The sequence below is a fragment of the Emys orbicularis genome, chromosome 14, assembly GCF_028017835.1.
Source record: "Emys orbicularis isolate rEmyOrb1 chromosome 14, rEmyOrb1.hap1, whole genome shotgun sequence".
Classification (NCBI taxonomy): domain Eukaryota; kingdom Metazoa; phylum Chordata; order Testudines; family Emydidae; genus Emys; species Emys orbicularis.
The window spans coordinates 44,100,860-44,237,201 of NC_088696.1; the positions used below are offsets into that span (position 1 = coordinate 44,100,860).

Sequence of the window (136,342 nt, forward strand, 5' to 3'; positions counted from 1 at the left end):
CTCTTTACAAACTCAAGGTAAAACTTAGTTAGAACAATAGTGGATTGGATCTGCTCTTGCAGCATGGTTCCTGAATGTCTTATGTGATTTTGCCACGAGCTAAAGAAAACAGCTACTTTACTCATACAAGCTTTGGCAAATATTTGGAACCCAATTAACATCAAGTCAATGTAGATATTAAGGTTGTTTACAGTACAGGAATTTTGGCCTTTAGCCATGAAAGCAATATGGCAGTGCGCCTCGGTTTCCCTTTTTATACAGCACATTAGGTCTGGAATGTCTTTTCCCCTGTATAAAGTTCCAATACTGTTTACAGGCATTAACTGTGAAACACCATTATAACAAGGCCTTTTAACATAAAGTGTATTCTCATGTATTCCTTTTAACCTGTTCAATGGATTTTCCAAAAGATTAGGCACATTGTACATTTTTACAGTTTGTGGTAATAGCAACACATTTGTTACAAAAATTACCATTAGCAATAATAACAAATTCATTGCAAGTGTCCATTTACAATCATGTTTGTCATGGCACACCTTTGGCTTAATACCATTGAAGTTTGGGCAATTTAGGGTTAACCTGTGGCTTCCCTTTGCAAAATTTAGTTTTCTCTTTCCTCCTTGTCCTGCAGGATCAAACCCTGATTTCTTTTGCTTAACAGAATTCACTGGCTGATGGGGTGGGCTCTTTGTGCTAACAGCTATTAGCAAGTCCTTCCTCTCCCAGCCAGGCAAGTAATTTGCATTACCACAGACAGGAGCCAGTCCACCAGTTTTCATATTCTTAACTGCTATCATTTCCAAGGCTGGACTCTGTCTTAAAGAGATACCACACAAATCCAAAGAGTCTGAGGGTGAGAGTTTGCTTGATCTCCCCTGCATCCTCAAGCATTTGGCCATAAAACTGTTCTGCTCTGAAACACCAGTAACCAAATCTGTCCTCAGACCCTGAAGCACCAACTGCTTACTTAACGAATTAGCATGGAGACAGTCCTGTCCCAACCCCATTGTCTTCCCAACAAGATGGCCACACACAGCCACTTGGTTATAGGGCTGCTTAACTTTCTTAACAGCTCTTACTTCATCTGAGACCTTCTCAAAGCTACCCACACTGGATCTTTCAAAAGGAAAGTCAGTGGATCCATTCACAACAGAAAATTTCTGGCTGTTAGGAACTGAAACTTCCTTGATTAAATCACTCTCACACCCTTCAGTTGCAGTGAACTGCTTGCACAGATTACCATGAGGATTCCTTTCCCCAGGAGCTTTTCTAAGCAGCAAATTACCCCTCACAGAAATTTTGCCCTTACCCTCTTCACCTAGGGCTTGCTCTAAAGGAACACTTTCCTGAGCAACAACAGACTCTGTCTGGGTCTTACTTACATTTAGGATCACCTTTGGCCCATCCGGCAGATTTCTACACAATCCCCTTTCAGGCAAACCCATAGACTCATTAGATGAAAGGTCAGAAGCATTCTCCTTTCCTTTGCCACACACAAGCTTAGGCATTTTGTCCTTTTTGCTACAAGTTGTTAAACTGTCCGTAGGTACCACAACCAAATTACCTTTCTGCTCTCCTTGTGCCCTGGCTAGGGTATCACTCTGATTAGACAGAGTTGTTACCCCCTTCTCCAACCACACATTAGCAACAGGCAAGATACAAGCACCAGAATTGTCTGGTCTCTGGGATTTTGCTAAGACACTAACTGGATGCAACCTAGTTACAGTGCCATTCTCCCCAGCAGACACAAACTTAGGACCATTCCCTTCCTGGGCTTTAGTTGAATCCAGAACCAAATCTGAGACAACTGAATTACTCTCAACCATCACAGGCTGAAAGGCACTTTCTGTCTGCTCCACAGACAAAAAAGAGTTGGAGACACATTTTCCTTTACTAGACACACAGTTTGGGATTTCATTTCCCTTGTCCCAGCACACCGGGCTGTTCACAGACAACTGCTTGGAGACTGGGGTAGCTTCCTCCATAGGCAAGTCAATACCCCTGACAGACACAGGCACATTTCCTTCACTGTCACTATTCTTCACACAGGAAACAGGTAAGGTATAGGGACATTCATCTTCCACTCTCCTTGCCTTCCCAAACTGCTGACTAGATAAAGCCACCAGCTCACAAGACTGCCTAGGCTCATCCAAAATCTCCTCTCCCTTCACTTGATCTAATTCCAGATTTACTTTTGAGACATTAGATAGACATTCAGAAACTTCATTCCCAGCCAAACAGCTACTTTCCAAAGACAAACTTTTGGAGAAACCCTCCATAGGCACAACCTTAGGATCAATCCTCTCCTGTGCCTGGTTTGTGTTAACTTGACTGACCATAGCTTTAATATCATTTCCAATCATAATATCCTTAGGGAGTGTGTCTTTTACTCCCACAACCATGGTGCCCTCAAATCCCTTCCATTTCAGGTGGATTTTAGCCAAAGGCACCCTGACAAAATACTCAGAAAAGGCTACAACAGTCACATCTTCACCTGGCAAATAATCTTTCTTCCTGACAAGACTTGCTTTAACCAAAGTGATATCTGCTGCGGTGTCCCTCCATGCCATACACCTTACTCCATTCACTTCTGCACTGCTAATAAACTCTGCATTATTTCCCCCATATTTAGCTTTAATGTGAGTTTTAAGGTCAAATTCTTCAGAGACCACAGAAACAGCATTTGCACACAGGGCACCAATGCTGGGCTCTGTGTAGCTTGCCTGTGAGTTTATAACAACAGGGTTAGCATTTGCCGTGGCATTTGGGGTTGCTGGTTTTGGGCTGCCCTTCAGTGTTGGGCAGTCTGGTCTCACGTGGCCCAGCATACCACAGTGATACCATGTAACCTGTTCCGTCCTGGGATGTGAGTTCCTACCCTCCGGGCCCCCTTGAACTCCTTTAGAAGAGTCAGGTTTACTTTTAAATTCTTCCCTCCTCTTGAACTGGGGAGAATGATGATTAGTTTTCCCCGGGGTTTTACACCCTTCTCGAGCCCTGTTTTGGGTATGGGCATCCGCAATCTCTGCTGCCCGTAGGACTGACTCAGGGTCCCTATCACACACAGCTGCTCTCACATTGTCAGGCACAATGTCTAAGAACTGTTCCAAAGTTATTAAATCCAGCAGTTTTTCAAAACTCCCATGCGCCTTGGCTCCCACAACCCACTTTTTAACAAAACCCATCAGCTTATGAGCACATTCTACAAAAGTACAATCCTTAGACATTTTAAACTCTCTAAACTTAACTCTGTAAGATTCAGGAGTAACCTTGAACCGCCTTAACACAGAATCCTTAAACCGCTCATAATCCAAGGCTTCTTGTTCCCCCAAGTCATTAAATACCTCCCTGGCTTTTCCAGTCAGTCTGGTCAGCAGGACAGGCATTCGCTGACCCTCGGGGATCTGGTACAGATTGCAGAGGCGTTCAAAGGTAGATAAAAACTCCTCTATATCCTCAGTATCGTTGTAAATGGGACACATCCTTTCCCAGTTTTTCTCATGGCGGGGGGGAAGTGGAGTACCAGGTGGGGATGACTTTCTCCGCTCTTCCATTACTTGGAGCTGAAGTCTGGCCGTCTCCTGTTCCATCTTGTGAGTCTCCTGTTCAGCAGCGAGCAGCTCTAGACGCCCCTTACGAGCTCTCTCTTCTCTCTCATCTGCCTCCTTCTCTAATTGTGCTATTTTTTGCTTCTCCAGCAATCGAAGATCTGCTAGCTTCTGTTCATGCTCAAATTGCAGTTTACTTGTCGCCTTTTGCATCCTAATTTTTTCTGCATCTTCTGTAGCCTCAGGTAAGGGCTGTGCTCTTGCCCCCTGATCACTGGCTATTAACAGATTTCTCAGTTCTTGGTTTGTAGCTTTCTTTCTAAAGCTTATCCTCTTTTCTGAACACAAATTTTCCAGGGCTTTTTTGCCAAGTCCCTCATATGCTCTTTGCTCAGCCATTGCAGCAGCTCTTTAACCAACAAAACTCTCAATCCCAAAATTCAAATTTGGATAGCGTGGGGTTCTGACCCAAAGCTTAAGTGACCTGGTTCTGTGGATCCTGCCGACTACGCCACTGTGACGATGCGGTTCTGGCGGGACCCAACTGAGAGTGCCAACTCAGGACAAATTGCTAAAACAGGGCAGTTACAGCCCAAGGCTGGGGTTTCTCTACCTCTAAGGCAACCAAACCAGCCAGACTAAGAGGACTTCGGTCTCACCCCACTGGCTAACCGCAACCTGACAAGCAATTTCCTTAGACACTCCAGTTTCCCAGTATCACCACCAGTGCCGCTCGTTATGGGGACAAATGGTTATGAAAACCAAGACCCCAGTAAAAGAAAAAGGTTCTCCTGATCCCAAAGGACCAAGCCCCAGACCCAGGTCAATATACAAATCAGATCTTACCCACAAATCACGCTGTTGCCAATCCTTTAGAATCTAAAATCTAAAGGTTTAATCATAAAAGGAAAAAGATAGGGATGGGAGTTAGAATTGGTTAAATGGAATCAATTACATACAGTAATGGCAAAGTTCTTGGTTCAGGCTTGCAGCAGCGATAGAATAAACTGCAGGTTCCAATCAAGTCTCTGGAGTACATCCCCCGCTGGGATGGGTCCTCAGTCCTTTGTTCAAAGCTTCAGCTTGTAGCAAAGTTCCTCCAGAGGTATGAAGCAGGATTGAAGACCAAATGGAGACGAGGCATTAGCCTTATATAGTCTTTTCCAGGTGTAAGAACACCCCTTTGTTCTTACTGTGGAAATTTACAGCAAAATGGAGTCTGGAGTCACATGGGCCAGTCCCTGCATACTTTGCTGAGTCTCAAGGCATATTTGCCTTTTCTCAATGAGTCCATTGTATAGCTGATGGTTCTTAATGGGCCATCAAGCAGGCTAGGCAGAGCTAACACCAGCTTGTCTGGGATGTCACCCAGAAGCATAGCATAAGTTTGCAACACAGACAGTATAGAGCCAATATTCATAACTTCAACTATAACACTGATACACACATATAGACAGCATAATTATAACCAGTAATCCATAACCTTGTCTTAGACACCCCATTTGACCCCCTTTATACAAGATTTGGGTGCCACTACAGGACCTTGGTTGCAACAATGATCTATATGGTCCCAGATTATATCAATAACGTCACACGGGCCTTGGGCTAGAACCCCTGATACAGGGCTGCCTGGGTGTCCTGTCCAGGGAAGTTAAGTCAGGGGCCTGACACAGGGAGCCATTCATAGAGGGTGTGGCTTCCACTGGAAGGGGCGTGGGAGCACTGATTTCAATGCACTCTGAATCATTTCTCTCTCCGGTGTGCCCAGCTGCTTCGTAAGGTCTCATCCCTGGCCCTGCCCACCTCTTCTGTCTGGGCTGCGTTAGCTCTGCCATGCAACCAGCCTTCCTGGCAAGGCAGGGGCATCTTCTCTTGCCTGCGATGCCCACTGCGTGCGGGTACTTGGCCCGGAGAGCAGAGCCCTGAGTCGATGGGTCGGACCTGTAGAGCTGCACACACACGGGTCTCTCCGTCCTCGTGATAGTTTGACATCTCCTGTCAATCAAAATGAAATATACACACAATTCCTCCTGCCGATAGGCACTGGCCTTTCAGGCTGCTTGGGGCGGGGAGCCGGCAGGGCTGATGGAACATGGAAATCAGACAGCAGTAGATGTAATAACAACAAAGCGAACCCTTTGAGGCCGGTTCTATAAATAGCGGCTGGAGCAGAGAGGAGGTATATTTATCCCCCATAACTCACTCTTGGCTCTGGCCCTTGCGAGTCACAGGTTTGCAGGCCTGGCTGGGGTGGGAGTGGGGTTGGACTGGCTGCACTGTGGTAGTTTGGGTCTCATTAGATCCACCAGCTATATTCAGATCAGATCCCAGATCCCACTTAGACCCCAGGTCTAGGGTGTCCGCCTCACTCCGTTACCCACCCCCCACTCCAGGCCCATGTTGGGGGTCGGGGGGTGTTAGCACTGGTGCGCCTGCCCCCAGGCTCTGCACGCTTAGGGTGACCAGACAGCTAGTGTGAAAAACTGGGAGGTGGGTGTGTGTGTGTAATAGAAGCCCATAGAGGAAAAAGACCCAAAATTCGGGACTGTCCCTATAAAATCGGGACATCTGGTCACCCTATGCGTTATGCAGTGATAAGGGAGGGCAAGTCAACCCACTGGGCCCTGGGCCCAGGCCAGTTTAACCACAGTAATGGGGCAGATGGGTTTGATACAGTGGTAACTCGAACCCCGTGGGCGCCGTGTCCCCAAGGGTCTTGTGCAGGCACGGGGAGCTGAGCCCTGCCCGCCGGACACACCATGTCCCTGAGGAGCCTGTACAGACATCAGGGTCTGAGTGACCCCTGTCCCACGGATGCGCCACAGCCCCACGGATCCTGTGCAGGCGTCGGGGGCTGACCCCTGCCCCAGGGCATGCCACGTCCCAGCCCCCCACGGGGCCTGGGCTGGGCTCGCTGCGCCCGTTTCGCCCAGGGGATGGGAAGGGAGATCAGAGCCCCCGGGCAGGGTGAGGGGCTGCGTGTGGGGCCGAGCTCGGGCGGGGCCCCGCGTGGGCCAGGCCGGGCCGGGGGAGGGACTCGCAGCCGCGGGCCCCGCCCAGGGGCTGGAGGAGGCGGTGGCTGCGGGCCGCGCTGCTGGGTCCTGGCCGCCGCTGCGCTGGGTGGGGGGCAGGCGGCGCGGAGCGAGTGGCTGCTGCAGCCATGTAAGTGCCGGGCCGGGCGGGGGATCCGGGCCGTGCTGGGGAGGGGGCAGCCCCGCTGCCGGGCCGGGCCGGGCCGGGCGGGGGATCCGGGCTGTGCTGGGGAGGGGGCAGCCCCGCGGCCGGGCCGGGCCGGGCCGGGCGGGGGATCCGGGCTGTGCTGGGGAGAGGACAGCCCCGCTGCCGGGCCGGGCTGGCTGGCTGGGGGGCGCCCGGCCGGGCTCGCTGGCGGCGCTGGGCACTGCTCCCCCGGCCGCTGCGCAGCCCCCTCTCCACCCTCCCCCGCACCCCTCTATGGAGCGGGGCGCATGGGCCCGGGGGACACTGAGCAATCGTCATTTTCCATGTCATTGCCGAGTAATTGTAACCTCCTTTGGAAAGGAGTCACCAGGTGGCAGCTGGCTTCGATTTCCTCGCTGCTGCCGGACTCTGTGTCCAGCTCGCTGCATTATTTGGGTAATAACCAGTGTGGGTTTCAGGGGCTGGTGCTGGACGAGTTTCCTCGGCTTGGTAGGGTGTAATTTACAGATGAAACGTTTCGGCTCCTTGTCGCGGCCCCCCTTTCCCCCCCACCACCCCGTGGCTTGTTTTTGATCCTGGGCCTGTTTAGTTGTTTGCTGGTAGCTAAGGCATGGCACAGAAGAGTCCAGCCAGGGAGGAAAGTATGCAGAGGATAGGTTTGGTTTGACGGTAAAAGTATTGCAGTGATGGGGTGTTTTTGAAAAAGCAGGGCTGTGCCCCCGAGTTCTCTGAGCCTGTGTGTGCCAGCAAGATCAGCGGAGGGGAGCCTCATTTTTAAATTACCAAGAAGCATTTTCATGGCCCCTGAGAGCCGAAAGCAGCTACTGTGAGAACCCTCTTGAAAGGTGACCTGCACAGAGCAAGCAATTGGGCCTGTGCTGCTTTCCCCCATTTTATGATGACTACAGAGAGCTCCAAAGGGGCTTTTGGTGTTTTCCAAATGAAAGGTGTGTGTGTGATCTCTCTGTCTCTGTCTCTATCTCTATCTCTGTCTCTATCTATCTATCATGGAAGACGCTGTGGCTGACTGGAGAGCTGGGAGGTTTGGGACATCAGGGTTTCTGTGGAAGCAGAACCCAATTAAGTGCAATGGAAAGTGATATTTATTCCGACTCCTTGAAAACCTGTGACCCAAGCTCTCCTTGCTAAGGAGGCAGTGTCTCAGCCCCTTTGTTAAAGGGCTACGTGAATTCCCAGGCCGCATTTGAGTTTTCCAGTGAAAAAGGAAAGACCAGCCTTGACACTCTGATATTTATAAGGACAAAAATCAAGACGCGAGAAGCTGCCAGACAAAAATCAAAGTGTGTGGGTGGGGGGAATGTATGGGGCTTTTCCTTTGCAGCTCACTTTTAAGTGTCAAGTATCAGGGGGTAGCCGTGTTAGTCTGTATCTACAAAAACAACAAGGAGTCTGGTGGCACCTTAAAGACTAACAGATTTATTTGGGCATAAGCTTTCGGGGGTAAAAACCTCACTGAAGAAGTGCACTTTTGCATCTGAAGAAGTGAGTTTTTTACCCACGAAAGCTTATGCCCAAATAAATCTGTTAGTCCTTAAGGCAGACTCCTTGTTACTTTTAAGTGTATTCCTCAGTTAAGGGCTCCAGTGTACCGTGGTGCAGGTGGGCACAGGATCTGGGCCCTCGCCTCCCGTTCGGGGCTAAGTTTGGAGACCAATGGGTGACTCTTCCTTAAACTAGATGGCACTTGTCCAGGCCAGACAAGATAACGCATTGGGTTCTCTTTTCCTTCCTTCCTCTTGGTTGTATAAATAGAAGCTTTGTAAGTTATGAGGGGAATTTGGTGCTGCAGGCTGCGTGTTTCTGGGCAGCCTCTGAACCGATTAGTGATCGCTTTGAAGGCCTTTTGCTTTTGTGTCCTCTGGCAACTAGGTCTTGGCAGGCATTACTTCTCATTGACCCGCAGGAGGGCACTTGCAGAGGGCATCCAACGTAGGGGCTCTGGCTATTAAAGCTCGAAAGCCCGAAGAGTTTTCACCCATTTGCCATTTAGGGCCTGCCTCATCTGCTCTCCCCCTCAGCCTGTGTTGGAAGCGGCTGTGTGCTCGGGGTGGAAGGCCGGGCAGCCACCCCCAGGCTGCAGTGCTGTAACCAGTCACCGAATCGCAGCAGTCAGAGAAAGGTCAGGCTGGAAGGAACCTCAAGAGCTCGTCTCGCCCCATGCCGAGGCAGGCCCAGGTGTGGGGAGCCTTTGAGTGCTACCTGTCTCCTCCCTGGGGGCTGGGGGGCTGGGCGCCAGGCTGCTGGGGCTGGTTCGCTTTGAAGCGTCACAGGTGACAGCTTTGTCAGCTGGCCTTGTCCAAGCCCTCCTGGAGACAGCCAGTGCCGCCTCCGACGCCATGTCCTCAGAGGACAGGGACGGGAAAGGCCCGTTGAGCGCGGCTGGCTGTTCCCTGGGAGGCAGGGCAAGAACAGTCCCTGCAGGGTATTGTCTCAGGCCAATGCAGGGTGTGTGTCTCCCTTCCTAACCCTTCCCCTCTCCCCCTGGCTGGGAGGCTGGAAGGCCATTGTCAGACCTTGGCTCAGCCTGATCCATGTTTCCTCAGCCACGCAGAGGAGCCCAGCCCTGAGAAGAGAGGAGAGTGCGGGACACAGTGTAACCTAACCCATCCAGGCAACTGCAGCATGCCAGAGCCGGGGGGGGGAGGGGAGGGGCCCGAATTCTCCTTGGCCCATGGAATACTCAGCTTCTGGTGGAGCAGCTGGCGCGCCTGTCTCCCTGGATCGGGCGCCTGTCTCCCTGGATCGGGCGCCTGTCTCCCTGGATCGGGCGCCTGTCTCCCTGGATCGGGCGCCTGTCTCCCTGGATCGGGCGCCTGTCTCCCTGGATCGGGCGCCTGTTGCTGCTGGTCCTGGAGTGGGGCCTTCCCGAGGGGCTTTTGAGGACTGAGCCCTGGGCTTCAGCATGCTCTGGGGTAGCTGGGTTCACCCTCTGCCCAGCCTCGTTGGGAGCTTTCACAAACTGTCATTCCATGACATGTCCCCAGGCACGTGACTTCCTTCTGGGGTCTCTGTGGCTGCTGGGTGATCCCGCTTTGGGCCCCTGCCATCCAGAAGGGACAGGAGGTGATTAGAGCTGCTTCCTGTCGCTCTGCAGCTTGCTTGCATGTTTGTCCTTTTGCATTTTCCTAATCCACTTAAGAGCATTTTTCCTGCTTGAATTCTAAATACTGCTGCAAAGAGCACTTTCACACACGCTCCTGGGCTTGGGGAAAACAGGCTCAGGTGCCCAGCAAGCTGAGCAGTGCTTACTCCATGGCACAGTAGTATGGGTCACGTGGGGTAGAAACGGATCTGCTTGCCAGTGGGGTGGGGTGCACGCCCCCAAGGTGAGAGAGAGGCACGCAGCTCAGCTCCCCAGGGGATCCCTGCATGGCAGCACTTGCAGGACGTGGAGTGGAGGGTTTGTGGCTATTCGGATCATCCTGTGCTTGCCCTCCTCTCGTAAAGGGGTCACGGGACTCCGCTGCCTTGCGTCTGCTCCGGGGCCGGTCAGGTGCTGGGATAAGGATTTAGCCCACAAAGGATGGTACGGCCTACTGAACTGCCGCGCTGCTCAGGTTCGGTGTGGTTAGCCCTGTCTTGTCAATGGTCCCCAGGAGCCATTGTGGGCTGAGCTGTCTGAATGTAGCCAGCGTCTGGGAGCAGTGAGGACAAGGCCAGGGGATTCTCGCAGCGTTAAGCATGGATGCTTTCAGTCCACCCAGTGCAGCAGCCTAATGCCAGCTGCCCGGCTCCACGTACCTGTCTTGTGGGGCGAGCATAGGCATGGGCCCGCAAGCTGCGCATGCGGCGGCACCCCCAGAGCTGCAGCGTTAAATAGATTTGGGGGTGGGGGAGCGAGAGGCAGCCGAAGACGGCCTTGCCTTCAAAGGCTTTGACTCCCCCTGGGCCACGCAGTGCACTGGTCATCCTCTCACTGATGAACTCTGCTCCCCAGCTCGGTGTCTGACAGCGCCTTCGGGCTGCAGGAATCTCGTTAGTCATGAATACTTTTGGAGTGATTGCTCCGGGTTGCACGTGAGACATTTCCTACTGTGCTGGGAGGGGAGCGGGTCTGATACGGAGAGCTTGCGCTGCCCTGGGGGACTTGCATGCGGACAGCTGCAGCGCTGGCTGGAAAATGCCCCGAATTCCTGGCCCTCCCGGCCTGAGACGTGCTTTCTGTGATGGGAGAGGAGGAGGATGGCTGGAGGAAGGGCAGAGTATGGGGTTCATAGAATAACCTGCAGGGTACTACTGCACTCCTTCTGCCCCCCAAATGGCCCATCTCTCACGTTGGGGGCAGGGACAGCTTTGTTCTAGGTCGATACAGCGCCTAGCACGGGTGGGCAAACATTCTGGCCCAAGGGCGACATCTGGGTATGGAAATCGTATGGTGGGCCATCAATGCTCACGGAATTGGGGACAGGGGTGAGGGCTCTGGGGTCAGAAATGAGGAGTTATGGGTGCGGGAGGGGGCTCTGGGCTGGGGGCTGGAGCAGAGGAGTTCAGAGTTTGGGAGGGTGCTCCAGGCTGAGACAGAGGGTTGGGGTGTGGGAAGGGATTCAGGCTCTGGGCTGGGGCTGTGGGTTCCAGGGTGGGGCCGGAAATGAGGGTTTCAGGGTGTGGGAGAGGAATCCAGGCTGGCATTGGGGTGCGGGGGGTGGTGGTGAGGGCTCTGGCTGGGGGTGCGGGCTCTAGGCCGAGAATGAAGGGTTTGGGGTGCAGGAGGGTGCTCCGGGCTGGGACTGAGAGGTTCGGAGAGTGGGAGGGGGATCAGAGCTGGGGCGGGGGTTTGGGGCGCAGAAGGTGGTGAGGGGTGAAGGCTCCGGGTGGCGCTTACCTCAAGCAGCTCCTGGAAGCAGTGCTTGTCCCCCCTCCGGCTCCTACGTGGAGGTGCGGCGCTGGCCAGGCGGCTCTGCGCACTGCCCTGTCTGCAGGTGCCGCCCCTGCAGCTCCCGTTGGCTTCGGTTCCTGGACAAATGGGAGCTGCGGAGCCAGTGCTTGGGGCAGGGGCAGCGTGAGGAGCACCCTGGCTGCCCCTACATGTAGGAGCCAGAGGGGGGACATGCCTCTGCTTCCAGGAGCCGCACGGAGCCACGGCACACATGGAGCGGGGCAAGCCCCCGACCCCATTCCCCGGCTGGAGCACCGGAGCGGGGCAAGCCCCCGACCCCACTCCCCGGCTGGAGCAAGCCCCCGACCCCGCTCCCCGGCTGGAGCACCGGAGCGGGGCAAGCCCCCGACCCCGTTCCCCGGCAGGAGCTCGAGGGCCGGATTAAAAGGTCTGACGGGCTGGACACGGCCCGTGGGCTGTAGTTTGCCCACCCCTGGCCTACCACAACGGACTGGGCTCCTTGGCACTACCGCAGTACACAGCCCGCTCTGTAGCCTGAATCCAATCTTCCTATGTTTTCAGTCTTCCGGCTCCGTCCAGTTCAGCCCCTGCCTGCCCCGGATTCCTGTTGCAGAGCAGTCGCCTGGACACGTTCTGTCCGTTGGGGGGTTAGTGCCCAGCGCCTGTGGCAGCTGTAAAAGTCTGGGGCTGCCTTGGGTGCTGACAGGCCCTTTCCCTGTTGGATTGTAAACACAGAAAGGAGAAGTGGGAGTGGAGGGCGGGCCAGGCCTGGCCTAGAAGCATGGCTCTGTCTGACTGTGCAGCCCTGGGGCTCGTCCCTGCCAGGCGAGGGTGGAAGTCCAGTGTCTGACTGACTCGCAGTGTTTCTGCCCCCTTTGGTGCAAGCTTGGAAGCTGCTGCACGTGGATTTGCCCCAGGGCCTGGAGGCCCAGAGGAGCAGAGCTCAGCCTGGGAGTTGTTTCTCGGCTTATGAAGTGAGGTGGCTGGTGTGACGAAGTGGGGGGTTTTCACGATCTGTGAGTCCGTGACAGCTGGGAACCTGGGTCTGCTGGGCTTGTCTCACCCTCTCTCCTAGGCCCTGCCTACGCTAGAACCTGGCACGTTGCTGTCGGTGATTGTTGGCAGCAGCCCCCTGAAGTGGTGTTGCAAAGGGCTGGGGTGGGGCAGAATGTGGGCTGGGGACTTGCCGAGACGGGCCCGGCTCTGGGACCAGTGCCAAGCATGGGTTTGTCCTGCCCACGCCAAGTGGTTGAATGGTTTTCAACAGCATCTCGGAAGGGCCTGTCGGCAACCATCCTTATCAGCCCCAGGCCCGTTTCCTAGTGTGGCTGGACCTAGGTGTGGCTGGACCTAGGTGTGTCTGCACTGAAGGGTAAGGCCAGGTTTGAACTCCAGCTCTGTCTACACACGTGTTGTCGTGCTGACCCAGGGCCCTAGCGCCCCACGGGGTGCAGGGTCTGAGCCTCTGGCAAGCTGGGACCCAGGGTTCAAGCCCTGTTGCTTTGCAGCGTGGACGCAGCCCCGCTGGACTCGTGTGCTGGGAATCTGCCAATAGTATCCCAAAATCCCATGGGCCAACTCTCTGTGACCTCTGGACAGTTGAGTTTCCCCACACTGCACCATGAGCAGAGGACCCGAGCGGCGCTAGGAAGTCTGGGAGATGGGGGCTGGACTCGGACGCACAATGCAGTGTGGATGCTGGAGCCCTAGGTTAGCAAACCTAGGGTCTGCTGACTCGAGTTCTGCTAGCCCAGCCCTTGCACCATCACTCACACTGATGGTTGGGTTTAGCTCCACCTCCATCCTCTGCTCTCCTCTAGGTGTCGCAGCCCGAGTGATGCATACAACTCCCTGGCACACCTGGGGCCCAGTGGACAAGGCTGGGTTTACATTGCTTTGGGTTGGTTTCTGGCCAGTAATGTGAATTGAGTAGTGCGTGGGCGTTGTCTGTCTTACAAGTGTGCGGGGCAGCGTCTGAGTCTCTCCTTGGGACTGTCAGGAAGCACCGGCAAGTGGAGGCGACTGGCATGGGTTAGAAACCTCTGCCAGGGACGCACTGTCTGCAGTTAGCCCTGACTCACGGGGCAGCCTGCCCCGGTCCCTGATGGACCTGCAGAGCATGGAGCAGGGCTGGCTCGTCACACTGAATGGCTGGGGACAGCTCAGCTGCCCATGGCCCCAGGCTGAGGGTGCGGCGGTGACAGCTGGTGGTGCTGGGGCTCTCCTGGGAACGTGCCTGGGCTTTGCTGAGATCGGAGTCGTTCTGGAGGTGGGGACTGGACGTCTGAGGGTTGTAGCCTGGAATCTCACCCCCTTGGATAGTGACCAGGGCCAGGCCCCCCGGGGGCTGTTGGGCCATGTGGAATGAACTGGCACTTGCTGACTGTCCTGCCCTCCAGCTCCTTTTCCTTCCCAGGTGTCCATTTGTTTGCACTGTTGTCTGTCCAGGTTCAGCTCCGTAGGGCGGGGTCCTGCCTGTTGCTTTGTCCGCACGGCCCTGTGCGTGCTGGCGGCCCTGCGTGCCCGTTGCAGGTGTTGAGCACAGGGCCCATCCGTGCACTTTGCCCCTTGTGATGGGCTCAGCAGAGGCCCCAGCTGCAGAGCTGGGGGTGGGGTCCCTCCGGCGCAGGGCTGTACCTCGGGCCCCTCCGCACTGAGTTCCCGGGCAGGGGAAGCTGTTCTGTGGCAGCAAAACACTCTCCCTTCCCTTTTCTGTGCTCCTGCTGCAGGCGCGAGCTGCCAACCCGCATTGAAACCGCACCAGAGGGTTTGAACCAGGCGCGATAGCAGTGCCAGGCTGAGCGCGGCCCTGCCGAGCTGGATTCGCTCTCCTGGCTCTGCACTGGCCCAGGGGAGGGGCTGGCGGACCCTGCAGGCCACGTGAGGACAGCGGTGCCTTTGGCAGGCTGACCAGGGATGAGTCTTAGCCCTGCTGAGTCGCCCTGTAAATGAAAAGCAGCTGTGAGCAGGGGGAGGGGAGGAGCAGAGCTGGGGGGGGGTGAGGGGGAAGACTCATTCACTACTTGCTCCGGGGGCGGGGGGGCTTAGTGCAGGACTCCCAGGGGCTCTGGGAGCTGGAGGCCTCCCCGCGTGGTCGCTGCCCTCCCAGCTCCGGGCTGGTTGAACTTGCCGGGAGTGTGCCTGGCCCCTCCGCCCCGGGCTGGAGCTCTGCTGGCCGCCTGCACTTGCTGTTCTGCTGTGAGCATGACTCTTCCAAGGGGTGACGTGGAGAGGAAAGGCCCCGAGCCAGGGCCGCGTGCGTCTCTCCAAAGAGAGCGGAAGGAATGAGCAAAATGGTTCTAGCCTCGGGCGCCCGAGAGACAGGCTCGGTGTGGCCACAAGCAGCCATCAGCCGGCTGTCTGAGGGGTGGCCTGGGGGCCACGAGCGGCCTTTGCCTTCGCTCCTGGCAGAGCAGACGCAGCTGATGGCTGGCAGCTTTTGTGTGCTGTGACTGACGGGCAGTTACTGAGCCTCTCCAGGAAGACGCGGGTGGCGCTTGGGGAGAGGGCTCTGCCTCTGCTGCGCTCGCTTCACCCCACGAAGTTGGGCTGCGGGCGGCCCTTGCTCTTCAGTGGCAGCGGAGATCCTGCAGCGCAGCCCCTGGGCTAGGGCCTCATTAGGGGCCGGATTCAGGGCGGTGGAGCAGGCGCACCTCTGCTCACGTCTAGGCACCCTCCTAAAGCCAGACAAAGTCCTGTTATAAAGGTGTGGGCCGTGTGTCTCTGGGGGCTGGTCACTGCACCAGTAGGGGGCACATGGTGCGTCTCTGGGGAAGAGGGGTGCATTGAATTTCATTGTTCGCTTCCTAACAGGGCTCTGTGACTCCCAGACTCCCTGCTCCACAGCAGGGTCTGCTGGGCAGCGCCACTCAGGGCTTAGATCCTGGCATGCACACAGCATGTCGCGTTCTGGCCTGTCAGCGTTAACCCCTTAGTGCCATCGGGTGCCAGCCCTCAAGCTAAATGGGAAAGCAGTGGATGTGTTATTCCTTGACTTTAGCAAAGCTTTTGATACGGTCTCCCACAGTATTCTTGCTGCCAAGTTAAAGAAGTATGGGCTGGATGAATGGACTGTAAGGTGGATAGAAAGCTGGCTAGATCGTCGGGCTCAACGGGTAGTGATCAATGGCTCCATGTCTAGTTGGCAGCCGGTTTCAAGCGGAGTGCCCCAAGGGTCGGTCCTGGGGCCGGTTTTGTTTAATATCTTTATTAATGATCTGGAGGATGGTGTGGACTGCACTCTCAGCAAGTTTGCAGATGACACTAAACTAGGAGGCGTGGTAGATACACTAGAGGGTAGGGATCGGATACAGAGGGACCTAGACAAATTAGAGGATTGGGCCAAAAGAAACCTGATGAGGTTCAACAAGGACAAGTGCAGAGTCCTGCACTTAGGACGGAAGAATCCCATGCACTGCTACAGACTAGGGACCGAATGGCTAGGTAGCAGTTCTGCAGAAAAGGACCTAGGGGTCACAGTGGACGAGAAGCTGGATATGAGTCAACAGTGTGCTCTTGTTGCCAAGAAGGCTAATGGCATTTTGGGCTGTATAAGTAGGGGCATTGTCAGCAGATCGAGGGACGTGATCGTTCCCCTTTATTCAACATTGGTGAGGCCTCATCTGGAGTACTGTGTCCAGTTTTGGGCCCCACACTACAAGAAGGATGTGGAAAAATTGGAAAGAGTCCAGCGGAGGGCAACAAAAATGATTAGGGGTCTGGAGCGCATGACTTATGAGGAGAGGCTGAGGGAACTGGGATTGTTTAGTCTCCAGAAGAGAAGAATGAGGGGGGATTTGATAGCAGCCTTCAACTACCTGAAGGGGGGTTCCAAAGAGGATGGAACTCGGCTGTTCTCAATGGTGGCAGATGACAGAACAAGGAGCAATGGTCTCAAGTTGCAGTGGGGGAGGAGGTCTAGGTTGGATATTAGGAAACACTATTTCACTAGGAGGGTGGTGAAGCACTGGAATGCGTTACCTAGGGAGGTGGTGGAGTCTCCTTCCTTGGAGGTTTTTAAGGCCCGGCTTGACAAAGCCTTGGCTGGGATGATTTAGTTGGGAATTGGTCCTGCTTTAAGCAGGGGGTTGGACTAGATGACCTCCTGAGGTCCCTTCCAACCCTGATATTCTATGATTCTATGCTATTGCATGGAGAATTTATTCCCCCTCCCCTCGAGTGAGCACGCTGAGGATTTGCTGCGGAGATGCTGGCAGGCGAACCAAACCGCCCTTCGTTTGGAAGGGTTTTCCCTATTTGATGTGGGGATCTTGAGTGGAGAGGGCTCCAGGGAGCTTGGAGCCCAGACAGTACTGAGCAGGGGCCTTTGCGGAGTTAATGTTTACCTGGCGAAAGTGCATGCCCCTTCCTGGTGAGGCTCCCTGGGCGCGGAGTCGGAGTGGGGGGTTGCCTCCCCGGGGCAGTGGCGGGCGGGGAACTGCCTCCACACTGTCGATGCTTAGTGCTGGTGGCAGGTGGGCTCCCAGGTCTGCAGAAGATGTTGAAGTTTTTTGGGGAGGATTGTCCCGAATTGGGGTGTGTCACGGAGTGTGCGGGGACACCAGGCCCTGCACCCCCGGCTTCCTGCAATTCACCATGACTCTCAGCCAGCCAGTAAAGCAGAAAGTTTATTTAGACGACAGGAACACAGTCCAAGATAGGTCTTGCAGGCACAGACAACAGGACCCCCCCCCCAATTAGGTACATCTTGGGGTCCCAGGGCACCATAGCCCCCTTGGGAGGTCAGAGCCCCGTCTGCCTCCCAGCCATTCCACCAGCCAGCTCTTTGTTCCGTTTCCCGGGCAAAGGTGTCACCTGGCCTCTAACCCCTTCCTGGGTTCTCGTGTTACATGCTCAGGTATTCTCCCTCGGCCAGTCTCCCATCCCCCAATGCAGACCATCCTAGCCACACTCCCTTCTCAGCATTCACAGACCACATTAAGAACAGTCCCAGTTCGTCACAGGGTGAAAATCACAAACCTCCGAAGTTTCCCAGACCTGGGAGGCCATTTCCAAGGCACCAAAATGTTCCTCCTGGTTGAGCTGTGAGGAGCCGATTTCATCCTGGCTCTACCAGGCCTGCTGGGAGCTTGGGAACCGGGAGATCGGTGAGGAGCCAGCAGGCAGGAGGGAGGACAACCAGGCACCTTTCCACCAGTATGTCGACCCCGGAGACACCTTCCTGTGGAGCAGCTCCGGGCCATCGAAGCAGCACTTTCCGGTGGAGAACTGTTGGCGTTGGAACAGTCCTGGCTGATAGAGCCTGTTTCGGCAGAGCTGGGGGCAAAATGGCCTATAGAGGGAGGAGCTCTGCTCCTGGGAGCCAGAGCCATTTAGTCCCATATGGCTTCTCCTAACGTGCCACCATTGCTAGCTCCAGTGGGCCCCGCTGCTGCGGGGGGAGATGAGGGGTTCTTGTGGATCCACTGTCGGGGGCCATTTCCCCTCCACCCAGCCCCTCGGCCTCAGGGCCTTGTTTCTCACCTGTGGCCCATTCATTGTGAAGTTGCCACCTGGGAGTTCTCCCAAGAGAGCAGCCCATCCCGCTGCAATGGTCAGCACAGGCTCAGCAGCGTGCACCAAGATGCTGTCCTGCGGACTCCCAAAGCTAGACATGGGGAGGCTGCCAAAGACCTTGTCTTCGCTTGCCGTGGTTGTGGGCTGCATGTAGTTGCGGGCCGCAGGCTGTGTCCACGCTCGCTGCAGTTGGTAGCTGCGCGTGGCAGCGGGATGTGATGCTGCTAAGTATAGCAGTGTAGGCGTGGGAGGCGCAGACTGGGCACGTAGCGAGCTGTACAGGGTACGTACTCCCTGAGCTGTGCCTCACTGTTGGCACTGCTCTCTGCGCCTTCGCACGCTGGGTGTGCAGTGTCTGCTGGAAGGGTAGGCATACCAGTCCACTATCTCGGAGTAGGCTGGGTAGAGCTGTGTGCTAGCTGCTTAGCCGGCTACGTGAGTGTTAAATATGGGATCGGAGCATCCAGCGTGCCACAGACTGAATCTGGCATGTCTTCCCTGCCTAACCTTCTTCAGATCGTTCCCCAGTCCAGGAGCAGGACTGAATCCAGGAGTGGTGGGTGGACATGTCCCGAGCTGCCACCATGAGCTCCAGAGCTTCAGCTGTCCTTTGTCTCCTGCAGTTGGGTTTGTGAAGAAAACCTTGCAGATGTGCAGCTAGTGCAGCTGATGGAGTGATGTCTACCTGAGCTTGCAGAGAGCCTGAAACCATAGCTCTGAGATGGGAAGCCATCTCAGTGGGCACTCACTTGGATGCTCAGTGATACTTGCAATGCCACTGTTAAGTGTTCAGTAGACAAGGTGGGTGAGGTAATGACCGACACAGCATGCTGGGTAGTGTTACGTGTGTTGCTTCTCGTCACCGCAGGGAGGAAAGAAAAGATGTGTCGTTACCAAGATCTACAGTCTGAGACACCATTCAGCTTGGTGCCATGACTGGGGTTGCTGGGGGAAGAGACTGCCCCTTATTCCCCTCCCCCCCCCCCAATTGAGGAGGGGAAGCCAGGAGGGTATCTGAGCCGCGCCGAAGGGGGGCCAGGTCCAAGGAGCGCAGCAGAGCCGGAGAGGGCATGTGATTGTGTTGTGAATAGCTGCACCTATTGAGAGCAGTGTCGCTAGTCAGCGGGTTCAGTTTGTGGGCAGAGTGCCACTACACTCCCCCCGGCCTGGGGTACCATCCAGAGAGGACACCTGAAGTCAGTACGTTTAGCTTGGGTCAGACAGAGGGTTGTTCTGCCCTGGAAATCCAAGGTCTGGCCATCTAGCTGATTGCATTCCCGGGGGGCTGCTGACTCGTGAGGGTTTAGTACGGTGCTGAAGGGTGCATGATGCAAGTCCCCGGGTCCAGCAGTAGGTACGGCTGCCACGGGATCCAGCTGCCATCAAACAGAACAAGGTGCATCCACTGGTGCCTACCCCGTCAGTATGTTCAGTGACAGCCCCCAGAGCGTACAGCTGGTGGGAAGAGTGGCATGGTAACTGCTCCAGGTGCTTTGCAGACCTACAGGCGAGGGAAGACCGGATGGCGTAACAGCCTGACTTGCACCCTCACTGTCCTTCCTGCCCTTCTTCTGCCCAGAACCTCCCTGACCAGGGGAGTGAAGAGAGACGTGGGACTGCCAGCTGGAGCCTTGTGCTCAGATGTAACTGGAGGGAGCCGGAAGGAATGCTGCGGAGAACAGTGAGAGGATGGGGGTTTTTTGGGTGTGTTTTGTGGCATCTCTGTGTGCTTGTGCTTTGGTGTGTCTATTTCAGTTTAATTCCCTAGTGATCATGCTAAGGGGGCCTGTTCTCTTCCTTCTCTACGCTGCTGAGGTACTTTGTGATCCAGCTGCATCTTCTAGGCCAGAATGGCTTATTCTGCGTATTCGGGAGGCCGTGATATGCAGTGTGTAGAGGGGCTAGGAGCTGGGACTTGCAGGTTCTCTTCTTGGCTTTGTCACAGACTCCCTGTGTGACCTCGGAGCAGTCCCTTCGCCTGGGTGCGTCAGTGGCTCGTGTTTGGGGATACTGCTCCGGGGAGCAGTGCTTCAGCACACCGCATTGTTTGTTGTTCCGCTTCGTTGCCCTGCTTACTTCATTGCAATTCTGCAAACGCTGAACATAAAGTGTGATTAGTGTTCTTGCATCAGACCTTCGCTGCCTCTCCTCCGAACGATGGGACGGTCCACAGGGGCCTGGGACAGGCTCAGCCCATTTCAAACTAGGGCAATCCTGCAAAATCTAGGCCAGGCGCGAGAGTGGGGGAGCTTTGCAGACCTCTGAGCTGGGAGGGGTCGGTGCAACCATGCCAGTGAGCTCTGCTTCTTCAGTGATGGTTGGAGATGTGCTACCCTCACCCCAGTGCATCCACAGCTCTGCCGGCCTGTGACAGGCATGGAAACTGGGGCCCAAGCCCAGGTCTCCCCAGAGCATGGAGCAGGAGCTTGGGTCAGTACCCAGCATAGCCAGTTCTTGCCTCTTCAAAAGCTGGCCGTGGCAATTCCCTGCTGAACTCTAGAGCGGTTGGGTCCTTGGGGCTGGAGCTGACAGAGCCCTGTTAGATCAGCCAGCCTGTCCCCCAGGGTCACCACAGGATTGTGGGATGGGGCTGTGTCAGGCTGTGAGTGCTGGCTGCTGCCTGGGAGCTGTTGCGTGACTGCCCCAGCCTGGGGCTAGTCTGACAGCACTAGATTCATTTGCTCTTTGAAGCCCGCTGGGCGGTGACCTGTAGCTCATGACGCAAGCGCTGAGCGGAGCTGCGCACAGCACCCCTGGATAAGAAACCTACCTACAGCTGCAAACTGCGAGGGCAACAGCCCAGACTGTGCTCCCGCCATGCTGAGCCTCCTGCCTGACGCTGCCCTGTGACTCCTCTGACTCCAGTTCTCTCCCGGGGGGTGGCTGGCATAATGTGGCTAGTGTGGGGCCACTCTGCAGCCTTGGTACAAGAGGGTTCGTGGGTGGGTGTAAGAATGAGCTAAACTCTTCATTGGTTTCCTTGGTTAGCTGGAGAGGAGCCGCCCGCCTGGTCTGTGCTGGAGAAAGGTGCAACTGCTCTTGCAGCACCTCACACGGAGCCTGTGCACGGCTGGCTGCGTATGCACAGGGATGCAGCTGTATCTCCATCCTCGAGTGCAGGGGGGGGCAGGACGGGCAGGCTCTTGGAGTGTGGGAATTCTCTCCCTCAGACCAGGCCTGGCTGCAGACACCCTCTGTGTGGAGCATTGCACCTGCGCAGGCTGCACGGCATCCTGGAAGTCGGGGAGACCCCGGAACTGTTACACAATTGTAGCTAGTGTGTCTTGACTTGGGTCCAGCCCCTCCTGCACACTGCCCTCGCTGCTTCTGGCCGCATTGCCTGGAGCTGACTCCCCTCTAGGATTCAGAGTAGCAGCCGTGTTAGTCTGTATCCGCAAAAATAACAGGAGTACTTGTGGCACCTTAGAGACTAACAAATTTATTAGAGCATAAGCTTTCGTGGGCTACAACCCGAGGCGCTGTCCTTAGGGGGAGGCAACTTTGAGCTCAAGCTTCCGGCTTCCACCCTCCAGAATGAAGCTCTTCAAATCAGCAGGGGAGGCAGCAAGGTCTAGTGGTTAGAGCACATGACTGGGAGTCATGTGGTTCTATTCCTGCTTCGGCTGCTGGCTCACTGGGTGGCCTTGGGTGTGTCGCTTCCCCTCCCCGGGCCTCAGTTTCCTTATCAGTGAAATGTGGGTAATTTCACTCGCCTGCTGCAGCAAGGTGCTTTGAGACCTTTGGACGAGAACCTGTCTGGACGAGCTGAGTGTTACAGTGTTCAAGGTGTTCTCACTGCTGACTGCGAAGGGGGACGGAGAGGCAACTCAGGCTGGGGTGGGTCGTTTCATGGCCGACATGCCCACGTTCGAGATGAGGATGGCTGCAATCTGCTCCCTCACATGCCAGCTGGGTGCTGCCCTGGGGCACCTGGGGAGCGGCCAGTGCAGCCCCATCTGTGCCCTTGGGCCTGCACCTGATGCTACCCGGGCTCTGATTTCCACACTGGGTTTGTCAGTTTGCGGCGTGCGTGTGAGACACACGTTCCCTCCGAGCTCAGAGTGCAGTGGCATTAGCCTCGGGTGGTATCGGGCCTGGACTCAGCTGTAATCCCTGCTGCTGGGACTCACCTGATCATGGGACCATCTGCCAAGGTGTGAGACGCAACCAAAACGCCGCCAGCTCCGTCCAGAGCAAAGCTGCCCTTTGTCCTGGTACATTCACCCTTCTCCAGTGGTCTTGATGGCATTGCCCCAGTGGGGCGTGACCCGGGAGCGCCAACCCGTGGCTGACATCTCATAGGGTGGATAAGAACAGCCAGACTGGATCAGACCAGTGATCCATCCAGCCCAGTATCCTGTCTGCCGACAGTGGCCAATGCCAGCTGCCCCAGAGGGAATGAACAGAACAGGGAATCATCCAGTGATCCATCCCTGTCGCCCATTCCCAGCTCCTGGCCGTCATAGCCTAGAGACACCAGAACACAGGGTTGCATCCCTGCCTATCCTGGCTAATAGCCATTGATGGACCTAGCCTTCATGAACGTATCTAGTTCTTTTTTGAATGCAGTTATGCTTTTGGCCTTCCCAACATGCCCTGGCAGTGAGTTCCACAGGTTGACTGTGTGAAGAACTTCCATTTGTTGGTTCTAGACCCGCTGCCTCTTAATTACGTTGGGTGACCCCTGGATGGGTGTGTTAGGGGGAGTGGAATAGTCCAGGATAGGGGGCTAGTGTTATCAGCCCTGCTTTACAGATAGGCACAGAGAGGGCAAAGGACCAGCCAGTCAGTCGCCGAGCTGGGAATGGGACCCAGGGGTCCTGTGCACTAGCCCATGCTACTTTCACCTGTCTTGTGTCCTCACTGAAGCCTGAGTTGTATAGAGCGTGGGGGAGTGGGGAATGGCTGGCACCGTTACCCCCCTGTCTGCCATTCCTGTTGGCTACTCATGCCGACTGGCACAAGAGAGGCCATCTCTGCCTCCGCTGGCCACAGGGGCAGAGCTGGGCTCAATGGGGTGGAACTGAGCAAGTGGGAACTTCAGGAAAGCATCCCAGTGGGGCCTGCTCTTCCGGTCCTGGGGGTCCACCCAGGCTGAGTCCTGACTGGCAGCCCCCACCCCTCAGTGTTCCACCACTGGGCCTTGGTCAGTCTTGCCGGCCCCGGACCCCTTTCCCTTGTGACCCAATGTGACTGGAGTCTCTGCTGAGGGCCCCTCTTCTCTATGGGTCCATGGAGGGCTTGTGCAATTGGCCCTTGCCTGTAGTGCCCTCTGTTGGGGGCTCCCCCCAGCTGTGGAGGACACGGGCCTGATCCTGACATGTCTCCCCAGGGCCCAGTCGCCTCGTTACAGCCCCCCACCGAATGTGGGCTCCTCCCCAGCAGCCTCTGAGTGTCACTCCGCTGGGGAGCAGGTGGCTACACCCAGACTCGTCGCCAGGTTCCTGGCTTGCCCCCTTCTCTCAGTGCCAGCCTAGCAGCGCTGGGCTCTCTCCCTGTCGGGCGGGGGGAGGAGTTCCCAGCTCTTTGCAGCTGATATCCCTGTAGTTTCCTGTCTGAATCACATGGCTGGAGCCAGTTTCCATGGAGAAGGCGAAGGGGGTGGGCTCCCGGGTGCCTTTAAGACTTCAGTGTTTTCCTTCTGTCCATGGGAGTGGAACAAAGGGAAGGCGAGTGGCTGGCTGCGCGCTCTGTGCGCGCTCGCTCTGCCTGGGCACCGGACATGTGAGTGCCAGTGTGTGGCGGGGCCGTGCCGGAAGGGGGGCGGGGTGGGGGGCTGCTGGCTAGTTTAGGACTGGGCCCCTCCACCCCCGGTATTTCCTTCCTACTGATCAGCCCTGTGGGGGAGATGTTGTGCCGAGTGCGTTTAGAGAGGGGAACACAGCCCAGAGCTGGGCCAGCAAACCTGGGCTGTCCTCTGCGGGATCTGGGCGGTGCTCATTGGTGGTTGCTGCCTGTGGGGTGATCTCTGGTTAGCGTGGTGACATTGGTCTGAGTGCTGGCTCGAGGCCCTTTAACCGCAGGGCACGCGGAGCCTCAGGGCAGCTCCTTGCAGTTGGGGCTGGCCGCTCTGCGTGCCATGGACCAGCCGTGCTTTGCCAGCGGTTGTACCTGGCAGCGCCTGCTCTCTGGGCCAGGGCTTTGCTCCTGAGCCCTATTGTTCTCAAGTTCAGGCTTGTGCTTGGGTATTTACAATAGTCATAATCCAGGGGTTTGGACTGATGTCCCCGGGGACCGGGATAGGCAGCCCCTGTCCCTGTTGCGAGGCCAATGGGCCCTGTAGGGACCCTCTCCGAGATATTCAGGCCTTGGTCTCTGCAGAGAGGGGTCCATGAGCGTCACTGGGCTGAATGGACAGCTGCTGTGTCCTCTAGGGACTGGGTTTAATCCCCTGGTGCTGCCCACGGCCAGTTTCATGCAGACACCGACCTGTGGGGGGCTCAGTCACGGGGATCTTTGCAAGCCCACGACTGCTGGGGCTGACCATGCGTCCACTGTGTTGGTGGCGAAGTGCCCACTGGCCTCGTGGACGGAGGCTGATAGCAGACAAAACCCTGCTTGTTCCAGGAAGGATATGCCTGGTTTCCTAGGAGGCGCGGGGAGACCTGGAAAGGACTAATTGGAAGCCAAGTCATTCCATAGAGGAATCTCCCCAAGCTACCCCCTGCCTGGGGCTTGGTGGGTTCATGCCTCAGTGTGTGGCTCCCAGAGGTGCTGGGCTGCTGGAGGCTGTTCAGTCCAGGGCCAGCTGCTAGCTCCAGCATTGCTGGAGGGCGATGTCATTCGCAATGCCCCACCCCTGCCGCTGCATCCGGTTCCCTGGGGCTGGAGGCTGGGGCCCCTGCCGTAGGCAGGCTGTGAGGGCACTTGGGGAGGCCACCCACTGCCCGTTGGTCAATGGCTGTTTGTCCTGCTGGCGTCCGCCTCCTCCCTGGGTTAGCGCTTTCTCTTTCTCTGCTATTGTGACGGCTGAGGAATGCTTAAAGGAATTGAAAGGACAAACCTTGCTTTGTTGCTGCCTTGGCTACTCCCATGTATTCCTGCCTGGCCACCGCCTGCCAAGAAAACCGGGGGGGAATTAATGCCTGCTTCCCAGTCAGTACCCCAGAACCTTGCAGTGAGCCGGATGGTGCCTGGAGAATGGGCAGGCGTCTGGGCCAGGCCTGGGAAATGTTACCAGCCACCCGCTAGCCAGAGGCCAGTCGGAAAGGAGTTGGGTGTGGACGGGGGCACTGGGCTCTGCCCCGACCCGGCTTGGAAGCTCAGTCTGTCATGCTGGCCCCTAGCTAGCTGCTGTCTGGCAAAGGCCATGCACGTCCCCCTGCCGGCCCCTCTCTAGTGTTTCTTGGCTTGTGCCCTTGGAGGGGGGGCATTGTGACCACCTAATTAACCGTACCCCCCCACCCCGTGACGGGTGACTGTGGGGTGCTCAGAGCTGTGGCAGATTGAGGTGGCATACGTGCTGGGAGCAAACAGCTATACCAGGCCCCACACGCCTTAGGGGTGTGGGGCAGAGCAAGCCTGGATTAGTGCGTCTACCACAGCCTAGTATTGGCTAGCACCCTCGCAGGGGCAAGCGCTGGGGGGCAGGGAGGTTGGCTACTCTCACTAGGGTGAGCGCGCACAGGGGCAGGGGGGGAATTGACCCAAACCCCATGTGGATGAGCCCGCCTGGGTGACTGCGCTAGCGGTGGGAATCCCCTGGTGCTGCAGAACGTCAGGGCGGGCGGGCGACGTTCTCAGGGGTAGAGGAGCCAGGTTACATGCCCATCGAGTGCTGAGGAAGGGTGAGAAGTGCCGAGGGGGCGCAGGAGTGTCTGAGCTAGCGCCACTCCTCCAGCAGGGCGCTGATTCCTGCCTTAGGGGCCTCTCCCCACTAGCACCCTGGAGAGGGGGCGGCTGGTGCTGGGGGGCAGATCTGCCTGCCCATGAGAGGTCCCAAGATGCAGGGGCTGCATCCCTGGGTCTCCATGGTCCCCTCTTGGCCCGGGAACAGGGAGGAGCTCTTGTGGCGCAGGACCCATAGTGGCGCCCGGCCAGGTCTTCTCACTGTCCCCTTCCTCCTTGGCCTCTCCCTCGGGGCTATTTATAGGGACTCCGCTTACATCCGCTCTATTTCTGTCTTGCTGAGGGAGATGCGAGGGGGGAGGGGGTTGCTAGGGCTGATCCCGTTTGTGCCTCAGAGCCCCTCCTCGCTTGGCCAGCCCCCAAGGGCTCAGCGCTGAGTCTTGCATGCACCCGCCTTCTCCCTGCTCCGCGGGGATCTGACCTTGTAAACCCGGTGGGAGAACCCCTGTGTCCCCACTGACTCCCTGGGGCCTGGCTCTAAGGGCTGCTCCCCACTGCTTCTCTTGGGGGTGATTTTTTTAAATATTGAAATAGCTCCATTGTGCAGCCCCTAGTGTGGGCACAGCGACAGAGGTCTAAAGGCACGCTGTGCCAAGACTGCGTATCCCCCTGCCCTACAGGACTAGTGCACCAGTGTGAGCACCTTTACCCTGGGTTAACTGTCCCCACAACGGGCAGTCAAATCAGCCCTGCCTCCTAGCACCAGGATTGGCAGAGGACAAGTGGTGGCCGAAGCACCTGAGCCAAATGCGACAAAGCAATGCAGCCCCCATGGAATAGTCCTGCCCCGTTGAGTGGGGGTGCATTCCATTTAACGGAGCTTTTAGGGGAATTGTTCTAGAAACGTAGAGAGCCTAACAGAGAAGGGTGTCCTCCTGCTGTGGCTTTTAAACCATCTGATAGGATTTAATAGAGAAATCGGCCAGAATTTGTGTCTCCTGGGTGACTTAAAAATCTGACTCTCAAAGGAAGGGCTCAGGGCTGCCTGGAAAATACTGGTTAGCAGATTCCTGACGCTTTGACCACGAAATCTAACTGCAGGGAGTCCCATGGCTCCTGGAGAGCAGCGGTGAATCTTCGTCCCTGGGGTGAGAGCCGCGTGGAAGCGGGAGGGAACTAGAAATGGAACCTTCCGAAAGAGAACCAGGGACTCAGGTGAGAGGAAAAGCCAGAGTAGAAAGTCCACGGGGCCTGGTGGAGCCCGATCATGAGAGGCCAGAGCTGTGTGGGAGTGACAGGTGGTGAGAGTGGAGATGGGGTGAGAGCTAGCAGTGAGGGGAATTAGACACTGGAACATTAACCAGGGAGCTGGTGGCCTCGCCATAGCTTGGAGATTATGTAGCTTTCTGTCAGACAGGCTGTAATCCAGCTTCTGGGACGGGTTCCGTCATCTAGGTGTGCAGGGGACGGGGCGGCAGGTCGTGGAATCCCCTTCTGTTATGGGTCCTGGGGAGAACAAGGCACCTGCATTGTCCTCAGCATGCTCGTGATGCTTGCAGCTCTGCATTAAGACAATAACTGTCATCAAGTCTCAGGCTTCAGACAAGTGCCTGCAGGGGTCAGGAAGGAATCACAGATGCACAATTGGTCAGATGTTTTGGGGGGATTTTCCGCCTTCCTCTGAAGCATCCGAGATTGGCCACAGCTGGAGACAGGACAGTGTTGTGCATGGTCCAGACTCCTCTGTCTAGATGTCTGGGGCTTGCTCCCATGCTCAGGATCTAACTGATCACCAGGTTTGGGAAGGAATTTTCCCCCAGGTTAGATTGGCTGGGACCCTGGGGGGGTTTCACCTTCCTCTGCAGCGTGGGGCACGGTTTTTCTCCGGGGATCACCTGGCACATCCCACCTCATCAGTCCCTGCCATTCCAGGCCCCTCAGTCCCTGCTGCTCTCTGCCCGTGGCACACAACGCTTTAGTCTCCCAAGGACAGAAACGTTCCGTCAAACGTCACTGAGCTCCATGCGGGGTGTCTGGGTGGGGTTCAGTAGCTGGAGGACACAGGCGCTCAGACTGGCTGAAATCTAGGAAAGGGGCAGGAAGAAGTGCTGGGAGACCCGCCTAGGGGGTTATCTATCAATCTGCCGCTGCCTGGGGTGGGGCAGGACTGCGATATTTAATTCATTTTTGTGGGAGCATTTTGGGGATCGGAAGGGGACATCTCGGGTCTGTGAGCCTGCCAGCAGCCTTCAGAATCCAGCATGAGAGCCCTGTGAAACCAGCTTCGTTCCGGGCGGCTTGGCTGGCGGCCTTTGCTCGTGTGGGGCTCCGGGGAACTGGAGTGAGGGGTGAGAAGTGTGTGGCTTTGAAGACTGTGCCTAGACTTGCTGTGGCCTTGTTGTGGATCTTGCATGACACGTGGTGCATCCTCTGCTGCACTCAGCTCTCTGTCGGTGGGGCGCCCCAGGTCCCAAACCCCACTGTGATCTGATCCTGCTGCCTCAGCAGGAGTCTTGCCATTGATGTCAGTGGAAGCAGGGAGGGAGACCTTGATGTTCATGCTGAATTCCCTTTGCTCTCCCTTCCTTGGCATCGTGCTTGGGATGGATGGGCAGTGCTGAGTAGGGAGGGCCTGGCAGAGAGAGCCCTCTGGGCACAGCTGGTTTCACCTGTCAGAGCAAACCCTTGAAAGTGGTGGCACGGGACTGGCATAAAACCTACACAGCTCAGCACAGGCCAGGGCTGCGTCTCGTCAGAAAGCCTTACATTGCGTTAAGCCTCAGGGCTAGTGTACGCAACACTCTGACCGTTGCTCCAGCCAGCCGCAGAGCCCGCCACGCAAGTCTGTACATACGCACCTTGTCAGCCGTGTCTGGAGTACTTGTGCGTAACTGTGAGACCAAAGTGATTCGATCGGCCAGCCAGGCCACCTGAGCTCCTGCTGCAGACACCACTTTGCTGTTAAGGTGTCACCAGGACCCGTGTGCGTCTGCACTCGTGCACGTGCACAAGCACACGCCTGGCTGATCTTTCAGAGGGATTGCTCTGTGTGCGTGGGGTGGGCACCTGGCTTCAGAGCTTGGGAAGAATGGCAGCAGCCCGAGGTTTTCGGCCTGCTCAGCGAGCGAAAGTGTGGGGCTCCTTCCATCTAGCAGCGTTCCAGTGCTGGGGTTAATGGCTGGCTGTGCTCCTCGGTTCCGGCTCTGGTGCGATCCGGGCTCCAGAGCTCCTAAGTGGCACAGGCAAATAAAGTAGTTATTCCCTGGTTTCTGCAGGGCGCGGGGAGAAGGCTCTACAAACCCCTCCCTCCCTGAGCTCTGATGGTTCAAACCCAGATCTTCTTCCAGGCCTCTCCTTGGACTTGGCAATTCAGTACAGACGGTGACACTCTGAGACCAGGCTCTGGGGGTGCTGGCCACATTTTGGCCCAGTAAAGATGTGGGGGGAGGGCATGGAGACTGCAGATCCCAGCATGCAATGCTTTCTGTTGAGGCTGGTCACATTGAGGTGGAGCAGTGCATGCTGGGATCTGGAGTCTCCATGGGCTATACCCCATATTAACATCGAGGGCTGCCATGGTTACCCTCTAGAACCCCCTGGGCCCAGCTGCCCAGCCCTGCACAGACCCAAATGACTGGGTCTGGGTAGGGCGGCTGTGTGATCGATCCCTTTGAGTGTGGGTGGGTGGGGTCGAGGACGCGGAGGTAAGGGGCCATTGCACAGAGTAGCCCAAGTAGCGTGTGCGGTGAGGTCCTAGGGGCTGGATCTCTGGGGCGAGGACGCAGCTGCCTCGCCGTCTCTGTCCCGCTCAGGCTCTCCTCGTGCCTGTGAGTCTCTCCCCGGGCGGGGGCCGTGTTCGATCTCTCCGGACCCGTGCTGTGTTAGCAATGGCAGGCCGAGGGGCACGGGAGCTGGTGGGTAGGGTTACCATATTTGAACTTTCAAAAAAGAGGACACTCGGGGGGGGGGGGGGAGTAGCCCCGCCCCCTAGCCACTCCCTCCCACTTCCCGCCCCCTGACTGCCCCCCACAGAACCCCCAACCCATCCAACCCCCCCGCTCCTTGCCCCCTGATTGCCCCCTCCCAAGACCCCTGCCCCTAACCACCCCCGGGACCCCACCCCCTATCTAAGCCTCCCTTATCTTTGTCCCCGACTGCCCCCTCCTGAGACCCCCCCACCCTAACTGCCCCCCCCCAAGACTCCACTCCCTACCTGTCCCCTGACTGTTCTGACTCCTATCCACACCCCCACCCCCGCCAGATCCCCGGGACTCCCACGCCTATCCAACTGCTGCCTGTCCCCTGACTGCCCCCCCAAACCCCCAACCCATCTAACCCTCCCTGTCCCCTGACTGCCCCAATCCCTCTCCACACCCCTACCCCCTGACAGCCCCCCCCCCCAGAACCCCTGACCCATCCAACCCTCCCCCTGCTCCCTGTCCCCTGACTGCCCCGATCCCTCTCCACACCCCCACCCCCTGACAGGCCCCCCCCGCACCCCCACCCATCCAACCCTCCCCCTGCTCCCTGTCCCTTGACTGCTCCAACCCCTCTCCACACCCCCACCCCCTGACAGGCCCCCCCAGAATCCCCGCCCCATCCAACCCCCCTGCTCCCTGTCCCTTGACTCGCCGCGCTCCCTGCCCCGCCCCACCCCAGCTCACCTCCGCTCTGGCTCTGCCTGCTCCCCTGAGCGCGCAGCCGCCCCGCTTCTCCGCCCCACCCCAGGCTTGCCTCGAATCAGCTGTTCGCGCGGCAAGCCTGGGAGGGAGGGGGCGAGAAGCGGAGCGGTGCGGCGCGGCTGTGCGCTCAAGGCAGCAGGCAGAGGTGGAGTGGAAGTGAGCTGGGGCGGGGAGCGGTTCCCCTGCGACCCCCCCCCCGGTTACCTGCTGCGGGCAGCCTTCCCCGCGCTCCCCTGCCCCAGCTCACCTCTGCTCTGCCACCTCCCCTGAGCGCTCTGCTTCTCCCCCGTCCGTCCCTCCCAGGCTTGCCACGCAAAAGTCTGGGCGGGAGCGGGGTGGAGGGGAAAAACAGCGTGCCTGGGGGAGGAGGCGGGGCCTGGGATTTGGGGAAGGGGTTGGAATGGGGGCGGGGAAGGGGCGGAGCCGGGAGTGGGGGCGGGGGTGCGAGCACCCACCGGCGCTGGCTAAAGTCGGTGCCTATGCCCCGCGCAGCGCTGCCGGCGTGCTGAAGCTGCAGGGGAGGGGGGGAAGCGGGGGAGGAGCTTTTGCTGCCGGAGAGGCCCCAAGTGAGCGGCTCAATCCGGCGCGGCTGCCCTGTCAGCCGCTTTTGGGTCTTTAAATAGCCGTCCAGGGGGAAATCCTGGACATTTTTAGCATTTTACAAATTCCCCCCGGACCGCTATTTAAAGACCCAAAAGCCGGACATGTCCAGGGAAACCCGGACATATGGTAACCCTACTGGTGGGGGTTGTGCCAGGGCGGCTCTGGGGGGCAGTGCTCACTCGGTAGTGGCAAGGCCTGGAAGGGGCAGCCCGTGGCTGGATGCGGAGGAGAGCTGCCCCCTCGGCAGGACTGTGGCACGCCCAGAGGAGGTGGCCTGGGTAGAGATCATGGCAGGGTGTGCAGTAAGGGATCAGGGATTGTCTGCCTAGCAGCCACTCCTTTCTCGGCACAGCCCCTCCAGCTCTGCACGGTGGCTCTTGGGAAGGCAGTGGCCTTGCTAGGCTGCTCCGGTCCCCTCTGGCTGATGGAGTCTCCTCCTTAGGCCCAGCAGGGGTGGGGGAGGGGGAGGAAGCGCGGGGCGGGGGGGAAGCAGCTGCCACCCCAAGGCCTGCTGGTGGTGGGTGCATCAGCTGGTACCTGCCCATTCAAATTCAGACCTTCCCCTCTGTTCTGGGTTGGTGAGAGCCCCCTCCCCCCCTCCCGGGGAAACCCTGCGGTTGGACTGTCTCATGGTGGCTTTGTGGGACTGCCTGCCTGGGCCCACCCCCACCCTCCCCTGAACTCTGTGCTAGGTCCAGTATTGCGTGCTCCCTGCCTCGGCCCCTTCCGGTGGGTGCACAGTGCCCGCTCTGGCACCCTGGGTTTGGCATCCTGCTTTCCCGTGGGAGGGCACTGACCTCAGAGCGAGGGGTGCAAAGGGGGGCTGGAAATGAAGCCTTCATTGCTCTTGTGGAGCAGGAGGAGAGAGGGAGTGGGGGGCGCAGTGCATGTTAGTAAAACGGAGACTTATAGTCCTGGTAGGCCAGTCCAGGCAGGTGCTAGGCTGGCGCTCCCCCCGACCACACTGCACTCTGCTGGTGCCCCTCAGTCCTGCCCCTCAGCCCCCCTTGTTATCCACGCCTTGCCCCCCCCAGCTTGGCTGCTGCCCCTCGATCCCGACCCACAGCCCCCTCCTCTCCTAGCCCTGGACTCTGCTGGTGCCCCTCAGTCCTGCCCCTCAGCCCCCCTTGTTATCCACGCCTTGCCCCCCCCAGCTTGGCTGCTGCCCCTCGATCCCGACCCACAGCCCCCTCCTCTCCTAGCCCTGGACTCTGCTGGTGCCCCTCAGTCCTGCCCCTCAGCCCCCCTTGTTATCCACGCCTTGCCCCCCCCAGCTTGGCTGCTGCCCCTCGATCCCGACCCACAGCCCCCTCCTCTCCTAGCCCTGGACTCTGCTGGTGCCCCTCAGTCCTGCCTTGTCCCGACTGTGGTGGATTTTGTGGGGCTGCCGCTCTCACGGGAGCTGTTCGTCCTTGAGCCCAGTCTCTGGAGGTGGCTAGTCTCTTGTGTTGATTGTTCCTGAGGCGTCTGGGGTCAGCGTCCTGAGTGGCTGATCTCTGCTCCCTGAGTGACAGGAGGGGCAGCTTCCCCCCTCGCGTTTCTCTGCAGCATCTCTCAGGTGGGGCACAGCCGGCTGGGCTCACTCTGGGGCAAGGTGAGGATGTGGGTGTGACCTCCCTGCCACCACCCCTGATGCCCAGCTGCAGGTCCTGCCCGAAGGGGGTGGGCAGGCCCCAATCTGAGCCCAGGTGCTGTGCCCCTTGCAGCAGGCCAAGGGCCCATGGCAGCGGAGCGTTCCACCTACTGGAGGCCTGATCTCCCTGGCCCTGGGGAGAGCCGGCAGCCGAGGCCCACAGGCTGACAGGGAGCTGGCAGGGCCGTGGAGTGGGTGAGCCTCTGCAGGGCACAAAGGTGGGGCCTTTCGACAGGTGGGAGAGGAGGACGTCCTGGGTGGCTGTGCCGCAGTGAGTGGCAGGCAGGCCTGGGCGTGCAGCCGAAGGCAGGCAGGTGCTGGTGACAGCCTTGGGCTGGCCCCCTTGGTGTGGGGCTCACCAGCATGGCTGCCTGGGCTCCCCTCAGCTGCTGGGATAGTCCCTGTGCCCGGCGAGCGAGGGGGACTCTGGGAACTGTGCCCTGAAAGGCTGGGGCTGAGCTAAGAGGGGAGGGGGCAGAGAGCCTCCCCCCCTCAAGCCCCATTGTGGGGGCTGCACTTAGTTTAACCCCTTGATTGCCGTGGGGTGGCCACTGGCTCCCTGCACCAGCCCCGTTGGAGCCAGCCCATCGGAGCGGCCCGTGGCACCTGCCCTCTGCGTCGGGGCCTTTTCTTGGCGGGTGGCTCCCCATGGGGGGGCACCTGAGCCAGCCTCCTGCTGCTGGCTTTGGGCTCCATCTTGGGGGGCTCAGGCAGCGCTAACTGAGGGAGGGCCAGGCCTGCCAGCCCAAGGCTGGGTAAAGCCTGGATCCCTCTAGCAGGGTCCCGGGAGAGCCCTGTCGGAACCCCAGCTGCTGTTTGCCTTGCACCTGGCTGCCGCCCTGGCCAGCGGCTCCGATCCTTCCCACCGGCCCCACCCGTGTCCCTCCCCTCCCTCCCCCTCCACCAGCCGACCTGTGTCCTCTCCCCCACTGGGCCGCCCTCTTTCTCTCCCTGCCTTCCTCCATCGGGCAGCCCTCCCACTGTCCCCTGCCCCTCTTCCCCACGGGGCTGGGCTCTTACCCTCCCCTGGTGCCCTGCTCTGCACAGGAGGCACCGGGGGCGGATATTCATGTAACTCAGTTACCTGCATGCTCTGTCCTGCCTGGCTGGGTCCTCTGGGTCCTCTTGGAGAGGGAGGCCAGATGTGCCTGGGGGTGCCAGATGTGCACTGGCTGGCCGGGAAGCGAGCTGGCCCAGCAGTTCCAGAGCGCTTGGTGTCTCTGGGGAAAGCATGGGTCCGTGTGCAGCATGTTTACCCCAACCTGAGCGTGGGGCAGGAGCTCCAGCCTGGGGCGTGTCTGGGGCCAGGTGCCATGGGATCAGCAGGCAGCGTGAAGGAAGGCAAGGGCCAGGGAGCTGTCAGGCCGGGGGCTCTGCACTGCCCACGTGCCTGCAGGGTGGATCACGAGCGGTGCACCAAAGAGCCTGGATGAGGTCCCGTCCTCCCCGCCCGGGGGCAAGAGATGGAGCACGCACTCCAGGGAGCGGCACTGCCCTGTGCTGGCCCCAGCTCTGTCCCAGTGCGTTGGGCAGGGTGAGGGGGCTCTGTGGCGCAGGGGTGGGGTGAGGGGGTCTCTGGTGCAGGGAGCTGGGTGGGGCGAGGGGGGCTCTGGCACAGGGGCGGGGCGAGGGGGCTCTGGTGAAGGGGGAGAGAGGGGGGCTCTGGTGTAGGGAGTGGGGTGAGGGGGGGCTCTGGCACAGGGGCGGGGCGAGGGGGGCTCTGGTGCAGGGGGAGAGAGGGGGGCTCTGGTGCAGGGAGCAGGGTGGGGTGAGGGGGCTCTGGTGCAGGGGGAGAGAGGGGGGCTCTGGTGTAGGGAGCAGGGTGGAGTGAGGGGGGGGCTCTGGCACAGGAGGCAGGGTGAGGGGGGTTTCCGGAGTGGGGACGTGTTCTCGAGGGCAGGGATAGGATTCCGCAGGGAGTCCTAGGACCGGTGCTGTCTGATCTGGGTTTGTGGATCCCATCAGAGGAGAACAAGACCTGCTCTTTGGTGATGCCCTTGTCCCGCTAGCCTGCTCCCCCTCCCTTGGGCTGAAGGGAGCAGAGTCAGGAGAGGGGCAGCCCTTGGTGCCCCTTGTCCCTGTCTTGCTGGCCGGCCAGCTTGCTGCCTGCGTCAGGGTCCGCTCAGGCTCTGCGGCGGGCAGCAGGGCTCAGCAGCCCAGGGGCTCAATCCTGGTTTGTCTTACGTTCCACTAGCCCAGGGGTTCTCAGACTGGGGGTTGGGACCCCTCAGGGGGTCGCGAGGTTATTACATGGGGGGTCGCAAGCTGTCAGCCTCCACCCCAAACCCTGCTTTGCATCCAGCACTTATAATGGTGTTAAATATATAACAAGTGCTTTTAATGTATAAGGGGGGTGGCACTCAGAGGCTGCTGTGTGAAGGGGTCACTGGTACGGAAGTTTGAGAACCGCTGCTCTAGCTTCTGCTGCAGGGCTTCAGGTGGCCACCGGCAGGGGTCAGGAAGGGAGTCCCCCTATGTACTCCGGGTTGGATTTTTATTCCTCCCCCCATGTGTTCTGTTTTGTGTTGGCTTATCTCCTTCCGCAGCAACAGGGCAGGGGCTGGGCAGCCCTGGGTCTCTCCTGGTTTGTCTTACGTTCCTATAGCTCATAGAATCATAGAATATCAGGGTTGGAAGGGACCTCAGGAGGTCATCTAGTCCCACCTTTGAAGCAGGACCAATCCCCAGACAGACCAATCCCTCATGCTGCAGGGCTTCAGCGTCCGGAAGGGGTTTCCACCCCTCACCCCCAGTGTCTTCTGGGGGGGTTTCAATCTTCTCCAGAAGCCGCAGGTCTGGCCAGGGCTGGGGCTGGGGTGCTGGGCAGGGGCGGGGCTCTGCGGTGGCACCCGGAGCTCTCTCCCTCGGGGGTTTGGCTGGCTGGTTCCTGCTCACAGGCCGGAATTCCCCCAGGTCAGGTTGGCAGGGACGTGGGGGTTTGTCGCCCGGCTCGGCAGCGGGTGGGGGTCACTTGACAGGATTATCGGGGTGTAGCTCCCTTTGTTGTTTTCCGGGCACTGGTGAGCCTTACTCCCCATTCTCTGCCTGGCACAGGGCCGTCCTCTCCTGAGGGCTGTAACGCGTGGTCTCAGTCCGGTTGTTGGGGTTAGTGTGCGGGTGCTGGGGCCTGTGCTATACAGGGGGTCAGGCAGGATGTCTGGCACTCCCTTCTGGCCTAGAACTCCATGGCCCGGGGCTCGGCCTGTGAAGTGCAGTGGAGCTGCTCAGGCTGGAGCCTGGGCTCTGGGACCCTGCACTTCCCGGGAGACTGCCCTGTGCCCAGATACAACCGAAGGAGACTCCCGCTGGGAACGTGCCAACTAGCCTGGTGCAGAGATCAGAGCCTCCTGCACTGAGTGTGGGCTGCTGGTCACCCAGGGGTTAACAGGAGCCTGTGGAGGGAGGGAGAAGTGAAAGGCAGAGGCCCTGGATGGGGCGGCAAAAATGGTAGAGCTGGCCCTGCGGCGCAGCATGGGGTGCGTGCTCAAAATTTTTTTACTGATGGGGTGCGCGATCAAAAAAGTTTGGAGACCACTGCCCTAGAGCACTCCTTTAGGGCAGGCTTCCCTTTGCACATTGATCCTCAGACTGGTCAGTGTGCAGAGCCGAGTGCTCAGAAGCTAGGAAATGCCAGTGTTAAGGCTGCCTGGGCAACCTTAACTCTGCCCCTTGTGCACGTGCATTGTGATCCAGTCGTGAACTCCATGCTGTAGCACCCCTGCATCGCTCAGTCACCAGATGGACGCTGAGAGGGGCGTGGGGTGGGGAGTTAAGAAGAGCACAGAGTTCTCGCAGGGCTAGGGCACTGGACTGGAACCCAGGAGAACTGGGTTCTGTTCCTGCCTGGCCTGCAGATTTCCCGCTGGGCAGGACTGTTGTATAACAGTGGTGGCTTGGCTGTGTCTGGGTGATGTCATGTCCCCTCTTCTCCAGTCACCCTAGAGTCTTCCAAGGGAGACAACACCTCAATTGCCTCTATATAAATCCATGGTACACCCACATCTTGAATACTGCATGCAGACCAGAGGTCACCCCATCTCAAAAAGATATATTGGAATTGGAAAAGATACAGAGAAAGGCAACAAAAATTATTAGGGGTAGGGAACAGCTTCCATATGAGGAGAGATTAATAAGAGTGGGCTTTTCAGCTTGGAAAAGAAATGACTAAGGGGTGATATGCTAGAGGTCTATAAAATCATGACTGGTGTGGAGAAAGTAAATAAGGAAATGTTATTTACTCCTTCTCATAACTCAAGAAAATGAGGGGGTCACCCCATGAAATTAACAGGCAGCAGATTTAAAACAAACAAAATAAAGTATTTCTTCACAGTCAACCTGTGGAACTTGCCAGAGGATGTTGTGAAGGCCAAAACTATACCAGGGTTCAAAAAAGAACTAGATAAGTTCATGGAGGATACGTCCATCAATGGCTATTAGCCAGGATGGGCAGGGATGGTGTCCCTAGCCTCTGTTTGCCAGAAGCTGGGAATGGGCAACAGGGGATGGATCACTTGATGATTATCTATTCTGTACATGTCCTCTGGGGCACCTGGCATTGGCTACTGTTGGCAGACAGGATACTGGGCTAGATGGACCTTTGGTCTCATCCAGTCTGGCCATTCTTATGTTCTTAATTCTAAAGCAGGAAACGAGCAATAACCCTGTTGTTTTTGCCCCCCAGCCCTTTCCCAGCTATTCTCTGTTGGAAAGAAGTAAACGGGGCCAATGCCCAGTATTTTCCCCCCTCTCAGGTTACCTTTAACTCCCAGCCATGCTGGTCCTCTCATACATGGCCCGAATGACCTAGGTATTTCCAGCCCCATAAATAAACTTGCTACCACAGTCGTGCGCTGGTGGAGGCTCTTGCTATCCAGTGAGAGACCCAGAGGAAACCGAAGGTGCTCTGTGCACCGCTGCTCCCTCTGTGCTAGACGTTAAACTCCCACATGTGCTGTCTCTTGGAGCGCTGCCTGTACATGTGGCATGGCTCTCCTGAGAGGCATTGCTCACCAGCCTGCAGAGGCATGCTCCTGTGAAGGTTCCCTTAGAGAGGAGATGGCCCCTTGGAATGTAGATGCCAAGCAGGGGCCGGTCAGTGACCCTGACAAGCAGCAGCTGTAAAACTGGTGAGAGGAAATGCTGTTTCATGCAATATGCAATTGGCTTGTGGAACTCACTGCCACATGATATTGTGGCCCAGAGCTTAGCAGGAGTCAGGAGGGATTAGACGTTGAGACTGGGAACAAGAGCAGCTCGTTACAGTAAATATTTAGAACCCCCAATAGTTTGTGAAGGGCTCTGCCCTCTCCCACCTCCGGGCCCCCACCTCTAACTGCAGTGGCTGAGCTAGTGGCACGTCCCCGGGACTGTCTGCACCTTCCTTTTGAAGCACCTGGTGCCGACCGTGGTTGGGACAGGCTCCTGGGCTGGCTCGACCTATGGATTGCCAGCCTGGGCCAGAGCCATGGTTAATACAAGCAGGGACTGGCAGAACGGTCCTTTCAAAACACCTCCCTTCCGTCTGCCCTTGGCCTTATGTGGGTGCCTCTGGAAACCTCCTTAGTGATACGCAGCCAGGGCCCGTCTCTGCTGCTATTCGCTCCAGTTCAAAGGGACTGTGAACTTCAGATGCCTCCTCCTCCAATTGCCCCCGCCCCCGCTCCCTGCTGGGTGGGTGGCATCTCTCCACTGGCTCTCCTCAGGCGGGAACAGCTGGATCCTGAATGGCGCTGCTCTGGCACGTCCAGGCTGAGCAGGCCTGGTACCGGGGGTGAGCGTTCGCACTGGGCAGGTAGGCATGAAGAGCGAGAGTGTCAGCTCTGGCAAACCCGGGTCCAGTGGCTGGCTGGGTGACCTTGGGCAAGTCACTTCCCTGCTATGTGCCTCAATTTCCCTCCCTGTGAAATGGTGGAAAGGTCTAGCTCAGCGCTAGGGATTGTTATCGTTGTTTGTTATTAGGCAATCTAAGTGGAGGTGAATCTCGGGGAGTTTTGTCATAGAGCCCCTCCCTCTGCTCCGGCCCATGTTTTGGGAGGCAGGATGAAAACAATGGCCCCCAGGCTGTGGGGGATCCCGCCTGCTCAGTGTTGGCTCAGCCTAGGTGTAGGGAAAGCCATCAGCATTGTGACTAACCCCTGCAGGGGGCGCCGGAGGGGACTGAGCGTTGGCAGGGGGCGTTGGCAGGGGGCGTCGGTGGGGACTGAGCGTTGGCGGGGGGCGCTGGAGAGGACTGGGCATCTGCGGGGGCGACTGAGCCCTGCGGGGGGCGCGGGAGGGGACTGGACGTCGGCGGGGGGTGCCGGAGGGGACTGAGCTTTGGCGGGGGGTGCTGGAGGGGACTGGGCGTCTGCAGGGGCGACTGAGCCCTGCGGGGGGCGCCGGAGGGGACTGGGCGTTGGCGGGGGCAGCGCAGAAGCCCTGGCTGAGAGGCTGCCCATGCCCTAGAGACCTGTGCCATGGCTGAGAACGCTGGTGGAAGTGCCACCGGGACAGCGTGCCCGCGCAGTCCTGCCCCACATCCATACCATCTCTGTGACGTTGTTGCAGACCCATTGCCCTCTGGTACCTATCCCACAGTTCCTGGCACGACTGTATGAAGCAGTGGCTCCAGGGAGTCCTGGGGAATTGGGGGAGAAGGTGAAACTCCCCTCACTCCCTGGGTACCTCCCCTGTTCCTCACGTTTGCAGGGCTCACGGCCGCACTGTGTAGTTTGCTATGTGCCACCCCTGCTGCTTTGCTCCCCGAGAGGCTCTTGCAGGGCTTCCCATCCGCTATCGGGATCCCCCAAAAGGGAGCAGGTCCCTGCCAGGCCCAGAGGAGAGCTGGTATGCGCCACAGCAGGGAGAGTTCTGCCGAGGCCTGTGGTAACTGGTGCCGCACGCTGAAGGGCTGGTACAGGAGCAGCCGCATGCTGCCCGGTGCAGATTCACCCCACGCCAGGGAAGCTCAGCTTGGAATGGGAAGACGTCAGTGATCTGGTGTGGATTCAGAGCCCAGAAACCTGTGCCAGGGAGGGCTGGCGGGAGTGACGGGGCTGGGAAGCAGTGATTAAAAGAGCTAAATGAGCGTGGCTAATTGCATAGTGCAGCAGGCCATGGGAGCAGCCTGCCAAGCATCTGCAGGGTCTGAACAGCCAGCAGGGAGTGGCATAGCCAGAGCAGCGGGGTGGGATCCAGCTGACTCACTGGAAAAGCTCCTGGCAGTGAGATCAGCATGGACCATTCTTCCCAGGCCCAGGGAAATGGGGAAGCCCTGTCACGTGGAGAGAGCCTGGCCGAGGTGCCGGGAGGCCGGAGAGGGCCCGGCTGGAGGGAACAGTTGGCGGGAAGCACTAGGTCAGAGGCTCCTGCTCCCATGGGCTGATGGAACTTTTCCATGGGAGCAGCTGCTGCAGATGCCCCGGAGATGTTGCAGGCGGGGAGTGGGTGTATGGGTCCCTGATGCTGCTGGCCCTGCCCCGGGGAAGTCTGGGAGTTACTAGACCGTTTCCAGGTCTAACTTCCTTGTTCCCTGAAGGTGGCGCCATTGGCCAGCTGTCTCTGGGCTCAGTCTCACTCTGCAAGGAAGCTAATTAGGCTGCTTGGGGTTTTGCTAGGCTGGGCGTCCCCCTGGCTAATTAACTGGGCTGCATCCTGTGCTGCTGGCCCATTTACTCTAATTGCTGACTCCCCAGAGTCAGTGGCTTTGCTGATTGCGGGGCTGCTGCCGGGCGGGGGAGAGGGTGCTGCTGGGCCTGGGCCTGGTCTTGTCAGGTGTCCTGCCGGCTGTGTGCAGAGCTGTAGTGTAGCCGCTCGTCGGTGGTGGGGCCCCTCTCCTGAGCAGAACTAGTGGTGAAGCCTGCCGGGTCGCAGGCGTGACTGTGCCTTGTCTGTGGGATGCCGGGTTTCTGGTTCGGGGAGAGCGCAGGGGTGCAGCCCCAGTCTGGGAAGGGCTGGAAGATCTTGGCTGGCTTGAAAGGCGTTGGTGCGTGCCTGTGCCCAGCAGTGAAATGGGGCGGGGGCTGCCTGGGCAACGGTGCATGTGGTGCTGACAGCCTGATCCTCCCGCGCGGCTCTGCTGCTGGGCTCCTGCCCACAACACTGAGCCTTCGGGCCCCTGCCGAGGAGGGGTGGGGGCCTGCTCTCCCCAGCCTCGCGGGAGAGGTTCCCCTTACGCATTGTGCCTCCTGGACCTTCCCCCCCCCCCCCCCCCCCGCTCTAAAAACAGCAGTAAACAGGAAAGGAGCCGGGAGGGAGGCGGCTTTTCCTTTTCTTCCTGGCTGGGGGCTGGGCTCTTCCTCTTGGGCCCTTCCTCTCTGGAGCTGGGGGAGGCTGAGACATGGGGGATGTGCCCCACCATCATGCTCCCTACATGGGTATGGGAGTGGAGGCAGCTGGCTCAACCGCACCCTTTGTTACAGTGGTGCAGCTGACATGGACTACAAGTCCCATAGTACAGTGCTCCTCCTTGAACTGGCGCCCTTGCTGCAGTGCATGCTGGGACTTGTAGTCCCCATGGGCCGCACCTCCCTGTTAAAGATGGGAGCAGGAGGTTGGCTGTGCCCTGCTGCAGTGATGCAGCTTTCAGGGTCCTAGTAGGCAGCTGATGGGCTCTTGTTGGGGTGCCGCTGTTAGGGACACCTCCCTTCCCTTGGCATTGTTCAAGGAGAAACTCCCCACCGCTTAGACCCCTCCCTGGCCTCAGCCAGAGGCCTCACTGGGGGCACCGTTCGGGGAGTGAAGTAGGGTTGCCAGGTGTCTGGTTTTCTACCAGAACGCCCGGTCGAAAAGGGACCTTGGTGGCTCCGGTCAGCACTGCTGACCGGGCCATTAAAAGTTCAGTTGGCGGCACAGTGGGGCTAAGGCAGGCTCCCTGCCTGCCATGGCTCCATGTGGCTCCCAGAAGCAATGGTATATCCCCCCTCCAGCTCCTATGCGTAGGGGCAGCCAGGGGGCTCCACACGCTGCCCCTGCCCCAAGTGCCAGATCTGCAGCTCCCATTGGTTGGGAACCACAGCCAATGGGAGCTGCAGGGGTGGCGCCTGCGGATAGGGCAGCACGGAGAGCTGCCTGGCCGCACCTCCCCATAGGAGTTGGAGGGGGGGACATGCCGCTGCTTCTGGGAGATGCCTGAGGTAAGTGCTGCCCTGAGCCTGCATCCCTCATCCCCTCCTGTGCTCCAAACCCCTGCCCCAGCCCTGAGCCCCTTCCCACCCTCTGAACCCCTTGATCCCAGCCCAGAGCCCCCTTCTGCATCCCAAACCCCTCATCCCCAGCCCCACCCCGGAGCCCGCACCCCCAGCCAGAGCCCCCACCCCAACCCCCTGCCCCAGCCTGGCAAAAATGAGCAAGTGAGGTAGGGTGAGTGACAGAGGGAGGGAGGATGGTGTGAACGGGGGGTGGAGCCTCTGAGAAGGGGTGGGGCAGAGGTGGGACCTCAGAGGAGGAGTAGGGGGTGCGGCAAAGTTGTTCAGTTTTGTGCAAGTAGAAAGTTGGCAACCCTAGAGTGGGGCTGTTACCGAGGTCCTAGTGGGAGCCAGCTATGATCACTCAATTAGGGTAAACTGCAAAGAATGGGGCAGCAAAACCCCCAAAAGCTGGTGGATATTCCAATACTTAGATTCACCAAGCCAGCATAAAACAGCTTCTTTATTACCTCACTGGTTACTCAGAAATCCAAACAACACAGTTCTCTTAAAGTGATCCAGCCTCAGGCCTCCATCCAGGTACTCACATCAAATATGATGACAATTTCTGTAAATCTTATTTCATCATATAAAAGAAAAGGTTCTACCAATCCCAAACGATCGGACACATTACCTCCCAGGTTAGCGAACGTTTCAGATCTTACCCAAATACACGCTACAGCCAATTCTTATTAACTAATCTAACATTTATTAAAAAACGAGAGAGAGTATGGTTAAAAGATCAATATGCATACAGACTTGAGTTCAATTCATTGAGGTTCAGATTCACAGGAGAGATGGTGAGCTTTGTAGTTGCAAAGAGTTCCTTTATAATTCAGTTCATAGATCGGGGTGAGCATCTGGGTGGGGGAAATTGCATGCAGGGCCATGAATGTAGGGCTGGGGCAGGGGTGTGGGAGGGCGTGCGGTGTGCAGGAAGGGGCTCAGGGCAAGGGGTTGGGGTGCAGGGATGTATGGGGTGTATGAGGGGACTCGGCAGGGGGTTGGGGCGCAGGAGGGGTGCGAGAGGGGGCTCAGGGCAGGGAGTTGGGGTGCAGGAGGGTGCGGGGTATGGGAGGGGGGCTCAGGGCAGTGGGTTGGGGTGCGGGAGAAGGCTCAGGGCAGGGGGTTGGGGTGCAGGCTGTGGCCTGGCACCGCTTACCTGGAGTGGCTCCGAGGTGGCAGCAGGGCTAAGACAGGCTCCCTGCCTGCCCTGGCCCTGCGCCACTCCCGGAAGCGGCCGGCACCACGTCCCTGCAGCCCCTGGGGGAAGGGGGATGGACAGAGGACTCCACGCGCTGCCCTCGCCTGTGGGTACCTCCCCCGAAGCTCCCATTGGCCGCGGTTCCCCGTTCCCGGAGCCCCCTTCCTTGCGGGGCCCCCTCCGGTCGGAGGGTACGGAGGGCGCTCGCTACGCCTCTGCCAGTCGGTCAGGTAATTTGCATCAACATAGACACTAGCCTGTTTACCAGTTTTCAGATCCTCAACTGTTACCAATTCGAAGGCTGGACTCTGTCTTAAAGAGATACCATCCATTTTCACTAGCATGTTAGACTCAAGGTTCTTTTGTCCGTCCATTACCAACCTCTGCTTCCACATGGAATCAGATGTCAAGTCCACTAAGAGACTCCAAGTCGTATCCAAAATATCTATAGATGAGAGTTTGCCTGCTCTCCCCGTTCAGTTATAAGGTTGTTCTGCTCAGAAAAACCAAGTTTCAGAGTAGCAGCCGTGTTAGTCTGTATCCGCAAAAAGCTGAAACTAGATACAATCAATTTAGGATTGAATAAGGACTGGGAATGGCTGAGCCATTACAAACATTGAATCTATCTCCCCTTGTAAGTATTCTCACACTTCTTATCAAACTGTCTGTACTGAGCTATCTTGATTATCACTTCAAAAGTTTTTTTCTCTTACTTAATTGGCCTCTCAGAGTTGGTAAGACAACTCCCACCTGTTCATGCTCTCTGTATGTGTGTATATATATCTCCTCAATATATGTTCCATTCTATATGCATCCGAAGAAGTGGGCTGTAGCCCACGAAAGCTTATGCTCTAATAAATGTTAGTCTCTAAGGTGCCACAAGTACTCCTGTTCTTTTTTCAGAAAAACCAGTAACCCAATCTCTCCTCACTACCTGAGTCGCAGACTGCTTACTTAAAGAATCAACACGGAGACATTCATTGTCTCCCCAACAAGCTGGATAAGTGGGCTCAGTCACTGCCCCTCCCCTCATCTCCCGCCCCTCGGGCATGAGGAGCACCCCGAAAGACCCAGTTCACTTCTGCCCCCCGGTTGGCTCCTCGAGGAAAGGTCCCATTTCAGTTGCACAGAGTCCAGCAGTTGCAGCCCAGGAACGTTCCCTGGAGCTGGAGAGAATGTTCATGAAATGCAGACAAGGAAGCAGCTGCCCCCTAGCCGGCTCCCCTTGCAGACTTGCTGCGGGGGTGGAGATGCGGAGTGCCATCATTTTGTCGCGTGTCCAGCCTGGGGAGAGCTGGACTGTGCCCTTCCCTTGTTTCTACGCAGTCCAGAACCTGATGGCCCGTGTGAGAAGAAAGTGTGTTCTGCGTGCGTTGCCTTAGCGATGTAGGGCAGGTCGCCTCGGAGACTGTCCGTTGACTGGAGAGTTAGTGATCCTGAGAGATCAGATGGGAAGTTGAGTGAGCATTTGGCCGCGTTTGAGTCCGACTGTTGTTAACGCTGTAGTTGTTCTGTTAGCACCTCTCTACCTCTGGGGCCTAAGGAGCAGGTGGGAGAAGGAAGCTGTATAAAGATCCAGTGCCCTGCCCCTTTCAGTCAGCATGTGAGAGCTTCCAGTCCGCACCCCACCAGGCCGCCTCAAGCACACCAGGGAACGCTCGTCACTGATGGGTTAAAGGGGCAGGGGCGCTGGATCTGTAACAAAGACCTCCCCTCTCCCACGTGGTTAGATACCGGGGCACTGCATGGGGGGTCGTGCAGGCTGCTTCGTTAGCGGGTGAGGTGCTCGGTGCCCTTGTGACGAGCCCAGAGAAAGGCAAGAGACAGACTGGAGACGGTGAAAAACTAGCAGGGACAGAGGGAAAACTCTGTCCAGGCCCCTCTCCACTGTAAAGAGCGGGAGCAGGGCAGCAGCCCAGGCCTGGGTGGGGGGCCCATGTTACCATCTCTGGGTGCTGCGGGTACCAACACGGGAGAGGAGACCGTCTCTGACCTGGGTGCCCCCCAGCTAGGGTCGATTATTTCCTGCGCCCGCCTCATCTTCCCTGCACCTGCAAAGGGGGATTCTCCAAGGTAGCCCTGCAATGCTAGGTGCATTAACCCTTTGGGGACTGGTTTACCCATTAACCCCTTCCTGCCCCATCCCTGTAGGCCCCTCTGGCTGCAGAGCAGAGGGAGGCTGTCTCTCATGATTGTGGAAGGCTGGCAAAGAAGCCTTCCCCCCGCCCCCAGTTCTGTGCCGCTCACGTCAAACTCACACAGCGCTTACAGGAGGCTGTCGGAGCCGGGCAGGGAGGTTCTGGCACAGGGGCCCGAAAGCGGGGCTTTCCCAGCTGCCATTGCACACGGCCCCATGGCACGTGCCAGCCCTGCCCACGTAGCGTGTGCCACGGGCAGGGTGTTTGTGTCTGTTGATCATTGCCGGAGCCTGGGAGTCACACGCCTGAGCTCTCTGGCACTGGCTCCCCGTCTGAGCTTGGACAAGTCCCTTGTGCCCGTGCCTTGCTTTCCAGGCCAATATAACCAGGCTAGTGCTCCACTTCCCCCCCCCACCCCCAGCCAGGCTGTGAGGCTCAGCGATGGGGGAAGTGCTTTGAGATCCTTGGAGGGGAGGCATTCACCAGAGATGGGCAGAGCCATGGTAGCTTTCACGGAGACTCCAGCCTGGCTGCCCCGGCAGGAATTCAGGGGCGCTGGGGAATGGGGAAGCGTCCTTCCCCTGAGGCAGTCCTGCACCGGGAGCTCGACTGGTTTCACTCTTGTTTCCCACTCATGCTTGGCGCCAAACGGTGGCGCCGTGCACAAGGGGAAGGGAAACCACACAGCACAGGGATCCCGTGCCCAGGTGTGTGCGCTCTGCCCGGAGCCCCAGCATCCTGCCGGGGAAGTGGGGGGACAGGTTGAAGGGTGCACTCTGGAGGAGGCTGGAGCAAGCAGCGGAGGGCTGGGGGCACCGTCGGTGCCTGTCTCAGCCCCCCGGCCATGGCGGCGGTGTGGTCGGCGCTGGCGGGGCGCTCCCCTCCCTTCGGAGGCGTGGGTTTGACTCACTGCTTTGGGAGCAGCAGGAACCATGCAGTGATGTCAGGCCTTGGGCAGGGGAAGCGTGGGAGGAGACTGGGCCCGGCTCAGCCGGCTGGGGAGTGCGGAGCAGAGCTGGCTGCTGCAGGCAGCCCCAGATGGCTTAACCTCCGGTGAGCGAGGGGACCGGCAGCCGCTGCTCCCTGGCACTGTTGCCCCAGAATGAACGGCAGATACAAAGGTACCATGGCCCACTTAGAGCCCCCTCTGCCCTGCGAACCCGCCGTGCCCGGCTTCCCCGCAGCGGGATGCCCACCCCGGCCCGGGTGGCTTCCTCCTCTCACTCTTTCTAGTGACCCAGTCCGGACACAGGAACGAGCAAGGCAAGGGGGGAGTGTGCCCTGTGCTGCGTGACCTGCCCCCCTGCTCCTGTGCTGTAGGTCTAGAGGGTGTGTGTGGGGCTTGAGGTTTCCCTAGAGATATGGACAAGCCAGAGAAGGACGATGCTCCTGTCTCTAGATTAAGAGAGCTGGGGTCTGCTCCTTCTCTGTGGCCTTGGCGAGTCGCTGCCTGGTCTGTGCCTCAGTTTCCCCTCTGTAACCTAGGCATAATCATACTTCACTTTGTGGGGGCAGGGAGGCCCCGTTCGTTGTTTGTAAGGTGCTTAGAGCCTCACGGGACTGGGGCAGGATGGCTGGGCTGGAGTGCTGAGTGTGTGCTGGACAGCCAGGTGCTGGCCGCAGGAGGGGGCTGTGCGTGACACTGGAGTGATGCTGCATGGTCCCCACTGCGGCCGGGATACTGTGATGTAAGGGTCTGGACCGGCCCCCGGTACTGGGCCTGGGAGATGCACCAGCTCGCTGCCAGTGTGCCGGTCTCCCGCCAGCTGTGGGGCGTGGTGCACGGCGGGCTGGGCTCCCGGCGGCTCTGCGGGGCGTAGCGCCCGGCGGGCTGGGCTCCCGGAGGCTCTGCGGGGCGTAGCGCCCGGCGAGCTGGGCTCCCGGCGGCTCTGCGGGGCGTAGCGCCCGGCGGGCTGGGCTCCCGGCGGCTCTGCGGGGCGTAGCGCCCGGCGGGCTGGGCTCCCGGCGGCTCTGCGGGGCGTAGCGCCCGGCGGGCTGGGCTCCCGGCGGCTCTGCGGGGCGTAGCGCCCGGCGGGCTGGGCTCCCGGCGGCTCTGCGGGGCGTAGCGCCCGGCGGGCTGGGCTCCCGGCGGCTCTGCGGGGCGTAGCGCCCGGCGGGCTGGGCTCCCGGCGGCTCTGCGGGGCGTAGCGCCCGGCGTGCTGGGCTCCCGGCGGCTCTGCGGGGCGTAGCGCCCGGCTGGCTGGGCTCCCGGTGGCTCTGCGGGGCGTAGCGCCCGGCGGGCTGGGCTCCCGGTGGCTCTGTGGCGTAGCGTTGTTTCTGTAACTGCAGTGTTGTGGTCTCTCACCTTGGTGAGTCGATACTGTGGTGGTCGCCCCTCCCCCGCCGTCACTTTGCCAAGTACACCACTAGTTTCGGATAGTGAGAGCCCCGAAATAGACAGTGGGGCACAGGCTGGGAGCTGCAGTGGTGCCACGAGGTTGGCTGGCACTGCTGCTGGCTGGGGTAGGTCTCTCCCCACCGATAGCCCTTTGTACTCTGTCCCTCCGCTGGGCACCTCAGCAAGGAGACCCCCTTGCTCGCTCGGCTGCTAAGCCTAGCCCCGTGGCCAAGGCACCGCACTGGGACCCCTGCACAGCCTGGAGAGGTGCATTGGGGGGCTGGGGGTCAGTGAGCAGGGCTGGCGAGCAGCAGGGGGGTATAGAGAGCAGAAGCAGTGCTGAGTCTCAGCTTCATGGCACAGACAGCAAGTGGCAGCCCTCCGCCAGGTACCGGCCAGGTGGGGTGGGCTGAGACGTGGGACTGGCGAGGGGTGGGGGGGATGCTAAGGGCTCCATCAAGGAGGTGGCAATGCCTCTCCCACCCCACCCTGCCGGGGTAAGCTGTGGGGACAGAGAAGTTCTCTGAGCTCTCTCGGCTCAGGCTCTGGAAGGATGGTCTGGGAGGGGCGGGGCTGGGGCTGGGTTGCCCCCGTGGTGGTGATGGCGCTCGGGGCTGGTGCCCCGGGTGGGGTGGGGGTAGCGTCCCATGGGCCCTGCCCTCGCGCCGAGAGCAGGCTTAGCCGGAGCTTTTCCTATGGCAGGCTCTTCCGGACGGGCAGCAAGGGCTCAGCAATGCTCAGGAGGGGATGAGCCCGGCTGGATTCACGCCAGCTCTCCTGCCTGCGGGGCTCAGACCCAGATCTGCTCAGGGTCCTGGCAGTCCCCTCTTAGAAAACATCTTCTCCCGGCAGCTGCAGGCATGGGGGATGCATGGGAGTGCGTATGTCTGTCTGCACGGGAGTGATGGGCACACGTGTCTGTTTGTCTGTCTCCATCGATGGGGAGGGCCTGGGGTGTCGATCTCCATTGGCGGGGGGGGGGGGGGGAGAGAGGAGCTGCGGGTGTCTTGTCTCCATTGGCGGGGGTGGGGGGCTGCGGGTGTCTGTCTGTTTCCACTGGGCGTGTGGGGGGGTTGCTGTGCATGTCCCGGCAGACGGGAATCCCTGGCTCTTGGCAGTGCCCCACGGGCGAGGGAGGTTGGCTGAGGCAGGCTGGCTGCTGCAGGGCAGGGGTCAGTGGGGTGGGATGGAGGTTAGAGGGCGGCATAGCCAGGGCCTAGAACCACCCCCAAGGGCCGGTGCGCGGTCCCCAGTGTGTGTGTGTGCAGCTGGCGCTGCCGGGGGAAACCCACCCGCTGAGTGGATGCAAACACAGACGGCATCACCATGGCAACTGTGGGCATGGGCCAGTGCTGAGCAACAGAGACCGTTTCCTTGGCAATCTGGAAACCACCCCTCCCCCATGGCTGCCACCTTGTTCTTCCCCCCTGCTCCCCCCATGTGCAGCCGTGTGGGTTCTAGATCCCCTCCCCCACTGCTGCCACCTCGGCCCTCCCGGTGTGCCAGGCTCTGGGCCCTCCTCCCTGGCTGCTGCTCGTGGGGGTCGGGGTCCCAGCACGGGGAGCCAGGCTAGTTTCAGAGCAGGGTGTAGGACAGTCACAGAGATTGGATGTGGGGGACCCAGCTAGCGGGGCCCGGTCTCTCTCGGTTAACTCAAGTGCCGGTGCCCAGCCGCTGCTGGGCTCGGAGAGCAGAGTTCCAGGAGCAGAAGGCTGCTGCCAGCCTGTGCGCACTGCTCTGGGCCTGGTCTCCAAGGCCCCCTTGGCTGTGTGTGGTGCAGTGTGCGGCCCAGCCCTTGGCCTGGCGTGCCCCTTTGCGCAGCTGTTTGGAGGGGTAAACAAGCACTTCCGCCAATTCTTCAGTTTCGGCGCTCCTTCCCCTTCCTGCCACCGCCCCGTCAGTGCCCTGAGTGACCGGCCACAAACCCACGCCGACAGGAGGGCGGGGACCTCCGGTACTGCCTGCTGCGCCCACCCTGCCCGCTCCTGTCAAGCCCCCCTCCGAGCGGGTCGCAGCAGCGGGCGTCTTGCTTGGGTGCAGTCCCTTCCGGGCCCTCATCGCTGCCAGGGCGGTGAACTGTGAGCTCACGAGTGTGGGCCGCTGATGCCATGGCTGTGAGCTTGTGACCTCACTCCCAGAGCCAGCCGGGGTCTCAGGCGCCAGTGGCTGTGAGTGTGTCTTCCCGACGCCTCTCACCCAGTGGGACTTTCAGTGGGGAAGGAGGGCATAGGGTGAAGTTTGGTCGTGGGGGAGGCAGAGGGTTCCTGCCAGACAGTGCTGTGGGGTGCTGCGTCTCAGCCTCCCCCAATGTCTGCACACACCTGAGCCGCTGGCTCTGGGTTCTTCGGGGGCCCTCTCCTTGCGGGAGACACTCCTGAGTGCCCACGGCCCCAGCATCTCCCATCTCTGGGAGCGGGTGTCTGGGGCCTCTGAGATTCTTGATAATGGCCTGGATTTATTAGGCAGTTGTGACTCTTCTTTGACTCAGCAGAACTTTCTCCTCTGCCCCCATCTTGTGCATTGGGGAGGGGAAATGTGGGGGTTGCTCCCCTCGAGGAAGCCAGGGTGGGATCTGTCGCTCCCCTGCCCTCTGTGACCAGGCAGTAGTTCCTGGATCCTGGTTGTCAGGACCGAAGGGGGGGGCAGCTCTGCTTCCTGAGCGATTCCAGCAAACCATGTCATGTGCTCTTGGCAGCTGGCCTCGCTAGAGACTCTGTCCCCAGGGCTGCGTCAGAGGCTGGCGTGGGGGCTTGGGGTGTGTATATTGCTTAGATCCTGGGCTGCGCTGACCTCCGTGAAGCTGCACAAACAAGGATGTGAAGGCTGAGATGGGCAAGAGGCTTAGGGCCCAGATTTAAGGACGCTTCCTCCAGCTCTTTCCCTTGGGAGGAGTGATGCAAGCAAAAGTGTCTCTTTAAACATGCCAAGGGGGGCATGGGGCAGTGAGCTCCCAGCGGGGGCTGCAAGGGCACGGCCCGCAGGACACACATCTGCCCCTGAGGTGCTGTGCCTTGTGCCCCTCTAGAATGGCTGAAACTAGCGAGATCAGAAAGGAGACGCCCCTTCCCCCTGCCAGCTCTGTGTGTTTACTCTGCACAGGGCAGTGCGGAGCCAGGCCAAGTGTGCAGTTGCACTTCCAGCCATGGGAGCATGGTGCCATCTCACTTGTGCGTCACTGTGCAGGGGAGCTCCCGTCACACTCAGCCAGAGGGTGGGCAGCAGCAGCAAAGCAGAAACGGAAGAGTCAGGCGGCATGTGTGCAGAGGGGAAGTTGGGGGGGGACGACTGATCTGAGGCTTCCCCCCCTCCCCCCCGTAACCCGTCAAACATCTTCATGGGAGCAGAAAAATCCTTCATGTCAAGAAGGGATTTCAAACTTCAGGCCCTTTCCCGGCGCTGTTGATAAATCCGACTGCAGCAGCCCTGGGTTAGTGCCTGGGAGTCGGAAACAGAAACCAGCTGAGACTGACCCAGCTGGTTTTGCTACCCGCCCCGAGACCTGGAAAGTACATTGGATTCAGCATTCTTCCCGCCCCAGTCATCTCCGTGATGCACCAGGCAGCAGCACGGTGTCTCCTCTTGACACTGTTGGGGGCTGTTAACCACGCCTCTGTGCTGGGGGAGAGCTCCTGGAGCTCTGGGGGGTTGTGAGCGAGGAGCATTTGCTCCAGGCAGGTCACTGGAAGAAATAATTGGGGAATTGTTCCGCTCCTCCCCTTGGGGCCGTGCAAACAGCTAGTAACATCTGCCACCTCTGCCCTATTGGCTCCCGATCTGGGGAGCGTTGTCTGGCATTGAGGGGGGACTGACGTGGGACTCCTGGGTTCGGTTCCTCACACCCTGCCCTTGGGGGAGTCCCACGCAATTTGTCAGAAGTGGTCACTGATTCTGATGCCCCCATGAGAGCGCCTGGCTCAGTGCAGCTGCTGCTAAGCGGTGCTGAGCTCTCGCAGCTCCCACGATTTAGGCCGAAGACGTCTCGCGGTGGGCTCCCAAATCGGTGGCCTCTTCAGAAAAGCTGTGCCTCGGTTTCCCTATCTAGGCCATGGGCCCACCGCCAGCATGTGCCTGTGAGGTGCGTTGCAGGCTAACCAGGGCTTGGCAGGCGTTCGAGAAAGGGCAAGGGTTTGTTAGCACTGACGATGGTGGGTATGGCTTAGGCTGCAGTTTGATGGGCACACCCCAGCTTATCTGCAGCACCGTAGGGTGTTGGGCAGACCCAGGAGTCCGGCTTGGACACCAGAGGGTCTGATCATTAGAAACCCGAGGCTCAGTAAAAACAGCCCCCACTGGGACACAGCATGTTCCAGCCGCTGATCTCCAGGCACTCAACAATGGAGGGTGGGACCATTATCCCCATTTCACAGATGGGGAAACTGAGGCACTGAGCAGGGAAGTGACTCACCCAGCAGTCCATTGCAGAGCAGGAGCTAGAGCCCAGGTCTCCCGAGTCCAGTTCAGTGCTGTGGCCGCTAGGCAACACTGCCACCCCCGCCTCCCCAGTAACTGACTGCAGCCCCCAGGAGGGACACTTACCCCCGAGTGTGAAGCTTTTTGAAGCACTGGGGCCCCAGGGCGAGGGGCCAGGCCAGCCTGTGCTGTGCGTCCTGGTTACCACCTTCCTGTCGCTGCCCTGCTCTCTGCCCAAGACGGCCCTTATGACAGAGACACGCGTGCCCACCCTGTGCCCCGGGTGCCATATAAGGCTTTAGCTGTCACTGCCACATCTGGGTGTAGAACTGAAGTGCTCCGGAGTGCCGGCACCTCCCTACCCGTGGCCCCCGGGCTTCTCTGCTTCCCTCGGTGCCAGTGGGCTTGGGGAGCAGCGCGAACACGGCTTGCGACTGGGCACCATCACCTCCGCTGCGGCGCCTGGCCACGGCGGCAATGGACGCCCAGAGCAGGGCACGGGGAGGGCAGCCACCGGCGGGAGTGCGATCAGGGCGCTGGGGCTTGGGGAAGGCGGTGTCTGAAAAGTTCTGTGCTGGGCATATGCAGGGCAGAGAGGAGCTCTGGGCTGGTGCCCCCGAGTCACAGGTGCCGGGTCTGTTCTCTGAATGCTAGGGGGAGAGCTGGTGACTGGGTGCCAGTGGTGCCCTCTCTCCTGCGTGTGCATCTGTGCCTGGGGCAGGGCAGGGGTGTCTGACTGCCGGCCCCCTCCTGCCCCTGGGAAGAGCTGAGGGAGGTTGGGGGAGGGGGAGGGAGGGCTGCCAGTCCGCCCCTCCCCCGGCAGTACCAGTCACTGACACTCTCTGCAATGTCAGGAATGTGCGAACACGGGCTGTCCCACCCGCCTGAGGAGACCAGCCCTTGGTGAGCCGAGGGCCAGAGAGATCCCCTGGCTGGGCGCACCTGTCTGTGCCTCTCAGGGCACACGGCCTGCCTCCCCTCTGTATTTTAGCCCCAGCATGGCTTGCTCTGAGGGGCTCCCCACGGGGAATGCCTGACCTCGGGGTGCAGTCCCTGCGGGGGTGCACTGGCTGCGTGACCGGCCTGGGCGCTGCTCTGCATAGAAAGGTAGGAGCATGGGGCTGGGAGACTCTGTGAATGTGCCCCCTCCATGCCCCCATTTCCGGTGATGCCAGGGCCCCTGTCCATGCACTCCCACATCAGCCCTGCATGTGTCCGTGTAACTCCCAGCAACCTCTTGGCCTCCCCGGGAAGTGCGACTACCCACCCCTCGGGGTTCTAAGCCCTTCTCCCCGGTAGGGGAACAGGGTCTGACTTGGAGGCTGAGCCGCCAGGCAGCTGAGGACGCTCTCGGCTCGAAGCGTGGTGGGGCACTCGGTGCCCGGTATTCTTGGGGGCGTGCCAGCCCCAGAGGGTGCGGTGGGAGTGGGCGGCTGAGAGAGGGAGCCGTGTCGGAGCTGGCGGGAGGAGAAGAATCCTGTCTGGGCCGCAGCCCTCCCTGTGAGACCTGGCCCCACGCGTGCACCAAGCGGAGCAGAGTGTGTCTGCCATGGGGAGGAGGTGTGGAAAGCAGGGTCAGAGTTCCAGGTGCTTTGAGCTGTACCCGTTTGTCCCACTGACTGGTGGCAAATGGGGACAGGCTGACACCCATTGGGTCCTGGCGGCCTGCTGGCTTGGCTGGCTGCTGGGTTCTCCCACGCCGTGTGGGCCCTCTCTTGACTCAGGCTTTGGCTGCAGTCTGTACCTGCTCGTGGCTTGGATCGCTGCCTCCTTGGCAGAGCCGGGCAGGAGCCCCGTGCTGGCTGGCTGTGAGCTGTGCCCCGTGGCAAGGGGCAGCCGGGGGAGAGTGGAGCCGACTGGCTCCGCGCTGTCTCAGTGCTGGGTCCCTCCTGCGCTGGCTCAGGGGCGGATGGGAGGGTGAGCAGTGTTGATATTGAGGTGCTTTGAGCTAAGCTTTGGCCTCGATACCGTCCAGAAACATGCCTGGCCCATGCTTCGCTCGGTGCCAAGTGCTCCAGGGGCGGCCCCGGCCCCAGCCCCAGCCAGACCTAGCGCAGCCAGCAATCCGTTCTTGGGCACGTTTACATGGGCCCGGTGCACACGGCACCCTGCTGCAGCCAGGGTGTGCGTACGGCACGTCACTTGGGCTGCCCAGCCTGGAGCCCGGCTTTGGCAAGTCGGGGGCCAGGCCCAGGTCTAGATGGAGGGGTTGGGGGAAGGTGGGAGCAGGTGAGATCGCCCAGCCTGGGGGTTATTCCCAGCCCCACCGAGCTGGCATCAGCTCAGTTGGATAACCGTTGGGTGTGAGAGGTATGTCCGGGGCAGCTGGAGTGAAAGCACCTGGCCCAGCTGGCAGGGCCTAGGCAGGGCCAGGGGATGGAGCAGGGTGGAGGTGCAGTGCGTGTGAGGCAGAGCTGAGAGGAGAGGCTCAGCAGGGGTTACATGATGGGGATTTCCTGGTTTCATTGTGAGCGCCTAGCTGCCCCAGCCCCACTGTGCTCGGCGCTGGACAGACCCGGAGCAGAGGCAGCCACTGCCCCAAAGTCTCAGTGGAGGGGAAGGGGCAGTAAGTGGTACAGCAGGCGGCTGGGGGCAGGGGAGAATGGAGCCCACTGATTGCTGTCCCATCTGGAGTGACTTTTGTGGGCATCCTAGCGACATTGCCCAGGCAGCTGGCAGAGGGGGCCCAAGCTTGGGGTGCCCTGGCTGAGCTGGGGGTGGGCGAGAGAAGGGGAGGGGACCCCCCTCTCCTGGTGCTGGAGGTCCGGGCTGATACGAGAGTGGCAGGATTTGCCATGTGAAGGGGCTGCGCGGGGGCGGCAGCAGTATGGCAGAGCAACCAGAGGGCTCTAGCAGCAGCAGGGCAGAGCCCTGGGCATGTGCCAGCAGCGGGCATCCAGCTGGGGCTCACGCCCCTGTTCACAGCATCCAGTAGCTAGGCTTGGGCCTTGCCTTCCTTCCTGCTCCGGCCCTGGCCTGGGGAAGGAGCGCACGGTGGGAAGGGCTGCTGGCTCCCTGGGCAGCCCAGAGCCCCTTGCTGCAGGGCTGGCCTGTGGCTGCCCCGCTGGGCAGGCAGAACTGAAATGGCTCCATCCACTGGCTCCAGGTGCCAGACGGAGCCACCTGACGTAGAGGAATGGCTGCGGGGGGGCATTGCTCTGGGCACATGGAGAAGGGGTGGGCAGAAGAGAGGGGACTGGCTGTGCCCCCTTGTGCTCTGCAGGAGCGGGTGGCGGATTCATGCCACCCCAGCCCAGAATTGTGCAACTGGCTGTGCTGTGGGCAGGTTCGGGCTGTGGGCGTGATGGGCTGCCAGCAGCCCTGTCGGTGGGAGCCATGCTGCTGTCGTGGCCCCTGGTGGAGGAGGTGGAGCCAGACCCACCCCATGCCCAGACCTGTAAATAACAGCGGGCGGCAGCAGCCCAGAGCCAGCAGCCTGGCTCGCTCTGCCCTGAGCCGATTAAACGGCCCCCAGAGGGTAATCTGGGGCCCTGCAGGTGAGCCGGCCTGCTTGGGATTACAGCTCCTCCTTAATGAGCTTAATTGGGCCAGCGTTGCCCTAGAGACCGGAGGGGGTTGGCGCTGCGCTGGAGAATGGGCCAGGCAGCTCGGCTGTGTTAGCAGCCTGCCCAGGCTGGGCGTCGAGGACCCGTCCTGCCCGGCTCTGCTCACTGGGCCTTGCTCTCGCCGGTGGGAGCACTGGCAGTTAACCCTTCAGCGCTGCGTGGCAATGCTCCCCCGATGGCAGGGCAACCAGGGTCACTAAGGACCGGGCCGGGGCCCGCCAGACTAGCCCAGAGCCAGCAGCTGAACAGGTGTGTGCTGGGGCGGGGCTGGTTCTGTGTGAGCAGCTGGGGGGGGGTACAGGGTGCTGCAGCCAGAGGTCTCTGGATGGCGGGCTGGGGCCCTGCTGGAGTGGGGTGCCCAGCGCAGCACAGTGGTGCTGGCATCCCAGGGCAGGGATGGGGCTGGGGCTGCATCCAGCGTCCTGCGGACGCTCTGAGCTCCCTGTTCAGGCAGCCCCGTTGGGATGTTGCTGTCAGAGAGGGTGAGCCCAGGGAGAGCACCCCACTGGTGGCAGTGTGCCAGGTGTGCTGAGGACCTGCCCCCGTGCCAGGCAGGCCCCAGTGGCTGGCCCCGTCAGTGGCTGGAGGGTTGACACTGCCATATCGCAGTCTGGGTCCCTTCCCCCTGCCTCTGCGCGGGGGACAGTGTCGTGGGTAGCTGACCCCCCCATGCCTTCCTGCCAGTTGGCACTGTGACCACGCACCCAGCTGCTTGGCTGCCCCCTGGGCGAGAGGACTAAAGAAAGAAGGAAATGCTGCATAAGCCAATTAGGGAGCCGAGGAGTCCTGCGCTGGGCCCTGAGCGCCGCCCCCTCAGCGCGTTATCCCTGCCCCATCTGTTCAGCCCCTCTGCTGCTGGAGCCTTGGCCTCCCCTGCATGGCTGTGTGAGCAGGCGGGTGCTCGAGAGAGGGCGCTGCGCCCCCTCCTGGAGGAGATCTGGCAGCCTTCCCCTCCAGGCTGCGGCTGCTTGGGCTCCTCCTCCACCCTGTGCCCCCTCTGGCCCTTTGCATGGCCGTTGGGGATCGGGTCGGACACCCACCTGCATGGAGTCGTTTGGGGGTGAAAGGGGCCGTCGGTGCCAGCAGCTTCTAGAGCAAACAGGAATCTCATGGCAAGACCCAGCTCTGCCAGGCTCTGGCCACAGCCACGCTGCCCTTCGGGACTTGTCTTCTTCCTTGCGGCTCCCTCTGGGGCTCCTTGCTTTGCCATCTGGTGAGGTAAGTGTGAGCTGCCATCCCCTGCGCCTCCACCCACGGCCTTGGGGGAGCTGGGCTGCCCCAGCAGACACTGTGACCTGGGCACTGCCATGCCATGGGGTGAGCGGTCGCCCCGGGGCCTTGTTCTGTAGCAGGAGTGAGTGTCCCCTCTCCTGGGCACTGACACGGCGCCGCCACCAAACCCCAGGGCAGCCCAGGGGCTCCTGCTGGAGGCAGCAGGGCTGCGCGTGGGACCCTGCTGAAGGGTGGCTGGTGAGCCAGCCCCCTGGAACGTGGGCCTGTGAGATGCGAGCTCCTGCTCGGACTCGCTAAGGCGACTCTGAGCTGCTGTACCAGATGGGAGGCTCTCGCAGTCACTCCTCAGCAGGGCAGCGGCCGCCAGCGGGGGTCCTGGCTCCGGTTCGGTTCAGTAGCCTCACAGATTATTTGGATTCGGGCGTCGAAAGCGCACTCGTAACGCCTGTGGGCCGTACCACGCCGGGGGGGGGGGTGCACTTTGGAGGGCAGGATTAAATTCAGAATGAGCTGGACAAACTGGAGAAATGGTCTGACATCAACAGGACAAAATTCACTAAGGACAATGCAAAGTGCTCCAGTGAGGAAGGCCGAATCAGTGGCACACATACCGAGTGGGAAATGGCTGCCTAGGGAGGAGCACTGCAGAAAGGGATCTGGGGTTATGGTGGTTCACAAACTGAATATGAATCAGCAACCAAATGTCATTCTGGGATCGATCCCCATCCGCAACTGCTGTTAGCCGATATCGCCAATGGCCGGTGACGGGACACTAGATGGGGAGGGCTCCGAGTTACTACAGGGAATTCTTTCCCAGGTGTCTGCCTCATGGGTCTCACCCACATGCGCAGCGTCTAACTGATCGCTGTATTTGGGGGAGGGAAGGAATTTCCCCCGGATCAGATTGGCAGAGACCTTGGGGTTTTCTTCGCCTTCCTCTGCAGCATGGGGCACGGGTCACTCGCTGGGTTGAACTAGAGCAGTAATTTTCCTCCTTTTTTCATTTGCGAACCCCTACAAAATGTTGAATGGAGGTGCAGACCCCTTTTTGAAAAAGCCACCCCCCAAGCGATGTAAGTTACACCTGCCCAAGCGCCAGTGTGCGCAGCGCTGTATCAGGGTGAGAAGCGCTACCGTCTCCTGACGTCATAGAGCGTCTGCATTAGCAGCTGTAATGATTCTAGTGTGGACTAGCCCTATGAGTGCTGTACAGCAAGGCACGAGGAGTAATTCTTCTTCGAGTGATTGTTCCTGTCCATTCCAAGCAGGTGCGTGCGCGCCGCGTGCACGCCAGCCGGAAGATTTTCCCCTAGCAGCGTCTGTAGGGTCGGCCTTGGCGCCCCCTGGAGTGGCGCCTCCATGGTGCCCTATATAGGGGCCCGCTGACCCTCCACCCCCTCAGTTCCTTCTTACCGCCGGTGACGGCTAGCTGGAACTTTGCTTGCTCTTGCAGCAAGCATAGCAGTGTCCCGTTTCAGTGTATATAATAGTTTCCTCTCTTAGTTTAGAATTAGAGTTAGTTGTAGATAGTTGATAGTTGTTGGGGGGGCTTTCCCCCAACATACTCGTCGCCCCACTGGGGCATGCCCAGGTCCCCAGGGTTTAAACTCTGCAAGGACTGCAGGAAGTTTATGCCGAAGAGTGACCCGCACTCTTCCTGCTTAAGGTGCCTTGGAGAGAGCCACCAGAGAGACCGGTGCAGTATCTGCAGGGGATTCCGTCCCAGGACTCAAGGACAGAGAGCAGAGACTCAAAGTGCTCCTGATGGAGGCGGCCTTATGGCCACACTCGGACCCCGAGCTGCCCGACCCGGCGCCCAGCATCTCATCCTCGGTGCGCAGCGCCCCGGCACCGCTAACAAGACAGGAGGCCCAGTCCAAAACCCCACCCCACCAGGACCTTAAAAGGCTGGCGGCGTCCACAAGTGCAGGGGGGCAAGCTGTGCCACAAACTCATCCTCCCATTGCTCCGTCGACTCCTGCCCCAGAGAGAGTGCGGTCGAGTCCGGACCGGTCGAGATCCCCGGACCTCAGCGAGGATGTGCGTCTCCCATCGACGCCGGAGGCATTCGAGGCGGCCTCTGACTTATTAAGCCTCCCGGTGCCGGCCTCTCCGCACCGGTGGAAAGAGCCGCCGACCATGGCCCGACCCCCGATACAATCAAGGGGCAAGCCAGCCATGATGTCGCCTCAGTCCCCGGCCCGCGCCGCTCCACCGGCACCGGCGCAGAGGGAGCGTTCCCCGCCCCGCGGCACCGCTCCCCGGCGACAATGGGTACTGCTCCCCCTAGGTCCTCCTATTCGGAGACCTTGGAGGCGGAATCCTACCGCTCCAGTAGATCGAGGAGCAAGAGGTCGGCTTCGCAGGCGAGCCAACAACCTTACCCGCCACAGTGGCAGCAGCAGTGGCAACCGCCCACCCAGTGGCCGTTCTGGACTCCCTGGGCCTACCATCAGTCCGTGGGACAAGCATACTGCCCTCGCTCCAGGTCCGCATCGGTCTCCTCGATGTCGGTGGCTCTGGAGCAAATGCCTCCACCACCGGCACCGCCGTCCGACGGGTGTGCCACATCAAAGTCTGGCACCCCCTAGTCATGCACCGGCAGGGACCATGGTTCCGACACTGCAGGCACCGCCCAGCACGCCTCGTCGTTCGGTGTCAACCCCGGTACCGGCCACGGTGCCGCATCTCGCGTCTGCACCGACCACGCAACCGCAGTACTGTGTGCTGCAGGCCCCTGCAGAGACTGAGGGTACAGAGGAAGGCCCTTTGCAGGTGATCTCCTCCTCTTCCTCTCCGGATGAGGTGGTCGCGGGAACTTCACCGGCACTAGAGGACAACCGGGTGCTTCAGCAGCTACTTAAGCGTGCAGCCCAGAGCCTGGCGATCCAAGCGGAGGAGATTGAGGTGGATGTGGATCCGGTAGTGGACATCCTGGTCCCCTTGGACCCATCCAGGGTAGCCCTACCATTGATCAAAACGATAGCCGGTACGTCCCGCACTCTGTGGCAGACGCCAGCTTCGTTGGCCCCTACGGCCAAAAAGACAGAGAGGCACTACTTCGTGCCCTCCAAAGGCCACGAGCACCTGTATGCCCACCCTCCCCCGGACGCTCTGGTCGTGGATGTGGCCAACCAAAGGGAGCGTCAAGGGTTCCAATGGTCTACACCGAAGAACAGGGAGGCCAAACAGTTGGACCTGTTTGGCAGAAAGGTGTACTCAACAGGGGGACTGCAATTACGTATAGCCAACCAACAGGCTATAGTGAGCCGGTATGGACACAATACATGCTCAGCATTGTCCAAGTTCGCTGAACTCCTTCCCCAGGAATCGTGAGCAGAGTTCTCAGCCCTGGTTGAGGAAGGGAAGTTAATTTCCCAGGCATCCCTCCAGGCAGCCCTGGATGCGGCGGATGCAGCCTCCCGCACACTGGCGACTGGGCTGGTTATGAGGCGGGGAGCCTGGCTTCAGGTCTCAGGCCTTCCACATGAGGTCCAACAGACCATCCAGGACCTCCCCTTCGAAGGGCCCATGCTCTTCTCCGAAAAAACGGACAAGAGGCTCCATAGCCTAAAGGACTCAAGGGCTACCCTTCGCTCGCTGGGATTGCACACCCCAGTCACCCAACGTAGGCAGTTCAGGCCGCAACCGGCCCCGTGACCTTACCAGCCTCAGCACCGCACGGACGCCTTGCGTAGGCGAGGCAGGAACGGCAGAAGGAGGCAACAACAGCCCTCCGGCCAGCCAAGGCCCCCATCGGGGTCTAGACCCCCAATTTGAGGGTATGGTCGGGGACGACCTACCGGTCAGGACTCTGGATCCTACCAACCCTACCTTTTTGTCACGTCTGTCCCCCTTCTATCGTGCCTGGTTGTGACGGAGCAGGGAGCGGAGCAGATTTGACCTGGGAATGTTGCAGGGGGGTTGCATTGGGGATGGGGGGGACTTCCCTTGAAGAAACTACCTGAACTGTAACCTGAGCCAGGAGGGGGGTTGGGAGAAATAACACCTTCTGCCCGGGAGACTGAACAAAGGAGAGGAGGAGCAGAGGGGAGGGGGGAGAAAGCTGCTGGAGGAGTTTTGGTTTGGTTTCAGTTTGGGCTGGGTGGTGCAACGCAGGGAACCCCAAGCTGGGGTCTAGGGTGACCAGACAGCAAATGTGAAAAATCGGGACAGAGGGTGGGGGGTAATAGGTGCCTATATAAGAAAAAGACCCAAAAATTGGGACTGTCCCTATAAAAACAGGACATCTGGTCACCCTACTGGGGTCTAAGCTCCCTAAACCCCCCAGAAGGACTTGATTGAGGGGTTCTGGTTGTACCTACACGCTCTGCTTGGGACTGTGTTCCTGTCATCTAATAAACCTTCTGTTTTACTGGCTGGCTGAGAGTCATGGTGAATCCCAGGAAGAGGGGTGCAGGACCTTGACTCCCCCACACTCCGTGACACTGGTCCCGAATCACATCGGACAGTTGGGTGCTTCGCACGGTAGAGAGGGGATATTCTATCCAGTTCTCCCCCCTCCCGCCCCACCAGCCCCCCTCCCCGTCCCTCTTCAGGGACCCCTCTCATGAGCAACTTCTAATTCAGGAAGTGCAGTCCCTCCTTGTAGCAGGGGCAGTGGAGGAAGTTCCTCAGGAGCTCAGGGGCAGGGGCTTCTACTCCTGGTATTTCCTAATACTGAAGGCGAAAGGGGGCCTCAGACCTATTCTGGACTTGCGGCATCTGAACAAGTTTGTAAAGAAGCTCAGGTTCCGCATGGTCTCCCTGTCCTCCATCATTCCCTCCATGGATCCAGGGGACTGGTACGCCGCCCTCGACTTGAAGGACGTGTATTTTCATATTGCAATAATCCCCCAACACAGGCGTTACCTCAGATTCATTGTGGGCAACGCCCATCTTCAGTTCACGGTTCTGCCTTTCGGCCTGTCAGCAGCCCCGAGGGTCTTCACAAAGTGCAGGGCAGCCGTGATAGCCTTCCTGCGCAAGCGGGGGATTCAGGTGTTCCCCTACCTGGACGATTGGCTCATCAAGGGCCGTGCCAAGGCACAGGTGGAGGCTCAGGTGATCTTCATCAGATGGACCTTCCTCGAACAGACGCATCGGATCTGGGGTGGGGGGCGCATCTGGGGAACCTCAGGACCCAAGGCCTTTGGTCACCAGAGGACCTTTCCTTACACATCAATGTCAGGGAGCTAAGGGCGGTGCGTCTAGCCTGTCTGACCTTCAAATCTCACCTGGTGGGCAGGTGCATTTCAGTCCTCACGGACAATACATCGGCGATGTTCTTTATCAACAAACGGGGGGGGGGGGGGGTGCACGCTCCTCTCCTCTGTGCTGGGAAGCCCTCGTGTTATGGGACTTTTGTGTACAGAACGCAATTCAACTGACGGCTTCCTACCTCCCGGGGGAACAGAACGGTCTGGCGGACGCCCTCAGCCGCTCGTTCCATGGTCACGAGTGGTCCCTTTGCCGAGATGTAGCACGCGCAATCTTCCGTCTCTGGGCTATCCGCAGATAGACCTGTTTGCCTCGAGAGAAAACAAGAAGTGTCGACGTTTCTGCTCCCTCATGGGGCGCAGTCCAGGGTCTCTGACGGAAGCCTTCCTCCTCTCGTGGGAAGGCGGCCTGCTTTACGCCTTCCCACCGATTCCCATGATTCACAGGGTACTCCTCAAGATCCGCAGGGATCATGCTCGTGTCATCCTGATAGCGCTGGCGTGGCCGCGCCAACACTGGTACACGTCGCTGCTGCACATGTCCACACGGGCGCCCCTCTTGCTGTCCCTGCTCCCAGACTTGATCACGCAGGATCAGGGCCATCTCCACCACCCGAACCTGGAGTCGCTCCACCTCACAGCCTGGATGCTCCATGGCTAAACCCTGTGGAGATGCAATGCTCTCAGCAGGTCAGGCAAGTCCTTCTCGGTAGCAGAAAACCCTCCACCAGGGCCACATACACGGCCAAGTGGAAGCGCTTCTCCATCTGGGCTGAACAGCAGGGTCAGGCTCCATTGCTCACCCTGATCCCTCTCATTCTGGACTACTTGCTTCATTTGAGACAGCTAGGACTTTCCCTCTCTTCGGTTCGGGTCCACTTGGCGGCCATCTCAGCATTCCACCCAGGAGTGGAAGGTGGTTCAGTTTTTGCGAACCCATTGGTTTGTCGCTTCCTCAAGGGCCTGGACAGACTGTTCCCGCATACTCAACAACCAGCCCCGGCTTGGGACCTCAATTTGGTCCTTTCCGCCCTCACAGGGCCCCCCTTCGAGCCCCTGGCTACGTGCTCTCTGTTATATCTCTCATATAAGGTTGCATTCCTAGTGGCTATCACCTCGGCCAGGAGGATGTCGGAACTCAGAGCACTGACGTCCGAGCCTCCATACACTGTCTTCCACAAAGACAAAGTCCAACTCAGGCCACACCCGGCGTTCCTTCCAAAGGTGGTCTCCCAATTCCACATGGGGCAAGACATTTTTCTCCCTGTGTTCTACCCTAAGCCACATCCTCCGGCACGGAGCGTAGGCTGCATTCCCTGGACGTCCGCAGGGCCCTGGCATTCTATATTGAAAGAACCAAACCGTTCAGGAAATCAACCCAGCTCTTTGTTGCCGTGGCTGACAGGATGAAGGGACTCCCGGTCTCATCACAGCGGATCTCCTCATGGATCACGGCCTGCATCCGAGAATACTACGGTCGGGCTAAGGTGCCTGCCCCGCCGATCACGGCCCACTCCACCAGGGCACAGGCCTCCTCCGCGGTGTTCCTGGCTCAGGTCCCAGCACAGGAAATATGCAGAGCTGCCACGTGGTCCTCAATCCACACATTTACGTCGCACTATGCCATCACGCACCAGGCCAGAGACGATGCAGCTTTCGGCCGCGCAGTGCTCCAATCCGCAGTGAACTCCGACCCCACCGCCTAAGATCAGGCTTGTGAGTCACCTGCTTGGAATGGACATGAACAATCACTCTAAGAATTAAAAACGGTTACCTACCTTTTTGTAACTGTTGTTCTTCGAGATGTGTTGTTCATGTCCATTCCAATACCCACCCTCCTGCCCCTCTGTCGAAGTGCCGGCAAGAAGGAACTGAGGGGGTGGAGGGTCGGCGGGCCCCTATATAGGGCGCTATGGAGGCGCCACTCAAGGGGGCACCAAGGCTGACCCTACGGACGCTGCTAGGGGAAAATCTTCCAGCTGGCGTGCACGCGGCACGCACACACCTGCTTGGAATGGACATGAACAACATATCTCGAAGAACAACAGTTACAAAAGGTAGGTAACCGTTTTTTCCACTCCACTCAGCACTGAGAAGGCCTCAGTTGGAGCCCTGTGTCCAGTTCTGGGCACTACACCTTGGGAAGGACGTGGAGAAACTGGAGAAAGTCCAGAGAAAAGCAACAAAATTGATCAAAGGTCTAGAGAACATGACCTGTGAGGGGAGATTGAAGCAATTGGGTTTGTTGAGTCTGGAGAAGAGAAGACTGAGGGGGGACATGTGTACAAGGTTGTTATGAAGAGGAGGGTGATAAGTTGTTCTCCTTAGCCACTGAGGACAGGACAAGAAGCAGTGGGCTCGAATTGCAGCGGGGCAGTTTAGTGGAATCCCCGTCACTGGAGGTTTTTAAGGACAGGTTGGACAAACCCCTCTCAGGGCTGGTGTAGGTAACACATGGCCCTGCCTCAGTGCAGGGGCCTGGCCTAGGTGGCCTGTCGAGGTGCTTCCAGGCCTGTAGTTTATGTGACTCTACGTGCTGTGCCTTGGACCATGGCAGCTCCTGGAGCCATGGCGGGATCTGGGTGCAGTGACCGCCTGGGCTGTGTGGGCACATCAGTGTGGTGGAGGGGCTGTGCCCAAGTTACTCAAGGCCCCGAGCAGCTCTCCGGGGTGTGGACTGCTCTCTCTGCGCATTACCCCTGCGTAGCCACGCTGATGGGCAGGAGGAGGCTGGGCCAAGGTCTTCTGCTGTGGCCTAGTATTTTCAGCTTCCCTCTGGCATCCGCTCCCAGTGGCAAGCCCATCACTCCGCAGACCCCAGGGAAGGCAGATGGCTCCCCAGAGGGCCGCTCCTTCAGTGTGGTGGTGTGTCTGCTGCGAAATACGGCTGTGCGGCCAGCCAGCCCTCCTGCAATCCACGGGCTGGCCACATCTGGCTTGTCCTGACTCTTAGTGGGTGGCCTGGGCCATGCTGAGCTCCATCAATGGCTATTAGCCAAAATGGCCAGGACGCAATCCAGTGCTCTGGGTGTCCCTAGCCTCTGGCTGACAGCGGCTGGGAGTGGGTGACAGGGGATGGATCACGTGATGGTTACCTGTTCTGTTCGTTCCCAATGAAACACCTGGCATTGACCACTGTCAGAAGACAGGATATTGGGCTAGATGGACCATTGGTCTGACCTAGTGTGGCCGTTCTTATGTCTGTGTGATCCCCTAAAGACTCAGGGGGTCCTCCAGCCCCTCTGGGGTTACTGGGCTGTGGCTGGAGATGGCACCATCCCCGCCCACACCTTGTGAGGTGCTGGGCATGGATCATTGCATTAGGAGTAGATCTGGCTCCATGGCCAGCCAGGGGTTGGGGGCACATCTTCCCTTCCCTGTCAGGGGATGGCTGAGAGCTGCTGGCTGGTGCCATGTCGCAGAGCTAGGCAGGGGTTGGCATTGTTCCCTGGAACTGACGAGCCAGACAGGCCCCAGTGACACACTTGGCTAAGCCAGTGGCATGGGCCCTCGTGGCTGCATCTTTGCAGCACTGGGGGAGGCAGCTGTAGGAGGGTGCATGCGCTTGTGAGTTGCGGGGCTGCCCCGGTGCTGGGGTGGGGGGAAAGTTTGCAGGGAGGGATAGCTGGAGTGGGAGACAGTGGGCAGGAGGGGGCTGTGAGCAGTGTGGGGAGCAGTAAGGGGCAGTAGCAGTGCAGAGCACATGTCCTTTGTCAGAGCAAGGTGGGTCAATATCCTCTCCCGCTCTTTACCTGGGGGAAACTGAGTCACAGTGCGGTCAGGGACGGGCTCAAGGCCTCCGAGGTCCTGGCTCCCAGCCACTGGTACATACCTCTTCCCAGGAAATGGCTCTCTGTGGAATACGCAGCACCCTAGCAGGATTTGGGGGGCAGCCCTGGTGGATCAGCAGTGCAGAGACCGCTGGGCCCTCCCTATGTGGTGTTCCCCAGGCCGGGAACCCAGCTGCCTCACTCCCTTTCCTTCCCCAGAGCGGCTCCTGGGCACTCTCCGGCTGCAGGGTGGGTCGGGGACTTTCCAGAAGGCTCTGCTGTCCTGGGGCTTCCTTCCTGGCGGCTAGCGCAGAAGGCGGGGGCCGTAGCGGATTGCGGGGGCTGGGAGCTGGCAACGCTGCCCCGACCTGGCGCCGGGATGGCCTGGGCTCTGAAATGCTCCCGTGTCTGCCCAGCGCTGCCCTGGTGCCTGCTGCATCCCCAGAGACCTGGCTGAGCGCAGGCCAGTGGGGTGACATCCACCCCCCCCCCCCCCCCCAGGCAGGGGCACCAGGGATGCACTTTCCCCACAAGGGGGCACTTTGCTGATGTGGGGGCAGCCAGCTTCCACCCCAGGCTTGAGGGGATGGGGCTCTCCATGGGTTACAGCGCCATGTGCCCCCAGCTGCGGGGCCACGCAGCGCCCCCTGCGGGGCGTGGCATGCTTTGCTAAGGGGCGGGCTGTGATTCACTGGGGGAGGGATCTTTGGGGCACTGGGGCAGTGTCTCAGGGAATGATGGGGGGGTTGCTTGCAGCCCCTGCCAGTCGGCTGAGGCCTGCGCTGGGCAGGGCTCCTGGGCTGGGCTGGCCTCTGGCCGGGAAACTGGGCTCCAGGAAGGCTTGGCGTGCCTGGGACAATGAGTGTTTCCTGCTGTCTAGGGCCTGTGGCTCAGCTCCCCCCGGGGCCTGTCCTTCCCGGCACTGACAGTGGAGTGGTTCCCCAGCTTGGGCCCTGCCACGGGCTCTGTTCTGCTGGTGCCTGGCTGGCTCCAGAGGGAGTGCGGGGAGTTGCTTGGCCCATGGCTCAGCGGACAGGGCAGGGGGCAGCACCAGGGCACCAGTCTCCCGGGGCAGCCAGGAGCTGTGCTGGGTCCCAGAGCCGTGTGCCACACACACTCTGCTCCCGGGGAACCTGCCGGAGCTCTGGGCCCAGTTCTCAGACTGGCACCTGGCCCCATTGCTCGGTGCTGGAGCCCTGCTGCCTGGCATGTGATGCCGCTCTGGAAGGCCTGGCTCACACCCAGCCTGGCATGGCAGCAGTGCCGGGGAAGGATCGGGTGTAGGGCTGCGGGGACCAGCCAGCGGCGCTGGGAGAGTGGGACTCCATGCTGGAGCTTGAGTCGAGGTGGCCCCTCTCCCTGCCGTCGCCCCAGGAGCCTGACCCTGTGCCAGCCCAGCACGCCCAGCTGTCCCCGCCTGTCCTCACCATGTCGTTTCCTTCCCCCGCAGGGAGGCCCTCCAGGTCGTACTCCACCATGTCGCTCTCTGTGCGGCCCCAGCGGCGCGCCCTTGCTGCCAGGATCAATAGGAGCCAGTCCTTCGCCGGCGTGAACTCGACCCAGGACAAGGCCTTCAGGTAGGGCCCGGGGGCTGGCTCCTGGCTCCCTGCTGGCGGGGGCGAGGCATCGGACAGCCTGAGCGTGTGCCGGGGTGCCCCTCCCCCCTCAACAGTAACCCGCTTAGCAGGGATCTCCGCGGCACCTCGCACAGGGGGGTCACGGCATCAGACAGATGCAGAGAATCCAGACCCCCAGGCCCCTGCTCTGTCGACGCATCGCGCCGACTCCCTTCATGGAGTCTGTGGAGGGGACGTTCCTGGAGCCTGACTGGGCAGCGCCCGCCGGCGCATACTATGGGAGAATCGGGTGGTTGCCGAGCAGCTGGGCAATGCTCTGGCTTGGGACCTGATCCACCCCCTGCTGCTGTGCGAAATGGGCGCAGCGTCCCTGCAGCCCGGGGCGCCAGGGAGTGGCCTACAGTGTGGCGGGGGGTGATGGGGTCGTCCAGCAGCCCTGCAGACCGAGCTCTGCTCCCCCAGCTCAGATGTTCGGCTCCGAGGTACTTTCTGCAGGAGTCCCCATCTGCCCCCAGCCCTTGCCTACAGCGATCCTCCCCTGCCCCGTTGTGCAGGCTGCTTTGGGCCAAGCGGCTGCTCCCCAGAGGTGGCTGCAGTGGACGGGTGCTCTGGGTCCCTAGCTTGGCAGTGCTGTGGGGTCCTTGAGCCCAAGGGGGGGCCCATAGGAATGTGTGATGTTCTGCTTGGCTCCAGCTTTGGGAGCTCACCAGACATGCTGCTGAGAATGGGAAGTGGCCCTGGGGCGTTGTCCATGGCTCCAGAGGGCTGCAGGGCTCGGGGCTCCTGGAGCTGGCTGTCCCAGGGCCCTTGCCATGGTGCAGCGTGGAGAGGCACGGAGCCACCTGCCGCTCCCCTGAGATGCAGCCTGCTGGCTAGTCACGTCGTGGCTGGGCCGATGGGCAGCAGCCTCCCCAGGCTGGGAGAGGTGCTGCGGGCCCCGGTGCGCTGCTGGCTCCGGCATTGCTCCAGCTACTCCCCCTGGCCGTGGCTCTTCCTGGCAGCGAAGCACCTGGGCATCAGGAAAAGCAGCTGGAGCCTGGAGCCAGCCTGGGGCCCCTGCTGCTGGAGGAGCTGCCCTCGGGGCCAGCACCACCAGTGGGACTGGAACTGGGAGGCCAAGGGGGCAGTACATCGGGGGGAGGCGTGTGCAGGACAGGCAGTTGGCCAGAGGGAGGCAGTGTGGTTAACAGGACAGCAAGTCCTCATGCACAGGTCTAGCAGGAGGCTGTGGCTCTGGGCCGGGGGTGCTGGCCTGTGGGAGGGGAGGCGGGGCACTTCCAGGTGGCGGCAATGGGAACCCGACACAGCAGCCCTGCCTGACACACCGTGCCAGGAGAGCCCACCAGTGGCCTTGGAAACGGCTCAGCTACAGGACAGGCTTCAGGCAGTGCAGTGGTGCTCTGGCGGCTCCCAGCGTGGCTAAGGCATGTGCCATGCCCCTTGGGCACAACCCCTCTGGGGTCTCTGTTGTGCCATAGCTCAGAGGTGCCCTGGTGTGCCCTGCAGTGCCCGGGCAGGAGGATCCTCTTCCTGGCAGAGTGCTCCTGCCCACCGCCTGGCCGGGTCCAGGAGGCTTGTGCCAGGGATTGCTTGGCCTTGTGGCCATGGCGGAGGCTGGGTTCTGGCCTGTCGCTTGCACAGTGACTCGGGGGTCAGTCCCTTGTTGTGGGGGCGGGGCAGGGAGTAGTGCAGGCCATGGGGCTGAATGCCTTCGCCTGACCCGTCCCAGTGCTGAGCACTCCCTGGCTCTCCCAGTGCCCCCAGACGCCCACGGCTCAGCCTCGCAGGGAGGAGGGAATCAACCCTGTGTCGCAGACCTTGGCGTGGAACCCAGGAGTCCTGGTGCCCACTCTCCAGGCCTGTCGGGAGAGCCCCGTGCCCCATTAGGCAGGGACTTCCCCAGAGATTGCATTCGGAGATCCCCAGCCCGAGCAGGACGAGCCACGCTGCGGGCAAGGAGCCAGCATGGGGCGATGTTTCCGAATCGGGGGTGTCCAGCTCTGGCGGGGCTATGGGCATGGCCAGGGGCTTTCCCGAGAGGAGGGTGCTCCGGGCTCATGTTCCAGGTTTCTAGGAGACGGTGGCTTTTGTACACATGGCCCCTGCTCCCCGGCAGGATAGGTAGCCCAGGGGTCTGTGTCTCCACTTCCCATGGTGTCCCAGAGCAGCACGTTCTGAGCAATGGCCATGGCTCCCTCCTGCCCCTCAGACACCGCTCACCCCTGGGCACAGCGAGTGCGACGTGCTCCCAGTCAGGACACCGCAAACCCAAAGGCGTTTGGGGGTCGGGGCCTAGCCCAGGCTGCTCCAGACTGAGGGAAAGTGCCCAGTGTCGGGGCTGGCTTCCCCCCTGGCTAGGGCCAGCGGGGAGCTGCCCTTGGGGCAGCCCCTCAGAGAGAGGGTTAGGGAAATGTTCCTGTGTCCCCATCCCCCCTCCCCCCCCGGTCTGATCTGGGGACTCCCAGTGCTCTCTGGGTGGTGACAGGCCAGCCCCAGCCCACTCCCGGCTGGTGAGGGTGCCACGGGAGCGAGGGGTCGGCTGTAGTATCCTTGGGCTGGTGGAGACGAGGCAGCAGTTTGGGAACCCCGTTCTCCCTCACCCTGGTTCTCTGTTGCTGAGGGACACTTCACTGGACCAGGATCTCTCTTCACCAGAGCCTTGCTCTGCTCCCGCGGCTCATCCCAAAGCCTCCAGCGTTCCAGCGAGGCCTGCCCCCCACGCGCTGCAGACAGAGCCGTGGGGAGGGCTGGGGAAACGGACACCAGTACTGGAGACTGGCCTTTGGGCTAAGCCTGAGCTCTCCTGCCTCTCCAGGGGGTGGACTGTGCTCTTCTTCTCCAGCACCTCTCATCCCTAATGGGCTGCCCGGCACTGCCAGTGGCCAGTGTGGTCCTCCAGGATCTCGCCTCTCCTGGCCTTGTGTGCCAACAAACCCCGGAGAGCCACCAGCAGGCCGTGGAGAGCTGCCAGCTGCCCCAGGGAACCGCACTAGCCCATCCCACGTCAAGCTCGGCTAAGCCGGGCCGTGGTACGCAGGCCTCAGGGTTTGTGCGGCCAGGACTGAGGGGAGACACTGCGGCAGGGGCCACCTCCTTGAAGGAGAAGGAGGCTACGTGTTTGAATGGCCTGGGGGTGTGGGTTTGACCTGGACGCCTCCGTACACGGTTGCTGTAGCTGTGGAGTTTGCTGCGTGGGGCCGCTGCCCTAGTCTCAGGGAAAGCGGCGGTGGGAAGAGCTGAGGGTCAGACAGCATGGTCTTCCTCGTCATATTCCCTGGAGCTGTTTGCCTCAGATAGCACCAGGCAGAGGCGGGCAGACCCGCCTGCAGCGATGGCTTCCAAGGCACACAGGAGAGAAGCTGGCACTGTCCCTGCTAGCTGGGGTACTTGAAAGCGCTGCTTGTGCCCGCGCCATTTGCTAGGCCCAGCCATTCAGGAATAACATGGCAAGCTGTGCCCTGGGCATTGATAGGGAATTCTGTTTGGCTGTGTCTACATGGGGTTTTTTACAAGATGTTTCCCTCCTGGCTGCTCCCGGAGACGGGGCTCCTGGGACCACCTGCTGAACCCCACCGGGCCCTGCCTGTGGAGTGGCACCAGGGGCAGTGACAGCAGGAGTGCAGAGAAGGCCCTGGTGAGATGCTGTGAGCCACAGCTCACCCACGTTCCTGCACAGCGCTCTCTCATGTCCTGGGCCCACCTGTGTCGCTTGGCCTCGGGAGATGGAGGCTGAAGAGAGCGCAGGTGTTGGAGGGGGTGTCCTTTTCACAGCCAGAGGGGAATTCTTTCTGTTCTATCCAGGCTCTTTTCCCCGCCTCCCAACAGGCCATTAGGCAGCGAGACTCTCCTCTGTCCTGGCTGGTTCATTCTCTCCACCTCCCCAGGGGAGCATTGTGCATGCCTGGAGTGGTTGGCTTTTACAGTTTCCTTGCCGCTCAGGGGTGCCAGAGAAGGCGGGTCGGAGCGGTGCACCTGGCCCTGGGAGCGGATGGTGGAGGTCTGGGGCTGGCTAGCGTTACCGGACGGGGAGCGTTCGGTTGTGCCAGAGGAGTGGAGTCCTTGCTCCTGGTCCTTGGCCCGGAGCTTTAGGCCTTGGACTGGACCCGCTTGTGACGGGTTGGATCAGAGACCCCCTTGGGAACTGCCAACTGATGTGCCAAGACTACTACTGCCCCTGCTTTCCCTGCCAGCTTAGGACTCCAACACCCTGTCTTGTGAGCTAGCAAGTTTTGAGGTTCCTGGTCCCTGGGTGCCTGAAAACAGGTTGGGGTGTAGTATTGCTAACAGAATGCAGATGGCAATATCTGTCACAGTGTAGGTGTCTTGGCATTTAGCCACCAATGCCATGAGGCTGCGTGCCTCGGTTTCCCCTTCTACACAGCAGCATGGGCCTGTTATGCGTTTGCTGCTGTGCCAAGCTTCCAGCCTGTTTACAGGTATAAGCTGAAGGGTAACATGCTTGGGGGACTGTCTTGTCACCATCCCTAGCATGTACCACCGTTTCTTCCACCAATCCAGTATGTCCCACGTCTTTAAAGTGTTAACCACTAGTATTAACTCCTTTGTCTTGACCCATAGATGAAGTAGTAAAAGACACAAGTTTCACAGCAGATCTACGGTGGACAGGCTTTGTTCACGCGATTTAGCTTTTCCCATTTCTTTGTGCCCCCTGGTAGACACTCTGCTGCAGAGTATTCTGCCTCTTTGGAGAAGGCTTTTAATTCAGGCCTGTGTTTGGGTCTCCCCAGGAAGGGGTGTACTGCCACCAGGCCTGCCCTCGGCCCCTCCCTCTGGGGTTTCTTTGGGCTGGACCTCACTCCCTAGTAAAGTTTCACCCATGCAGAGATTTTTTCCCTCCTGCCTTGAAGAGGCAGTTCTCTCTCTTACAATGGAGTGCCTTGGATTGGTAAAACCCCTTTGGACACCCCACTTTCTGTTCCCAACAGGTCAGTTAGGAGGGTGCTCCTCTCCAGGTGATCTGACCCCCAGTTTTTCCTCAAAACCTGATCCACAGGAGAGGGGTCTGGCATTTTAAATGCAGACTTTTCACCCTCCTCCTGGGAAAGATCCTCCCTACCCCTCTCCGGTCCCCCCTCACCTTCCGCCTGGGCTCCCCACTCTGGGCTCCCCTCTGGGTCAGACACTCCTGTGTCCCCCAAAAGGGAAGGTGACCCTGGTCCAGCTGTGGGCTTACAGCTACCAGCGATGACAGACCCTTCACTGGCCAGCAAAATTCCCCCCCTTTCACTCAGGTTGGGCTTGCTTCCAACTACAGAGTCCTTGGGGTCTGTTCCCACCGCAGCGTTCACCAGGACCCTAACTTCCACCTTCAGGACACAAGTCTCTGTGCACCCCAGGGCAGGCCCTGCCCCCTGCTACAAGGTGGTGCATTCCCCTCCCCCGGGGAGATGATTATGGGACAGGAGCTGGCTTTGTCCAGCCCCTCCCTCTGGAATTTGCCTTGAGCCCTGGGGCTACAGGAACTGGCTAAGACCATCCCTGCCCCCAAAGCTGCATTCTTTATTGCTACAGAGGAATCTAAGGCCTTGGCTACACTTGCCGATTTACAGCGCTGTGAGTTAAACCTGACTTCGTGCAGCTGAGTAGGGAAAGCGCTGCACTCTGTCCACACTGACAGCTGCCCAGCGCACTGTCGTGGCCACATTTGCGGCAATTGCAGCGCTATTGGGAGCGGTGCATTATGGGCAGCTATCCCACAGAGCACCTCTTCCCATTCTGGCGCCGTGGGTTGTGGGAAGGGGGCGTGGGTGCGGGGGATTCTGGGTCCTGTCCCAATGCCCCGTGATGCATCGCTTCGCATCCCAGAAATCCCTTTGTTTCCGTTCACCTTTGGCGCCATCTTTCAACGGTTTCTGTGCAGCACGATCTGTCTGCGGGAAATGGAGTCCGAACTGCTGAGGCGTATGCTGACGAGTCTCGCCAGCACGTCACGTTTGGCTGTCGAACTATTCCTTAAGATCTAAAGTGACAGTGAGAGTGAGGAGTCCGACGATGCTATCGAGCCACGTAACGCGTACGACACGAAATTGCTTGTGGCATTCACGGACATGCTCAGCACCGTGGAACGCCGCTTTTGGGCTCGGGAAACAAGCACGGAGTGGTGGGATCACATCGTCATGGAAGTCTGGGATGACGAGCAGTGGCTGCAGAACTTTCGGATGAGAAAAGCCACTTTCATGGGACTGCGTGAGGAGCTCGCCCCCACCCTGCGGCGCAAGGACACGAGATTGAGAGCTGCCCTGCCAGTGGAGAAGCGGGTGGCTATTGCAATCTGGAAGCTGGCAACTCCAGACAGCTACCGGTCGGTCGCAAACCAGTTTGGAGTGGGAAAGTCGACCGTTGGAATCGTGTTGATGCAAGTTTGCAAGGCCATTAATCGCATCCTACTCAGAAGAACCGTGACTCTGGGTAACGTGCAGGAAATAGTGGATGGCTTTGCACAAATGGGGTTCCCTAACTGTGGAGGGGCGATAGATGGGATGCACATTCCTATTCTGGCACCACCCCACCTAGGATCCGAGTACGTTAATCGGAAGGGGTATTTCTCTATGGTTCTCCAGGCGCTTGTGGATCACCGTGGGCGTTTCATTGACATTAACACAGGCTGGCCCGGAAAGGTGCATGACGCACGCATCTTTTGGAACACTTGGCTGTTCAGGAAGATGCAGGCCGGGACTTTTTCCCCAGAGCAGAAGATCACGGTAGGGGAAGTTGAAATGCCCATTGTGATCCTTGGAGATCCCGCTTACCCGTTAATGCCGTGGCTCATGAAACCCTACACAGGGAGCCTTGACAGCAGCAAGGAACGGTTCAACTACAGGCTGAGCCGGTGCCGAATGACTGTGGAGTGTGCCTTTGGCCATTTAAAGGGCCGCTGGCGATCTCTGTATGGGAAGCTGGACTTGGCCGAAAACAGCATCCCCGCGGTTATATCCGCGTGCTGTGCCCTCCATAATATTTGTGAAGGGAAGGGTGAAAGCTTCACTCAGGCATGGACCTCTGAGGTTCAACACCTGGAGGCTGAATTTGCACAGCCAGAGAGCAGGGCTATTACAGGGGCCCAGCGCGGGGCTGCAAGGATTAGGGATGCCTTGAGGGAGCAATTTGAGGCTGAAAACCAGCAGTGATATCTGGTGCCCTGCACGGGAGTGAAGTGCAGTAGTTCCAATCTTTAGGAATCAGTGTCTGCTAAGCAGACAAGCAGACTTGCAGTGCCTGTTTAGTTCCTGGGCTAAGGAGTCTTTTACTTTATGCAATAATAAAGAATGTTTTCAAAGCCAAAAAATCCATTTATTGAAAAGAAACAAGGGGGTGGAGTGGGGAACGGTACAATCACAGATTCGTGTCTGTCCTGTCTGGTGTGCTGTGCAGTGAGTGCTGCACTTCAGGACAGCTATACTGCATGGTGATGGGGGTTGAGTGCAGAGGGTAAGGGTCGTGGTTTTCAGGGCTGGGTGGTGAAGATACTGGTGTTGGAGGCAGCGGGTGGCGTGAAGAACACGGAAGTTGGGGAAAGTGGGTTGGAGGTGACAGTGGGGCACAACGGAAAGAGTTTTGGGACAAGGGCTGTAGGGGGGGCTGGCGTTTCCGTTTGCGGTACTGCTCCTCTTTCTGCATGGCTACCAGCTCCTGGATAGCATCTGCTTGGCGCTCCAGGATGCTTATGAGCCTATCAGTGCTTTGCTGCCGGTGCGCGGTGCTTTGCCGCCGGTGCGCTGCATTTTCCTGGCGGATCCTGCTTTCTCTCTCCCTCCAGTCCTGTGCTTTCTCATTCTCTTTAATAGATTGCCGCATCACTTCTTGCAGCATGTCTTCTTTGCTTTTTCGCGGTCTCTTCCTGAGTCTTTGCAGTCTCTGAGCAGGCGATAAGAGGGACGGCTGAGGTCTCAAGGTTGATGCTGCTGTATAGGCAAAATGCAACATTTAACAGAGGCAGCATTGTTCATACCAGACAGAGTAATGATTCCCCCCGCACTTAAGGAGTAGAAAACACACAGGGTCTACACAATAGCATAATTTTCCTGTCCGAAACAGAGCACACATATCCCACGGGAGCCTCAAAATGGTGAGTAAGGGGGACTGATTGTTTCAGGGCTGCACTGTCCTCTGGGTTTCTGTGCCTTGGGGAGAGCCAACAGCTTCAGGGGGCACCTACACTGAACACTGTCCCAACATTTTCCACAGGAGTTCGTCCTGGACGATATTGCGCTGCTGAGGGTGACCTGGGAAGCAAGGGAGGGTCTTCTACTGCAATGCGGCTTCCGCCCTGGCCCATATGCAGCTTGCCTGTGTGCAGCAATGGTTCCCCCCGCCCCTCGCGGCACAGTGGCGCGGACACGTTAGCCTGGCTGGGACAAGGACCACGGTGGCTCTCCTGATAAACCTGCGCAAGCGCATTGCACGCATTCTGGATGAGACATTCGGGGAGATTACCGAGGCCGATTACCGCGATGTGATAAACCACATCAATGCACTATTCCGCATCTAGGCATGCATGCCTAACCCTCCTCTCCCAAAGAGCCCGCACCGAAAAAATTCCTTCCCGAAAAAAAAACCCGCTTACCGGGAACCTGCTCTTCTGTTTGTCCTCCACCAAGTACCGGCCGCTGCGACTGGCTACCTTCCTCCTGGCTCGAGAAGAGCTCCTGGCTGCATGGCTCCAGGGATTCCGGGGTGTCTCCATCAGGCACACCACCATCACTCCCGTTTTCCTCCTCCTCCTCCTCCCCCCCCCCACCGGCTCTGAAGTGTCCATGGTGGTGTTGGAGTGGAGGTGGGGTTAACCCCAAGTATCGCATCCAGCTCTTTGTAGAATCGGCAGGTCGCGGGGGGAGCACCCGAGCGGCCGTTTGCGTCGCGGGCTTTGCGGTAGGCACTCCGCAGCTCCTTCACTTTAATCCTGCACTGCAGGGCGTCCCGGTCATGGCCCCTTTCCATCATGTCCTTTGATACCTTCCCGAAGGTATCGTAATTCCTACGGCTGGAGCACAGCTGGGACTGGACAGCTTCCTCCCCCCAAACACTGATGAGGTCCAGCAACTCGCCATTGCTCCATGCTGGGGCTCGCTTGGCGCGTGGAGGCATGGTCACCTGGAAAGATTCGCTGATAGCACTCCACGCCACGCCGGGCTGAGCAAACAGGAAGGGGATTTTTAAAATTCCCGGGGAATGTAAAGGGTGGGTCACATGGTTGGTTACCTGAGGCCAGGGCAGTAGAGTTTGAACTGATGACCAGAGTGGCTAGAACAGGCATTGTGGGATACTGCCGAATAATTCTGGAGGCCATTCACAGCGCATTGGGCGGCCACACTGGCGCCGCAGCGCTGCAGTGGCAGCGCAATACTCACTGTTCCTCTCGGGGAGGTGGAGTACATGCAGCGCTGCAACCACGGAGATACAGCGCTGCAAATGCCTTGCCAGTGTGGACGGGGAGTGAGTTACAGCGCTGGGGGCGGCTTTACAGCGCTGCAACTCGCAAGTGTAGCCAAGGCCTAAGAGCCAAGGTCCTATTCCCCCAGCAGTCCATGTGTCTTCACCCCCCACCTCCAGGGCTTTCAGCACAAGATTCCTTCTCACTGCTAACCAACCCTGGGACAGATTCTGGCACATTAAAGAAATCATTCCCCAGTAGAAATGGTGCAAAATTGTGTGCCACCATTGCAACAGTCAGTTCAGCCTGCAAATGACTAGTTTGCATATGTACTTTAGCTAAAGGTGCAAGGACCTTGTAACCCCCGACCAGCTCTAATTCTGCCATTTTCCCTGGCAACAAATCCTTCTCCTGGATCAGGTCCCTCCTGATCACAGAAATTTCAGCCCCCATATCTCTTAATCCAAGAAGCACTTTCCCATTCAATTTCACAGCATGCATATGCTCACTGCTTGGTTGGGTAGAAGCAAGCTTTACAAATCCGGTGTGGAAAGAGGCCACAGCCTGGCTCTGAGAAGCCGCAGCTTCATGTGTTACTTGCTGCCTGCTCCCACTCAGCAAGGGACACTTATTCCTCAGGTGCTCAGTGGACTTACAATGATAGCACCTCTTGGGCTCCTCTCCTTGTACAGGAGATTTGGGATGAGTAACAGGGGAATGGGGAGGTGACCGCCCAGCCTCCTTTTTCCCAGGGGTAAAACGGTGATTCTGCTTTCCCCCAACCCTGTACCCCTCTGCCAGTGGTTTATGTTTAATTGCAACCTGTACTTGCTCATAAGAGTCTGCAAACCCAGCTAATTCACCCACTGCATTCACCTTTTTGTCCCACAAATACTGTTTTACATCATCACTGCACATATTCGGGAATTGTTCCTGAGTAACCAAATCACACATTCCTTCCAAGCTTGTAATGCCTTTCCCCCCTCACCCACTCATCTACCATTTTACATAAGCCACATTACTCAATCCAGATCCCCTCTTAAGACTCCTGAATTTAACCCTGTTGGTTTCAGGTGTAACCTGAAACGGTTTCAAAACCAGTTCCTTAAATTTACCATAGTTTGAAGCATCATCAATGGACATCTTATTGAATATGGCCAGAGCTCTGCCAGTCAATTTTGCTATCAATGTGGTCATCTTGTGATCTTCAAGGATCACATGGAGCATGCACAGTCTCTCAAAGGTGATGAAATATTTGGCAGTATCACTGGATTCATCATACTGAGGACATAGTCGCTTCCATTTGTGGATTTTTGGGGAAGTGGAGCCAGCAGCTGAAGGATTTTGTCTCTTCAGCTCCATAACAGCGAGTTCATGCTTCTGGGCCTCCACAGCTCTCTTGTGGGCAGCCTCCTCCCTCTCCATCAGTCTTTTATGTTCGTTTTCTTTCTCTTTTGCTTCCAATCTAGCCAGCTCTAGTTTAGTAGCTGCTTCACTGGTAGTCATTTTCCTGCTTTCTTGTGCTGGGCCACACCCCCTCTGCAGTTCACTGAAACTGGGATGCACTCAGCTCAGGGGCTTCTTAGTTAACAGAGACTTTCCCAGTGCTCAGTGTTCAGCCTTTCTGGGCAATTTGCAACTTGTGTAGTTATAGCTTCTTCTGATCTTCACTCTTACTTATTTTGCTTCCTTTTCTGTCCCTACTTCCCTTACCCGAAATAAGCAAACAGAAAACAACAAACCAGTAACCACTTTGTCTGTTCTCCAGCCACCACACTTAAAACTCTCTTAAAATCACTACCAATACCTCAAAGCAATCAGTTGTGCACAGATCCTGCTCGACTACGCCACTGTGACGGGTTGGATCACAGAGACCCCCTTGGGAACTGCCAACTGATGTGCCAAGACTACTTCTGCCCCTGCTTTCCCTGCCAGCTTGGGACTCCAGCACCCTGTCTTGTTGAGCCAGACACGCCAGTCTGCTCCAGCACAGACCCAGGGTCTGAACCACATGCCCCAAAGCTGCAGACTTAACCTGAAAGCAATTTACAGAAGTGTTCCTGTCTTTAACACTCAGATGCCCAACTCCCAATGGGGTCCAAACCCCAAATAAATCCGTTTTACCCTGTATAAAGCTTATACAGGGTAAACTCATAAATTGTTCGCCCTCTATAACACTAATAGAGAGAGATGCACAGCTGTTTGCCCCCCCCCCCAGGTATTAATACATACTCTGGGTTAATTAATAAGTAAAAAGTGATTTTATTAAATACAGAAAGTAGGATTTAAGTGGTTCCAAGTAGTGACAGACAGAACAAAGTGAATTACCCAGTAAAATAAAATAAAACATGCAAATCTAAGCTTAATACAGTAATAAAATTGAATACAGTTAAAACCTCACCAGTTCCAGTAAGCTTCTTATATATATAGACTAGTCTCCTTCTAGTCTGAGTCCAGCAATCACTCACACCTCCTGTGGTTACTGTCCTTTGTTCCAGTTTCTTTCAGGTATCCTTGGAGGTGGAGAGGCTCTCTCTTTAGTCAGCTGAAGACAAAATGGAGGGGTCTCCCACAGGCTTAAATAGACTTTCCCTTGTGGGGGGAGACCCCCTCCTCTCTCCTATGCAAAGCTCCAAGATGGAGTTTTGGAATCACATGGGCAAGTCACATGTCCATGCATGACTGAGTTTCTTACCAGCCAAGCCACATTCCTGGGAAAGCTCCGCTGTGGATTGGCATCTTTGAGTTCATTGTTGGCTTAAGTGGTTCTTGATTGGGCATTTAATTTGCACATTCCTTTCTCAATAGAAATCAAGCAAGTACACAGCCAATATTCCTAACTTCAAGTACAAAAATGATACATACATACAAATAGGAGGAATAGATTCAGTAGATCATAACCTTTACAGAGAGATGTTACATGGCATATGTAGCATAAAACGTATTCTAGTTATGTCATGTATACATTCATAAGCATGTTCCATAAAGCCTTATGGGGGCCCCGTCACGCCGCTGTTGTACGGGAGGCCGGTCAGGGAGCAGGTTTGATGCGCTCGCAGTGTTCATGTTGCTGAGGAGACGTGCCGAGCACTCTGCACCAGCTGGAGTTTCCCAAGTGCTGAAGGGTTCGTGCCCAGGTGTGTGTCAGTGCTGGAGTCCAGCTGAGAGGTGACGAAGGTGTGACTAACAGGCCGGTCTCCCAGCCTCGTGGAGGTGATAGAGAGAGGTACTTGCAGATGCTGCTATGGGAGAGCTCAACATAGGCAAGGAACCAGGGGCTCTCGTAAGCTACAGACTGAACTGACCAGTTGTGGGTGTGTATCTTCAGGCAAAGGAGAGTGCACTGTGGCTGGGAATGCTTTGCTCTGCCCACCAGCATCGCCCCTGTCTTCCACCAGCTGGTTTTCATCCACGGGCGGCTCTCACCCCAGCACTGGGCCATCTTGGTGGTGGTGGGGACAGCAGAGCTGTGTGTCACCTGCGTGTTGCTGGCACTACATGATGCCTGAGCAGCTCACCTAGTGGCTGCGTGTAGCTGCTGAAAGGGACTGGAGAGAGCACTGGTCCCTGTGGGACTCCACACGTGAGGGATCTATGGGGGAGGTGCAGGCTCCCAGCACTGGGTGCGTCCCTCCAGGAAGGACACAAAGCTTTGTAGAGCGCTGCCCTGCCCCCCGCCACCTCTCTCAGGTGACAGCAGGATCTCCTGGGTGGCAGCGTCCAGTGCTGCAGAGAGGTCCCGGAGCATGAGCACGGGGGTCTATCCGCGCTCTATGGGCAGGAGGAGCATCCATCAGTGCCACAAGCTGGTTTCAGCTCCACGTCCTGGCCTGAATCCTGATCATGCTGGATGGAGAATGTTGGGTTTAGTGAAATGAGCACGTGGTTGGCCTTTGGCTAGCATCTCCAGCAGCTGCTGAGGACCTGAAGGTTTGGCTGGGGCGGTCGTTGGCTAGCACCGAGGAATCCAGGGTGTTGGTCCAACTGGCATGTTGGAAGGAGGAAGGGAAGGTTCCTTCTCTGACGGAGGCATTGGCTGTTCCAGTCAGGAGCTCTGTCACCGGCCAGGCAGGCCAGGCTCTGCGGGGGCGCTCAGAGCGTCTTGCTGTGGGACTGGGCTGGGTGGGGGGCTGGCGGAGCAGGCTGTTGGCAGTAGGGCGACTCTCTTGGCAGCACATGGGCTGGGCTCTGAGCCAGGCTGTGGGTGCTCAGGGTTGGTGGAGCAGTTCCCCACCCTGGCTAGCTCCCCCTCGGGGCCAGGCTGAGCCGGCAGACAGGAAGCTTCTCTAGGCAGGTAATACGGTCTCAGCCCAGGCTTGGGGGCCAAGTTCCCTCTAAGCTGCACAGCTGTGTAGCCGCACAGCAGCCTATCAAGGGCCGTGCAAGCACTCAGGGCTGCGGTGGGGAGGCGCGAAGGCGCCTCTCCTGCAGCCCCAGCCCTGGACTTGCTGCGGCCAGGGAGAGGTGCTCTCCCCCAACCTCAGTGCTGCTGCAGTGAGAGAGGGCTCGGGGGAGTCCTCTCGCCCCACCCCAGAGCCTGCACCCCCAGCTGGAGCCCGCACCCCAACCCTCTGCCCCAGCCCTGAGCCCAGCATCCCTGGCCCCATCCCAGAGCCCGCACCCCCAGCCGGAGCCCTCACCCCCTCCCACACCTCAACCCTTTGCCCCAGCCCTGAGCCCTACATTCCTGACCCCACCCCAGAGCCTGCACCCCCAGTCGGAGCCCTCACCCCCTCCCACATCTCAACCCTTTGCCCCAGCCCTGAGCCCCCTCTCACACTCCGAACCCCTCGGCCCCATCCCTGCCACACATCACCTCCATATTGGTGCACATAACAAAATTCATTCCACACATGGATGTAAAAAATTAGAGGGAACACTGGTTGGGGGGATTCTTTGGTCCTGCCGTCCCAGCCTTTGGTTTCTGCTGTGGGCGCTCGAGTGCCTCTGGCTCCGGGGGTCGGAAGACCAGAGATCCGTTTGTGTGACAGGGCGGGGGGCCATTTGGGGGCCCGCGTGGCGAGGGTCAAGGCTAGCGTCCATGGTAATGCTGAGCAGGCCCTGGGCTCCGTGTCCTGCGGGCAGAGTGGGGCTGCCCAGCCCTGCTGGAGTGCTCGACTCGGGCCGTGGGGCGCTCTGGGGAGCTGGGCGAGCTCTGGCTGCTGCCTTAAGGAGGTGATGGTCTGGCCCAGGCAGTGGTGGCGTGCTGTCCTAAAGATGGGCTTCTAGGCTCCAGAGCTGGCCCAAGGGGAGATGAATGTGTGGGGATTTCTGGGATCCTGGGGGAGAAAGAGGACAGCTGGAAAGACCCACGGGCATCATGCCTTGCTTAGAAATCCGGGATGGAGCTTCCCAAGGGGGGGCCGATGGGGTTGTGGGAGAGTTTTCCGAGGGCCACGCTGGGACCCCCAGTGCCTGGAGAATGTGCCGTGCTGGGCCCACGTCCTCTCTCTCGGCGTCTCAGTTACGGGTGGTTGGGAGCTGCCCCTGGGCAGGGAGTCTGGGCTGTGGTCCTTGCTGTTGGGTGCTGGGTTAATGGCTTGCCCGGGTGTGCAGAGGTTACATTTCCTGTCTCTGTGGAGGCGCTGAGTGATTGTGAGAGTCCTGCATCCGCTGTTCTGTTCCCTGCCCGTTTCGGGCATGTGGCCTGGGGTTGAGTTCTCAATGCATTGCTTGAACGGGGCCGTGGCAAACTCTGCAGGGAGGAAGCTGGCTTCCGAGCGCGTGAGCTGTGACCAGCCCCACTTCTTGTCCCAGTTAGTGCCCAGCAAACGAGCAGAGCACCAGGTCTCCTTCACGCCCAGCACTCCCCTGGCCAGTAGAGGAGCCCTGAAATCGGAGCAGGCTCTATCTAGCCACCGTGGGTGCCACTTCCAGAACCAGGGGTTCAGAGGCGCAGCCGGAGGTGGTGCTGGCGTCCGCCTCAGCCCCAGGTGCAGCCACAGAGTCGGCTTTGATGGTTGGGGTGCTGGTTGCTGGAGAACCTGCCCCCTCTCCCGGTTCTTCCTTGGCAGTCGAGTGTCCGGGCCATGGGCTCCCCCTCCCTGGTCGCTCAGAGCCCAGGTGCGTTGCCCATCAGGTCGCACTGCAAGGCTCCTCTCTCCAGCGCTGAGAGGTTTGATTTGGTGTGTGTGGGGGGGTTCTTCATGAGTTATTAACATGCTTAGAGCGGCGCGTTTCCATGGCCGGGACCTGTGTCGGAGGCCGGATCGACCCGGGGTTACTGGCAGGCTCACTGCTGCAGACATGGCGGTGATTGGACATGGGCATGGTGGCTTTGGCTGCGGTTCTGGCCCTGTCCTGGGTGCACAGAGAATTGTGGTCCGGCCCAGGCTGGGATGGGCTCTGTGACTACGGGGGCGGGAATGTGGGCCCCCTTGACCTTCCTACACCAGCCCTGCATGGCCCTGGCCCCGCTCAGCGCTGGCTAGAGTGGGTGAGCGTTCAAGGAGATGGGACGCCCACACTGCTGGCATTGCTACCGCCCGGCTTTGAGCAGGGCTAGCCACCGGCAGCTCTCCGCACCCTGGCACTAGCCCCAGGTGGCAGGTTCCCACTGAGCCATAGCAGGTGGGAAAGGGGGAGGGCTGCCGTTGCTCCTGGCGCTTCCCCCCTCCGTGATTCCTGCAGAGTGTGGCCTTGTCCCCAGGCGCTCGGCTCCTGGCACCGGGCAGCAGGGACCAGGTGGCCGCGCCAGCAGGAAGCTCACCCGGCCTCTTTGTGCTTCCTCCCCTCAGGAACCTGCCTCCCTTCAGCACCCCAACGGTGTCCAGGAAGACTGGCTCCCGGGTCAGGAGGATGTTCTCCATGTCCCACAAGTCCCCCCCACCCAAGGTGCCACAGCCTGACCGGCTGGACGAGGTGTACGAAGCGCTCAAGAAGGGGCTGACGTAAGTGACCTGCCCCGCGGCGCCCAGCCTGGCTGCACAGGAAGGGGAGCAGCCGGCCATGCAGCTGGATGGCCCCGAGCAGGGGGTGCGTGGGAACAGAGCAAGGGGCGCCCGGCTCTGCACGGAGACACGGGGCTCCCTGGGAGGGCCCCGGACAAGCCGGTTCCTCTGCACGGGGACTGGGCGGCTGTGCCGTTGGGCTGCAGATGAGACCGATTCTCTGTGGCTGGGCTAGGCGGTGGCCCCGGGAGAGCTGAGCTGTGCCCAAGTGGCTACTCCAGAGAAGCTGTGCTCCAGGGCAGTCTGAGCCCCGGCACCAGCCCAGCCCTGTGTCAATCCCCCCCTCAGACGGCTGCCGGGAGCTTGGCGGTGTCTGCGGGCCGGGGGGGCTCCCACGGCTGTGGTTTGTGACCAGCCCTTATTGTAAAGCACTGTGATTCCTGTCACTGGCTCGCTCGGAGGCTCCCTGCTGAGTGACTGTCTGTGAGAGCTGGGGGGCGGGGGCCGGGTGTGGCCAGTGGGGGAGAGTGAGCTGGGGGAGTGCTGGGTGTGCCCGGTGGGGGCAGGGGCTGGGGCTGAGCAAAGTAGGTGGATATGAGTTGGGGGCAGGAAACTGGCGCCCTGGGTAAACTTGTATTTTGGTACCCCTGGCCCCTGCAGGTGCCCCCCAAACACCTCCCCACCCCCCTCCCAACACCGCCGGGCTCCACTGCCTCCCCACAGTGCTGGGGGGATGGGAGCCAAGCGTGGCCGGTGGGTGGGGTTGAGCTGGAGGGGGGCGGGTGCCGGGTGTGGGGTTGAGCTGGGGAGGTGGGCGCCAGGGGTGGGGTTGAGCTAGGGAGGTGTGGGGCAGGTGTGAGGTTGAGCTGGGGAGGTGGGTGCCGGGTGTGGGGGAGAGCTGGAGGTGTGGGGCAGGTGTGAGGTTGAGGTGGGTGCCGGGTGTGGGATTGAGCTGGGGGGGGTGCCGGGTGTGGGGGAGAGCTGAGGGGGTGGGCGCCGGGGGTGGGGTTTAGCTAGGGAGGTGTGGGGCAGGTGTGGGATTGAGCTGGGGGGGGTGCCGGGTGTGGGGGAGAGCTGAGGGGGTGGGCGCTGGGGGTGGGGTTTAGCTAGGGAGGTGTGGGGCAGGTGTGAGGTTGAGCTGGGGAGGTGGGTGCCGGGTGTGGGGGAGAGCTGAGGGGGTGGGCGCCGGGGGTGGGGTTTAGCTAGGGAGGTGTGGGGCAGGTGTGAGGTTGAGCTGGGGAGGTGGGTGCCGGGTGTGGGGGAGAGCTGGAGGTGTGGGGCAGGTGTGAGGTTGAGGTGGGTGCTGGGTGTGGGATTGAGCTGGGGGGGGGTGCCAGGGGGGGGGAGAGCTGAGGGGGTGGGCGCCGGGGGTGGGGTTTAGCTAGGGAGGTGTGGGGCAGGTGTGAGGTTGAGCTGGGGAGGTGGGTGCCGGGTGTCGGGGAGAGCTGAGGGGGTGGGCGCCGGGGGTGGGGTTTAGCTAGGGAGGTGTGGGGCAGGTGTGGGATTGAGCTGGGGGGGGTGCCGGGTGTGGGGGAGACCTGAGGGGGTGGGCGCCGGGGGTGGGGTTTAGCTAGGGAGGTGTGGGGCAGGTGTGAGGTTGAGCTGGGGAGGTGGGTGCCGGGTGTGGGGGAGAGCTGGGGGAGGGGGCACCGGGGGGGGGGTTTAGCTAGGGAGGTGTGGGGCAGGTGTGAGGTTGAGCTGGGGAGGTGGGTGCCGGGTGTGGGGGAGAGCTGGAGGTGTGGGGCAGGTGTGAGGTTGAGGTGGGTGCCGGGTGTGGGGGAGAGCTGGAGGTGTGGGGCAGGTGTGAGGTTGAGGTGGGTGCCAGGTGTGGGATTGAGCTGGGGGGGGGTGCCGGGTGTGGGGGAGAGCTGGGGGGGTGGGCGCCGGGGGGGGGGGGTTTAGCTAGGGAGGTGTGGGGCAGGTGTGAGGTTGAGCTGGGGAGGTGGGTGCCGGGTGTGGGGGAGAGCTGAGGGGGTGGGCGCCGGGGGTGGGGTTTAGCTAGGGAGGTGTGGGGCAGGTGTGAGGTTGAGCTGGGGGGGGTGCCGGGTGTGGGGGAGAGCTGGGGGGGTGGGCGCCGGGGGGGGGGTTAGCTAGGGAGGTGTGGGGCAGGTGTGAGGTTGAGCTGGGGAGGTGGGTGCCGGGTGTGGGGGAGAGCTGAGGGGGTGGGCGCCGGGGGTGGGGTTTAGCTAGGGAGGTGTGGGGCAGGTGTGAGGTTGAGTTGGGGGGGGGTGCCGGGTGTGGGGGAGAGCTGAGGGGGTGGGCGCTGGGGGTGGGGTTTAGCTAGGGAGGTGTGGGGCAGGTGTGAGGTTGAGCTGGGGAGGTGGGTGCCGGGTGTGGGGGAGAGCTGGAGGTGTGGGGCAGGTGTGAGGTTGAGGTGGGTGCTGGGTGTGGGATTGAGCTGGGGGGGGGGGGTTTAGCTAGGGAGGTGTGGGGCAGGTGTGAGGTTGAGCTGGGGAGGTGGGTGCCGGGGGTGGGGGTGAGCTGGGGGGGCAGGTGCTGGGCGCTGCCAGCCAGTGTCTCTGCAGCGATTGGGGCTGGGCTCCGCTGGCTGTCTCTATGCCCAGCCTGGGGGTTAACGTGGGGGGTGCTCTTGCCCGCAGAGCCTACCTGGAGGTGCACCAGCTGGAACTGGAGAAGCTCAGCACCCAGATCCGCGAGTCCAAGAGGAATTCCCGCCTGGTGAGTGCGGGTCGCGCTCGGCTCCGTGGGCACTGCTCTGCTCCGGCTCCTCCCCCTGCGCTCTGCCTGGGTCCCTGGGCGGGGTGTCTCCACAAGGGAGCTGGAGAGGGGATTGGACCAAGGGCGAGACAGGAGCGGCGAGTCTGGGCGGGGTTACAGTGCTGGCTGGATACCCAGGGCGGCCCCTGGTGCCTCCCCTGCAGTCCGGGGTGCCTGTGCATGGGTGTGAGCTGCAGAGCCCTGCGGCAGCCCAGCGGTGCGCCGTGATAGCCCCTCCCTGTGGTCTGCGCGCTGCAGTGGGAACCCAGCTGAGGTTCTGGCGCTCAGGCAGCGAGCTCCTTAGCATAGGGCCCCCCACCCCGGGGCTTCCCATGCTGCATGTTACGTGCGCGCTGCTGGGGTGTTGCATGTTTGTGCTGACATGCTGCCAGGTGCCAGCGTGTCTGATGGCAGTGCCATGCGTGATCCCAGTGATCTCTGAGCTCTCACCCCTCTCCTGTCCTCCTTTCTCTAGGGCTTTCTCTACGATCTCGACAAGGTAAGGGGCTGGTGCTGAAAAGAGCCACTGGGGGAATAGTGGGGCAGGCCCCTTGCTGAGCTCCTGACGCTGCTCTTTGGGCCCCCTCCCTCCCCTCCGAACTGGGCACTCACCCATTCACCCTCCTGACTGGCCTCGTCAGCTCTCCTCCCCACGCAGGCCTCCCAGCCGGACGGTGCCTGAGGTGCAGGGGAACCTGGGGCAGGCTCTGTTAACGGGGCGCCTCCCCCCTTGTATCCTGCTCCGTTGCACAAGGGCCGCGTTGGGAAATCCAGACGCCAGCATCCAACGGGCGACTGACTGTGCTCTGCCCTGGACCAACCCGCTGGGGTGGGGGCTTTGGGGGAGCACACGGACAGAACCTCTGGGCTAACGGGCCTCGGACAGCCGGTGTGGTGGCTGAGGGGGGCCGGCACGGGTGGGGTTCTGCTTGGGTTTGTGCCCTGGTCACTCAGGGCCTGTCTGTCCCACGTCTCCTAGAAGCCTCCGTGGGTGGCTGGAGAGCTAGCCGGGTCACGGCCCCACCAGCGCCCCGAGTCGCTTGGAAGGCTGCGGAGCCACGTGGTTTTGTAGGGAGTTAGTGGCTGGCTTGCAGCCAAGGCCTGACGCACATGTGGGAGAAAGGCGCTCTCGGTTACCGCCTGGGCAGCCTGGGGCTGAGCGCTGGGCCTCCATGGGGACCCCAGCCCTAGCGGGGAGGCAGTTCAGCTTTCCCGTCCTGCCATACCCCGTGACCCCGGACGCAGCAGCGGGGAAGCCCGTGCTGGGCCTGTGTGTCCTGGAGCCGCTCCTTGTGGCCTGGCCCCGTGCTGGGCCTGTGCGGCCAGGAGCCGCCCCTTGCGGCCTGGCCCCGTGCTGGGCCTGTGCGGCCTGGAGCCGCCCCTTGCGTCCTGGCCCCGTGCTGACTGCATCTGACCCACTCTCCTCCTGCTCGGTTCCAGCAAGTCAAGTCGATCGAGCGGTTCCTGCGCAGGCTGGAGTTCCATGCCAGCAAGGTAAGGGCGACCTGCCTGGGGGGAGGGGGGCGCCCCTCACGTCATGTGGCTCTTATAGGCATGTGGGGGGCGTCTTTCTCCCTCTACATACTTCAGTGCTTCTCAAAGCTGGGATTACCCTGAGTGAGGGACAGTCCGTCCCTCCCCTCCCCCTCACTGCTGCCCCGGGCTCCCCCTCCCCCTCCACTGCTGCCCCGGGCTCCCCTCCCCCTCCACTGCTGCCCCAGTTTCCCCCCACTGCTGCCCTGGGCTCCCCTCCCCCTCCACTGCTGTCCCGGGCTCCCCTCCCCCCACTGCTGCCCCGGCATCTGGAGGCGTGGAGGTGGAAATGAGGGGAGTGCGGAAGGGCCCCCCGAGCGCTGCGCCCAGCCCCTCACTGTGGCGCTGCGGCTCTCGTTGCAGATCGACGAGCTCTATGAGTCGTACTGCATCCAGCGGCGGCTCCGCGATGGGGCCCACAACATGGTCAAGGCCTACACTGCCGGCTCCCCGGGCAGCCGCGAGGCACGGGACAGCCTGGCCGAGGCCAGCAAGGGCTACAAAGAGTACACCGAGGTAGGGGGGCCGGGCGGGGCGCAGGGGGGGCCGAGTGGGGAGGGGCTGGAGCCTGTGGCTAACGGGTGCTCTCGTCCCTTCTGTCCCCAGAACATGTGTCTGCTAGAGAGCGAGCTGGAGAGCCAGCTGGGGGAGTTCCACGTCAAGATGAAAGGTACCTGCCCCCCCCCAGTGCCCCCCGCTCCCCATCCCTGCTCCCCCTCCCTCACCCCCTTCCCGCTCCCCCCACACCCTTCTCCCCTTCCCGCTCCCCCTCCCTCACCCCCTTCCTGCTCCCCCTTCCCGCTCCCCCTCCCACACCCTGCTCCCCCTTCCCGCTCCCCCTCCCACACCCTGCTCCCCCTTCCCGCTCCCCCTTCCTGCTCCCCGTGCCACACTAAAATCATGAGTGATGTGGAGAAAGTAAATAAGTTAAAAAGTGAATAAGGAAAAGTTATTTACTTGTTCCCATAATACAAGAACTAGGGGACACCAAATGAAATTAATGGGCAGCAGGTTTAAAACAAATAAAAGGAAGTTCTTCTTCACACAGCGCACAGTCAACTTGTGGAACTCCTTGCCTGAGGAGGTTGTGAAGGCTAGGACTATAACGGGGTTTAAAAGAGAACTAGATAAATTCATGGAGGTTAAGTCCATTAATGGCTATTAGCCAGGATGGGTAAGGAATGGTGTCCCTAGCCTCTGTTTGTCAGAGGATGGAGATGGATGGCAGGAGAGAGATCACTTGACCTGTTAGGTTCACTCCCTCTGGGGCACCTGGCATTGGCCACTGTCGGCAGACAGGATACTGGGCTGGATGGACCTTTGGTCTGACCCAGTGTGGCCGTTCTTATGTTCACCCTGCTCCCCCCTTCCCGCTCCCCACTTCCTGCTCCCCCTTCCAGCTCCCTCCCACACCCTGCTCCCCCCAAACCTGCTCCCCCAACACCGCTCCCCCCACACCCTGCTTCCCCTTCCTGCTCCCCTTCCCCCTCTCCCACCCTGCTCCCCCCTCCCACACCCTGCTCCCCCAACCCCACTCCCCCCCACACCCTGCTCCCCCAACACTGCTCCCCCTTCCCACTCCCCGTGCCCTGCTCCCCCTTCCCACTCCTTCCCACATCCTGCTCCCCCTTCCCGCCCCCCCCGCTCCCTGTTCCTGCTCTCCTTCCTGCTCCCCCACCTTGCTCCCCCCAACGCCGCTCCCCCCTCATACTCCGCTCCCCCTTCCTGCACCCCCACCTTGATCCCCCCAGTGCCGCTACCCCTCCCACACCCCCTCCCCCAACCGCACTCCCCCCTACCCCCACCTTGCTCCGCCTCCCAGACCCTGCTCCCCCTTCCAGCTCCCCCCACCCTGCTCCCCCCAACGCTGCTCCCCCTGCCCCTTCCCGCTCCCCCCACCCTGCTCCCCCCAACGCTGCTCCTCCCTACCCTTCCCACTCCCCCGACACAGCTCCCCCTCTCACACCTGCTCCTCCCTACCCTTCCCACTCCCCCAACACAGCTCCCCCTCTCACACCTGCTCCCCCCACCCTGCCCTCCCCATACCCCGCTCCCTCCTATGCCCCACTCCCCCTTAGCCCCCTGATCCCCCCCCCACTCCTCCCCCACACCCCGCTCCCCTTGCTCCCTGTTCCCCCCCATCCCACTCGCCTCCTGCCCAGGCCTGCCCTGCGCATGGGACTCCGCACCAAGCCCAGGGCAGGGGGTGAACCCTGGGCCCTTGATCCCCCTCTAGCCGCGCGGCTTAGCAGAGGGGCTTCTCTTCGGGGCAGGGTGGGGCCTTGCTCCTGTGCCAGCCGCGGGGGCCAGGGGAGTCGGCTGGTTCTAAGCTTCCCCTCCCGCTTCTCTTGCAGGACTGGCCGGGTTTGCCAGGCTCTGTGCTGGGGACCAGTATGAGGTACGTGGGGAAAGCAGCTGCAGGCGGCAGCGAGCGGGGGGTGGGATGGGGTCGCTGGCAGAACCAGCCACTGAAATTCTCCCGGGGGGCAGAGGGGAACCCCAGGCAGCTCCCCTCTCCCTAGAGGACAGAGCGAACAGGCCGCCGAGCCCCGCCCCGCCCCGCTGCAGGGAGACGCGTGGGGATTGGGGATTGGCTCGGAGTGGCTGGCGTGGCTGTGTTCTGGCTGAGCCCCGCCTGGCATCGACCCCGCACTCTTCTCGCCCTCAGATCTTCATGAAGTACGGGCGCCAGCGCTGGAAGCTGAAGGGGCGCATCGAGGGGAACGGGAAGCAGGTGTGGGACAGCGAGGAGATGGTCTTCCTGCCCCTCATCACCGAGTTCCTCTCCATCAAGGTACAGGGGATCCTGGCCGCCCCCGCGCCGACCCTCCCTGAGCACAGCAGGGCCAGGAGCTGGGTGGGCAGCAGCCCCATCCTGATCCGCTCCACAGGCAGGAAGCACTCGAGTAACCGACCCCATGCCCAGGCACGTGCTGCCGCCACGGCCCCAGCTCCGTCCATCCCGGTGCCAGAGGGAACAGCCCTCGCCGGGCTCCGAGCCAGCTGCTGTCATGCCGTTGGCTCTGGCTGGTGCAGCTTGTGGGGGAAGGTCGCTACTGCTCACTTCCTGTCCCAGGGCAGCGACGGGTTAACCTCGGGGGATGGCTGAGCAGCCGAGCGCACCATCCCCCAAACCAGGCAAGCCCCCGCCCTGTGCCGGGGCCTGTCTGTGATCGCTGGGCCAGGGCCTGGGGCTCTGCAGCTTGCATGGGGCCCTCGGGGCATGGGCAGAACAGCTGCCAGTAGCATCCAATTCTCCTGGTACCTGCTGGCTCCCGGCCTGGGATCCTGCCGTGCAGCACCCGGCCTGTGGCAGAGCTGGTGAGCTGCTGGCTCGTGACACGGGCCCCGCCACGGGCAGTGCACGGGGCTCTGCCGGAGCCCGACAGGGGCCGGAGGTGGCAGGTTCGAGTCCCCTGACACGCTGTGCTGTGTGGAGGGATGCGGCCGCTCATGCTGAGAGACCCAGCAGAGCAGTTTGGGGCCCCATTGCACACCAGGGTCTGGGCTGCTGCAGGGTGCTCTGCTCTCACTCGGCCCCGCCCCAGAGAGAGTGTGGGTCAGGCCTCTCCCCAGGCCAGCACAGGCGGCCTAGATCCCCGGGGATCAGGGATGGGACAAAGGGCAGAGTCTGGAACTTCCAGCGACTGACCGTAAACATCGGGTGAAACCCAGAAGGTCCAGGCTCTGCAGTGCCCATGCTGGGCGCCCTGCAGCCCCAGCTCACAGGCAGCTGCCCGACATGCCCCCTCTCACGGGCGCTGGCCTCAGCCCCTCCCTCTCCCCTGCCAGGTGACGGAGCTCAAGAGCCTGGCCAACCACGTGGTGGTGGGCAACGTCTCGTGCGAAACCAAGGACCTGTTTGCGGCGCTGCCGCAGGTGGTAGCTGTCGACATCAACGACCTGGGCACCATCAAGCTCAGCCTGGAGGTGAACTGGAAGTGAGTGGCCTAGGGGAGCGTGGCCGGGAGGGCTAGCTGGGCTAGTGTGGCCCTGTCTGCCCTGGGGCTTGTCGGCCCTGCTGGGGGCAGCCTGCCCAGCCCGGCGCTGGGTGCCGGTGGCTGGCTCCGAAGGATGCTGGGGGCTGGTCTGTGGTGCTCGCTCTCCCGATGGCACTGCCCAGGGGTGGGGTCCTGGATCCAGATTGGGCAGGCAGGCCCCCACCTGGGCAGTTGGCCCATGGCCCCTCCGGCAGGTCGTGGTTCCATCGGCAACCCCGGGGGCTCATGGCAGCTGCACCCCTCCTGTGCTCTCCAGCATTTTGGCTAACGCTGCAGGGTGCGGGCAGCCTGCCCAGCCTCCCTCCCTCTGTGCCCTCTCCTGGGCTTCCCGCCTGCTCCCCTTCCCTGCTTGCTGTCGCTTTCCGCAGCTCGGTGCCCGCGCCAGGGTCAGAGCTCAGCGCTGCTACCAGCCCCTGCCTCTCCCTCGTGCTGTCCCTGCCCCATGGCACCACCGCTGCGCGTGGCAGGAGGATTGGGAGCCCAGCTCCAGTCCTGAGCCCAGCGGCCTCCTGCCTGCAGTGCCAGAGCCCCCCGCTCCTCTCACCTCTGTGCTCTCGCCCCCAGCCCCTTCGACAAGGACGATCAGCCCTCAGCTGCCAGCACGGTCAACAAAGCATCCACTGTCAACAAGCGATTCTCCACCTACAACCAGAGCCCGCCCGACACGCCCTCCCTGCGGGAGCAGGCCTTCTATGTGAGTGCGCCTGGCCCCGGGACGGGGCGTGCCCTGCGCGGGAGCTGGGGACCGAGAGCGCTCCGGGAGGGGCCCCTGCCTTCTCTGAGCCGCCAGCAGGGTCCCGCTGGGCCTGTGTGCTCCCAGCGCCGTGGTGTGTCCGTGTGGGAGCGCAGGGCTCCCCTGTGCTCTGCGTGGGTCGCCTGTGGCCCACGCCCAGGTCAGCTCCAAGGGGACATGGCCCTCTGGGCTGCTGCTTCATTGATTTGCAGATGTCCTGCTAGGGCCCCCTCCCCCCCGTGCCAGAGCCGCTGCGCCCTGAGGATGGCAGATGGAGTAGCCAGGCAGCCCCAGCAGCCGGCTGAATGCCCCCGAGATCCCTCCCCCCTGCTGACGGCTCCCTCTTCTCTCTGCCCAAAAGCCCGGAGTGGGCGGCCTCCGAGAAACCCGGGGGGGCCTGGCTGGACATCGTCCGTGAGACGCTGCTTGAGAAGCTGTCTCGGAGCTGCTCCTGCAGCGAGGGCTCCTCGGTCCAGCTCGGGAGATGCCCGCAGCGGGGCCGTGTAAGTTCGCTGGCTGGGGCCAGCCTGTAGCTTAGCCTGGGTGGTCTAGTCGCCCCAGATAGCACTACCTGCTCACTAGCCCATCCATAGGGCCTGGCTTTGGGAACCTGTCGGACAGGGATTCCCAGCCCCCGAACTGCTCCCTCGCCGAGCAGCTGGGGCGTCTGCTGTCTCTGAGCTGGCAGCCGCCCGTAGGCTCCAGGCTGGGCAGGGATCCGAGTGTGAGGGGAAGCCCCATTCCCCAGAGGCCTGTTCAGGCCCATGCCAGCCTTTCCCTGCATGGACAAGCCTTTACTCTGAGGCTGCCCCGGCTGCCCCATGCCAAAGGTGGTGCTGTAGCTGCTTGCCATAGCTATAGACCCTGCCCCCTTGCCCTTTCCAGCCCAGTCCGTGCCCACAGTGAGACGCGCCTCCAGCCCCACTGCTCCTTGCCCCATCTCGTACTGCTCATGCCAGCCCCGCCAACGGGACCCGTTTCTCACACCTGGGGTGGCTCTGGGGCTGCCCGCTGTGGGGGTTAGGGGCTGGAGGAAGGGCACAGAGCAGGGGCTGGCAGCCAGGACTCCTGGGTTCTATCCCTGGCTCTGAGTGGGGTGGAGCAGTTACAGCAGGGAATACCCTGGAGGTGGACCCAGCCCTGCTTTGATGGGACGTCCCCTTCCCAACACCCCCCTCGCCCTCTGAAGCTGGGCCCTGTGCCGGGGGAATGTGGGCACTCACACGGCATGGGGAGGTGCGCGGAGTATGTGTGTGTCTGCACAAGGCTCTCGTGTCCCGTCATGGCTGTGGGGCAGCTCCGGGGGGTGGGGAATGGGGCTGGCGCAGGCTGGGCACCAGAGTACGCACTGCGTTGACCAGCCCGGCTCGCAGCGTGGTGCTGAAATGCCTGGGGCTGTGCCGGCCAGTGCCGGGCGGAAGCTACGCACCTGGCCAGCCCCTTCCTCCCAGGCAGTGTCAGGGCCCAGCCGACGTGACGGGGACCCTGGCCCCGAGGCTGGAGCAATGGCCCGCGGATGGGACCCTGCCAGTGGGATGCTCCCCCCACTGGGGAGGGTTTGGTTTCCCAAGCCTGAAGGGGGCTGAGCTCTTGGCTCCCGCAGCCCTGCCCAGGGGGGAGCTGGCTGGGATGCTGGGGGTGACATGGAGTTGGGCTGGGCTGGTGTCCTCACAGTGACTCTGCCCTGCCCCCAGGGAGCTGGCAGACCCTGGGACTCAGCAGGTTGGGGGCGGACGGGGGGGATAGGGGAGCTACTGAGTGGGAAGTGGGAGGCTGCTGGGACCCAAGTGAGCGAGTGTGAAACCCTGGCAGCGGTGGAGGGCGGGGGGCTGGAGAAAGCTGTGAGGGGAGGGCGTGGCCAGGGCTGGGTGGGGAGTTGGCAGGGTGGGTGGGTGTGGCTGCTGGCTGTGAGGGGTGGGTGGGGCTGCTGGCTGTGAGGGGAGGGCGTGGCCAGGGGCTGGGTGGGTGGGGCTGCTGGCTGTGAGGGGAGGGCGTGGCCAGGGCTGGGTGGGGAGTTGGCAGGGTGGGTGGGTGTGGCTGCTGGCTGTGAGGGGAGGGCGTGGCCAGGGGTTGAGTGGGTGTGGCTGCTGGCTGTGAGGGGAGGGCGTGGCCAGGGCTGGGTGGGGAGTTGGCAGGGTGGGTGGGTGTGGCTGCTGGCTGTGAGGGGAGGGTGTGGCTGCTGGCTGTGAGGGGAGGGTGTGGCCAGGGCTGGGTGGGTGGGGCTGCTGGCTGTGAGGGGAGGGCGTGGCTGCTGGCTGTGAGGGGAGGGCGTGGCCAGGTCTTGGTGGGGCATTGGCAGGGTGGGTGGGAGTGGCTGGCGGCTGCAGGGGTGATCGCTGGCAGCGGGGCGTGGCGTGGCCAGTGGCGAGGGGCCGTGCTGACGTGCCATCTCTCTCTAGAACATGCTGCGGCGGCAGGAGGAGCTGGAGAACGGCACGGCCTGGTCCATCTCCTCGGAGTCGTCGGATGATTCCTCCAGTCCCCAGCTGTCGGGCAGCGCCCGCCACACCTCCCACAAGCCCATCGTACAGCCCGAGGTGCAGGCCTCCGCCCCTGCCATAGAGATCGCCTTCTCCCAGCAAGAGGAGGTGGGCGCCGCAGCCGAACCCCCCAGCCGGCAGGAGGAGCCAGGGGGCGCGAGGAAGGAGGTGGTGGTCAATGGGCACGTGCCCTACTCCCGGACTCTGAGCCACATCAGCGAGAGCAGCCTGGACGCGGCAGTGGATTGCAGGGAGGGCCCCAGCGCCCACGGTGGGGAGCCTTCACCAGACCCCCAGGACCCTAGCACCGGGGAGCTGCCTCCCCTGGAAACGGACGCCCTCCCCGAGGCCTCGAACTCGCTGGTGCCCTGGGCAGGGCCGGACAAGGGCCCGGAGGCTGAGCCCTGTGGGGCCATGTCTCAGGCCGAGGCCTGTGAGCCTGTGGTGGGGCGGGCTGAGGCCGCTGTGTGCCAAGCTCTGGGGCCGCAGGGGCATGAGGTCTCCCCGGGCCGGCCAGTGGTGCTGCAGCCAGTCTCAGAGGAGAGGGGGAGGCCGGCCCCTGCCTCGCTCCTGCCCCCCAGCCCAGCAGAGGTGCCAAGGCCCAAGCCTGTGGACTGCGGCCTGGAGGAGGCCATTGGCTCGCTGGGCTCGGCCCTGGACGACTACCGGGGGCAGTTTCCCGAGCTGCAGCCGCTGGAGCGGGAGCTGAAACGCCTAGAGGAGATCCTCATGGTAAGGGGGCAGCGGTGGGGCCTCGAGGATGGTGCCAGCCCTACGGCAGCCATGCGGGTCGCTGCCCAGCTCCTCCCCTTCCCATGTGGGGCAGCGAATGTCCTTGGGCTGGGACGCTGGTTCCTGGGCTCTATTGTCACGGTCCCCCTGCCCTGTGCCCCTTGCGTCCGGTCAGATGGGGGGTGGAAGGGGTTACATCGTGGAGAGCAGGGTTTGGGGAGCAGGGCCCAGCAACCGTGGCCGGGTCCCAGGGCAGCTGGGGCAGACCCTGGGGTGACGGGCAGCTGATGCGGCTTGGCAGGGACTGTGGCGTCTAGAACCAGCTGCCCCTGCTGCAGTGTGCCCACAGCCCGTCTTCCCGCCGTGTGTGGTGGAGCAGCCCAGGCCCGAGAGCCACAGCATGGGTCCCAGCTGGTACAAATGCCGGGCAGCAGCAGCTGGCCAGTGGCCCGGGGACACAGCCTGCCCAGCCCCCACTCCTTACTGTCCCCACAGCACAAGCAGGGCATCTTCCTGAGCCGGGCCTCCAGCATCAGCCTGACGGTGGAGCACGCCCTGGAGAGCTTCAGCTTCCTCAACACCTCGGACATGGACGACTCGGAGGGCTCAGAGGAGGAGGGCAGCCGGAGCGAGCGGTGAGCCGGATGGGGCCCTCCCCAGGGGCGTTGGCACTGGCTGCCCCAGTTGAGGAGGCCTAGGGCGGGGCAGCAGAACGTCGCTGTGGATGGGTTCTGGTCCCAGGCGCTGACCCAGGGTGCCTGGCCTGGCCACTTCCCTGCATGGGGGTGACCCAGGCCCCCCCAATAGGAGCTGGGCCACGTGCAGAGCTGGTCGTTGAGCTCAGGGAGTCAGACCGAGGGGCCAGGTTCGATCCCCGTCCCGGAGTTTTGCTGTGGCTGCCGTCCCCTTCGATGTGCCCGGGAAGCCCAGAGCCTGCTGGCTATCGCCCCCTGGTGGCCAGGCCTGGCTCTCAGCGGCAGCTCCCAGGGCGCATGGAGCATGTCATGCCCACCTTGCCTCCTCCTGCCAGTGGGACCCTGGTACTGTGGGGGTGCGGTGAGCCTCGGCATTGCCACCAGGAGCGCTGCCGAGCCAGTGCGGGCCCCCTAGTCCCAGCTAGCCATGCTTTGGGCAGGCTGTGCTGCAGCAGCGCCACCTAGTGGTCAGGGTCCTGGAGTGCGGTTCGTATTCACTGCCTCCTCCTCCCCTCCCCCCCCCCGGCTTTCCAGAGCTGGGGTGCAGAGGGGAGCCTGTGGCCCAGCTGCTGTCCCCTGCGAGACGTGGGGGGCTGACTTCTTGAGGGAAGCAGAAATGGGTCCCAAACCCATCCAACTCCTTGTCCACTCTAAACCACAGAGATCTAGAGATCAGACTAGCAACGGCCCCTGGCCCCAGGCTCTCTCCCACTCTGGGTGCTGCTGCACAACACGCTCCTTGGAGGCCTGGGGGACTGTTAGAAGAGGGTGTGAAGCCCAGGACTCCTGGGTTCTGTGCTTGCAGGGCGGCAGCGGGTGCTGGGGGTGAGGGCAGAGGCCCAGGACTCCTGGGTTCTGTGCTCGCAGGGCGGCAGCTGGGGTGAGCACCCAGCCCCTGGAGTGCCCCACCTGCCCCTCCATGCACAGAGGGGCCTGCTGCCCCACGGCTGTGCCTGCGCGTCTCTGAGCACTGGGGCCGTTGGGGGTGGGGATGAGCGTGCGTGTTGTCTGCGGGCTCAGCAGCAGCAGGGTGCTCAGTAGGGAGGTCCTACTTAAACCATGGCTCTTTTTTTCTTCCTTTGTTGCAAGTTCACCTGCAGCAGAACTGGAAGGATTTAACCCCCAGCCCTGGGAGCTGGAGGCTGTTCCTCGGGGCAGGACAGTTGGCGCCTGTGGCTGAGGTGGGGGGGGTTCCCTTGCTTTGTGGGCGTGTGTTTACGTGTCCCCCCCCGTTCCTGCAGGAGGGCTGGCGGGGCTCGTGCTGCGGGCGGGGCATTGGGAGGCTGCGAGGCGACGGCCGAGGACACCGGCACGTGCAGCGGCTCTGAGGGCAGCTCTGAGCCCATGAGCACCGGCAATGAGTTCCTGGACAGGGCCGTGGTGCTGCACCTCAGTAACTGCAACCGCCTGCTGCTGGTGAGTGTGCGGAATGGGAAGCCGTGTGGCGGGGGGCATCTGCTGGCATGCAGGGCTGCGGCCTTGCTGAAGGCTCCTGCAGAGTGGGGGGCCGGCGGGGCGCCAGGCTGGCAACCTCTGAAGTGCCTGGTGGGGTGGCACCAGCCAGCCCAAGCACAGACTCCCCCTTGGCCAACACCGAGGGATGCTGCGGGCTGGCACGAGCCGTGACAGCTGCTGCCCCCAGCTCTGAAGGCAGACGGGCACGCTGGGAGTGTGCAGGCACCCCCAGGCACTGATCCCACCCCCAAGCACTGACATGTCTGTGACTTGCAGAAATTGGGCACATTTGGGCCGCTGCGGTGCCGGGAGATGTACGCCCTGGACAAGCTGATGAGGGAAGCGCAGGTGCTGGAGATTGTCTGCCAGCTGACGGAGGAGAAATCGGGAGCGGCCAACGCTGCAGCGGAAGGTAAAGGCCCTGGCACAGCGCCCATCCCAGGCCCACGGACGGGCACCACGGGGTACTGCCTGCCAGAGTGTGTGCTGGGGTCAGAGGGCTGGGGCTCGCCACTGGGGTCTGTGCTGGGCTCCCTGACGCAGTCCCGGTGATGGCGAGCGAAGCCTGCCCCTATGCTGGCAGTGCCAGCAGCGTGCCCCGTGCTGGGCGCGGATGGCCCTGACCGTGTCTCTGCCCACAGTGGTGCAGTTCTCCACCCGGAAGGAGGGGGTGCTGGCCTTCTGGGACCGCTGCGTGGAGCAGCCCAATGTGTACACCTGCCCCGTGGAGCGGTTCCTGCGCACGCTCAATGCCCAGTATGCAGCACCCGTGGCTGAGCGGCAGCCGGGCCTGGCAGACTCAGGTGAGTGCAGTCTTGGGACACCCCGCACTGCTTGGATGGGCTGAGAGCTCTGGGCAATGGCTCAGCTCCAATTGGCCTTCTCTGGCTCCCCCGCCCGGGCACAGAGTGACTCTGAGAGCCGAGAAAAGAACCCAGGAGTCCTGCCTCCCAGTCGTCTGCTTTGGCTAGCCCGTCCCGCCCCTCCAGGAAATGCCAGTGGTGGCAAAGTACCAACCTGCTGGAGGGGGCTGTCTTGGTGCCAACCCAGATGGCCTTGGGGCATTGTGCCAGTGAGGTGCCCAGGCTGCCCCAGGGGTACTAACCTGGTGCCCTCTCCCTGCAGTGTGCGTCAAGCTTGTGGAGGATGTGCTGGACCGGCGGCTGCCCAAGCGCCCTGGGAGTAGCCAGGGTGAGCAGCTCACCATCTTCCAGTACTGGAGCCACTTCGAGTCGCTCCCCGTGTCTACACTGGACGCCTACGTCATGGAGCTGGCTGAGGAAGGTAAGAGCCTGCAGTCCCCTCATAGCTCCAGCGCTGGCACAGGCGGGGCACTGGTGCGGGTTCTGTGCTGGAGGGGTGGGTGGTACCGGCGCTGGCACAGGCGGGGCGCTGGTGCGGTTCCCGTGCTCGAGGAGTGGGTGGTACCGGCGCTGGCACAGGCGGGGCACTGGTGCGGTTCCCGTGCTCGAGGGGTGGGTGGTACCGGCGCTGGCACAGGCGGGGCACTGGTGCGGTTCCCGTGCTCGAGGGGTGGGTGGTACCGGCGCTGGCACAGGCGGGGCGCTGGTGCGGGTTCTGTGCTGGAGGGGTGGGTGGTACCGGCGCTGGCACAGGCGGGGCACTGGTGCGGTTCCCGTGCTCGAGGGGTGGGTGGTACCGGCGCTGGCACAGGCGGGGCGCTGGTGCGGGTTCTGTGCTCGAGGGGTGGGTGGTACCGGCGCTGGCACAGGCGGGGCGCTGGTGCGGTTCCCGTGCTCGAGGGGTGGGTGGTACCGGCGCTGGCACAGGCGGGGCGCTGGTGCGGGTTCTGTGCTCGAGGGGTGGGTGGTACAGGCGCTGGCACAGGCGGGGCGCTGGTGCGGTTCCCGTGCTCGAGGGGTGGGTGGTACCGGCGCTGGCACAGGCGGGGCGCTGGTGCGGTTCCCGTGCTCGAGGGGTGGGTGGTACCGGCGCTGGCACAGGCGGGGCGCTGGTGCGGTTCCCGTGCTTGAGGGGTGGGTGGTACCGGCGCTGGCACAGGCGGGGCGCTGGTGCGGGTTCTGTGCTCGAGGGGTGGGTGGTACAGGCGCTGGCACAGGCGGGGCGCTGGTGCGGTTCCCGTGCTCGAGGGGTGGGTGGTACCGGCGCTGGCACAGGCGGGGCGCTGGTGCGGTTCCCGTGCTCGAGGGGTGGGTGGTACCGGCGCTGGCACAGGCGGGGCGCTGGTGCGGTTCCCCTGTTCTGAGTCGTTAGATGGCCCAGCACCCACTGTGCCAGTGCAGCAGACGGCACCAGACTGTCTCTAGCACCTGCCCGTGCCAGCTCGCTCGCAGGCCAAGACTGAGCCAGGGTGCGCGCCGCGATGGCTTTGTGATCCCTGCCCAAGGTGCAGTGGGTCTGGGCTGATCAGTCCTCTCCCCTAGCTCATTCTCCTTCTGCCTGCGGATCACGCAGCGCGGCCGGGATACGGCCCCTCGAAAGCACACTCTGCCCTGGCAGGCCCAGCTCTCCCGACGGTGCGGGGCGCTCGCCTTCCCGTCCCGCTGGTCTTTGTGAGAGCCAGGCAGGCGGGAGTGAAACCCCGGCCCCCCAGGGCACAAGTGGGGCTCGTCCCCTGCCAGAGGGACTAGCCCAGCCTGGAACTCGGGGCTGCCCCGGCTGTGCTGCGGCAGTTCTCACCCCGCCCCCCCGCCCCGCAGTGCTGCTGGCCCAGAACCTGAACTCGGACGACCAGGACGTGGTGCTGAAGGCGCTGAAGCGAGTGCCCGAGAGCCGGCTCAAGAAGGACGGGCTGAAGGCCATGAGCTCGCTGCTTATCGAGGGCAACAGCAAAGTCGTCAGTGCCGTGTCCGCCCAGCTACGCAGCCTCGCCGAGATCCCCCGCTTCCGGGAACGGGTGAGCGCCCCAGGGCCCTCGCACCCCTGCCAGGCTGGGAATGGGGGGTTGGGGGGTACCAGCTGCTCTCAGAGGCTCTGCCCATGCCTAACGGCCCGGGGCAGCCTGCACAGTGCTGATCTCTGTGTCCCCCAGGCCCTGGTGTGGTACTTGGAGCAGCTGGAAGATGAAGAGGCGCAGACGCGAATCGCCAGCTGCGCAGCCCTGGGGTGTCTCAAGGTAAGTGCAGCCCCCGCGGCTCGTCTGCATGGGGATCGGTGGCAATGAGCAGCTGCCAAGGCTGTGCCCCTCTCACCGCTGGGCCATTGTGTCCATGGGGGATGACGTGGGCCCAGGCTAGTGCAGCAGAGGGGAAATTGCCCAGATCCTCCCTGTACCCTGCTGCCGGTGGGACCTCAGTGGCCTCCCCTCCTAGGCATCCTGCATGTGCTGGAGTCCGGAGAGCCAGGGCGATGGCTGAGCTCAGCCTCTGTAGGGGAGGGGAACAGGGAGGGAGGGAATGGAGCCCCAGCGAGACTGGGAGGGACCCAGGCAGCAGCAAGGAGGTGGCCTGTTCCCAGCCCGGAGAAGCCATGAGATGCGCCCGCACAGGGGAGGAGCCAGGAGGCAGCTCCACCCACCACTTGTGCTGGTCTCCTGGGCAGCACTAAGGGCAGTGGGGAGGGTGGGGGCAGGGGACATAGCCGGTCCAGAGCAGCCCATAGGGGACCCTGTCCTGGCTGACTGCCTGCAGGGGGCAAGCGTGGAGCTCTGGGACTGATCCCTGGGTCCCTCGCTCTGCCAGAACTAAGACAGGACCACAGAGACCTTGTTCCCACCCTCTACCTGTCTTCCTGGCCTCTGGCCTGCCCATGCTGCCCCTCCCCCAGTGCTCCCCGGGGTTGGGAGTGCAGGCAGGGCAAGGATGGGCTCAGCGCTGTGTCGGCCTCTCCCGGCAGGCCAAAGAAAGCATCGAGCAGCTGGTGTATCTGTGCCAAACGGACAAGGAGGACGTGCGGGAGGCAGCCAAGCAGAGCCTGATGCTATGCGGTGAGTGCCCTGCTGGACACCCGGGGCCTGGAGCGGCTCCTTTAGGTGGCACCAAAGCCAGACTCTGCTCGCAGCCCCGTTGGTACCGTCCCAGTGCCACAGAGCTGATCCTAGAGCGAGGCTCCCCGGTCCTGTCCATGCTAGAGCCTGGCTGCAGAAGAGGGCACAGTGGACCAGCTGGATATGTCATAGGCCTTGGGTCCATGCCCTGCTCCACGAGCTCAGGCTTGCCACCTCGCCTGCTGCTGGCGCCACCCGTGGCCTGGCCAGGGCGAGAGCAGAAGCAGGCCCCTAGCCCGGCAGCCTGGTCCCCTAGGTAATGTCAGCAGGTGCTCTGAGAACGTGAAGTGTCATTGTTATTTATTATCATTTATTAGATGGCACTGAGAGAACCATCTGATTGGCTAACTAGGCTTCCGGGTCGTGACAGCAGCTGCACAGGTCGGGACGTGTTGGCCAGATTCGTTCCCGCTCCCCCATTCCTGCTGCTTTGCTCACGAGTGTCTCTTGTTTTGGACCCTGTCGGCCATGTCCTTTTAACCTGCGTCTTTGCTGTGTGTGGACCCCAGTTCTGTGGCACCGCCCCGAATGTGTCAGCATGTAGTGTACGGCCCTGCTGGTGTGTGCATGTGTGCTGCCCCCTAGTGGCTGCAGCCTGCACAGGCTCTGCCAGCTGAGGGCATTTTCCCCTTAGCAGAACTGTTTGAGGGCAGTGGTGCTGGAGCTGAGCGCCCTGGGTTCCATCTGCACCCCCACCTGGATTCTTTATTATTACAATTCGCATTGAATAGAAACGTCCTTTAGAAGCCTGAAGCCAGCCGCGTGCATCAGCCCCGAGCTCGCAGTAAGCTGCAGGCCGAGCAGGGGGGAGCCAACACTGCTCTCCTGACTGCCATACTGGGGCTCTAGCTCAGCTGGGCCAAGGCCTGAGTGGAGGGGACAGGGGGGCTTAGAGGGGCCTGGGAAGGGAGCCTGCTGAGTGGCTGGGGTGACTGACCGTGCTGTGTGTTTGCAGGGGAAGATGGTAAATCGGCTCACCGGCGGCTGGAGGAGACTCTGAACAGCTTACCGAGGATCTTCGCACCAGGCAGCATGGCCAGCACAGCTTTCTGAGACACGCTGGCACTAACACACTTGTGATCCCTTTGGGGTGAAGGCACCAGGGAGCTGCTGGAGGCTCTCTCAGCCTGGGCCCAGCTCCCATCCCTTGGGAACATGCAGCAGTATTAGTACCTCCCTGCCAGCCCGACACCCCCCCTCACTGCCTTACGGAGCACAGCTTTCCCTCCCCCCGGCACTGTGCCAGAGGGGCTGCTGGGCACACCACCGTGGAGAAGTGGGGCTTCGGACACTCCCCTCCCCTCCAACTTGCTTTTCTATTTCAACTTGCTAGGTGGGGCCAGAGCTTGTGCGCCCCTGCTGGAGACTGGGTTGGCACGTGAAGTCTGCATTGGGACTGCTTCCAGTAGCTCGCAGGCTGCTCAGACTTCCCCAGATGGACATGCACTTTGAGGCGATGTTGTTTCTTTCCGGGAGCTCCCTTTGCTGTGGGCACCGTCCTCCTTCAGCGCCTGGAGTCCCCGGGACTCAAATAAAACAAGACATAGATATTAATATATTCTGCTGGCGTATCTTCTTTTCAGCTCCAAGGGTCTCCTGCCTCCCCCTCTCCGGCGTTGCCCGCAGGGACCCACAGCTGAGCCTTCCCCTGGTGTTAGTCATTTTTAAAGCAGGGTGGGGGAGAGGAGCAACACAGAGAGGGGACAGATGGACAGAAGCTGCCACCTTTTTGGTTTATTTTATTTTTTATTTACTGAGTTTTGCAGAAAAGCAAAAACAAAAAAATCTTTTCTATAAAGTCTCTATAAATCTATATATAATGTAATTACAGAGAATGGCTAATTTTGATTTTAAAATAAACCTTTAATGAGCAAAGGTGTCGCTTTGTGAGAGTTTTGCCTGGGGCAGAAGTAGAGGCTAGTGGTTAAAGCGATGGTCGGCAGCATGGTCTTGTGAGCACAGCAGGGATTAGCTGTGTGGCCTGGGAAAGTTCCATGCTTCTGCTTGCCCACTTCTAAGATAGGGATGCCCGTCTTCCCTGAGATTAGCTTGTTAGAGCACTTTAGGATCCTCACTCCTAGAAATGTGAAGTGGCTGGTCCCTGCCCTGTTTGGAGATCCCGCTCAGCACCCTGCTGGCTGTGGGGCAGCTGGAGGAGAGATGCTTTGGACGGGGGTGGAGAGTAAGTGTATTTTTTCCACAATGCAGCATGGTAGAAATGATCCAAGGAGCGAACACCACAGCGCCAGGACCCCTCTCCCTTCAGGCAGCCAGCAGGATGCTAATACTGGGCCTGATCAATGCACCTCCTATTTCCTTACAGCACAATGCAAGCAGCTGCCCAGCAGTGCTGGCTGCAAAGACTGTGCAGGGCTTTGGCTGGTTTGCCTTTTGCAGCCAGCTCCTTGTGTGAAGAGCCTGCTCAGAGGGGAAACCACTGCTTCTAGGCACTGCGTGAAGCCCAGAAGGGAACGTGGGCTGTGAGGGCAGGAGATGCCTGACCTGTAGTGTTGGCTGGCACAGCCCGGAGAAGTAGCAGCCAGAGTATTTTTCTGAATGTAAATACCCCCCGTGAGCCCGCATCCCACCCTCTGCCTGTTAATGACTATCGGCTGTTGGCACAGACCGTTCCGTATGTGCCACCCTGCACAGAGGAGCATGTGTGAAGAGCCTGAGAACACTGTGGGATGGGTGGCCCCTGCTGTCCTGGTGGGGGGCAGGGAGCAGAAGCAAATCATGGGACTGTCATCTCCTCCCTCCCCTGCAGCCCTGTGATCAAGCAGAAACACCAGCGCAGCAGGCTCTTTGTGGAAGGGCGCAGATCCAGGGCTTTCCTGGGACAGCTGCTGCAGCCAGCCACAGAAGCCTCTCTTGAGAAAGGGGGCCAGATGCACCATTAGCTTGTGCAGTGTACCAGCCAGAGGGGAGCTGGACGCTGCACATGCTGCCTGTCTCAGCTCAGCCCTCTGCTCAGTGGGCTTGTGAAATCTTCGGGGAGATCAGGCCCAAGGAGAGGGCGGGGCAGCAGCTCCCAAGAGTCTTCCCCCCCTCCAGTGGGAGCCATGTAACACCCACTGAGTGGGGTGGAGGGAGACTTGAGTTCCCCTATTTCAGATTGCTGGCATTTGTACTGCAGCTCAACTTTAAGGGTCAAAATGTAGGCTAGATAAACAGGCTTTTAATAAAACCTCCTGTTTCCATAACTGTTTTCAGTTCCAATGACCAGTTCCCCCGAAGTGTTTGCAGCTCGGACATGGCCGGGTAAAGACCCGAAAGGGGAACTGACTGCAGCGACCGTCATGCCTGAGCTGTGGGGAATGCAGCAAGGACCCAGAGCATCAATAGCAACGAGCCAAGTGGAATTGGAAACCACTTTTACTTTGCTTTAGGCCATTTGGCCTTAAGTTGATGCCCGGCCTTTAAAAAGAGGCCTTGGATGATTCTTTTTTAAACAGGAAACAGAGATTTTCTCCTTCACTGAACTCCACAAAAACTGAAGGAATTTTGCATAAGCTTAAAACCAAACAAGTCCCTAGCTGGCAGACTGGGTCCAGAAATCTTCATCCGAGAGGTGACTGGGAAGCTGACCAGATGGAAAGCTTTACTGCAGTGCTGCTGCCAGACTGACTGGGGCTTTAGGGTGCAGGTTTATGCACAGGAAACAAGCTGCCGCCTTTGGTAATGGGATGCAAAAACCTTTGCCCTCTCCTATGCCTGTAATTAGCAGACAGATGCTGCTGGGTCAGTGCTCACTCGGTGGGAGCCAGGCAGCCCCATGCCAGTCTCCCCGCCAACGTAGCCGGTGATCCATGTGGCATCTCAGAGGCATCCATTACTCACTGCTCTTGCCAGGAGCAGCCAGACCTTATCGACTGGCCAGGAGGGACGTTTGAAGTATCCTTGCCCTGCTGCTCAGTACCGAGCTAATGAAGACGTGTTAATGGGGAAGAGATGGGACTCTCTGATGGAGATTTCCCCTTTCAAGCTCCTGCAGCTCCCCAGGTGACAGTCACTACTGAAACTTTTTTGAGCCTCTCTAACTTCCCCAGAGCCCTAAATAATGGGGGGAGAGGGCTCCTTTTACTTGTTCTCCCTCGAACCTATAGGGCAACACCATTGCTGTAAGAAGCAACAGAGAGTCCTGTGGCACCTTATAGACTAACAGATGTATTGGAGCATAAGCTTTCGCAGGTGAATACCCACTGCATCAGATGCATGGCTCTACTTTGCCAATGCCCTGTGCTAGGAATGTACAGTGGGACCCTTGGGTTAATCATAGGTGATGGAACTGGGGGCCAACACTCCCTCCAGTGTAAGATTTCTCTGTCCCCTAAAGAGGTTTTGCACGACTGAAAACGGCTCTATTACCAGTACACAGTGAAGCTGCTCTCCATTCATGCTTTGCCCTTCAGGGTTCACATTCCTATCACGTCACCTGGTCTCCCTTGGGGGGCACAAAGGGAGGAATTCAGATTCCCCCCAATTCCTGCAACTGAACCCTGCAAAGTGTTCTGTTAAACCAAATCACTTCTCTCTGAATACTGCTTTCCCACCCTGCTCCCAGTGACCCCTGAGATTGCTGTAACTGGGAGAAATCTGAGAAAAAGCACTTTGTGCCTGTCTCCTTAATTACTTGCCTTGTATGCCTGGTCAGTTCCCCCTTGGGTCCGTGGGTCTCACAGCTAAAGCAGAAACATGTTCAAAAATAGAAAAATGCTGCTGTAAAACCACACGTGAAAACCAAGGCATTGTGATCCCAGAGCCACACCTGGACACGTGCACTTCGAGGTAAACATCAAGTCTTTACACAGCTCAGACTATTGGGAAACCCAGGGTTCCTGAAGTTTAAGTGCTTTATTCAACAGTTTAAATGCTTGAAGGGGGATTGCTTAACAAAATGGATAGCGGGGGGAATCAGTGGCACAACACTGATTAAACAACACTGGGCTGCTCGAGCCTGCCAACAGAATGAATATTTAGGAAGATGTATCCAAAGAGGAGAGACAAAACCAGTTACATTGTGAAGACTGCCTATGGGGAACATAAATGCATACAAGCCCTTCAAAGGAAGGGACGGTCAAGTTAAAGGTATGTCAAGGAAGGCTACTTTATCTCCACATTTTACATTCACTGAGACTCCACCCCTCTTAGAGAGCCCCTTGCTCACCAAAATGTTTAGTTAACACACACACTTTTCATTAGTGCAGTAGAACTCCACTCGGCAATATTAACGTCAGGTCTTAGCCGCTTGCACAGCAGCGCACAGATGACATTTGCCCAGGGGGAATAGAGTTCGTTCTGTATTGTAGTGTGATAGGGAGGAATGCAATGCGTGTGCTGGTACTGTACACTCTGGAAGTGTTTGGGACTTATTGCTAGAGGAACTTCACTGCTTTAACAATGGTCTGTGGCAGAATTTCACTGGGTTATTTTAAAGCTGTATGTAGGGTTTAAGTGGAAAAGACCACATCAAAAGCTCTTTGCGGGCAGGGACTGTGGTTTTTTTCCTGTTTGTGCAGGGTCTGGACTATGCTGGGGCTCCTAGGTGCTATGAGAATATGAATAATTAAACAGAGCCTCTTATCCTTCAGTAATATGTACATTTGCCTAGGAAAGAGTAATTTAAAACTCTTATAGAAGCTCAAAACCCAATGTCTCTATTTTGTACTAAAGAGAAGACTTAGTATTGTTCTGACAAGTGAGCCCATGTGTAGTGAAAAGGGTCAGCCTGTGACAAACAGAATGCGTAGCACAGAAATAAAAAGCATATGGCCCATGTCATCATGAGCTATTCTGATATAATTGCAGATTGTGATTCACTTTATTCCTTATTTTGTTTTAAGATTTGCTTTAAAAGCAACATCCAACACTCTCATTTGAAGATGGCACAAATTACAAAAACACCAAGGGGGAGAGAAGTGGTGTTACAGAAGTGGTCATAGTGCCACTCACTGAAATTTGGCCTGTCTGCCATCACTCCCCCGCCCCCATCATGACCGGGGGAAGGGGGGGGGGAAAACCGGAGCAGCACTGAGATCCAGTGCACCAGGTCGCAATGCCCAGACCAGGGAACTGAGCCCAGCAGCTGCCACTGTAGCATGGGCTCATTCTGCAACCTCCCCACCCCCCTCAGGGAGCAAGATCTGACCCCACATCCAACCCAGGGCCCCCCACGATATAAAGCTGAAATGAAAAATTGTTTTAAAATTCACTGGGCTCTACCACTATTCAAGATAATCTCACTCTATAAATGGATTTTAGAGCATTTTGAAAATTAAAAAACTCAGTGGGGGTGAGGGGCTGACTATCAGGAAACCCTTGACCGAATGACCCCAAACTTACACCACTAATTCTACCTCTGGCAACCACCGTTAAAATTATACCAGGATTTCCTGTTCAACAGAGGTGAAGAGAGTCTACAAAAAATCTATTTTGGGTTAGAGTATCACCATAACAGGTTTTCTGTAGTTTTCTGCATTGCTTGGTTTTTTTGTAACAGTTTGTTGAGGGGGAAGTTTAATTTGAGATTAGCTGACAGGTTTTAAAAGGGCTACATGGCTCAAACTTGTCTAATGTCTAGTACTTCCTTTGGACCCCTTTCTCAGATAAACTGCTGCACTTTGAGAGGAAACTGATTGTAGTGCTCACTTTCGATTTTCTAGCTTAGATGAATGATTGTAGAAAGTGTTTATTTTTCAAGACAAAAATAAATTACTGTTTTGACTGATACCTGTATCCTGGCACCTCATTAATTAATGACAGCCTTGCCCCAGTCCTTCGAATCATAGAATATCAGGGTTGAAAGAGACCTCAGGAGATCATCTAGTCCCACACCCTGCTCAAAGCAGGACCAATCCCCAAGTAAATCATCCCAGCCAGGGCTTTGTCAAGCTGGGCCTTAAAAACCTCTAAGGATGGAGATTTCAGAGTAGCAGCCGTGTTAGTCTGTATCCGCAAAAAGAACAGGAGTACTTGTGGCACCTTAGAGACTAACAAATTTATTAGAGCATAAGCTTTCGTGGGCTACAGCCCACTTCATCGGATACATATAGAGTGGAACATATATTGAGGAGATATATATACACACATACAGAGAGCATGAACAGGTGGGAGTTGTCTTACCAACTCTGAGAGGCCAATTAAGTAAGAGAAAAAAACTTTTGAAGTGATAATCAAGATAGCTCAGTACAGACAGTTTGATAAGAAGTGTGAGAATACTTACAAGGGGAGATAGATTCAATGTTTGTAATGGCTCAGCCATTCCCAGTCCTTATTCAATCCTGAGTTGATTGTATCTAGTTTGCATATCAATTCCAGCTCAGCAGTCTCTCCTTGGAGTCTGTTTTTGAAGTTTTTCTGTTGTAAGATAGCCACCCGCAGGTCTGTCATTGAATGGCCAGACAGGTTAAAGTGTTCTCCCACTGGTTTTTGAGACAAAGGCTAGAGAAGAGGGGCTGGAGAATTTCAGTTTGGAGCTGGCTGGGGACGTGGAGTGAGTGCAGACGTGGGTGTCTGGCTCACTGCCCCTCAAAATGGACCCGGCTGAGGGGTCCTTTTCTCTGTACCTACAAGCTCTGTTTTAGACCGTGTCCCTGTCATCTAATAAACCTCTGTTTTACTGGCTGGCTAAGAGTCACGTCTGACTGCGAAGTGGGGGTGCAGGACCCTGTGGCTTCCCCAGGACCCCGCCTGGGCGGACTCGCTGTGGGAAGCACACAGAGGGGCAGAGGATGCTGAATGCTCCAAGGTCAGACCCAGGAAGGTGAAGCCATGTGAGCTTTTTGCCCTGAAGACAATCTGCTCACAGAGAGGAGACTTCACCAAAGTCCTCACTGGCTTCGTAGGGAGCAGTTCCAGAGCATCGCCCGGGGACTCCGTGACACTCCCCCACTGCAACTTGAGACCATTACTCCTTGTTCTGTCATCCGGTACCACTGAGAACAGTCTAGATCCATCCTCTTTGGAACCCCCTTTCAGGTAGTTGAAAGCAGCTATCAAATCCCCCCTCATTCTTCTCTTCTGCAGACTAAATAAGCCCAGTTCTCTCTGCCCCTCCTCATAAGTCATGTGCTTCAGCCCCCTAATCATTTTTGTTGCCCTCTGCTGGACTCTTTCCAATTTTTCCACATCCTCCTTGTAGTGTGGGGCCCAAAACTGGACACAGTACTCCAGATGAGGCCTCACTAATGCCGAATAGAGGGGAATAATCACGTCCCTTGATCTGCTGGCAATGCTCCTACTTATACAGCCCAAAATGCCATTAGCCTTCTTGGCAACAATGGCACACTGTTGACTCATATCCAGCTTCTCGTCCACTGTAACCCCTAGGTCCTTTTCTGCAGAACTGCTGCCTACCCATTCGGTCCCTAGTCTGTAGCAGTGCATGGGATTCTTCCGTCCCAAGTGCAGGACTCTGCACTTGTCCTTGTTGAACCTCATCAGATTTCTTTTGGCCCAATCCTCTAATTTCTCTAGGTTCCTCTGTATCCTATCCCTACCCTCCAGCGTATCTACCACTCCTCCCAGTTTAGTGTCATCTGCAAACTTCCTGAGGGTGCAATCCACGCCATCCTCCAGATCATTAATGAAGATATTAAACAAAACCGGCCCCAGGACTGACCCTTGGCTGCCAATTAGACATGGAGCCATTGATCACTACCCGTTAAGCCCGACGATCTAGCCAGCTTTCTATCCACCTTATAGTCCATTCATCCAGCCTATAATACTTTAACTTGCTGGCAAGAATACTGTGGGAGACCGTATCAAAAGTTTTGCTAAAGTCAAGGAATAACACGTCCACTGCTTTCCCCTCATCCACAGAGCCAGTTATCTCATCATAGAAGGCAATTAGGTTAGTCAGGCATAACTTGCCCTTGGTGAATTCATGCTGACTGTTCCTGATCACTTTCCTTTCCTCAAAATGCTTCAAAATTGATTCCTTGAGGATCATCTGCATGATTTTTCCAGGGACTGAGGTGAGGCTGACTGGCCTGTAGTTCCCCGGATCCTCCTCCTTCCCTTTTTTAAAGATGGGCACTACATTAGCCTTTTTCCAGTCATCCGGGACCTCCCCCGATCGCCATGAGTTTTCAAAGATAATGGCCAATGGCTCTGCAATCACATCCGCCAACTCCTTTAGCACCCTCGGATGCAGCGCATCCGGCCCCATGGACTTGTGCTCGTCCAGTTTTTCTAAATAGTCCTGAACCACTTCTTTCTCCACAGAGGGCTGGTCACCTCCTCCCCATACTGTGCTGCCCAGTGCAGTAGTCTGGGAGCTGACCTTGTTCGTGAAGACAGAGGCAAAAAAAGCATTGAGTACATTAGCTTTTTCCACATCCTCTGTCACTAGGTTGCCTCCCCCATTCAGTAAGGGGCCCATACTTTCCCTGACCACCTTCTTGTTGCTAACATACCTGTAGAAACCCTTCTTGTTATTCTTAACATCCCTTGCTAGCTGCAACTCCAGTTGTGATTTGGCCTTCCTGATTTAACTCATGCATGCCTGAGCAGTATTTTTATACTCCTCCCTGGTCATTTGTCCAAGCTTCCACTTCTTGTAAGCTTCTTTTTTGTGTTTAAGATCAGTAAGGATTTCACTGTTAAGCCAAGCTGGTTGCCTGCCATATGTACTATTCTTTCTACACATTGGGATGGTTTGTTCCTGCAACCTCAATAAGGATTCTTTAAAATACAGACAGCTCTCCTGGACTCCTTTCCCCCTCATGTTATTCTCCCAGGGGATCCTGCCCATCTGACTCCCTCAGAGAACTAAGTCTGCTTTTCTGAAGTCCAGGGTCCGAATTCTGCTGCTCTCCTTTCTTCCTTTTGTCAGGATCCTGAACTCGACCATCTCATGGTCACTGCCTCCCAGGTTCCCATCCACTTTTGCTTCCCCTACTAATTCTTCCCTTTTTGTGAGCAGCAGGTCAAGAAGAGCTCTGCCCCTAGTTGGTTCCTCCAGCACTTGCACCAGGAAATTGTCCCCAACACTTTCCAAAAACTTCCTGGATTGTCTGTGCACTGCTGTATTGCTCTCCCAGCAGACTGAAGTCCCCCATGAGAACCAGGGCCTGTTAGTTGCCTGAAGAAAGCCTTGTTCACCTCATCCCCCTGGTCTGGTGGTCTATAGCAGACTCCCACCACCACATCACCCTTGTTGCTCACACTTCTAAACTTAATCCAGAGACTCTCAGGTTTTTCTGCAGTTTCATACTGGAGCTCTGAGCAGTCATACTACTTTCTTGCATACAATGCAACTCCCCCACCTTTTCTGCCCTGCCTGTCCTTCCTGAACAGTTTATATCCATCCAGGACAGTACTCCAGTCATGTGAGTTATCCCACCAAGTCTCTGTTATTGCAATCACATCATAATTCTTTGACTGTGCCAGGACTTCCAGTTCTACCTGCTTGTTTCCCAGGCTTCTTGCATTTGTGTATAGGCACTTAAGATAACTCACTGATTGTCCTGCTTTCTCAGTATGAGGCAGGAGTCCTCCCCTCTTGTGCTCTCCTGCTTGTGCTTCCTCCTGGTATCCCACTTCCCCACTTACCTCAAGGCTTTGGTCTCCTTCCCCTGGTGAACCTAGTTTAAAGCCCTCCTCACTAGATTAGACAGCCTGCTTGCGAAGATGCTCTTCCCTCTCTTCGTTAGGTGGAGCCTATCTCTGCCTAGCAATCCTTCTTGGAACACCATCCCATAGTCAAAGAATCCAAAGCCTTCTGACACCACCTGCGTAGCCATTCGTTGACATCCATGATTCAACGGTCTCTACCTGGGCCTTTTCCTTCCACAGGGAGGATAAACGAGAACACCACCTGCGCCTCAAACTCCTTTATCCCTCTTCCCAGAGCCACGTAGTCTGCAGTGATCCGCTCAAAGTTATTCTTGGCAGTATCATTAGTGCCCACATGGAGAAGCAGGAAGGGGTAGCGATCTGAGGGCTTGATGAGTCTCGGCAGTCTCTCCGACACATCGTGAATCCTAACTCCTGGCAAGCAGCACACTTCTCTGGTTTCCCGGTCGGGACGGCAGATAGATGACTCAGTCCCCCTTAGGAGGGAGTCCCCGACCACCGCCACCCGCCTCCTTCTCTTGGGAGTGGTGGTCGTGGAACCCCCATCCCTAGGACAATGCATCTCATGCCTTCCAATCGGTGGAGTCTCTTTCTGCTCCCTTCCCTCAGATGTATCATCTAGTCCAGTGCTTCTCAAAGTGGTGGTCCGCGGACCGGTGCCGGTCCGCGAGCCATTGGCTGCCAATCCATGGCGAGTTTCCTCATAAGAGCGTCAAATAGGATAATAATATGGCACCGGTCCCTGGCACATTGGGGAAAAAATTGCCGGTCCCCGACATCAGATAGCTTGAGAAGCACTGCCACTCTCCGCATTAGGACCTGTGGAGAGAACATGAAAACAGTTGCTCACCTGTATCTGCATTGCTGGTACATGGATACTCCTCTTTCTTCTTCTGGAGGTCACATGCTGCCAATTTTCTTCACCGTCCTTCTGTCCCTGATCCGCAGCCTGCTCTGATTCTTCAGAATAGGGAGTTTCTTGAGGCTCTAACTCTTTTGATCATGCTGACACTTAAGAGAGTCACAGCTACTTACTTTTCTTTGACCACATATGATCCCATTGTTCAGAAAGTGGAAGGGGAGTATGCATCATGATTCTATTACTGCAGTGCCTCTGCTTACTAGAGTCTGGCCTGCTCCGCACTAGAAAATTACACTGGTTTAACTACATCGGTCAGAGGTGGGAAAAACTCACAGCCCTGAGTGGCGTTGGTAAGCCAACCTATGTCCCTGTGTAGACAGCGCTTCCGCCTCTTGCGGAGAAAGATTACCTACCCCGACAGCAGAACCCCTCCCAGCAGCGTAGGTAGCGTCTCCACTGTAGTGTTTTAAGTGTGGACTCTCTCATTTTCCCTTTATTGAATTAAGGCTATTTTCCTCAACAATACTTTCAAGTAGATTTGAAGTATGCATGTGTATTATAGAGCACTTTGAAATGATGGCCTTAAATAGTGCTCTCAGAGCAAAACTTTCAGAAGGAGCCTCTACAGAATGCAACTAACGTGCACAAGACATTCTCTGAAACCTGCCTAGGAGAGGACTCCAACTGACACTACATGGGTTCAGTGGCCACAGCATGTCACCTTGAGCCACCCAGTTACTGATACCTGAATAACTGCAGGCAACTTGACTTGCAACAGGTGCCTTAGAGCAGGGGTTCTTGCAACAAATTTTTTGGTGGCCTCAGAGTGGGCCACCAACTCTCACTGATGGCCGCATTGACACTTCTTCCTAAAATTATTTATTTTTCCTAAAGTTAATAAAGTAATATGCACATATGTAACCCTTCTGCCAGGTGGAGCCAGCAGCAACAAGAGCAGGGTTCAGTATCTAGGGGTTCCTTTTCAACAACACAACACAAAACCAGCTCAAGCGCCCACCCAGTGACCTGTGACAATTATACACCACCCCCAGGTCACCTCTAAGAGGCCATACTTCCCCTCTTGCAAGCACAGAGTCTGAGTGTAGCAAAAACTTTTAATAAAAGGAGGGAAGTAACTCAGCATGAGTTTGGGAAAACACCGCAACTAGGGTTCATAAACATAAACCATGAGCAAAAGACCCACCCCCAAGTAAGTTGGGCAGTGTCCTTTTCCCCTCAGGTTCTTAAGTCCAGCAACCCAAAAGTCCCTTTAACTCGCCCATCCCTACTTTGTACCCTACTCACCGTTGCTGTCTGGGCCAGTGCAGCCCCAGAGTTCAGAGGCTCATCTGCAGAGTTCACCTCCCACCCTGTGTGGAGGGGGTGGTAAGGAGGCACCTTATACCCTCCGCTTCTCTGGCCCTCTCCACTAGGGTTACCATATTTCCACAAGCAAAAAAGAGGACACTGGGGGGGGAGGAGCCCTGCTCTAGCCCCGCCCCCATCCACTCCCTCCCACTTCCCACCCCCTGATTGCCCCCCTCAGAACCCCCAGCCTCCCCCTGCTCCTTGTCCCCTGACTGCCCCCTGCCACTAACTGCCCCCTAGAACCCACCCCCTATCTAAGCCGCCCTGCTTCTTGTCCCCTGACTGCCCCCTCCTGAGAACCCCCTACGACCCTACCTGTCCCCTGACTGCCCCGACCCTTATCCACACCCCCACCCCATATTCACACCCCCACCCCCAGACAGACCCCCGGGGACTCCCATGCCCTATCCAACTGCTCCCCGCCCCCTGACAGGACCCCCAGAACTCCTGACCCATCCAACCCCCCCTGCTCCCTGTCCCTGACTGTCCCAACCCCTCTCCACACCCCTGCTCCCCTGACAGTCCCCCCCCAAACTCCCGACCCATCCAACCCCCCTCTCTGTCCCCTGACCAGGGCCGGCTTTAAAGAGCCCAGGAATCGGGCTGCACTCCGGCCAGGGTTGCGGGGCTTGGGGCCGGCGCTTCTGGGGCCTGAGCTGGGCCGGAGCCGGAGCCGGGGATGGCGCTGCTGGGGCCCGGGCCGGCGCTGCTGGGGCCCGAGCTGGGCCGGACCGGGGGTGCTCGGCCGGTGCCGGGCTGGCGCGCTCGGCCGGAACCAGGGCCGCCGCCCTGGGGCCGGAGCCGCTGGGGCCCGAGCTGGGCCGGAGCCGCTGGGGCCGCCGCTCAGCCCATGCCGGAGGGAGCCGCTCGGCCAGGGCCGCACCTCCCCGGAGCTCTCCTCCTCGCGCCCCCCCGCCCCAGCTTACTTGCTGCTGCCTCCCGCTTGCCCCTGCTTCTTTTCAGACTTCCTGCGAAGATCTGATTCGCGGGAAGCAGGGGAGGTGGAGGAGCAGGTGGGCGGAGCGTTCAGGGGAGTGGAGGAGGGGGAAGACAGCTGCGGGGCCGGACAGCGTGGTAAGGCTGCAGGGGATGGGGGGAGCCGGGAAGGGGCTTTGGGTGCCCAGCGGCGCTTGGCCGCCGCTTTTCTGTCTATAAATAGCCGACCGGGGGGAAATCCCGGACATTTTTAGATTTTTAATAATCCCCCCCGGACGGCTATTTATAGACCGAAAACCCGGACATGTCCGGGGAAATCCAGACATATGGTAGCCCTACTCTCCACCAGCCTCCCTGCTGGCTGCTTACTGCGCCTCTCCACCATCCACCCAGCTGGCCACTCGCCAAGATGTCTTCAGGCTCCCCCCCAACACAGCTCTCAGCGATTTCAGCTGTTAGTGGGGGATCCTCACTGCTGGCACACACGGGGCAGTCTCTTGCAATAGAAACACTATCCCCAAGCAGGTCTAATACTTAAACCGAGGTATTAGTGATTTCAGCTCTGCAGCATGTAACAAGACTCTCAATTGAATCTAAATTAGCTCTTTCATTATACCATGAAGAGAGAAAAATGGTCAAATGATATCAAGGGCCCTTAAACAGGGACCCACACAGCTAGGTACAACTACTTAGCCCTACCTTCTCGCAACTCCTTGGGTCCCCACCTAGCTAGTGCTGTTTAGTTGAGGGGGAGTCCCTCCATTGGGGTATGCCAGGTACAGTTCTGCTGCCCTCGGTTCACACAAGGATAACAACCCTTTATTACTCACACCCCAATAACAAGGAGACTGGGGATCCAACACCAGCCACAAGTGATCATTTGGGCAACCAATCCCATCATGCTGAGCACCTAGACAGGGTGGGTGTGTCCATGCAAACAAGATCAGCTCCTGAAGTCTTTTTCCACAGCGCACCACTAGATGTCAAGGGAGAGCTCATTCAGACTCTGCTTACACATATATACATCCAAATCATTGTCATTTATTTATGCAAGGTTTGGGGTGTTTTTTTTTTTTGCAGACTCAATAATAAAAATCATGCACAGTTATCTCTATTCTTTACTGGACCTAACAGAATAGAAACACAAATAAGGTGCTTCACACATTCTTATCTTCTTTATTATTGTTTCTTTTGCTTTTTTGGTAAAAGTGGTTGTCTGTATAACAATTCTGAAGTAAATTTAAAAATGCTTTGACATAATAGAAGTCCAAATAATAATGAAAAACAGCTGGATGGCTTGGTCTGGGGAGGGGAGAGAAGGGGAGGCACAGCTGTGGCTGGCCCAGGACTCCTCTGGAGAAGGGAGGGGCTCCTCTGGGCAGGTGGGGGGCAGAACTCGGGGCTTCGGGCAGCCCGGGGCTTCTCTGGCCACGGGGGGGGGGGGGGGGGCGGCGGGAGACACGCTCAGGGCTTCTCCGGGCTGGGGGCTTGTGGCTCTAGGCACAGTGGGTCTTGGGACTCCAACTGCCAGGGGCGACCGGAGGCAGAAGGAGTGAAGTCGGGGACTAGTCTTCCCAAAGGGGGGCTCCACCCATTTCCCATGAGCCCACCGCTCACCTCCTCACCCCCCGCCCACCTCCTGTCTCCCTCCTCACTCCCCCACCCACCGCTCACCTCCTCACTCCCCTGTCACAGAAAACCCCCTGCCCGCCACGAGACCTCCCGCTCGCTGGTGGCTCACTGCTCATCTACTCCCTCCCCTGTTTGCAGCCAGACCCACCTGCCCGCCTCTTCACCCTGCTGCTGGCTCGCCGCTTATTCCTCCACCAGGGCCCACCCCTCCGCGCTCGCCTGCTGCTCACCTCCTCACCCCCACCGTCCACCCACCACTCGCCTCCCCACCCCACTCCGCTCGCAGCCAGACCCCCCTCCACACACACACCCTCCCCACCCTGCTGCTGGTTCACTGCTTGCCTCCTTACTCCACTGCCAGGACCCCCACCACCACTCGCCTCGCCGCTTGCCTCCTCACCCCCCCACCCCCAGCTCGCCTCTCACCTCCTCACTACCCTGCTCGCAGCCAGACACCCACCCACCCTCCTCACCCTGCTGCTGGTTCACCGCTTGCCTCCTTACTCCTCTATCAGGGCCCCCGTCACTCGCCTCCTCACCCCTCTCCCCGGCCCGCTGCTCGTCTCAAGGCTGATTCCCCACTCTGGCACTTTGAGTGCAGAAGGTGGGGGCCCGCAAGGATTCTAAAAATTAATACTGGCCACTCCAGGCTTGTATTAAACCCCCATGGTTACAGCTTCTCTCTGCCCTTGGATGGGTAGATGCTGCCACCACCCAAGGTGCACTTGGGAATTCCTTCCTGTGGGGTACCCTCAAGCCCTTTCATCCCCCCTCCGGGGAAGAGCTGAGAAAGAAAACAAAGGAAATTAGCTGTTGCCCCCAGCTAATTAAACAACATGCACAAACCTCTTAGGGACACAAAAATCCAATCCTGTTCTTTAAAAAGGTGAATTTTATTAAAAACAAAAGGAGAGAAAATACATCTGGAATTTAAAGACTTTTTACTAGAGCTTAAAAAAAATTACAAAAATTAAGCATCAAGATAGCTCTCTTGAGGTTCAGCTTAAAGGTTCCAAGAAAAACAAAAGCATCTGGGGTTAGCACAGAGGAGTCCACAAGCCAATAAGAAATAAAAGAAATAACCCCAATCGCGACATTCCCTGATTTACGTACATATTGGGGGTTTCAGATAAGTAGGTTTGAGGTATGATTGATGCTTTTTCATACTGGTTTTAAAGCTGCTTACAGCATTACTCCTGCCCTGTTCCCCTCTTCCCTGGAGAACAACAACAGACACAAAGGGGAAGTCCCCCCCCCATTTAAAAAAGTTCTAGTCTTCCCATTGGTTCTTTTGGTCAGGTGCCCACTCCCTTTCCTTTACCTGGGGGACTTTTTTAACCCTTTACAGGTAAAGCAAGCAGAGAATAGCCACCAAGAGGGACTTTATAGCTAACTGGCTGGGTGTCCATAAAAGGGAGCTACTCCCCCCTTCATTTATCACACCCCAGCTCACCTCCTCACTGCCCCGCTCGCAGCCAGGCCCCTCGCTCACCTCCTCACACACCCCTGCCCACCTCCTCACTCCCCTACTCGCAGCCAGCCCCCTCGCTCGCCTCCTCACTTGCAGCCAGCCCCCCGCCTTCTCACCCTACTGCTGGCTCACCGCTTGCCTCCTTACTCCCCCGCCAGGCACCCCTGCCCATTGCTTGCCTCCTCACCCCCTCCTCGCCTTGCCACCTCACCTTGCTCCTTAAGCATTGTGTGTCCATCTGTGTTTCCAGAGAGGCAGCGCATGCAGGAGCAACAGGGAGAAAGGGGAGGGGCTGATGCTCCCCCCACCCCACTGCCCAGGAAATTGCTGTGGGTGCAGGGAAACCCCCTGGTGGCCACATTTGAGAAATGGTGCCTTAGAGTACACTTTCCATTGCTAACGTGTTTGCTAAAGCATGTTGTTAGTTCAACTCTAGAGAAGTTTTAAGTTGCTGTCAAAGGCAAAACCCTGCCCCAGCCTAAACTATGTGTACACATGGCCTGGTGGACTGATCAAGAGATTTAGGAACTCTGAATTCTACTCCCTGCTCATTTGCAAAGTGGCTTAGGCAAATCCTACGCAGCCAAGTTTTCAAAAAGTGGCCTCTGCTTTTGGGCGTCTTGACGACACTGTAGGCCTGAGGTGGCAAATACCCACAGTTACAGTTGATTTCAAAAGCAGCTGCCAATGCTCAGCCACTCTGAAAAACAGGCCTAAGTATCCTTCAATTAGGCACCCCAAATTAGCAGCCACTCCTGAAAATTTTAGTCAAAACCCCTCTGACTCTACTTCTCCATCTGTGAAATGCAGTCACTTACCTCCCTGAAGGAAGAGGTAAGATGATTAGTTAATATCAATACAGTGTTTTGAACAAAACATGCCAAGCAGCACACTTATTAGTAAAGGGCTGAGGCACTAGATTTTAACTTCCTTGAGATATGGACCCAAATCTGGACTAAAATTGTAGGTGAAATAAATCTGATGTCCTTTCATCATCCCTAGGGAGTGCTTGCATGCTTCCACATGATTGGCCTGGAAAGACCCAGGACTGGAAGAGCAAAGGGCTGCAGGTTAGGACTGAGAGGCATTAGCACAGCTGTGTGGGAAGACCAGCAGTGGACTGTGGCAAGGCTCTGGGTGCACGGGCAGAGGTGCTGAGGTACAAGAACAGGACTGGAATAGCAGGGGATGCTTGAGGCCATGACTGAAGTACATCAGCAGGTGCAGTGACTCATGATGGGAATAATGTTTGCATCTTGGAAGGGAGCATATGCAGATATGGCTTAAGAAACTTAAGAACTGGAGAAGTTCAGGAAGAGATGAGTTTAAGGAGCTCAAATGTCATACAACTTCTAAATCCCAAACAATCCGATTCCTGAAATGAAACACAGACCTGAGAGAAGCTGTGGCAACTGATTGTCATGGGATTGCTAGAATCAAAGGAAGGCAGCTGAATAGCTAATGTATTAAATGACCTTATTGCTGGGACTGGTCACAGCTTCAGTTAATGACTGAGTTGAGTTTTGAACTTAAAGCAGAAATTCACCCTCTACATATGAGACACTGTCCTTCCTAAAATTAAAGCACTTATACGTACTGAATGAGTTTTAATTTATAAGTTAGAGATGGAAAATTTTAAATGGGTCCTTTAAGAAATGTAGAACCCTGTGCCAGAACTTTCTTTTCTCCTAACTGATCTTAACAACATTAGACTCTTCAAACTTTATATAGTTAAAACTCACTGATTTTTATGCCTGAGCTATATTTGAAAGTTTGTTTTGTTTTAGCATTAATGGTCATTTTTTGCCATTATCCTTCATAACAAAGTTTCTCCTTCAGCAGAGGCTGGAGAATATATTCTACTTCAGAGTAACTCCTCCAGTTGTTGACCTTCAACAGCTATTTTTGCATGCTACAATTCTATTGGTAATGAGTCAGTGAGCTCCTGGTCTCATGTGTCAAGAGTAACCATTGGTAGACACCTTGGCCTCAACTGTCAATGCTTATTAAAGATTCCATGGTCACATGCTAGATAGAGCATCAGTGTTTGAAGGGTTTCTCCTGGCACTGGTGTTTTGGTTCCACTATGCAGTGCACTGCTGGGGGAGTTTAGGCCTGAGAAACCCTTAAAGCACAGAGATATTGGGACTCAAGAACTGTGTACGCCCTTCACATAATACCAGTCACCCTACCTACTACAAACACACATCTTCTCCCCATGTGCCTACATGTGTACACATTTCAGGACAACCCCATACCCTCCTCACCCATGAGCATTATCTAGAGTGGGGGTTAAAGATGTGATGTTAGCATGTACACATGTTCTAAGAAGTCCAACGTTAAACAGGCAGTGTATGTTTTTACCACATGCTAACCTAGTTGAATTAAAGCCTATGATGCCCAACATACCTTAATTCTGCTCTGCAGATCAGTTTAATTTGCAGCCACAAACCCTAAAAAGCATTAATCGTAACTGCATGGCATCATGTTTGGATTTTTTTTAAACACTGAACCTTAACTACTGAATTTTCTAGGTTTGTAACAGTTCTTTGGTGGATAATTATGCTATCATTGTAGCTTTTTTATTAGGGCTGTGGATTAATTGCAGTTAGCTCATGCGATTGACTAAAAAAATTACGTCGATTAAAAAAATGAATCACAATTAATTGCACTGTTAAACAATAGAATACCAATTGAAATTTATTAAATATTTTGAATGTTTTTCTACATTTTCAAATATATTGATTTCTATTACAACACAGAACAAAGTGTACAGAGCTCACTTGATATTTTTTATTACAAATACCTACACTGTAAAAATGATAAACAAAAGAAATAGCATTTTTCAATTCACCTCTTACAAGTACACATCACATTCTGACAAAACCAGCTTAGATGGAGTCAGTAACTTAAGGATAAAAAATAGGTCTGTCAAGTAATTAAAAAGATTAATCATGCTATTAATCACACGATTTAAAAATTAATCCAAGTCCACTCAGTCCTACTTCAGCCAATCGCTTAGACAAACAAGTTTGGTTACAATTTGCAGGAGATAATGCTGCCCATGTCTTGTTTACAATGTCACCTGAAAGTGAGAACAGGTATTCGCATGGCACTTTTGTAGCTGGCATTGAAAGGTATTTACATACCAGATATGCTAAACATTCATATGCTCCTTCATGCTTCGGACACTATTCCAGAGGACATGCTTCCAGGCTGATGACGCTCATTAAAAAAATGTGTTACTTAAAATTTGTGACTGAACTCCTTGGGGGAGAATTGTATGTCTCCTGTTCTGGTTTACCTGCATTCTGCCACATATTTCATGTTATAGCAGTCTCAGATGATGACCCAGCACATGTTCATTTTAAGAACACTTTCACAGCAGATTTGACAAAACACAAAAAAAGGTACCAATGTGAGATTTCTAAAGATAGATACAGCACTCAATCCAAGGTTTAAAAATCTGAGAGGGACGAGGTGTGGAGCATGCTTTCAGAAGTCTTAAAAGAGCAACACTCTAATGTGGAAACTACAGAACCTGAACCACCAAAAAAGAAAATCAACCTTCTGCTGGTGGCATCTGGCTCAGATGATGAAAATTAACATGTGTCAGTCCGCTCTGCTTCGGATTGTTATCGAACAGAACCCGTCATCAGCATGGACGCATGTCTTCTGGAATGGTGGTTGAAGCATAAAGGGACATATGAATCTTTAGCGTATCTGGCACATAAATATCTTGCGATGCCAGCTACAACAGTGCCACACGAACACCTGTTCTCACTTTCAGGTGACACTGTAAACAAGATGTGGGCAGAGTTATCTCCTGCAAATTGTAACCAAACTTGTTTGTCTGAGCTGATGGCTGAAGTAGGACTGAGTGGACTTGGATTAATCTTTTTAATTGCTTGAGAGCACTATTTTTTAATCCTTAAATTACTAACATTTTTATTCTTAACCTTAACTCTATTTTAAACTGGTTTTGTCTGAGAATGTGATGTGGGCTCACAGAGGTTCTCTTCCCTCAACTGATGGTTTAGACAGCTAGCAAGAGATTTGGGGCAATGCCCCTGGAAAAAAGAGGAAATGCTGGAAACAGAAGGATCTGTGGCAGTTGGGAAAGACATGATAAACAGGTGTGACTGGTGCAATTGGAGACAGAAGAAAGATACAGAAAATGTTGTGAGAACAGAAGTGAGGTGGGAGAGAAACAGGCTAAGAACCTCACAATTTCCCAGGAAGGTAAGTGACCCACATTTATCTACTGAAACTTTGTTCAGACCTTGCTAGTTCCGTTGAAGCCCATTCACTACTGAACGTCAAATCCACACACAAGGTCTGAAAACTTAGAAACAAGCTTGGCTGGAAATTTAAGTCCTCTAAAATAGAGTAGATCAAGCACACATAGCAAGAACATCACATCATGCCAGTATGCCTGACCTGCAGGAACCTGCCTCACGGGAAGGGATGTTAAAACTCCACAGCACCTCTAAGGTGATGGCTAACTAGGTGGCACTAATTGTGTTTTTTGTGATATGAACCACATCCACTGGGGAGCAGAGTTAGACTCCAAATTCATTGTACAGAAATCATAGAAACTCACTTGTGTGGGGAATTCTCATTCCCAGGTTCCACTGTGGGGCTGGCACTGGACTCTAAAAGCAATGTAGGAGAAAGTGATAAATCAGTATAAGAAGCAAATATTAATCTTCCATAGAATCTCAGGGTTGGAAGGGACCTCAGGAGATCATTTAGTCCAACCCCCTGCTCAAAGCCGGACAAATCCCCAGACGTTTTTTGTTTGTTTGTTGGAACCCCAGTTCCCTAAATGGCCCCCTCAAGGATTGAACCCACAACCCTGGGTTTAGCAGGCCAATGTTCAAACCACTGAGCTCTCTGTCTTGCATCGCTCCTCCTTGCAGATAGCTAACGTCACCCTTTCTGTTTGGATCCCTTCGCTTGATAAAGTGTTTTAAGGCTCCAGCGCACACAGACGGGGCTACACAAGAGCTGCCGTCCCAGCAGGAAGGCGGCATAACAATCCTACCTTGTCCCTATGTGGGGCCTGACTTAGGCGGTAGGCTCGCGGCTTCGCTGTATTTTCTGTTTTGCACAGTGCTGACCCCTTCGCCCGTGTTCACACGTCAAACCCTAACAACGCTGGGGAAGCGGCTCTTGCAGCCCAGAGCAGCTGCGGGGAGAGGCTGGGCGCTGAGCACTGGGGGGGGGGGGGTCCCCTCTCTGAGGACACAGGGAGCCCTGCGGTGCTTTACTGCTAGGAAGCGAGTCCCATGGGACCCCAAGCGCCCCGCTGCCCCAGCCCTGCCGCCCCCAGCTCCCACCTGGATCGCTCCATCAGACTCGGGCTGACCGCACCAGCCGGGTCCTGACAGGCTCAGCCCAGGCGCGCGGTGGCGGCGCCCCCCTCCCCGCGGCCCGAGCTTCCCCTCCACCGTCCTTCCACCCAGCTGACTACTAGAGCGCACGCACGACGCAACGCAGCACGTTACGCCCCTGCGTCGTGCGTGCGAATCAGTCAGTGACGTTACGGCCACGGCACCGTTTGAAGTTGGCGCGCAGGGCGCCCTCCCATGGTGCCCCGCGCGTCCACTCGCCGCTCCCCCTCCTCTCGCTCAGCTCCGGCGGCCGCGGCAGCCGGACCCGCGCAGGCGCACCGCGTTCGGCCGCCGCCATTTTGTGTCCAAAGCGACTGTGGAGCGATTAAACCGCGAGCTGGGGCTGAGCGCGAGCGGCGGCCGCGGCGGGGCGTGCGGGGCGCGGCGGCTCCGCGGGGCCGGGGCAGCGCGGGGCGGCGGCGGGGTTCGGCGGCGGGCGCGGGCCTGGCGGGGCCAGGCGCAGGTAAGCGGTGGCGGGGGGTTTGCAGTCGCTTTCTCCGGCCTCTAGGTGTCACGATGGGGCTCCGGTTTGGCTGGGGCCCCGCAGCGGCCGCCGCCGGGGAAGCAGGGGGCTTTGTCTCCCTCTATCGTCCCCAGCGCGGCCGGCGCCTGCCTGCTACCGCCGCCATTCCCCACAGCGCGGCGCTGGGCCGGCCGGGCCCGCCGAGCGCCCCGTCCCCGCCTGGCCCGGGGCCGCCGGCCCGGACTCCATTTTCCTTCCTTTGTTTCCTCCGCGGAGCCGCCGGCGCTAATTACCCCGGGCCCGCGGCCCGCTCCCCCGGGCCGTTCCCCGCCCCGGCCAGCGCTGCCGGAGGGCGGCCGGTTCGCCCCCCTCCCCGGAGCCCTTCCCGCCGAACCTGCGTTAGCGCCGCCGCCTTCTCCTGGCGCTCGGCCTGCTGCGGGCTCGCCGCTCCCCACGCCCGGGCCCGCGATCCGGCTCCGGCCGCGTCCTACTTGGCGCGGCGGCGGCTGCGTGCCCCGCTCCTGCCGGCCGCCGCCGTGTGCGCTGCGGAGTGAGAGGCGCGGCGAGGCGCAGAGCGGGACTCGAGCTCCCTCTGCAAGGCAGGCTGAGCAGCGCCATGCAGCACTGGGCGCGGGCCCGGCTGGGGGCGCCCGCTCGCGCCTGGCCAGCGCCCCCGCCCTGCCCTACCCGCGCCGGCCCGCCCGCCAGCCTCCTCGGGTTAGTGCCGGGCTGTGGCCAGGGAGCCGGCCACCCCTTTCTCCCTCTGCTTCACAGCACGCCCTTCCCTTGGCAGCGACTGGCCCCTGCCCAGCGCGCTCCGCTAGACGGTGGGGGCTGCGGGGACAGGACCAACCTGGGCTACAGGGCCAACAGAAAGAGCAGGGTTTTCCCCCGCTTCTGCCATGGCTATAGCGCGTATTGCCCTCAGCCCGCCAAGAGCAGACAGGGTTAGGAGATGGTAAAATACCATCTCCTACAACGAGCTATCCCATTAACGGACCTGGGGGGGCTTTACTCTTTTTCACTCAAATTCTTGAACGTGGCCTCATCTGCAAGCCCTTCAGCATATGCCTCTAATTAATTTCCCCCTTGAAGCCTAGCGCTGGTGGGCCCTTTTTGAGAGGAGAATAAAGCTGACACACAAAACATGTGAAATTGTCATGTGGTATAAATGTCTTGAATTTACTGTTAATTTTAATACCACTTAGTGTGCTTTGCCTGGTTCTGTGAGCTGTCCACAATGAAACTTAAATAGTTTATACAGTGCCAATTTAGAACTTAGTAATGTGTGCCAAGCGGAAGCTTTTCCTTGCAGTTGTCTGCATTAAATTGCATCTGTTGGTGGTTGCTTACTTACTTGTGTCCTTCTGGAGCAGGTTTAGTGTGTCATTACTTTGACTAGGCTTAATCAGTGTAGTGTTCAATTTTGCTATATAGTTATTCATTTCCCCTTGTCAGTTTGACACATTGAAGGCCTAATAGTGATTCTTAGGTATACTGCTATTGACCTCTTTCACTACTGATAACTGACTGGTGAATTCATGTTTAGCTAGTTTAATGCATGACAGGGCTTGAGCTCTCATATAGCTACCTAGTTCTATTAATTACAGACTACTTAAACCCTAGTTCTTGTATACACAGCTTACTCCTTCAGACAATTCTGTGGTCCTGCTCCTGCAGTTAAAGGCATATTCAGAGTCCTTTTGAAATCAGTTGTACAATCAGTTCACCCACACCTCAGGGTCTAGTCTTAGTACTGAAATAAAAGGTGAGGGGTACTTTAATTTTCCCAACATTTTTTTTTCTTAAAGATGGCAGTTAGAGGAGAATAATGGGAAAGCAGCAAAGCATCTTTAAAGATGAAATATGCAAAACAATAGGCCTTGTCCATTTGTGCTGCTTTCTGATGTTTAAATCAGATGTTTTTGTATTGAACTATAGGTCTTGGTGACTAGAGAACTAGCAAAACGATATCCCAAGAATAAAAGTTGAACAGTGAAGCGAAATTATTTTTAAGCCAGATTTTCAACAGAAGTTCTGAACACTTATTTAACACGAATGTTTGAGAAAATGTCAAAGATTAATTTAAAAGACAAGTGTATCAAAGGGCATAAACTCAGCTGAGACCTTTCAGCAGAATCAGATGACCAGACTTCATATGAATATTTCTGAAGTAGTTCTACAGTTTCTCGTGCAACTTTTGTTTGGGGGTAGCTCAAGACTAAGTGAGGAGTCTCCTCCAGAATGAGCAGTTCAAAGAAGAAATTGTTTATGGCAGGGGTTCTCAAACCCAGGATCCCTCAGGGGGTCACATGGGAGCCTCTACCCCAAACCCTGCTTTGCATCCAGCATTTATAATGGTGTTATAAATTAAGAACTGTTTTATACATTTAAGGGGGTGTCACACTCAGAGGCTTGCTATGTAAAAGCAGTCACCAGTACAAAAGTTTGAGAACCACTGGTTACTCCTGGGGGAATTCTGCACCACTGCACATGTAGAATTTATGTCCCCAACAGAAAAGTGACTGACAGGGAAGTAAAGGGAAGCCACAAGAGCAATCATGCAACCCTCCCCAGCATGTGTTTCGGGTGCCCAGGGCAGCCAGCAGCAAAGTAAATCACTGTGGGGCAGGAAGCAGGACTGGGGAAGACCTGGCTGGTGGCTTCTACCCTGTGCTGGGCTCAGCAGCTAATCCCAGCTGGACTGGGGAGGACCAGACTTCCTCTTTCCCTGCACAGCATCCAGGGCCGGGTAAGACCCACCCCCAGATTTCTCCCCTGGCTGCAGGAAGCTCTGCAAACTGCTCCCCACCCCATCACTCCTCAGCTGCAGTGGGAGGGATCCCTGTACAGGGAGCTGCTGCTTCATCTGCCCAACCCTCATGCATACATACCCCACCTCATACCAGAGCCTCCCGCCAAGCCTCCCCTGCACTCAGAACCCCCCCCCCCAATGAGCCCCACTGCCCCTGCACCACCCCAACAAGCCACCCACACCGGGATCCCCACCCCACTGAGCCCCAACCACCTTCACCTGGACCCCCCCCCGCAGAGTCCCATTACCATTACATCCAGAACCCCTCCTCCCCCCCCCCGCAGCCCCAGTGCATCCAGATTTCCCCCCCCCCCCCACACACACACACAGGGATCCCCACTGAGCTGCCTGCACCCAGATTGCCCCACACAGAACCCTCTCAACCCACACCTGGATCCCCCTGCATTAAGCCCCTCCACATTTGAATCCTGCCAGCCCACACCTGGTGCATCTGGCCCAGCAGGGCAAGGCCCTGGGGTGTGGGTGTTTCTGGGGCAGGCCCAGTCTTTGGGCGGTGTCAGGGTTGGGTGCAGCCTCCCCACTGAGTCCATGTCCCAGGGGGGAACTGCACTATGGTCTCCCACCTCTGTGTAGCCAGTGGCCTGTGCTCCCCAGTGCCATGCTAGAGCCTCCATATCTATTTGACAAATAAAATTTGCAGAATTTCAAAATATTGTGCACAGAATTCCCTCAGGAGTAACTGGCTTATGGCAGTGGTTTTCAAACTGTGGGTTGTGACCCAGTAGTGGGTCATGGAATGCAAGGCACTGGGTTGCAGCAGCTATGGTCAGCATCACCGACAGGGCTGTTAGAAGTCCCAGCGGCAGTGCTAACCGGCTAAGGCAAGCTAGTCCCTACCTGTTCTGACACCGTGCTGTGCCCCAGAAACCGCCAGCAGTAGGTCTGGCTCCTAGGCAGGAGGGCCACAGGACTCCATGCGCTGCCCCTGCCTTGAGCACTGGCTCTGCACTCCTGCCAATGGGAGCTAAGGGCAGGGGCAGTTCCTGCAGGCAAGAGCTGCGTGTGCGCCTCCACCTAGGAGCCGGACCTGCTGCTCACTGCTTCCTGGGCACAGCGCGGTCCACGGTGCCAGGATAGGCACCGCTGACTGGGAGCTGCTAGAGGTAAGCACACACCTCAAACCCCTGTCCCAGCCTTGAGCCCTTTCCTGCACCCCAAACCCCTCATCCTCAGACCCACCCCAGAGCCTGCACCCCCAGCCCAGAGCCCTGACCCGCTCCTGCACCCCAACCCAGAGCCCCCTCCCACACCCTAAACCCCTCATCGCCAGCTCTGTTGGGTCATGGGCATCAATTTTCTTCAACTGGGTTGCCAGAAAAAAAAGTTTCAAAACCACTGGTTTATGGTATCAGCAGGTCATGTTCCGGGTGTGATCCTCAACTAATTTATGGTTGGGTAGTTACCAATTGCTGCCCTACTTGTTGCTTCTCTGATCTCTCACTGGAGTCCGGTGGCACCTTAAAGACTAACACAGGGTTTCTCAAACTGGGGGTTGGGACCCCTCAGGGGATCGCAAGGTTATTACATGGGGCTCCCAAGCGGTCAGCCTCCACCCCAAATCCTGCTTTGCCTCCAGCATTTGTAATGATGTTTAAGTGTTTTTAATTTATAAGGGGGGGGGGGGGGGAGGTAGCACTCAGAGGCTTGCTATGTGAAAAGGGTCACCAGTACAAAAGTTTAAGAACTAGTGGACTAATAGATTTATTTGGGCATAAGCTTTTGTGGGTAAAAAATACTTCAAGTTTTTTACCCACAAAAGCTTATGCCCAAATAAATCTCTGTTAGTCTTTAAGGTGCCACCGGACACCTCATTTCTGTGGATACAGACTAACACGGTCCCCCTCTGATACTTGATATTTCACTGGTCCTCATTGCTGTCATGCCTTGGAGACCACCACTTTTTTGGTATTCATACAAATTCTCCTTAATCCTCTGCCTAGAAATTGTTTCTGTGAAATCCCTTATTTAGAGCACCCATCCCAAGACTTAATGTCCTTTACCTATAGTTTTATATGCAAAAATTGCTGTTCTGTTAACGCTCACTCCACACAGGTTAGGTCTGCCTCTGCCCATTCACAAATTCTAGTACTTTTTGCCTTTATACAAGTGAGCATAAAGCATGAACATTTGTTTCAGCCTGCCTCTCTTGCTCTGTTACAGAAAGAGCAACACAAAAAGGTCTTTATATGATGTAGTTCTGAGGCTGCCTTTACACTTACAATTTTAGTGAATTCTCCCACTCTTGGTTGCAGAGGTCCATTTCCCAAAAAAGTTTCCTTGTTATTTCAAACTGAAGCCTTTCCTCAGCAGTATCTTCTCATCCATGCATATCCTGTGCGTAGAAGTGGAAGCATGTCACATTAAGGCCTGGTCTACATCTAAGTTATGCAACTTCAGCTACATGAATAACGTAGCTGAAGTTGACATACTTAGATCTACTTACTGCAGTAAGTCTAGACTAGACACGATAAATCGACCCCCCGCTGGATCGATCACTGCCAGTCGATCCAGCAGGTAATGTAAACAAGCCCTAAAATAGGCCAAAAATTCTACTGCTAAGTTAAGACCAGTTCATGTGTGTTGGGAATAGGGTGACCAGATGTCCCAATTTTATAGGGACAGTCCTGATTTTTGAGTCTTTTTCTTATATAGGCTCCTATTACCCCCCACCCCCGTCCCGATTTTTCACATTTGCTGTCTGGTCACCCTAGTTGGGAACCCAAGTCTATGCCAGCTGCTGGCTGCCATTAAGCTCCAGAGTAAATAATCAGCATGATGCTAAGGGTTGTGGTGATGGCTTATGGGCCACTTACACGAGGGCTCCCAACATAGCAAGCACTGGTGTAGCTGAGCTGGTGTTGGCAACAATAGTGAACTGGGTAAAAAGCTCCAGTGCAGAGAAGGCTTTGCATAAGCTTTCTTGAACATCTGTTTAGCATCTAGAATCTCCTGTAATTTCATAGCTCGTTGGTCCTTACATGTACTGCTGCCAGCCGTCTCCTTAAATTTCTAAAAGGCTTCCCATTATTCGTTTTTCCACCCATGTCAGCTTAGGGCTCGGAGAGCACAGCTATACTCCTATTACATCAACTCTTGCCCCCACTACAACCTATATCCCAATAGGACTGCCTGTGTGTTTGAAGAATAAACTGTGCCCAGATTTTGTGGTGAGGAGTGCTTTAGGAATGCAGTAATCACAGGGCATCCCTCCTCCCTTCTTAACACACACACTTACTTTAAGAACAGGAGTACTTTAGAAATGTATAATGATAATGGAGAAGCCACCACTGCCACGTGCACTCATACAAACTAAACTGCTTAGTCTTTGGCTCCCACTCATGTCCTTTAAGTCCTCCTGAGTTCTAATTTGGTGGTTACCTTATAGTATAGCTTACTGAACTGACTTGTTTAAACCTCTGTTCAACCACTTGACTCCACTTCATATGCACAATTCAGTCAGTACTGTTGGAATAAGTTTAACAGTAAGACTTGCACCTTTTCACTCTGGTTTCTCAGCTTGTGGCCCACAGAGAACCACACAATTCCAATTTTTCTGTAGGCACTGTAGGGAAAAAAAAATTCAAGCTGTATGAGATGGTGCTAGAGTTTGGCTCAAGGAGTAAGTTCACTGAAAAAATATAAAGCTATGTTCTGATAGTTCCCTAAAAAAGTTCATCCTTAACTTTTACTAAGTCAGTGTGTAGCTTTATGTTCAGGAGAAACAGCCTCATACAACTTGCTCACTCTGCCCCTATTCTCCACCCCCCACCGCCCCCCAAAAACACAAACAAACCCACATCTCTTCAGATAACCTACAGAAAGGTTGTGAGATAATTCAGATTGGTAAAATAAAAATAGAGCATTTGTTCTTCACTGAATGACCCAAATTAGTTTAGACCAACACTTTAGTATCTCTTATGAATGAGTGGCCAAAAGAGCCAACTGGTGGGTCTTTATCCCAGTTCAGGAGTTTTTAATCAGTTTACTTCTACCCTGCTGGTAAGTGAACATGGAACATCATGTAGTATTAAGCTTATAACCTTCCCTCACCCTATAAATGTGACTCCAGAAAGTCCTTTAGTGTTCCTTTATAATGTGGTTATCTGATGCTGATTGGTAAGAATACAGAAGTTGTACAGGGTCTTTTCTGAAGCCCAACAAATAATAATTATGCTCATCTTGTGAGTTTGTTTTTAGGTTTGTAGGAGATGGAGCATTGTCTGTTCACATGTTCATGTTATATTAGAGTAAAAAAATGTGGTTGCATTTCTCTTTTAAGTTAGTCTTTGCTGTCACTGCCAAACATTCAAGATCTCACACTGTGCTGCATACTGCGACTAGTTTAACAAGATATGAGTTTAGTTCATGTTTGGACAACATGAGCAGTATAATGACCCATTTTTTCAGTATGCTGTGACTGCTATTCATTTTAATGCAGTTATGAAACTAGTTAATAGTGGCTGTACTAAACTATATTGGGCTACAGTGTCTTAACTCCAATAAGGAGAACATTAAATAGGTCATTCTGCATTTGTCAGTCATTGACTCATATTAACATTTTAAAATGAAGCCATCTCATTTCATTTAGAATAAACAAGTGATTTTTCATTGTCAAGCTTTCCAAACCTGTTAATTCCCTGAAAAGGCCAATTGAAGAGTTATGCTTAACTGGGTCCTTCCTGTGTTTTACATGTTATATTTCCATCAAATATCTGTATCTGTGTTTCCAGGAGCTTAAAGTTTAGTCAACTTGACTCAATTTCACATTAAGTTCCAGTCTAATACCAGGTTGCAAAGCTACTTTTGTAGGAGGTTCATAGCGTCAAACAAATCTGGAGTTCTTGTACCGAAAACATACCTTGTTTGTTGCCTGCTAGAAGTTGGTCTTACTGTGTAGGCTTCTGAATCACTTGTTAACAATGACATGCATCTGATAAACCTCAGTATAGTGAAATAGTCAGACAGAAGCTAGAGAAGGAAGAAGTAGCAGCTGACTCCACTTATATAACGAATCTTGTTGGCCCTAAATGGGGTGGAGTAGTAAAAGGTTTTAATCCACCTGTGGGCAGTTTGGGCTCAGCCTGCATTTATAAAAGCCTCTTGATGATTATTTCCCTTCCTCCCCACAAAAAAAATCCCTTATCAGAGGATCTCTTCTAGCAAAGATTTTTCTCATTACAAAACATTTTTAGTAGTTTCCCACAGTTATATTCCCACCAATGCAGCACCACAGGTGGTAATGATGATAGGAGTGTAAGTATAGACTGGCTACTAGTATTAAATGCTGTGTTGTTTAATCTTGCCCAACCAGGTCTGTTTATTACAGGGGGTTAAAACATCAGCAGCTTGTTTATATTTAGGGCCCTGCCAAATTCAGGATCCATTTTGGTCAGTTTCACAGTCATAGGATTTTTAAATTCATAAATTTCATGATTTCAGCTATTTAAGTCTAAAATTTCACAGTGTTGTAATTGTAAGGGTCCTGACCCAAAAAGGAGTTGGGGGGGGGGATCGCAGTACTGCTACCCTTATTTTTTGTGCTATTGCTGGCGATGGTGCTACCTTCTGAGCTGCAGAGCGGTGGCTGCTGGCCAGGATCCCATCTCTGAAGGCAGAGCTGCCGCCAGCAGCAGCACAGAAGTAAGGATGGCATGGTATGGTATTGCCACCCTTACTTCTGTGCTATTGTTTGGAGAGCTGGGACCTCAGTCAGCAGCCCGCCACTCTCTGGCTGCCCAGCTCTGAAGGCAGCGCATAAGTAAGGGAGGCAATACCTAAAATAATCCCCCTAAAATAATCTTGTGACACCCTCCCCCACAAATCCCTTTTGGGTCAGGACCCCCAGTTTGAGAAATGCTGATCTCCCCTGTGAATTCTGTATAGGATAAAAGCACACAAAGACCAGATTTCACAGGGGGAGACCAGATTTCATGGTCTGTGACGTGTTTTTCATGGCCATGAATTTGGTAGGGCCCTATTTATATTTGTGCTCCTTTACCTTTGCTACCATTGATAGTAGTGTAATAGAGGAAAATCTTAAGTGAAAGCAAGGCCTCTGAGGTTAGAACTGTAGGAGCTTTCTCCTTGAAACTGGCCAGAAACAGGATTGGGCTCTTTGCACTGGGAATGTTCTATAGGTGTTGGTGTGTCTGGAGATTCCCTTTTATACTTGAGAACTCAGGTTAAATGTACTAGATATAAAGATTGATCTTTATGATGCAATATTGTGATTTTTAACATTCTAACCTACTCTATAATAATTGGTTTATTTGTTGGGAAGAATGGTTACTTTCTACATAGATTGATCTTAGTCTTTGGACTACCTGTTTTACCTTCATGTCACAAACAGTATTTTACATAATTGTCAAAGATTATGTGGATTCTACCATAATAGGCTCTCAGCTGTGATCTGGGACCTCCAAACTGCTGTATGTAAAAATGATCTGTCACAAAACTCATAATCAATAGAAGAGCTCTTAGCAATTTTCTCTGCTCACAACCAACTTTTCACTTAGAGACCTGACTTGGGTAAATGAATGAAACAAAGAGCGTGTTTCTTTGCCCTAGAGCCTTATAAATATCGGTCCACATTCTAAAAAAACTACATGGTTTGCCACAATTGGGGTGATTGGCAGACTGCTGGAGAGGCCTAAGATAAGGATGGGCAGAGGATGAAGCTTAATGATTTTTTCAACATATACTTTAAAACATATGTAACTATTGCAAAAAAAACCCAAAACTTAGAACTTCAGAAATCTCATTCCATGTATTTAAGTACTTGGAGAATACATTATATGTACAAGACAACACTGAATTATTGAAAAACAATTCTAGACGTAGCAAATGTGTGGAAGACATAGTAAACAGGATACATTTCAGACTGTGGTAATGTACCATGAGCAGTTTAAAATTTTCTTGACTCAGAAGAACAGTTCAGTACCTTGTTCAGTGGGGGAATAAGCAGAAAATGCTTAACTCCAGAAGTACGACATGCAGTACCACCTATTTTCCCATTCTGTACATATTACGGAAGGGTAGGAAGTAAGAGATGAACTCTGATTAGTCTTTAGGAAAGAACTCTCACAAGAAGAGCTGCCAGCAGTATGGATTGCTTTGATTTAAATCAATTTAAACCACCTATTTAAATAATGATTTAAATCAGCAAGCAGGAAATCTTGATTTAAATCAATGATTTTAATTTTTCTTTTTTTATTTGTATTGTTCAGTTTTCCTAAAGAAAGGTTGATTTTCATTAGTTGATACCCAATAAAACATCTTGTTTGCAGCTAAACATAGCCTTTATACTAAATTTGGTGCTTCCTTTTGCTTACCAGGAAGGTACATTTTATCTATACACATTTATTTAAGCAGTTATATAGCTTAAACTTATACCTGGTCTACACTACAGAGTTAGGTCGATGTAAGTTAACTCTGTGAATGTCTACATTATACCTTAAAAGTGCTGGATACATTCGGGAGAGGGAAGTTTATCAGAATATGTTGTGTATTTAAAACTAAGGCCCGGATTTTTAAAGGTATTTAGGCATTACTGTGCTCAGCACTGCAACTCCTAATCAATTTAGAAACCTACATCTTACTTTAAAAAGGGATTAGGGCACTATGATTTAGGCTCCTAAATCATTTAGGCACCACCTAAATACTTTTAAAAATCTGGACCCAACTTATTTATTAAACATAGGACATATTGTCAGTAGTTAAAGAATTTAACTAATTGTTTCTGGTCACCAAGTCCTTCAAGATTTTAGAACTAGTAGATCTCATCCTTTCACACCTCATCTTTATTCATAGATTGGAAGAGGAAAACAAGCTTTTCTCCTTTTTCAACTCCCAATTGTTTTCTTAACTTTGAATGAACTAGTTGTTGAACTGAATGTGTTGAACAAACTGAAATCAAGAAAATATTCTCTTTGCACTTGCAGAAGAGGCTACTGCTGTCAAAAGCTGGTTTAGCATTTCAGCAAACTCTGGTTCCAGGTGCCTAGTCTGTGCCTTCCATCAGTTCAGCAGTTTAACTTTCTTTAAAACTTGGCAGCAGCCATGTACTGCTTAATATTATTTTTCTATTTAATTTAAATAGGTTTAATAGCTTAGAATAGGTTTAAGACTTAGCATGGGTTCCAATAATTTTAAATTTAATTTTAAATATATTTATTTAAAAAAAACCCGTATTTAATTTAAATTTTAAAAAATCTATTTTTTTTAATCATTGATTTTTATCCATCTTGGCTGCCAGCTTGTTTGAATTCTTGCTTCTTTGGCAAGATATCTTTTTTTAAAAATTCTTTTTATTGTGATATTGGGAGTGGAGACAGAATGGGGAGTTGGCTAAGAGGACCAGTAATTCTTTACTATTTCCATGACCCAGAGGTTTTTATTGTGGAGAAGGAGGGAGACCATAGTTGGGAGAGAGAAATTAGAAGGAGAGAGAGAAAAGAAAAATATAAATCCATTCTACAGTGCCTCTTAGAAAGACTTCTTCTCTGTGGAATGCTGCATAGGGAAAGCAGAAAGATGCACAACCAAGGTATTAGAAACACATACAATGTTCAAGGGGAAAAGATCAGGCTGAGACACAGGTCTTTTCACTGCAGAGTTAACTCGAGTTGTTGCTTGGTGTTGTTTCTAAATCAAGTCCCATCCCCCCACACACAAATCCTTAGCCCAACTATGATGGTGCTTTTTACTCAAGTTGGCAGGCCCATCAAGGGAATGGGCTACAGCTCTGTGCTGCTAATTCAGTCATTCAGTGCAGTAATC

At 57.6% G+C, this 136,342-nt stretch overlaps 1 protein-coding gene across 1 annotated transcript; it reads left to right on the top strand.

Moving 5' to 3' along the window:
- The first annotated feature begins 23,666 nt into the window (after positions 1-23,666).
- Positions 23,667-103,881, top strand: RIPOR1 (RHO family interacting cell polarization regulator 1). The gene is made up of 22 exons (XM_065416547.1): positions 23,667-23,826; positions 67,301-67,427; positions 83,556-83,708; positions 86,309-86,387; positions 86,902-86,925; positions 87,867-87,920; positions 88,323-88,475; positions 88,566-88,629; positions 90,314-90,357; positions 90,628-90,753; positions 91,752-91,900; positions 92,525-92,654; positions 95,093-95,905; positions 96,401-96,540; positions 97,842-98,016; positions 98,332-98,467; positions 98,697-98,858; positions 99,181-99,339; positions 100,737-100,933; positions 101,069-101,152; positions 101,872-101,962; positions 102,978-103,881. The coding sequence occupies exons 1-22, from the start codon at positions 23,667-23,669 to the stop codon at positions 103,073-103,075; spliced, it is 3,318 nt and encodes a 1,105-aa protein (XP_065272619.1). The 3' UTR covers positions 103,076-103,881.
- Positions 103,882-136,342: the final 32,461 nt, after the last annotated feature.

Bases quoted from the DNA above. Each gene is read 5' to 3' on its own strand.
- RIPOR1 (XM_065416547.1), top strand. From the start codon at position 23,667: ATGGCTGGAGCCAGTTTCCATGGAGAAGGCGAAGGGGGTGGGCTCCCG. The intron at 23,827-67,300 runs GTGAGTGCCAGT...CTTCCCCCGCAG, and splicing joins TCTGCCTGGGCACCGGACAT to GGAGGCCCTCCAGGTCGTAC. The intron at 91,901-92,524 runs GTGAGTGGCCTA...TCTCGCCCCCAG, and splicing joins AGCCTGGAGGTGAACTGGAA to CCCCTTCGACAAGGACGATC.